The 144,179-nt window shown below is 38.4% G+C and overlaps 1 protein-coding gene and 1 long non-coding RNA gene across 5 annotated transcripts in view; both read left to right on the top strand.

Annotated features, from left to right (window-relative positions):
• Positions 1–50,384, top strand: part of LOC138832836 (uncharacterized) — a 58,914-nt gene extending 8,530 nt beyond the window's left edge. Inside the window, exons 2-6 of one of the 4 annotated variants that reach the window (XR_011373703.1) lie at positions 9,721–9,787; positions 11,573–11,648; positions 25,991–26,124; positions 33,962–34,132; positions 50,292–50,384. This is a non-coding gene — a long non-coding RNA (uncharacterized lncRNA). The remainder of the gene's footprint in view (positions 1–9,720; positions 9,788–11,572; positions 11,649–25,990; positions 26,125–33,961; positions 34,133–50,291) is intronic. The other 3 variants (XR_011373706.1, XR_011373705.1, XR_011373704.1) reach the window with 3 other exon arrangements.
• A 7,268-nt stretch (positions 50,385–57,652) lies between these two features.
• On the top strand, positions 57,653–143,940 carry Scamp1 (secretory carrier membrane protein 1). Its single transcript, XM_070031214.1, has 9 exons — positions 57,653–57,820; positions 78,801–78,878; positions 102,441–102,539; positions 103,860–103,968; positions 107,320–107,448; positions 113,254–113,413; positions 124,050–124,151; positions 127,132–127,249; positions 140,888–143,940. The coding sequence occupies exons 1-9, from the start codon at positions 57,764–57,766 to the stop codon at positions 141,050–141,052; spliced, it is 1,017 nt and encodes a 338-aa protein (XP_069887315.1). The 5' UTR covers positions 57,653–57,763; the 3' UTR covers positions 141,053–143,940.
• The last annotated feature ends 239 nt before the right edge of the window (positions 143,941–144,179 follow it).

Below are 144,179 nucleotides of genomic sequence, written 5' to 3'. Positions count from 1 at the left end.
ATCTCAGCCTCCTAAAAACCTAGGATTACAGGCATGAGCCACCAGAGCCCAGCCTACAGTTCCACTTCTGAATTTTTTTTGTAGTTAGTTGTAGGTAAGAGTCTCATGGACTTTCTTGGCTGGGCTGGCTTTAAACCACTATCTTCAGGTCTTAGTCCCCTGAGTAGTTTGGATTACCAGACACTGGTGCCTGGAGAAGAAGATGTTTTTAAAAGTAAACAAGTAAGATATCATTAGGAAAATGTGAATATGGACTGTCCATTAGAGGATACTGTTGAAATTAAAAGTCTTGAGCTGGGTAGGGTGGCTCAAGCCTTATAATCTTAGCTACTTTGGAGGTGGATATTGAGGAAATCATGATTTGAGGCTAACCCATCTATAAAAGTTGGCAAGACCCCATATTTCAACAAATAGCTGGATTCAGTAGCATGCTCCTTGTCATCACCAGTGAGTTAGGGGAAGCATGAATAGGAAGATTGCAGCCCAGGCCCTCAGAGATAAAGTGAGATTCTACTTTGAAAATAATCAATGTAGAAAAGGGGCTGGAGACACTGGCTCAAGATGTAGAGAATCTGCCTAACAAGGATGAAGCCATGAATTCAATGCCCAGTGCCATAATACTAGCACCCAAGAAATAGAAAAAGACAGAGAGGGAGAGAGATTAACATTTTGCCAAAATTGCTAATATTTGGCAAATGTAGATGGATGAGTATATATGCATTCTCTCTTCTTTCAGCTGTTCTATTCATTTGAAAATTCATTTTTAGACAAAAATTTTAAAAATATATATGCATGCACCTATAATCTAAAAATGTTCTAAGCAACATCTTCCATCTTCCCCAGAGAGAATAGTCTGTTGGGTGAATGTTAAAAGCCTTATGTGACCTTTAACCCTCATAAATTGCTGATGGTGTGTGACTGCACATTATTTTGTAAAAGCCATCCATTAACACTAACAGAAATGGATTATTAACTTTCAGTTAAACATGACAATAAAGGAAATTTAATAATTGTACAAGGGCTGATACTAATAAACCAGAAATCAGGCTATCTTTAGGATATATACTTGTACAATTATACCCATCACTTATTTACATCTCTCCAACTCAGAAGGGAAAATTTTATCCTTTCTCCTCTCCCAAATTCAAGCATTAAAAAAAAATCAATGTAAGTCAGGTGCCAATGGCTTATACCTATAGTCCTAGCTATTCTTGACTCTGAGATCTGAGGATCACAGTTTGAAGCCAGCCTGGGCAAGATAGTCTGTGAAAGTCTTATCTCCAATTAACCATGAAAAAGCCTGATGTGGAGCTGTGGTTCAAGAGCACTAGCCTTGAGCACAAAAGCTCAGAGACAGCACCCAGGCCCAGAGTTCAAGCCCTAGGACCAGAAAAATAAAAATTTTAAAAATCAGTATGAAATATGTCATTATATGAATGTCTTTCTTTTTACCAGCATGTGATTATTATTTGATAGTGTATTAGAAAAGGACTTACTGAAAAGTATGTCTATGTAAGGCTGATCTAAACATACATTAGCAGCTTAGCATTCAGGATAATTTTGATGTTATTTGTGGGCCAGTTTAGATATGAAGAAAAGGAGACTGAGTGGTCTAATGATGTAAACTAAATATGCCACCCCATTCACAGACACAGGTTTCTCTCAAATCAAGCGCATTGAGAACCTGTACTTTTAACACAGCAGCTACAGCAATGATATACCAGAAGTGGTAGTCTCTTTACCATGCAATTGCAGAAGTGAGACTCTGAAACATTTTCCCAAGCCAACTAAATAAATTGCTCAGTGAAATAGATTTTTGTCTTCTAGAAGCCAATGGAGTTTACTCTGTCTCTTTCACTCAAGGCTAGAGCTCTACCACTTTGAGCCACAGCTCTACTTCCAGTTTTCTGGTGGTTAATTGTAGATAAGAGTCTCACAGACTTTCCTGCCCAGGCTGGCTACTCAGGAAGCTGAGGTCTGAGGATTACAGTTCCAAGCCAATCTGGGCAGAAAAGCCTACGAGACTCAAGTTCCAATTAACCAGAAACATGCCAGAAATGGAGGTATGCCTCAAGTGGTAGATAGAGTGCTGGCCTTGAGCAAAAACCCAAGCTTGAGCACAGACTCTGAGTTAAAGAGTACAGGAAACAACAAAAACCAAATAAACAAACAAACAAAAGGAAACTGCTCAATTGACCAACCTTGCAGAACATTTGGATGATGATAACATTCTTTCCAGTATTTTTTATATTGCCCGAATAGATTCCGTTGTTTGAAGAGTTTAACAAAGGTTATAAAATTTAATTAACTCAGAGAGAATGAAGAACACTAGAGAAGATTCTATTTTCTTTCATAATTGCAATCAATATGATAAAACTGTCCTCAAGCAGTCATTCCTGTCACATTAGCATATACAGTTAGTTTGAAGTCCCACATGATGTATTCTCCTGTGATTCCATGTTTCTTGCCTGTTAAGGTTAATAGAAAGGGCCTGCATTCATTAGAATAAAATTGTACTAAAAATATAATTTGACCCAATTAGTTAAGAGAAGTTCTGTCTGGTGTAAGTGGTAATTCCAGTTGGAAGCAGCAGAGGTAGTTGTTGGCACAGAAAATATGAACTACTAATTACTCATCCTTTAGTTTCTCACCTCATTTTAATTTCAAATGTGAACATTTTTATAGGTTATTGATCTTCTGTATTATAATTCTTTTCCTCTCTCCTTTTGCCCTTTGTTTAGCAAGAATGTTTTTTTCTGCTGGCCAACTCCATTGATTCTCTTTTTTACTCAGTTTTTAACTCTGAAATTGGGTCCTCAATTGCTATGACATAAATATTCCAGAATAGAAACTATTATAATCACAACACTTTATAAAATGACTGTTTCTTCTGATGTACTGTGAAAGGTGATAGGGGAAAAATAAAGATGAACATATATCTTCCCAAGCATAAGAGTTTAAGCCAAGTCTGTGGATAATGAATGCAAAACATTAACCTTTGCAAACACTTTAATACCATATTCTCTCATAAGAATATTTTAGGGCCATGGTGTCCTGAGATGAGACTCTGGTGCATTCTAAAAGAAAAGAAAAAATTTGTGTTGAACTCTTTGGCCGTTCTTTTGCCCCTCAGTCTAGGTGAGTTGCTTAACTATTCTTATCCTCAGTATCTCCAACAGAAGAACAAAGACAGTCATACAAACTGGAGCCATGTGGAATGTGAAATTTCTCTACTGTGCCTGCCAATTATATTTGCTCAATAAATTATTTTTTTTTTGTCTTTGAGGGTCTCCCAGCATCATATCACTTGTTTGGATTATCTAGACATTCTGCATCACAAGGGAATATAGCAAAGATAATTCTGGGCCAATGACCAGTGATAACTCTGGTTGCTACTATTAACATGCTGGCCTCAAAGGTGTGTGTATGTGTCCCTTAATCTCCTCACTTCTCATCTACTGCTGCTACCCTGAGAGTCACAAGAACCCAATGGCTCATTTCCAACTGAGTGGTCTTACATTTATAAAATTCCCCTAACTGAATACAGTTTGGTGATATCATATAGCCAAGGAAGTATCACAAAGCTGTTATGAATCAGAACATACCAGAGCACCTAAAAGGAGTAATCTAAATGGTAGCCTGAGAGCAAAACCAGGACCAATAATAAGAATAACAATTTAACACATCATTTTTCTGATATATGGGAAATCGAGTAAGATATCCTTAACGGGTTTCATTATGATGCTGGCATACATGCACATACTGTACTTTGAGCAAATTCACCCTGTCTATATTATTCTTTCTTAATTCCCCTTCTTTCTCTCCCCTCTTTTTTTTCAAAAAAGTCTTAGTGGGTTTTGTAATGTTGTTTTCATACATGTATATAATGTACTTCTATCATATTCATCCCTTCCTTTCCCCTTCCTTCTCCCTCTAGTCTCCCTGCAAATACTTCCCCCTTTTTTATATCATGTCATATTATTGCTAGTTATTTTTTTTTAGGTATAGTTCTGCCCTTAAGTGAAAATATGGTATCTGTCTTTCTGAGCTTGGCTTGACTTATCTTACTCAAATGAAGCAAGATTTCTCAGAGAGAATGAGTAATTTTAATCAATTACTAATTACTTAACTACCATCAATTTAGTAAAAATTATGTTAAGACAATGCCAAAGAGATAGTGATTGTACTCTGTTAGAATTCTGACCCCTCAAGTGTCAGAATATAGGAGGATCATGAGTTGGAGATCAGCCTAGGCTTCACAGTGAGACCTTGTCTCAAAACTAAGTAGATCCAGACCACTTGGAAAATTAATCTCTCCTTCAAGCAGAAGGCATTGCTTGTCACTGAATAAAGGCATGACAAATTAAAAAAAAAAAAAAAACTAAGTAGAGCTGGGTGCCAGTGGCTCACACCTATAATCCTAGCTACTCAGGAGGCTGAGATCTGAGGATTGAGGTTCAAAGCCAGCCCCATCAGGAAAATCCATGAGACTCTTATCTCAAATTAGCCATCAGAAACCCAGAAGTGGTACTGTGGCTCAAGTGGTAGATGTTCTCCTTGAGCTGAGGAGCTCAGGGACAGTGTACAGGTCCAGAGTTCAAGCCCCATGACTGACATAAAAAAAAAAAAAAAGAAGAAGGAGAAGGAGAAGGAGAGGAGAAGGAGAAGAAGAAGAAAAGAAGGAGGAGGAAGAGGAGGAGGAGGGAGGAGAAGGAAACATTGAAGCCAGGCACTGGTGGCTCACTCCTTTAATCCTAACTACTTAAGAAGCTGAGATATAAATTACACAAAAACTTTATATAGGCTATATTTAAAAAAGCACTTTTAAAAATTTGATTGAAGTAAAAAAATTCAACAAATATTGAAAAAGCAAATGCTAATGATATTATAATATTTCAGAATATGTTTATCAAAAGCATATTTTTCTGGAGTTTTTTTTAATTAGCAATTTTTGTGTAACAAGGTAACATTTGACAGTACCAAATGTATGACCTAACTTTATGCTGTTGAACTAAGAGTATATTAAATCTAATAATTACTAGATTTCAAAATGACAAAATAGTTCAACTAAAGGTTGTATTGATTCCTTAGTTTTAAAATGTAATTCTGGTAATAATTTTAACCTTATTTAGTAAAGGGCTTAATTTGCTACCTAAAATTATCATTTCCAATTAGAAAGTCTTATTACAAATAATTGCAAATATTACAAATAGTAGCAAAAAATTACTCTGAAATGGGTAGAGGCAAAAACTGAGTAACCCTCCACTTGAGCAAGCCATCACATTTCAATATAATCTAATGAGTAGAGTGAATCAGAAATTCAGAATCATTGTCAACTGTCTCACTCCTTCCTGGCTCCACAGTGAAGCACAAAGATTGGATGGAACAGTGAGTATTTCAGGCAGGAGCCCAAGGTAATTTAAATTTCTATTGCTACATTTAGTCCTTGGCTTTAAACAAGCCAAAGAAGAACCCTTGGAAAAGTAATTTACTAAATCATGATACCAATCAAATCATGAGCAACCAAATTGCAATGTTTGGCTCTTCCTGGGTTCCTTTTGCATTGCTAAGACATTAAATAAGTCTGAGTGACAAATCAACATTTTGTTGTTGTTGTTGTTGTTTTTAAAGGAGTTCTGAGTGCTCTCTTGGCAAAGCCACGGATAGGGTATAGAGATAGGCTACTTTCTTATTTTTTAACTGGATAACTTATCAGAGTTTCCTTCTGGCTTAAATTGCCCTTGGAAAGATTACTTTTGGCTTCAAAAATCTCAGTCCACTAGATAATCAATTTGAGGAGGCTCCAGTAAACTTGTGAGACAGCTTAAATCAATGACCATCCAAAATGTTATAATTCCTAAGACAAGCTATCAGTGAAACAAAATGTCAGTAATCTGGGCAAAACAGTGGCAGGGAAGAATTTCCTAAGAAAAGAAATTGTTGTTCTTATTTCAAGGATCATTGTAATAATTAAGGACATGTACAGAACTTAGAGTAGTAATTAGTATAGTATTCTCACTCAGTAAATATTTCCCTATTTCTATGATTGTCCATATCACTATATTCAATACTATTACATAGCAGAAAAGCAATACATTTTAAATGATTGTTAAATATAAATGTATCATTTTCTTTGCTTTGTTAGATACTACAATTCAAATTTAAGATTCCAAATGGAAAAGCGAGGTTCCACTATATTTAAAATTTTTGAAAATAATTGTTGTAGAAGACAGTAAATATTTTTTTTTGGTCGGTCGTGGGGCTTGAACTCTGGGCTTGGGCATTGTCCCTCTACTCTACTGGTTTTCTATTGGTTTTATGGGAGATAAGAGTCTCATGGACTTTCCTACCCGGGCTGGCTTTGAACCATGATCCTCAGATCTTGACCTCTTGAGTAGCTAGGATTACAGGCATGAGCTACCGGCGCCCAGCAATAATTTATTTTTTAAAGAGCATTAGTGTGAGCCAGGCACTGGTGGCACATGCCTGTAATCCTAGCTACTGAGAAGGCTGAGATCTGAGAATCATAATTCAAAGTCAGCCCTGGCAGGAAAGTCCATGAGACTCTCATCTCCAATTAACCACCAGAAAACCAAAAGTGGAGCTGTGGCTCAAAATGGTAGAGTGCTAGCCTTGAGTGAAAAGCTCAGGGACAGTGCTGCATGACTGACAAAAAGAAAAAAAAAAAGGATAGTGTGATCATCAGAGTGATCCACTCTACTGAGCCCTGATCAACTCTAAGAGGCCATTCCTCTCCCATTTTTTTCACTTGGCTTCTGGCATTCTCTTTCTGCCTCACTCAATCACCTGTTCAGTCTTCTTTGCCATTTCTTCATCAAACCCCCAACATCTGAATTTTCAAATACCACAGGGTTCATTCTTCAATCCCATCTTAGAATCCCATTACTAAATGATTTCATTTTATCACATTTTTTTAAGTAAAACCTACAGTCTGATGATTATCAGATTGTGTTTCTAGCCCTGATCTTTCCCTATGAAATCTACCCTCATGATTTTTCCTCATGAAATCTACTAGTTCTTGATATTTCCACTTACATGTCTCATAGTCATTTTAAGCTCACATCCAAATGAAACTTTCCATTATTTGTCACATCACTAGCTTTCCCTCACGGCCTTTCCACTTTCAACAAATGACAACGCCAGTCTTGATGAGTCCAAAAAATTTAGTCATTTTTATCCTGTTTATTTTATCTATTTTTAGAAATTACATATCCAATCATTAGCAGATATTAGGCCTTGCTTCTAATTACACCTGAAATTTGATCACTTTCTCAATCTTCTACACTGTTATTCAAATTCAATTCTTACATCTGGGTATTTATCTGAATGAAGGGTCAACAAACTTTATGCAGGACCCAGAATAAATAAATTAGGCTTTAAAGGGGAGAGACAGAGAGAGAGAGCCTCATTACAACTTGCAGCTCAGGTCTGCTGTTGGTGGTAGAAAGCAGCCATAGACACAATAGTTAAATGAATGCATGTGGCCGTATTCCAACAAAGCTTGATATACAAACATGTATTGAGCCAGATTTTGCCTTCGGGTCTTATTTTGCTGACTCCTGATTTAGATTACTGCATCCCTCATCGATTATTACCCTTGTTTCTACTCTTACTCCTAAAATGGAGATACAGATCAAAGGGATAACCTTGGATAACAGGGAAGAAGATGAGTAGGTATGTAGATACTTTGGTGTAAGCAGAAAAAGGAGATAGCTAACAGCTGTTTTTCCAAGCACCAGCTGTAAAGCATGAAGGGGAAAGTTGGGTGGAGTTGTGAATACAATCACTTCATCCATCCCAATATTCTTCCTCCACTCCATCCTGCAAAAGACATTTACTCTGCTCTGGACACGTATTCAGTCTGTGTGTGTGTGTGTGTGTGTGTGTGTGTGTGTGTGTGTGTGTGTGTGTGTGTGTGTGTGTGTGTGTGTGTGTGTGTGTGTGTGTGTGTCTGTCTGTCTGTCTGTCTGTCTGTCTGTCTGTCTCTCTCTCTCTCTCTCTCTCTCTCTCTTCATTCTGGAAGACTCCTTACCTCTGCCAAATTCTGTCCAAATTCAGCTTAGATAGTATTAATACCAAAATGACTTCACCAACTTGCTTGACTTGGATTCAGAAACTCTAAGCTCCCATTAACACCTGGATCAGACTCTCAATCCCTATTTGTCCCGAAGTCATCTTGTGACTTGTAAATTCACTGAGGAGGAAAAAAAAAAAAAAGCAGTTTTCTTATTGGAAAGAAATAGTTTCCCTGAGAGAGACTAATGGTACTGGATTGAAAGCCCTGGCACAAGGACTCTGCAGAAGCAGAGGTTAACAAAGCCATATCAGAAGAGTGAGCCCATGAGGATAGTTAAAGATCTAAACAATCCAAAGATTAGTTCAGTCAAGATCCTATCAGGAAAGAGTGCATAATCACACTAAAATAAAATAATTGAGTTTATATGCAAAAAAGAGGTTGGTTTATAGGGGAACTATAGTACATTCCAAGACAAAAAAATAAACTAAATCTAGGAGAAGAGTCATAATATTGAAAGAGAATGGATTAGAAACCCAAAGAAAAGGGATCCATGCGGACTTAAGTGAACGGTGACATACTATTCTTAGCACCAATGGCTAAACACAAGCCTTGGGATTTAATTGAAGCTGTAGGCCAGGCAAGGAGGACAAGGGTAATCATATGGAGATGATTTCAAGTGAAACAGTCCAGGACAAAGTCTGGAAAGGAAGACAGGGAAACAACTACTCTGCCCTTATTTTTTTCTTCTTCTTTTCCTTCACTTGGGGCTTGAGCTAAATCCAACAGGAAGCAAGAAAGTAATGATGGGAATGACAATGATGTGGTCCAAAGATTTTCCAGCTCAGGCAGAGTGAGTCTGGAGAGACAACTGGAAGATATCCCATGTAAAGGCCTGTGTTGAAAAGATCAAATTTATGCTGACAAGACATACCTTTACCTGCTTGCTTCAATGAGCAGACACAACTTTTTTCAGAGAGGGAGAAAACCAGACAGTAAAAACGTGGTTGATAAATAAATGACCTAAACAAGAACAAATAATAAAACTGTGGTAGAGTTTTGAGATTCAAGTTGAATGCAATTATTTGTTCTAAGTGATGAAAAAACAGTTAAGAATATGGTAGCAGGTCAAGTTCTTCAGCAAAATGAAAGCACCTGAAAAGGGAAGGGCTCAAAAACAGAGGTTAGGAAAACAAAGGAATTAGGTATGTTTAGTCTGGAGGGCTATATTGAATGATGTAATAGTCCTGGTTTGAAATGCTTCCAGGAAGAAAAAGGATTAGATCTTTTATGCATGGTATTGTAGAGAGATTTAGAGCAAGTGAAAGTTTGAGAAAGGGATGTGATGCAACAGATTCAAGACTTTCTAATTATCAGAGCACAAATAGTCTTGACAGAGCAGATGTCCTGGGCTTGAATGTAGAGGTGGGCTGGGGAGGAGGATGGAGTAGGGAAGAGAAAGGTAGTATAGAGATAATTTCAAGCATCAGAAGGACATCAAACCATATAAACTTTAAGTCTACTAGGGGATTCTAAGATTAACCTTCATAAAAAAATAATTATGATAGCACTACAAACCAGAAGAGAAAATTAAATAAGGCTTATGAAAAGTTAAATACAATGACAATACTAAACTTTTGTCATTGCTTCAGCATTCACTTTTTTTCTGTCATCTTTCATTTCAGAAATGAATTTATATGAAGCAAATCCATAAGGGAGAGCAATAGAGGTGAAAAAAATCTCACAGAAAAGGCAAGTGGTTTGACTAGTAAACTCATTGGGTTGAGACAAGTGTGAAAACTCATTACAACCTGAATTTCTCACACGTCTCAGTTTCTCCTCTCTTTTAAACTTCCTAATAGAAAAAGTTGATTTCACATTATTGGAACCTCCACTATTTGCCCTCACTTCCATCAAAAAATAAATAAATAAATTAGCGAATCCTCCTTTCCCACATTTATTTTAATCTAAAGTGTTGTGATCCCTCAGGATTTATTTTTATGGTTTCTCAAAAGACCAAATCTTGGAAAGCTCATTCTTAAACCCATGGAGAATATGCTTCTTTCTACTTTATTTGGACAGGTAAATTGAGAAGGAATGGGATTTGATTTAATACCTGTTAACTTCTGTAGACTATGTATTAAAGGTGTTGAAGAAAAAAAAAAGTACTGCCTTGAACTTCTACTTGGTTTATGTTTGAAAGTAATAGTGTTGACCATTGTATTTGTTACTTGCATACTAATTATACTAAAAAATAACCTCATCAAATTTTTATCAGAGATATGCTTTTGTTTCTCTAATATGACAGTTTGTCCTCAGAGCAGGGAAAATATTTTATTAAATTCTAATTTTTTTTTTTTTGTCGGTCGTGAGGCCTGAACTCTGGGCCTGGGCACTGTCCTTCAGCTTTTCAGCTGTAGACTAGCGCTCTACCACTTGAGCCTCAGCCCCAGTTCCAGCTTTTTCTCCTTATGTGGTGCTGAGGAATCAAACCCAGAGCCTCATGCATGCAAGGCAAGCACTCTACCACTGAGCCATCTTCCCAGCCCCCTATTGTATTAAATTCTAAATCTGACAAATCATAAGAAAAACATTTTACTTGTGATTTGTGATAGTGATACATTGAGCACATCCTTTATGACAGAGTCTTTGTACATATTTTTCTGTTAAAATTTTTTAAATATTGTTCTTTGATGACGTATAGAGGGGTTATAGTTACACAAGTCACGTGAAGAGTACAATTATTTTTGGACAGTGTTACCCTTTCCCTTGCTCTCTTTCAGTTTTTTCTTCCTGCCCACTCCCAAATTGTTTTTCTTACCTTTTTTTTTTTTTTTTTTTTTTAAAAACTTCTTAGTGGGCTCATGGCATAACTGTAATCCTAGCTACTTAGGAAGCTGAGATCTGAGGATCATGGGTTGAGGCCAACTCAGGCAGGAACATTATTTATAATAGTCCAAAATTGGAAATTTTAACTAACTCATAAGTATATAAATAAAATGCAATATATAGGTATATATCTATCTATTGATACATATGTATCTATTACATTTTACATATACATCTATATATTGATAAATTTATATCCATACAGTAGAACATTACTGCAGCATAGATGAGCCTGAAATCTTTATACAAAGTAAAACAAGTCAGACATGAAAAACAAGCTGCATATGATGGAATTTGCATGAAATGTCCAAAAGAGGAAAAAATCACTAATGACATAGAGATTGGGGATAGAAATGTTCTAGAATTAGATGGTGGTTGTTATGACTTTAATATGAAATGACCCCCAGGGACTCGTATATTGAACATTTGGTTCCCAGCCAGTACCATTACTTGGAAGTTTCTGGATACTTTAGGATATCATACCTACCTGGAGGAAGCAGGTTACTGGGGGCATGCTTTTGAGGGTTATTTCTGGTCCCTAGTTCATTCCTTTCTGCTTTCAGGCCTCTGCGCCACCACAGCCTATCTACCATAATCGGCTGAAACATGAGCTATATAAATCTTTGTTCTTTTAAACTGTTATATCAGGCATTCTATCACACTGACAAGAGAGCTACTGCAGTGCTGATGGGTATATAACCTACCAATACAGCACCAAGAAGAGGTGAGTTTTTTTTTTTATTGTAAAGATACTATACAGAGGGTTACAGTTACATGAGTGAGGTAATGAGTGCACTTCCTTTCGAACATTGTTACCCCCTCCATTGTTTTCCCCCTACCATCCCCTCCCTCCCTACCTTCCCCGAGGTTCTTTTTTTTTTTTTTTTTGATTGTGATTAAGTGATTACATAATTTCCGGAATTTCACAGTATTGTGGGATAATGATGCTCATTTAAAGTCACAAGTTCATTCTAACTTTCCTGGAGCAAATTGTCTATCACAGTCTGTAACATATAACGGTGTTCACATGTTATACACCATACATGTGATCAGCAGCATGGGACTATTTAGTAGTGGTTCAACCAGATGAGTGGGAGTTCTTTGTTTCTTAAGTTCTGTTAGTTTTGTTGTATCACCTAACATTTTGGATTTAGCATCCACTTATCAGGGAGACCATGTACCGTTTGTCTCTTCGCTCTTGGCTTACCTCGCTCAACATGATTCCTTCTAGCTCCATCCATTTCCCTGCAAATGCCATTATTTTGTCATTTCTAATGGCTCCATAATATTCCATTGTGTATAGATACCACAATTTTTGGTTCCATTCATCTGTGGTGGGGCATCTGGGTTGTTTCCATATCCTAGCTATTGTGAACAGTGCTGCAATAAACATGGAGGTACATGTGTCCTTGTATATTGATTCCTGTTGTTCAGGGTAGATGCCCAGAAGTGGTATGACTGGGTTGTAAGGGAGGTCAATCTTTAGCTTTCTAAGGACCCTCCAGACTGCTTTCCAAAGTGGTTGTATAAGTGTACATTCCCACCAGCAGTGTAATAGGGTTCCTAGAAGAGGTGAGTTTTTTAGCATGTGACTTGTACTATAATGTGTAAAGAAAAATATTGTATGTATTAATGTGTGAGTACAGGTATTTTTGTAGGACAAAATCCGAGGATTTGGGGGTCAAAAATCATATGCAGGGCTGGGAAGGTGGCTCAGTGGTAGAACACTTGCCTTGCATGCATGAGGCCTGGGTTCGATTCCTCAGCACCACATAAGCAAAAAAGAAAACGCCGGAAGTGGCGCTGTGGCTCAAGTGGTAGAGCGCTAGCCTTGAGCTGAAGAGCTGTGGGGCAGCTTCCAGGCCTAGAGTTCAGGCCCCACGACCGGACCCCCCAAAAAAAAAAAATCATATGCAGTCGGGTGCTGGTGGCTCATGCCTTAATCCTTATCTACTCAGGAGGCTGAGATCTGAGGATCAAGGTTCAAAGCCAGCCCAGGCAAGAAAGTCCATGAGACTTATCTCCAATAAACTACTAGAAAATCAGAAGTGGCTCTGTGGATCAAGTGGTAGAGCACTAACCTTGAGCTGAAGAGCTGAGGGACAGCACCCATGCCCACAGTTCAAGCCCCACAACTGACCAAAAAAAATGCAATTTAATGTATAATTTAGATAGATTTTGCTGAATTCTTTCCCAGATTGCATACCAATTTATTTTTCTATTAACACACACAAGAGGGCTTGTTTCTGCATAGACTTGCCAGTGGAGTATGTTGTCAAACATTTAGTTTTGGCAGAATGATAGATTAAAAACAACAACAACAACAAAAAACAGTATCTCAATACAGTATAAATTTTCTGCTTTCTCATGAGTAAAATTGAGCTTTTCCCCTTATTTCCTATTTTTTTTAAAAAAAAAAAAAAGCACATTTAACCCATTGGAAATGCTCACTTGTATGTCATATTTGTTATATAGGATTCTGTAATTCTTATGGCAAGCCAGAGCTTGCTCTGTTTCCAGCCCTCTCAATCAACCCCAATTTCAGCTCTACCCTACAGTTTAGTGTATAATTATTCAAATTAGCAATGAGTCTCTTTGGCAACAAATTAAACCTCTGTAGAAAATGAACCAAGTGCCATAAAAAGAAAATAGAAGCTGAATGTTTAGCTTTTGAATCTGAGCTTTTGAAAACCAAACAAAAGAATACAGCCTCTCCAAATCACTGCTTACCCTATAATCTTTGGATCCTGACATCTGATCTTCCCAGGATTAAATTAATGGCATGTAGTTCTTCTAGCAAGAAAACACTATTCATTCTAGAAACACATTTATTTTCATAGCTCCTTCCATCACTGAAGATTAATCCACCATCTGTGTAATAACTTGGATGACAAACGTGCCCATTTTCTGGGTGGAAAAAAACAGATTCATATGAGAATTCCCAAGTGGAGATCAATTATAAGGCTGCCTGCCAATCACATTTGGCAGATCCAATTTTCAGTAGAAGTGGTTGAAACTCAACAATTTTAAAACAAACAATTTAAATCTAATCTAGTGTTAAGTACCTCCAACTTCTGAGTAGATATGTGACTTAGTAGTTTAGTTTAGTTGAGTGTTCCTCCTAGTGGCATTTTCTTCAACTAAATCTGAAATCTTTTTTTTTTTTTGGGTCCGGTTGTGGGGCCTGAACTCTGGGCCTGGGCGCTGTCCCTCAGCTCTTCAGCTCAAGGCTAGTGCTCTACCACTTGAGCCATAGCGCCACTTCCGGCTTTTTTCATTTTGCTTATGTGGTGCTGGGGAATTGAACCCAGGGCCTCAGTCATGCAAGGCAAGCGCTCTACCATTGAGCCACCTTCCCAGCCCCATAAATCTGAAATCTTAAGTCTCTGAATTTTATAGCTGTCATTCAAGATCATAGAAACAATGAAAGCCAGAGCTGGAATGATAGTGAGATAAACATTTCTGGAGCATAACTATATGCCAGGCTCTGTTCTAAGAACTTTAGGAATGATAGCTCATTTGACTTCCACAGTGGCTTATGAAATATGGTTTATAACTGTTTCCTCTTACTTAGGAAAAGAAAACAAAGCATTAGAGATTAAACAATAGGAAGTGGCGCTGTGGCTCAAGTGGCAGAGCACTAGCCTTGAGCTGAAGAGCTGAGGGACAGGGCCCAGGCCCAGAGTTCAAGCCCCATGACTAGATAAAAAAAAAAAGAAAAAAGATTAAACAATGTGCCTAAGATCACCTAGCAAATAACAGAGTTAAGATTTTTAATCTTGAATGTCTGTTCCTATTGACTGTGTCCCAAACTTCTACTGTACATTAAACCTCTGGAACAATCTAATCCAACATCCATGTTATTTGTTTGCTTGTTTGCTTTTTGCAATGCTGAGATCTAACTAAGGGCTTCATGCTAGGAACAGCAAACTAGCATGTACATGCTGCATCCCCAGGCTTTCAACATTCATTTTGGGATCAAAGAATCTGAGATTCAGAGATGTATAGTGCTCCCTCTTTTTGGTATAATAGTACATAAAGGAGAATGTTTCAGACTTACATGAAATATTACTGTCATTATTATTCTTTGGCAAGAGAGGATTTGACTTCAGGGCTTCATGCTAGCTAGGCAGCTAGGCACTCTACATTTGAAGTATGTCGCCAGCCGTTTTTTGGTTTTTTAATTACCTTTAAGTGGAATAAAATACTTTTGCCCAGGTAGGTCTGCACTGTGATTCCCTGATATATACCCTATATAGCTGAGATGACAGATATTGTTTGAATTAGAATCTTACTAACATTTTGTCTGGGTGGGTCTCAAACTGCAATCCTCTGGATCTCTCCTTCCCAAAGTAGCTGGAATTGTGAGTTTAACTCATTGTGCTTGGTTTTTTATATGAATTATACATCATCCCAGTCAGGATGAGTTCAGAGAAATGGCAGCATAACTTATTTTTAATAATTTTAAGTGAAATTGTGTTCCATGAAATATGTGGGGCATATTTACACAAAGAAATTATTCATTGTTAGCTGGGAATAATCATACATGCCTGTAAGCACTCAGATGGTAGAGGCAGGAGGATAGAATGTTCAAGGCTACCCTGTGCTACATAGTGAGTTTATGGTCAGCCTGGCTTACATAGCTCAAAATATTATGTCCATTTTGCAGCAGACAAGATTAAGTAATATGTTCCAAACAATTGTTGACCCTATTTGATGTTGCCATTGTTGAATATGGTAGGTACTAACCAAATGTAGCCACTTAAGTGAAAATGACATACAATTGAGTTTCACAATTATAAGCTACATTTCAAAAGCCTATGTCTACCATAAAATGGTTCTATCAGGTTCAGGGCTATGTGACCCATGCTGTTGCACAGGGTCCCAAGATTAAGTGGCCCATGCCTTGCTGGTGGTGTCATGAAAGTCTAACGTACCTTGCATTTGCATTTTGCACTGGGTCTAGAAAATTATGCACCAAGTCCTGATGACAGAAAGTTTTATTAGTTATAACCTAAGAGGTTATAACTGCAACAGATCTTACTGAAGGAGGGTTTGAACTCAGCAGTACTGCCAATAGCTCCTCCTGTCTAGAGTAAAAATACTTTGTCCAACTTCCCCTCCCCATCAGGGATCAACAAAATAGAAACTTTTACACAGGATTTGTATTATATGCAGTGTAGTCAAGTCCTGATCCCTCTTTCTCTGCCATTTGTTTGTTTGGTTTTTTTTGATACTAGGGCTTGAACTCTGGGCCTTGCGTACTACCACTTGAGCCCCAACCATTTCACTGTTTACTTGGAGATGGAGTCTCTCAGACTTTTCTAGTTGGCTGTTTTTGAAGCACAATTCCCCAGAGCATCTAGAATTATAGATGTGAGGCACTGATGTCCTGCTTGAGGCTGCTCTTGCCCCATTTCATGCTCATATATGCACTGTAACTCACATGATATTGCCCAAAAGTCTCTCCTAAAAAAAATAAATAAAACCAAACCAAACAACTAACATTGACATTGTATTCAAACTCAGTCTTCCATTGCCTGAAAACTCTCAGTGATGAGCATCGAGCCATTTGACTAGACTCATAGCTGCCCCATCAACTCCAATAATCAAAATATGCTGACTCATCTCAATTACAGCATGGCTTATGCTTTTATCTTCCTAGGCCATGAAGTTTCCACAATTAGAGGACAAGTGGAAATCTTAAGCCGGAAATCCTATCTCAGGGTCTTCACTTGTCAGCTTATGAAATAAACTTAATTCCGTATATCTACAACTTTTAGAGAGGCCTGGAGTTAGTCTTCCTGATGTGGTTTTCTTGAGGTGTATTGCTTAGGAAGCTACCATTTGTCAAAGGGTACATTAGGGATGTAAATTTTGAGTTTATCTCAGAGGGTATTGGGAAATGCATAATGAAACCACCACAAATCCTGTGCCTTATGGGAAAACTCTATGACAGCAAATACCAAGATGATCATGAAAATCAAGTGGTAATTAGCTCCATTGGCTAAATAATTAAGTGAGCCAAAAATACTGTTTAACAAATAAAATTTTAGATATTTAATATTAAAGTAATTGTACAACAGTTTCAGAATAGCTTTGAGAATATGAAAGTGCTGGCTTGAGGGTAGTTCTCTGTATAATGGGAAGGGAAAAGCAGCAATAAATGGTGTAAAAAGCACATTAAAAGCTGCACATGGGGCTGGGAAGGTGGCTCAGTGGTAGAGCTCTTGCCTTGCATGCCTGAGGCCCTGGGTTTGATTCCTCAGCACCACATAAGCAAAAAGAAAAAAGCCGGAAGAAGCGCTGTGGCTCAAGTGGTAGAGCTCTAGCCTTGAGCTGAAGAGCTGAGGGACAGTGCCCAGGCCCAGAGTTCAGGCCCCACGACCAGACCCAAAAAAAAAAAAAAAAGCTGCACATGTTTCATAAATCCATACTTTCTATTAAGTATGCCAATGGGTGCTCATATTTAATGTCGTACTTGAGTCTTTATTAATTAAAATATTGTTTCTTTAGCATTTGTGTGATTGAATATCATAGAGCATTAGGCTAGAATCAACACAGCATATTTTTGCCTTCCAAATGATTGAAACCTGAGTTTTTAATCATTATGTTATTCCTAACATAAAGAATTGTTGTATATTTACAATCATTCCTTCCTAATAGTAGTCTATATTTGTTACTACTATATATAGTAGTCTATATTTGTTACTACTATATATAGTAGTCTATATTTGTTACTTTGCTCATTCACCTAAATGTTTACCTATTTTTGGCTACGGTAGCTAGGTACAGGAGTTACAAAGGGAAATAGCACACGATCTCTGTCTTTAAGAACATTACAGTCTGGATGGAAGAGACATATTTGTAAACAGATAATTACCATTAATTCTTACAACCTGGATAAATGTATAAAAGACTTTGGTGGAACATGAGAAGGGGGAATGAACACATAGGAAAGATACACCTGCAAATCTATATTCATCAAAGTCTTGCTTATGGTAGCCAAGCTGTGGAATCAGCCAAATGCCCAGAACTAGTGAATAGAAAATGTATGTGTGTATGTGTATGTCTTTTTATTACTCTCTCTCTCTCTTTCTCTGTACTAAGGACTCAGGGCAAACAGTTTACCAACTGAGCCACATCCTTAGTCCTATTGCTTTTAGTTTGTTTTTCAGACAGAACCTTGTGTAAATTATTCTAGTAGCTAGGATTACAGATATGTACAACCATGCCTTGCTTCTTTTTCCAGTTCTTTATTAGACTAAGCCTTATTCAAAACATTTTAAAAATGTGATATACTTTGTCCTAAGCAGATATGCATGAATATATCTCCAATTTTTTCTAAATATTGACATACAAAACTTTTAAGTATCTCTGTCTTTATTTGACTTGCTTCCATTATTCTACTGAGTGCTTTTAATACTTTGTATATATGTTTACAGATCTTTTTCTGTTTATTTTCCTTTTCTTGCCAGTCCTGGGGCTTGAATTCAAGGCCTGAGCACTGTCCCTGAGCTTCTTTTTGCAATCTTCCACTTCAGCCACAGTGCTACTTCTGTCTTTTTCTGTTTATGCGATACTGAGAAATCAAGCCCAGGGCTTCATGCATGCTAGGCAAGCGCTCTACCACTAAGCCACTTTCCCAACCCTCTTTGTTCATTTTCATCTATGCATATAGATGTACATTTGTGTGTATATATGTATATATAAATATACTTACATACAAATGAGAAAATAAATATTGTTCTCCAATTTGTTTTTTTTTAACTTACCAGTTCATCACAGGCATTGTTTCATTCTATATTAAAATCCAAAATTTGGGATGACTATATTTTAGCCAATTCCATATGGTTAGAAATTCATAATTTTCTCCCAAGTTTTCACTCTTATAAATGCTAGCATGAACACCCATTAACATCTTTATGTACATGTAAAGTATTTCTTTAGACTATAAATATAACTAAGAGTGAAATAGTTAAAGATGATGATAACTACTGCCATATATTCTTACCAACCCATGTAGCAATATGTACTCCTTACCAGCTTGTTAGAGGAAGGTCTGTTTCCCCACACATTAACCAAATAAGAATATTGTAAAGAGATAAACATTTTGATTATCAGTTGGCAGAAACCTTACATTTCTATTTCCCTGACTTGGGGTGAGATCAAGAATCTTCCATATGGGCTGGGAAGGTGGCTCAGTGGTAGAGTGCTTGCCTTCCATGCCTGAGGCCCTGGGTTCGATTCCTCAGCACCACATAAGCAAAAAGAAAAAAGCCGGAAGTGGCGCTGTGGCTCAAGTGGTAGAGCCCTAGCCTTGAGCTGAAGAGCTGAGGAACAGCGCCCAGGCCCAGAGTTCAGGTCCTACGACCGACAAAAACAAAACAAAACAAAACAAAAAAAACACATTTATTTAAGAGACAGAGTGTTGGTTGAAAGAACTCATCATTAACAGACAGATCTAAAAGAAAAAATAATGTAAAAAAAGAAAAAATAATGTAAAAATAAGAGAAGAATTTTTCTAATGAACAGGAAAAAAGTAAAGAAAGGTAGATGAAAATATATAGCTCGATGTTCAAGTGATTGCTAGCTTGAGGTAATGCTCAGTACTACCAAAAAAAGTATATTTCTATATACAGAGTTATTTACACATTTCAATCTGCATTTACATTATTTTTTGAAAATTATATATTAAACATATAAGACGTTCATTTATGGAACACAGTAGAATCTGAACCCATGTGTGATAATTTCCAAGTGACGATTACTAATTACACCCCTGTCCTGGAATAATAACACCCCTGTCTTGAAAACCTGAATTTCACAATGCAGCACTATTTCAACCTTCTGATATTACTTTATCAAGAAAAAAATCATCCCTTTTTATAGAATAGCAACTTCAGACAGTAGAAAGGTTATATGTCAGATATTTCACTACCAGTTATTTATTGTTTCTTTTTTTACTTGATTATCGAGGTAGTTTTAAATGGGAGTTGGGCAGTTCTAGTTCCCTTTTCACTGGACTAAATATGTAACCCTGACCTCATTTTCTTAGACTTTAAATCTATCTATGCTAAATTTTAGACAAGGAGGAGTCTTTCTTGGATCATGATACTTTTTTTGTGTGCCAGTCTTGGAAATTGAACTCAGGGCCTAGGCACTGTCCCTGAGCTTTTGTGTCAAGGCTAGCACTCTATCACTTGAGCCACAGCTTCACTTTTACCATTATGGTAGTTAATTAAAGACTCTCATAGACTTCCTTGCCTAGGCTAGCTTTGAATTGTGATCCTCAGATCTCAGTCTCCTGAGCAGCTATGAGTATAGGTGTGAGCCACCAGTGCCTAGCCATGATACTCTTTTAATGGATGTATCAGCTTCTTAGATTTGCTATTACCTTCATAAAACTGCAACAGAATTAACAATGATCAACATAGAAGAAAAGCAAAATAGCAGCACTGAATATTTCTACCAACATACTTCTGATATAAAACTAAAGGAATTGTTGAACTTCAAATAAATTTGTCTCTACCACAAGATAACGCTATTTCCTAAAGAACTTTATGCATGCTAAAATATGAAAAGTGGATTCATGGTGGGTATTTTTTGGTGGAGGGGTAGGTGCTTTACTATTCTAGTCACATCTCCAGATCTGTGTGTGTGTGTGTGTGTGTGTGTGTGTGTGTGTGTGTGTGTGTGTGTGTGTTGATATTGGGGCTTGCACTCAGGTCCTGGGTGCTGTCTCTTAGCATTTTTGCTCAAGGATAGTGCTCTACCACTTGTACCACAGCTCTACTTCCAGCTTTCTTGTGTTTGTTTGTTTGTTTTTTGTCAGTCGTGGGGCTTGTACTCTGGGCCTGGGTGTTGTCCCTCAGCTCTTCAGCTCAAGGTGAGCACTCTATGACTTGAGCCACAGCTCCACTTCCAGTTTTCTGAGTGGTTTATTGGAGATAAGAATCTCATGGAATTCCCTGCTGGGGCTGGCTTTGAACCATGATCCTCAGATCTCAGCCTCCTGCATAGCTAGGATTACAGGCGTGAGCCACCAGCGCCCAGCTTTTTTGGTGGTTTATTAGAGGTAAGAGTCTTGTAGACATTCCTACCCAGGCTAGTATGGGTTTTTCTGCCCAAATTGTCTTTAAATGACAATCCTCAAATCCTCAGCCTTCTGATTAGCTAGGATTACAGGCAAGAGCTGCCAGCACCCAGCTTCCAGCATCTTTTGTTTTGGTTATTTTCAAGGTAAGGTCTCTCCTTATATGCAGTCCAGCCTAGGCTTCACTCCTCCTACTCATGCTTTCTCGTGTCACCAGGGATGATAAGTGCTCCCTCTGTGCCCAGCCATTGTGTGTCCCCCATAGCTCAGATAAAGGACATACCACCATGGCCCACCATTGCTTGGGATCTTTCATGCCCAAGCTGGCTTTGAACAGCATCACTATGCTTTAAAAAAAAAATCTAATTGTACTTTCCATCAGTGCACACCTACTTTAAAACATGAGAGTATTCACATCTTCACACTTCTAGTCATCCTTTCATCTTCTTCCATCCCAGTGCAAAACATTTATCTTTAATTGAATCATCCTAATTCTCACAGTTTTGAACAGGTACAGACAATGCATTGGACAACCCTCTGCCTACACCTCTGCTATTCTCAATACTTTTTAACATGGAAGTAGTTGTTTCTTAACCGCCCCTCTCCCTCCTGTTGACTCCTAACCCAAAACTGCCTTCACAACTCAGGAGCAGCAACTCTAGATTTCCTTTCTCATTGTCTTCTCTCTCTTAAAGCCTATGCAAAAGTAAGTGGGAAAACATCTAGAGGACAAAACTCCAGAAGTTTACAGAGATCACAGGAAAGAAGCTGCATGAGTTTTCATAATACCAAAATTTTCAGGAAGGACAGATATAGACCCAAGATCTCTAATGATACAACTCGTTTCTGAGAACTAAAGTCGAGGAAGGAGGTACAGAGAGGGATGATAGATATTCCACGTCCAAAGCTAAAGTACACAGAGGGAGATAAACTTCATCTCAGGGCCTTGCCATTAGCCTGCTCATTTTCCCTGCGTCCTGCATGTGTAAACAGAGAACTCAGTATTTAGAGCTACACATCTGGCTTGACAGCAGGCAGTATTCAGTTAATGGTAGTTCAGAGAAATTGCTATGTTTGCAGCTGTTTCTTCTTGATAAAATAATTGTTGTTTCAAATGGGAAATTATTGTGTAGGATTGGAATCAAATGAAAATGTGATGCCTTAGCAAATCTTGATTTAGTGGTATATAAATAGGTTTAGAGAAAGGAAGGTATAACAATTTTTTTAAAAGAAAATATGATCAGAGGGGGCTGGGAAGGTAGTGGTAGAGCGCTTGCCTTGCATGCATGAGGCTCTAGGTTTGATTCCCAACCACCACATAAGCAGAAAAAGCCAGAAGTGGCACTGTGTCTCAAGTGGTAGAGGGCTAGTCTTGAGCTGAAGAGCTAAGGGACAGCACCCAGGCCCAGAGTTCAGGCCCCACGACCAACCAAAAATAAATTATATATATAGATAGATAGATAGATAGATATAGATATAGATATATATATAGATATATATGACCAGAGATAAGTCCTTTTCCAAAGAGCTGAAGAAATGTGACCTAGGACTGAAGAATTATGTTCACGTTTCTTCAACAACTGCACGTATTTTCTAACAGCATGTCATGGAAAGCATACATACTTTTACAATCTGCTTTGCTCACATTAAAAAGCTCAGGGGCAAGATGGGGGCCAGTGGCTCATGCCTGTAATCCTAACTACACTCAGGAGGCTGAGATCTGAGGATCGCAGTTCAAAGCCAGCCTGGGCAGGAAAGTCCCTGAAATGCTTACCTCCAATAAACTACCAGAACACGGGAAATGGTGCTGTAGCTCAAGTAATAGAGTGCTGGCCTTGAGCTGAAGAGCTGAGGAATAGTGCTCAGGCCCAGAGTTCAAGACCCATGACTGACCAAAAAAAAAAAAAAAAGCTCAGTGGCTATTAGTAGGCATGGGAAAACCAGGAAGAACAGCAATGTGTACAATGTGTATGTTTTTTTTGTTTTTTGTTTTTTAATACAAGGCCTTAGGTCGAGCATCAAGCTGTGATTTTTCTTTTCTTTTCTTTTGTGGGTCAAAGGGCTTGAACTCTGAGCCTGGGCACTATCCCTGAGCTTTTAAGCTCAAAGCCAGTGCTTGCCTAGCATGCACGAACCCTGGGTTTGATTCCTCAGTACCACATAAACAGAAAAAGCCAGAAATAGTGCTGTGGCTCAAGTCATAGAACAGTACCTTGAGCAAAAATGCTCGGGACAGCATCAGGACCCTGAGTTCAAACCCTGGACTAGCACAAACAAACAAAACATCTTTGGGGTGTTTTTTTTAAAATCATAAGTAATTTCAAAGCAGACACCCTGAAAACATTACAGAAAGGAATAGGAGAAATTCTAGGGCTCCTTGGCACAGGCCAAAAATTTTCTTAATACAGATCTAGAAACACAACAAATCAAAGAAAGGTTGGACAAATGGAATTGCATGGAACTGAAGAGTTTCTGCATGGCAAAGGACATAGCTAGCAATATCAATAGAAAGCCCACGGATTGGGAGAAGACCTTCACTAGCCATATAACAGACAAGGGTCTCATATCTAAAATATACTTAGAACTCAGAAAACTAAGTCCCCCAACAACAAATCTTCAAAGAAACAACTGCCCAATAAATAAGTGGGCTAAAGACTTAAAGAGAAACTTATCTGAAGAGGAAAGAAGGATGGCCAATAGACACATGAAGAAATGCTCAACCTCCCTAGCCATAAAAGAAATGCAAATTAAAACAACATTGAGATACTACCTCATACCAGTTAGAATGGCTATAATCAAGAACTCTGATAACAACAGATGCTGGAGGGGATGTAGCCAAAAGGGAACCCTACTGCATTGTTGGTGGGAGTATAAACTTGTTCAACCCAGCAGTATGAAGGTTCCTCAAAAGACTCCATATAGACTCAGCAATCCCACTTTTGGACATTTACTCAAACAATCACAAACAAGGGTATACGAAAGCTACCAGCACAACTATGTTTATCACAGCATTATTTACCATAGCTAAGATATGGAAAAAACACAGATGCCCCTCAATAGATGAATGGATCAAGAAAATGTGGTGTGTCCCTTATTTGCAATAACTAGTATAAGACTAGGACAAGCAGAAAAAGTAAAAAACTATATACATATAAGATGATGTTAAGTGAAATGAACCCCAAGATAGGAACACAACTGATTTTTTCTTGCTTGCTATTGTTTTTAACATATTTAAAATGTACTATGTGATTTTTTTTGTTTCTTTTGTATGTTCCTCCCGGCCCTGCATCTTGTGTATACATTTTTCTAATTTGGGGAGGGGAAGGGAAATAACAAAATGCTGACATAAGGATACAAGTTGACCCATTGTAACAATGAGATGTACAAGACACTGTGTTGAAAACAAACTTTACAATTGGGGGGCAGGAAGATGGGGAGGGAAGGGATGGTAGGGGATAAACAATGGAGGTAACAATGCTCAATAGGAAATGTGCTCATTACCTTACTCATGTTACTGTAACCCCTCTGTACACTATTTTTACAATAAAAAATAAAAATAATAAATAACTTGAAATTGTCTTAGTAGAATAGTACAGGATTGTTGGTCTGTCTTATTTCTTCTGCATGAAACTAAAATGATCATGTCATGGCTGAATTCTCTAGAAACTAAGAATGACAGAGCTTTGAGATGCTTTGTTAAGGACAATACTAGTGAAAAGTAAGAGAAGAAAGGGAGAAAGCAGATTGGACAGAAGAAAAAAAAAGGTCTTATCTGACCTGGCACAGAATGCTAGGAGAGTAATTTCCAAGATCTCATAGGTCTACCACACACAGCCTCCAGATGGCTGCTACCCCAGGAAGAGAGAGCCTTTGGGCAAAGCAACTCACCGGATAAAGTTTATAGCTAGACTGCTGAGTGCTTAGCTAGTACTGAGCATCAAGTTCTTTCTTGTCTGAGATCTGGGTAGTAAATCTTACATCTATCTTAACATCTATCTTAACAGAAAACGGAAGTCTGAAAGCCTGTCTCATGTAGATTAACACTAGAGCTTTGATCAAGCTAATTATTTTTGGTGATCCTCACTTTTTTTTTTTTTTGCCAGTCCCAGGGCTTGAACTCAGCCTGGACACTGTCCCTCAGCTCATCATCTCAAGACTAGCGCTCTACCACTTGAGCCACACTGCCACTTTCAGCCTTTTCTGCTTATGTGGTGCTGAGGAATCCAACTCAGGGCTTCATGCATGCAAGGAAAGCACTCTACCACTGAGCCACCTTCCCAGCCCATGTCCTCACTTTTTATATATAAAAATATCCCCTTTTAATGAAGGATAGAAAAGATGAAGACACAGATATAATGATGGAGAAATCATGGGCATCTCTTTCACTCACCATCCTTACCTGGCTGTCATTCCTTTCTGTTCTGCCTTCTTCCATTTATTCTCCCCCTTTTCATTCTCATTCACTAGCTTCTTAACATTGTACAGGAGATTGTTGAATGGTTTCACATAAGAAGCAATACCCATGGCTTGTAATCAAAGTAAATTTCTTTGTTTTGGACCACCATGAACAGAACTGCTGTGAACAGTCGTGGACTGTGTGGGATATGTTTTCAGTAATCATGGGTATTGAGAATGGAATCACTGAGTTGAAAGATTTGGAAGAGTACTGAGAGATTTCTGCATTGATGGGAGCTAGAATTTGTCCTTGAGCTGGAATCACCATCCACTTCATTCTGGGTATGGCTACTTGGATGATCTTTTAAAATCCTTTTATTATCAACAAGTACCTGACCATTATATGAGCAACTCTGTGTTTCTGATTGAGTTATTAAATTTCATTTAGCTATCTTAATCAAATTATGTCTTTCTAAAATGAGGTTGCCACAGAGTTAAAAGAAAAAATGTCTTTCTCCTGACTTGAAAAGAATTGTTTTTGAGAGATTCCTTTTTATTCTGTTATTTCCTCACAGGAAATCATGAGACTAGAACCCTGCCAGAGGGGATGTATGCAGGTCTTATTTCCTCCCCAGTGTCTCCTCAAAGACTGAAATGAAACTGAACTAGATTGCGGTCTTCTGTGGATCACGTGGTGAACGTCTCACATGTAATAGATGCCTTTCATAATCTAGTGAGCATGGGTTTAGGAAGTGTACAGTCAACCGCTGGCTTTGCTTTAGATACATTATTCCAACTAAAGAATGAGAATGGGGAAATCTCTTCTGAAGTAATCAAAGGACCCATTGTCAGTTTCCTGGAAGTCACAAGCAAAGAAGTCCTGGACTCCAATAGGGAAGGATTTCATCCTTTTTCTTGCAGTTAGTGAATTTGCCTGGGTAAAGAGGACATACTCCATCATTGTGACATGTTAAGGTGAAATATGGAAATGGCTGCATGGAATCCTCAATGCAAAGTGGTGGCTGGTTGACTACAGGACAAATATTCAAATTTCCATTTTGTGTTCTAACTTTTGCGTGTTCCAGTTCCCCTAGAATATTTCTAAGTTGTCCGCAACATTTTGAGTGTTATGGTTCACTGTTAACCTTGGTTGAGGTAAGTGAAGGGATGAACCTGTGCTCACAGCTGAAGCAGAGTGTGTATGTGCTTCTCCTCATTCTGCCCTCTCTGGGGAGTCACCTTGGTAGTAGCTGTCCCATTGTTGAGTGGAGGTTATGGCTGAGTTGAGAGTATCTGTTTATAAGTCAGGTAGTAAGGGAAGTACAAGTGGACACAATTACAACTTAAGCAAGTTTTCTCATAATATTCCAGGGGAGAAAATTGATTAAAGGATGGAGACATAGTCTGAAAATAAACATATACAATATACATATGGGACTGACTATTGCTATGATTTGGATATGGTCTGAATGTGACCTCCAAGGTTTCACGTACTGAAATTGAGTCATCATTGTGATATATTAAGAGAGTAGACATTTAATCAGATCATGGTGTGGAGAGAAGGGACCAGTGAGTACTGATAGATAAGGTTAGTGGGTTGGAGTCTCCACAGTTGAATCCTGGTGGCTTTATAAGAAAAGTACGTTAGACCACAAGATACACACACACACACACCACACACACACACACACACACACACACACACACACGTGCTTCCTGTCTCTTTCTGCCAAGTGCCATGGGGCATTTGGAACTCTGCCAACAAAAGGGCATCAGCAGAGGTTGACATGTGGGTGGCCCAATAATGGACTTTGACTCTCCAGAATCATGACCCAAATTAAACCTTTTTTTTCTGTATTTTAATAATTTTTTATTGATATTGATTACATAAATTTCACAGTATTGTGAGATAGTGATACTTAGTTAAAGTCACAAACACATTTTAACCTTCACAAGGCAAATTGTCATTATTTAGTGGATTCTATGAGCTTTGACAATACAACTATTTCTTTCCTTTTGCTTGGTATAAGCTGTTCCTTCTTTACCTCTCATTCCTCCCTTCACATCGCTGTCTTTGGGTTGCTTAATTCATTTTTATCAATGTCCAGTGCAGCTAATGGGCCACTTTGTTGTAAGTTTTCCCCTGATTCTGTGTCCTCCTCCTAGCTTCCCTCAGATGTGCGCATATACATATATATATATATATATATATATATATATATATATATATATATATATATAATATATGTGGTCAACAACATGGGGTCATTTACTAATGATATGACAAGATGAGTGAAGGTCCTTTGTTTCTCAAGTTGTGTTTAATTTGTTGTATCTCCTTGCATTTTGGATTTAACATCTACATATCAGGGAGGTCATGTACTGTTTGTCTCTTTGCTCTTGGCTTACCTCACTCAACATGATTTCTTCTAGTTCCATCCATTTCCCTGTGAATGCCATTATTTTCTCCTTTCTAATGGCTGCATAATATTCCATTGTACATAGATACCACAATTTTTGGATCCATTCATCGGTAGTGGGGCATCTGAGTTGTTTCCATATCCTGGCTATTGTGAACAGTGTAGCAATGAACATGGAGGGGCATGTGTCCTTGTATCCTGGTTCCTGTTGTTCAGGGTAGATGTGTAGGAGTGGTATGGCTGGGTCATATGGGAGGTCTATATTTAGCTTTCTGAGGTACTTTCAGACTGCTTTCCAAAGTGGTTGTATTAGTGAATATTCCCACCAGCAGTGCAATAGGGTTCCTCTTTCCCCAAATCCCCTCCAGCATTTGTTGTTGGCTGAATTTAGGATTCAGGCCATTCTGACTGAGGTAAAGTGGTATCTCAGGGTTGTTTTTATTTGCATTTCCTTTACAGCCAGGTATGATGAATATTTCCTCATGTGTTTCTTTGACATTTTTATCTCTTCTGAGAAGTCTCTCTTTAGCTCCCTTGCCCATTTAATGATTGGTTTCTTAGATTTGGGAGGGATTAGTTTCTTGAGTTCCCTGTATATAATGGATATTAGGCCTTTGTCTGATATATTGCTGGTAAATATTTTTTGCCAATTAGCTGGCTGTCTTTCTAGTTTGGTAGCTATGTCTTTAGCTGTGCAGCAACTTTATTTTAAGGTAAGTCCCATTTATTGAGTCTCTCTCCAATTTGTTGTGACCTTGGGACTCTGTTCAGGAAGTCCCTGCCTGTGCCTGTGCCTGTTCAAGTGTCTCTCCTACTCTGTCCTGTAGCAGTTGCAGAGTTTCAAGTTTGATGTTAAGGTCTTTAATCCATTTTGAGTTGATGTTAGTGCATGGTGACAGGTTGGGAGTCTACTTTTAGTTTTCTGCATGTGGCTGCCCAGTTTTCCCAGCACCAACAGTTGAAGAGGCTGTGCTTCTTCCACTGTATATCTTTGGCTCCTTTGTCAAATATCAGCTGACTATAGGTAAGTGATTTTATTTCTGGATCTTCTAATCTGTTCCATTGGTCTTCGGGTCTGTTTTTGTGGCAATACCAAGCTGTCTTTGTTATTATGGCTCTACAGTAGAGCTTGAAATCTGGTATCATGATTGCTTCCACATTGTTTCTTTTGCCTAGATTTCTTTTGGCAAGTCTAGGTGTTTTAATTTTCCATGTGAAGTTTTGGATTGTTTTCTCTATTTCAGAAGGAACTTCATTGGGATTTTGGTATATCATTTCTGGCAGTATGGCTATTTTCACTATATTAATTCTGCCTATCCAAGAACACAGAAGGTCTTTCCATTTCCTGGTGTCCTCTATGATTTCTTTCTGTAGGCTTTTATAGTTTTCACTAAATAGTTCCATTACATTGTTGGTTAGATTAATGCCTAGATTTTTTTTCAAGGTTATTTTGAATGGGGTTGTTTCCTTAATTTCCATTTCTGCTTGTACATTGTTGGTGTGCAGAAGGGCAACTGATTTTTGTGGGTTAATTTTGTATTCTGCTACTTTGCCAAAGTGGTTTGTAAGCTCTAATAGTTCGGGAGTGGAGTTTTGGGGATTGTTAAGATATAATATCATGTCATCTGCACATAGGGATAGTTTAATTTCTTCATTCCCTATGCAGATCCCTTTAATGTCCTTTGCTTGCATTATTACTCTGGCCAAGGATTCCAGAACTATATTGAAGAGAAGTGGAAAGGGTGGGCCTTCTTGCCTTGTTCATGATTTAAGAGAATTGTTTGTAGTTTTCACATTTAGAATCATATTGGCTATTGGTTTATCATATATGGCTTTTATTGTTTTAAGGAAAGTTCCTTTGAGTCCTATTTTCTCCAGAGCTTTTAACATGAATGGATGTTGTATTTTATCAAAAGACTTTTCGACGTCAATGGAGATAATTATGTAGTTCTTAACCTTGGATCTGTTTATGTGATGGATTATATTTACTGATTTATATATGGTAATGCATCCCTGCATTAACATATTAAGTAGGATAAAGCTTACTTGATCATAATGTATAATTTTTGTGATATGTTTCTGGATTCAGTTGGCTAAAATTTTATTGAGGAGCTTTGCATCTGTGTTCATCAAAGAGATTGATCTGTAGTTCTCTTTTTTTTGTTGGATCTTTGCCTGGTTTGGGGATGAGTGTGATATTGGCTTTATAGAAGGAGTTTGGGTTTGCTCCTATTTCTATTTCTCAGAAGAACTTGAGGAATATGGGTATTAGTTCCTCTTTAAAGGTCTTATAGAATTCCATAGTGAATCCATCTGGTCCTGGCTTTTCCTTGTTGGAAGATTTCTGATTGCTTCCTCTATCTCATTGTGAGTTACTGGTTTATTTAATTCATCCATTTCTTCTAGGTTTTCCTACCTTAATGAGTATAGAGTCTGGAAATAGTTCTCTATAATTGTTTGGAAGTCTTGGATGTTTGTTGTAATTTTTCCTATGGCATCCCCTGATCTTATTGATTTGGGGTCCTCTCTTCCTTTCTTAATCTTGCCAGAGGTCTGTAAACTTTATTTACTTTTTACAAAAAAATCCACTTTTTGTTTTATTAATTGTATTAATAGTTTTCTTACTCTCTATCTCATTAATTGCAGCTCTTATTTGGTTAACTCACTCCATCTAGTAACTTTGGGTTCCATTTTTTTCTTGCTTTTCTAGCAGTTTTAGTTGCATCATGACATTATTTACTTGGTCCGTCTCTCTTTTCTTGATGAGTACACTGAGAGCAATAAATTTGTCATTCAGGATTGCTTTTGCTGTGTCCCACAGGTTTCTTTATGATGTGTATTCATTTTCATTGAATTGTAGGAACTTTTTAATTTCTTCTGTGACCTAGTTGTTGTTCAGCAGTGTGCTGTTCAATTTCCATGAGTAATTTCTATGGTATGATTTGTTATTAAGAACTAGCTTGATTCCACTATGGTCGGATAGAATACAAGAGATTATATCGATCCTCTTATATTTGCTTAAATTATTTGTATGATCTATAGTATATTTTGGAGAAAGCTTCATGGGCTGCTGAGAAGAATGTGTACTGGGTTGTTGTTGATATCAATTAAATCCACTTGAGATATGGCATCATTTAATTCTGAGGCTTCTTTGCCAATCCTCTGGTTTGTAGACCTGTCCTTTGGTGAGAGTGGGGCATTATAATCTAGTATTATTCTGTTTGGATCTATTTTTTTGGTAAATCTGAGAGTGTTTGCTTAACGTATTTGGGTGCATCAATGCTTGGGGAATATAAATTAATGATGATATCTGCTTCTTGGATTGTTCCCTGTATTAATATGTAGTGTCCTTCTTGGTCTTTTTGTATTGATTTTAATGAAAAGTTTATTTGTCAGCTATCAGGATGGCAACTTCTGCCTTCTTGCTGGGAGCATTTGCATGGTAGATCTTCCTCCGTCCCTTCCCTCAGAGTTTATTTATTTTTATTTATTTTTTTTTTTTTGGGTCCGGTCGTGGGGCCTGAACTCTGGGCCTGGGCGCTGTCCCTCAGCTCTTCATCTCAAGGCTAGCGCTCTACCACTTGAGCCACAGCGCCACTTCCGGCTTTTTTTCTTTTTGCTTATGTGGTGCTGAGGAATCGAACCCAGGGCATCAGGCATGCAAGGCAAGCACTCTACCACTGAGCCACCTTCCCAGCCCCTCAGAGTTTATTTTTATCTTTGGCTTGAGATGGGTCTCTTGAAGACAACAAATAGATGGATCTTGTTTTTAGATCATATCTGCAGTTCTTTTTCTTTTGATTGGTGAATTGAGTCCATTAATATTTATGGTTATTATAGAGAGGTGCATTGTGTTTCATGTCATTTTCCTGCTTTCCAAAGGTTTTCTTCTTTCTTTTCCTCCTGTGCTTACTAAATGGTCTACTGGTGTCTGTCTGATGTGGATCTCTGGTGTTGCTTGTTTTATTAAGATCATGTTCCCCCTCTTAATATTCTTTGTAGTTCTGGCTTATTGTTCATGAATTCATTCAGTTTTCCTTTACTATTAAAATTTTTAATTTCTCTGTTGAATGTGAGTGCTAGCTTTGCTGGGTATATCAGTCTGGGCTGGCAGTCATTGGGATTGGATGGTACTTGTCCAGGCTTTCCTTACATTCAGTGTTTGTGTAAAGCTTTCTGCAGTGATTCTGATTTTTTTCCCATTGTAGTATAGCTCCTCCTTTGTTTTTGCCATGGCAAGATCATTTCTTTATTGTTCAAATGTAGAGTTTTTAATATGATGTGCTTAGAAGTGTTCCTCCTAGGATCCTGTTTGTACGATATGCTTCTATTATGTAGGTAAATTTTTTTCTTAAGATTAGGGAAGTTTTTGGCGATAATCTTATTGAATAAGTGTTGCATCCTCTGTTCTGGTATTCCTCACCTTTGTCAACCCCAATTGTACAAAGGTTAAATTTCTTGGCACTGTCTACTTGTTCTTGGACTTCCCTTTGGCATAGTTTCAGTGTTTTCTCCATATCTGTGACTTTTTTTTTTCCAGTTGCTGCATTTTGTCTTCTGTACCTGATATCTATTTTCCATTTCATTCACTCTATTAAGTATGGCTTCCATGGTGGTTTGCATGGAGCAAATTGAACCATTTATGATTTCTATCTTGGTTCTCAAAGTATTAAATTTATCTTTTAAATAGGTGTGTACTGCACCTATTTTTGAGTGAATCTCTTGTTTTAATACTTGATCTCTTTTGATAACTCATTTCTTTGATCCATTTCTCGCTTTAATTCTTGAGTCATTGCCTGTATCAACTCTTGGATATAGTGTTTGCCTTCCATTTCATTTCACTGGAGTTCTTCCCTGGGTGGCTTCTGGCCTTTGGGAATCTTTTGCTGTCTTGGCTGTTGATGAATCTTGTAAATTTTCACTGTGATTTTCACATGGAGATGAATCCCAAACTCTGTTTTTATCAATAGGTGGCTGCCTTCACTTAGTTCTGGGTTGGTTCCTGGGTCAATTGTTGAAGCTTGCTCTCAGCTCTGTGCTGGTTGAGAGTGACTTCGCCCAGTCTCAGTTCTGTTGGGGGAGGGACTGATTCCAGCTTCTAGATTGACCCATGTAGGGCTCACTCTTGTTAGATTCTGATGGACAGACACACTCCACCCTCTGCTGAAGCATGTGCTCAGTTCCTGACTTCAGTCAGGGACAGGTGGTTTAGATAGTTTGGACTCCCGCCTGGGACACAAGTGGGGCTCATTCAGCCACCTGCTGGAGCCCACAGGCAGTTTCTGACTTTGGCCAAAGACTGGCAACCTAGACTGTTCATGCTGCCTAACAGAGGCAAAACCACGTGGGCTGGATATATTCCACCAGTTGCTGGAGTCCGGTCATAGTTCCCAATGTAACCCAGGTACTGAGAGCCTGAGCTGCTCAATCCCCAGCCTGTGATACACACGTTGGACTCTTTCTACCACCAGCTACTGAGGCCCACTTCAGCCAGGGTCTTGTGGACCTGGGCTGCTGGGTTTCCCTTGCTGGACACACAAGTCGGGCTTCTTCGCCCACTGGCTGCTGGGGCCCATGGACCTGGTTCCTGACTTCAACCAGGGACTGGCCACATTTGAGTTCCCTCCCAGGGGCACTCTTGGTCAAGCCTGGCAGGCTGACTGTGCTCCACCAGTTGCTGAGGCACTTGCACAATTCCCAGCTTCAGTGGGATCAGCAGCCCAGGCAGGACAGGGACAGGTCTAGGTCAGCTCTGAAGGTTACTGCCAGTGCTGGTATCCAGTGGTGGTGGTGGGTACTCACTTATCCTGGAACTGTTTGGGTGTTGTCCAGTGGTGTTGTGGCATATTGCTGTAGGTCGCTGGTTGCCACTGAATTTTGGGTTCCCCTGAGGTGATTGTGGGCTGGGCCAGGTGGTGGTGTCCAGATCTGGGTTACATGATCTCTGGGTGCTGGGTCCAGCACCATGGGCATTTTCTCCCCTGGTGTTCTACAACCTGCTGTAGCTCTGGGGTTCCCGGAAGCTGCAGGCTGGGCCCCTTTGGCAGCTTGGTGCTAAGCAGCCAATGGTTAGGGGAAGGGACTCATGCAGGTTCTTAGTTCTGAGGTTTCTATCTCTGTTTTCAGGGTCCGGATCCAGCACCAGTATCCTGGGGAGTCTTCTGTGCTGGTGGTCTACAGACTTCTATGGCCCTGGGGTCCCCAGTGGCCGGGGGCCAGGCTGCTTTGGCGGCTTGGTGTGGAGCCGGGCAGTCAGCGAGGGCTGGGGAGAGGATCTTTGTGCTTTTCCATCTTTGTGTAGGTTCTGAAGTTTTTTCCTTTTCCCTTCACACTTCCTGTAATTCTCTGGGTGTTCACCTTTTTACTGTTGTCCTCTCTTGGGGAAACTGAGTCTTGGAACTCAAACTCTCTATTTGGTTGGAGAGAGCTATGGTGTTTCCCTACTTGTTCGGTAGCCATTTTGGCCCCCCCCAACTGCTTTTTCTTAAAACTTACATAGTCTATATGATTAAGAAAATAGATTAATACAACAATGTAGGTAGTAGATATGTTAGAGCATGTCAATCACAAAGTCATTCATGCCAGCTAAGGCTCCTTGGCAATTATATTGCAGTGTTTTGTGTAGCTTTATAACTAGCACAGACAATCCAATTAAAGGAATACATTACCCATGGATAATAGCTGACAATGAAATAACAAGATTATTACCTTCTCACATATGTGTAATATTGAGAAAGATTATGAGAAGAACAGAATATTGAGTTTGGTTATCGCAAAAGAAAATCAGACTTAAAATAAGTATTGCCTACTTCCCATCAGTTTCTTCCCCCTAAAATTTCTTTGACAGGTTTAGAGAGACCTGCTGGCTATCTTCTTGGAAGGTAGAAGCAGGAGAATAATGTCTTCAGTGTTAGACTGGGTTACATAGTGTAACCTTGTCTCAAAAAGCAAAACAAAAACAAAACAAAACAAAAAACAAGGAATGGGATGATTAACAATAGAATGTATTTTCTTAAATATGTATATTATATAAATATATATATCTTGTATGAAGTATGTTCTAATAACAAATAAAATAAGTATCACTTAAAACAGTTACAGGCAAATTACAATTGCAAGGGAAGATCATATCAATTATATACAAATTTGTTAACAAAAGCAGTGTTTCTAGTGAATAACAACTTTTTAATTAATTTGGTAACGTTACATTGAGCAATAGAAATGAATGTTATCTTAGTTCTACTTGACCTGAGCTGATTGAAAACAATATAAAAAGTTTACACACAGGGTCTGGAAAGGTGGCTCAGTGGTAGAGTGCTTGCCTTGCATGCATGAGGCCCTGGGTTCGATTCCTCAGCACCACATAAGCAAAAAGAAAAAATCCAGAAGTGGCACTGTGGCTCAAGTGGTAGAGCGCTAGCCTTGAGCTGAAGAGCTGAGGGATAGTGCCCAGGCCCAGAGTTCAGGCCCCACGACCGGACCCAAAAAAATATTTTTTACACACACACACACACATACACACACACACACACACACACACACACACACACACACAGGCTGAGAATGTTGCTCAGTAGAATTCTTGCTTTCATAAGCAAGGCATTGAGTTTGACCTTAGTACAGTGGGTAGGGGTACACATAGACAAATACTTGTATGTTAAAAACAGATGTTGTTTGAAGTCTCTTTGTCAACCAAAAGTATAAATTCATCCTGTTACCTAGGAAGAATCTAAAGCACTCAAAATTGTGGACAACTTAGTGTTTTCTGAGATTTGGGAGGGGGTGGCATGTCAGGATTCCTATTATTCTGCTTACTAGGTCTAAGCACATGCCTAGGGGATTATTTCTTACTACAAAAGCACTGTGGGAAACTTGAGATGATTTAGGAAGTATTATGCTTCTTCAAAGACTTTTGAAAAGTCTAAATGGAAATAGGTAGCAGAGAGGGGTAAAGTATACTAATATGCCATATATATATTAAATATATTACATAGATATATTGTGTGCATGTGTTCTGTATAAAATGTTGTATTTCAGTGTGTGTGTGTGTATATATATATATATATGTCTGCAAATTTTACATATACCTGCATATATATGTGTATATATAAGAAATATCTGCAAATTTTAACCATTTCAGATTTCATTTTGATAGAGTATTGCAGATGTTTGGACACAAACATAAATTTTTCCTGCATCACAATAAATTATGTGTATACTGATGCTGTACAGCTACTTAAAGGAGGTTTTAATCTATGCCTTGAGGGCCAATTTTCACCACACCCATTTGTTTACATAGTATTTGTCCCAGAGTTAATCACACTGGAAGGCTTGGGCACAGTACCAAAGTCTGCTCCCACTTCTGACAATATCAGCAGGTTTGGGAGCTTCTGAAAGAATTAGATATTTATGACAACTTGCCAGATTTTATTTAACACTCTGAAATCTATATTAGTGGTTATTATAGAGGAGAAAGAAATAGGATACAATCTGAAAGAGTTCAAAGAATTGTCTTATGCTATGGAGTAATGACCTATTGAGATCCTGGCATTGATGTATGTTAGTACACATGGAGTATTACCAACCAGAAAATCAACTGAGGTTTGCTGTCTAGTCTATAGTTGCTTCATTCTGTAGGCCTGATTGATAATTTTTTGCTTTAACTCAGTCTCCAGGTCAGTTCAGGCCATGTGACACTAACCAACCATCACAACTAAGTCAGATGCTTGATCTTTTTGGGTAGATCAGCTTGTGCCCTAAACAAAGACACTTTTTTTTTGTCAGTTGTGGGGCTTGAACTATGGGCCTTGAGCTCTTCAGCTCAAGGCGAGTGCTCTACCACTTGAGCTACAATGCCACTTTCAGTTTTCTAGTAGTTTATTGGAGATAAGAGTCTCACAGACTTTCTTGTCCGGGCTAGCTTTGAACCATGATCCTCAGATCTCAGCCTCCTGAGTAACTAGGATAACAGGTATGAGCCACTGGTACCCGGCTAACAAAGACACTTCTATTAGACATGATATGGATTGCCTTTCAGAAGGCAACATGTACCTGCTGATCAAATACAATTAGAAATTTGCCAGGTGTTGGTGGCTTAAATCTGTAATCCTAGCTACTCAGGAGCTGGAGATCTCAGGATCACGATTCAAAGCCAGCTAAGACTCTGACTCTTATCTCCCAAGTAAACAGCAAAAAGCTCAAAATGGAGGTGTGGCTCAAGGGGTAGAGAACCACTCTTGTACAAAAAAAAAAACAGAGTGTGAAGCCCAGTGTTGAAGCTCCAGCGCCCCCACACACAAAAATAAACATAAAAATATAAATGTAAGTAAATAAATAACTAAAACATAATACCTAGAAAGTATGAAGTGAAGTCTTCTACTCAGCTTTATCTCCTAACTGGTGGCCTGGATGGCTCTACCTTCTCACAATGTTAGTTTTTTTCATTACCACCTTCTTCATTTCTCACACATGGTTCAGCTAAACTCTAAATTTGGCAAAGTTATTTATTCTAAAGTGAAATATTTCTTCACCTCACTGTGCTTCTTGGGATTGTAGCTCTTTATTTAGCTTCCTTTGATTACAGCTTTTCTCTCTCTAGGAATTTGGTGTGAGTTTCTGGGACCTGGACTAAGTGTGAAGACAATCTGAGTGAAGCATATCACATTGTACTCTGAGCTGACCTCCCTCCCAGATCTTAGCCCCTACCTAACTAAACAAGCCTGGGCTCTCCCTTCTCTCCTCTGGTTCTGAACTCTTTCCCCATTAGGCACATGGCCTATGCAGGGATTAGTGAGGAATTTCTATTATCCATTGGCTTCAATTCTAGAGCTTGCATATTCACTGGCTATCCACATTTCTCACTGTCCCTCCCATAATGCTCTGGGACTCAGCTAATGTTCCAGGACTCTCACCCATTTATTTAGAAATTATTGAGCTTGATTATTTTTATGTAAACAATTTTTAAAAATATCATATCACTAAATCTCTGAGTTTATTTTTCAAATCACTGTATATCAAAGAACAATTTAATCAGGAAACCAGCCTAATACCCTTGTGAATATGTGATTAATTTCATCAGAACCTTCCTCAACAAAATACCTATTTTCTGTTCTTAATTTATGAGTGCCAATCTTCTAGCCCCCTTTATGGCAAAAAGTTAATAACAAAGCAAGCAAAGGGAAAATTATCTTGTGACTTTATTCCTTGTACAGAAACTTCATTATTAAGAAATCCTGCTGGGTGCCAGTGGTTCACACCTGTAATCCTAGCAACTCAGGAGGCTGAGATCTGAGGATCGAGGTTCAAAGCCAACCTGGGCAGGAAAGTCCATGAGACTCTCATCTCCAATAAACCACTAGAAAACCACAAGTGGTGCTGTGGCTCAAGCGGTAGAGCACTAGCCTTGAACTGAAGAGCGCAGGGACAGAGCTCAGGCCCAGAGTTCAAACCCCATGACTGACAAAAAAAAGCAAGAAAGAAAAAAAAAGAAATCCTTTTAGAAACTTTTTCTACAGCTTTTATATACGATAATATAATATAGTAGTAGCAAAAATCCCTAACATATATTTGAAATTATAATCAACATTCATAAAAAGGGTTAGAAAAGTTATTAGGTGAGTGCATACTCAATACTATTAACCACACTCACACGTCTGCCCAGCTATTTATCTCTATCCTTTCATCTATCTGTTTATCCATCTATCATCCATCCATCCATCTTTGTAATTATTATTCTTCTATCTTATGCTTGGCATTGAGGATGTAAAAGTGAAAGAGGTCAGAGATGTGTTCATGAAATCATTCTTTAGACCCCAGACCCAAAGACTATGAGTCCCATATTAGGTCCAGCTCTACTTAATCCCTTATGCCAAATAAAGAGTCATGGTGACAAGCAGTAAAAGATATATAACATGTTAGCCATAAAAAGACAGTACACTTCAGTACATCTTTAGCCCTATTCAGGGATTCAGACACTGGCTTTAGGTTAAACAGGGAAAATTGTTGGCAGGGGATAAAAGTTATTATGCATAATTCTAACAGTCCCAAGTCACAGATATGACCTGGTTGGTTGATCCTTAATTTAATCTATGTCTCTCTAGACTTCCCAGAGAAGTTATCACTTTACTATTGGCAAGTTAACTGACAAGTGATCTCCTGAGTTTTGCCGTTTACTTTAAGACATCAGAAGGCAGTTTTCCTTCTACTCAAGATGCTTATCAGTATCTTTTCTTTTCTGAAGCCCTAAGAGATTACAATTGGACCATAGCAGAGAATACTTTAGATGAAAGGGCACAAATACAAAGTTGAGGACTTACAGTTAATTACAGGGTTCAGCAAAGTGTGTGTGTGTGTGTGTGTGTGTGTGTGTGTGTGTGTGTGTGTTTCAGTCTTGGGACTTGATCCCAGGGTCCAGGCACTGTCCCTGATCTTTATTTGCTCAAGGTTATTGCTCTAACACTTGAACCACAGCTCCACTTCAGGCATTTTTGTTGTTGTTGTTGACTAATTAGAGATGAGTCTTCTGCCCCGGCTGGCTTTGAACTGTAATCCTCAAATCTCAGCCTCCAGATTAGCTAGGATTACAGGTGTGAGCCAATAGTGCCTAGCTCAAAAGCATCTTTGATGTTTCTTCTTACATCAAGAAGTGGAAATCTTGATACTCCACATCCCATTCCTTTGGCATATATATAATCTCCCTACACAGGATGTTGATGTAGGAGAATCAGACCTTAAAGACCTGCCTAGGCTACTGCTTAGAGAAAGGTCTCAACACATCAGAACCAGCAAAATTCTGGTGGCTTACCCCTGTAAACCTGTCTACTTATGAATCTGAGATCTCTGAGGATCGTGGTGCAAAGCCAGCTGAGCAGGAAGTCTTAGTTCCAAATAATCACAGAAAAATCTCAAGGTGGAGCTGTGCCTCAAGCTAAAGGAGCTCAGAGACAGGGCCCAGGGCCCAAGTTCAAGCTCCATGACTGGAAAAAAGTCAGAACCGAAAACAAACCAAATGAAAAAGCAAAACAAGGTAAGCAAAAACCACCAAAACAAAACAAAAAACAGAAAAGAATTCCTTTGACATCTCCTGACTTGAGCTATGGCTGTGGTAGACAGTAATGGTGCAGATCATTGGTTTCTCATAGCTAGTGCCTATGAGTTCCTCAGCCTGTCTGATTCAAATCTTCCTCAGGCTACAGGCTCATCATGTGTTTACACATGTCTATGTGTGTGTATAAAAGTGCGTCAAACTTCACCTAATGGAGAACAGGAGTGGGGAGATAAATGCTTCTGGTTCTTCCTCCTTCAAAAGACAATTTGAAGGAGAACTATAGTTTCTCAGTGGATTCCTTTTGGGATTAAACCTCACTTCCCACCATTGTAATTAGCTAAATAATTTTTATTGACTTTCTCTCTGCCTGTCTCCTTTTACCTGCTCTCTTGACTTTCTGGGAACACTACCCAGATAAACTACTTGTAAACCTATCCTTGTCACTCACACAGAAGGTCAAGTTTTCATAAAATTGATTTCTTGGCTTATCAACACAAGATAACAATTTCTATAGATGGTAAAGACTTGAATAGATCTCTGGTTCTGAAGAAAAAGGAGCAGATAGTTCCTTGCACGTGGCTTCATGCATGCTAGACAAACATTCTACCACTAAGCCACATGCCCAGCCCAAATACAATTGAGGTAGACACTCAGAGCTATAAATTTTCCTATGAGTATTGCCTTTGCTGTTTCCCAGAAGAGTTGGTATTTTGTGTGCTCATGTTTGTTAAATTCCATAAACGTTTGAAATTTCCCTTCTGATCTCTTCAAAGATCCACTGGTCATTCAACAATGAGTTGTTCCATCTCTATGAGTTAGAAAAATTTTTGTGAAGGCATTTGGTGTTATACTTTAATTTTATTTCATTGTGGTCTTAACAGAATGCAGGGAATGATTTCAATATTTCTGAATTTGCACAGATTTGCTTTGTGACTTAAAATATAGTTAATTTTGAGAATGTTCCATAAGCTGCTGAGAAGAATGTTCTGATGCTGCATAAAATATTGTGTAGATATCTGTTAAGTCTAGTTGGTCAATGCAATTATTTAGGTCTGAGGTTTCTCTGTTGAATTTTTGCCAGCATGATCTATCCAGAGGTCACAGTGACCTGCTGAAGTCACCAAAATCAATGTGTTTGGATCTATGTGTGTTTTTACATTAAATAGTGCCCCAGCATTCGGTACATACATATTTAGAACTGTTATAGTCTCCTGTGGGAGAGATCCCCTTATTCGTATGTAATATTCTCCTTTGTTTCTTCTCACCAATTTTAATTGAAGTCTATTTTATTTGATATTAGGATTGAAACTCTGGCCTGCTTATTGGGGCTGTTTGCTTAAAAGATTTTATTCCAGTCTTTCATTTTCAAAATACATTTGCTTTTGTGGGCAAGGTGTGTCTCTTGAAGAGAAAAGATGAATGGGCCTTGCTCTTTTGGTCCAACTAGTCAATCTATGGTGTTTAACTGGAGAGTTAAATCCATTAATATTAAGAGTTATGACTGTTAAGTGCTTGGTAATTCCTGCCATGTTATCTACCTTCTTAGGGGCTGTGTCTCATTATTTCTTACTATATTTATCAGGTTCTCTGGTCAGGGGCCATTTCTCTGCCAGTATCATGTTCTTGTTGGTTTTCTATATGTAGGATATCTATAAGTACATTCTGTAGTGCTGGTTTGGTGAAGATAAATTGTTTCAATTTTCCTTGTGATGTAAAGTTTTTATTTGTCCCTCAATTATGAAGGGGAGCTTTACTTGCTACTGTATTCTTGGCTGGTAGTTGTTTGCCTTTGAGTTATGGTATATATCATTCTGGGCTCTCCTTATTTTCATGGTATCAGCTTAGAAATCTGTAGTTATTCTGACTGGTTTTCCTTTGTAAGTAATTAAACTTTTCTCTCTGACAACATTAAGGACCCTTTCCTTGGTCTTTATTGATCCTGGGCAGATTATGATGTGTTGGTGGATAATTATCCTCGCTTTCTCTGTAATATCTAATCTGTCCTTGATTCTTGAGACTGTCTTCTATGTCATCTATTATTCTGTCAAGACTTTCTATTTTTTTTTATTTCCTTGCCTTGTAACTGGGTTTTTTCTATGGTGTCTATGTCTTTATTGAAGCTCTCTTGTAGCTCTTGTATGGACTTTTTCACTTCATTGATTTGTTTATCTATATCTTCTCTCAACCCTTTCTCTCTCTTGGAATTCATTTAGTTTTTTATTTGAGGGCTCCATGAATTCCTTTAATAAACTTTGGCTAGTCTCATCAAGTTGTTGGATAGTCTTGTGTAGGCTTTCTACCTTGTCATTAAAGATTTATCACCAGTGTTTTTAGAGCATTTTAAGAACAATCTAGGTCTTTCATTGTCTGTTCTATTGCCTGGTTATTTTCTGTGGGAGCTTCCTTAACTTGCTATTTCTATGGTTTCTTGTTTTTCTATAAAGGTTTCTATGGTTTGTTCTGCCAATTGGAAACAAAAGTACTAAAATTAGAAACCACAACACGACCCAATATAAGGTCAAAAGCCAACACAGAGCCCTACAATTGCATAGACTTTAAATCATAGATAGTTATTCCCTTATCTATATACTCCTTCACTTTGGTCTGGGGTGGTGTATTGTGGTGCAGAGAAGGAGATTATAGTTGTAGCCAGTGAGCAACTCTATTGTCAGGGTCAGGTAAACCAAATAAACCAAAAAGATAACAGAATGAGCAACTAGAGAGAATCAAAATAAAGACACATATAGTCAAACAAACAATAAGGGAACAAAGGAATAAAGAAAGAGAAACAGAAGGACCAGAAATATAAGAGAACAACATTAAAATGAAAAGAAATAGAAAGAAAAATAAAACAAGGAGAAAAGAGAATTAAAAAAAGAAAAGGGAAGGAAAAGAAGAAAAAATAAAGTCAAAAGTTTTTAAAAAATGAAAAATTGAATAATCAATAATACAGCCAGAGCTGGGAAGTTGGCTTAGCAGTACAGTGCTTGCCTAGCATGCATGAAGCCCTGGGTTTGATTCCTCAGTACCACATAAACAGGAAAAGCCAGAAGTGGTGCTGTGGCTCAAGTGGTAGAGTACTAGCATTGAGCAAAGAAGCTCAGGGACAGTGCCCAGGCCCTGAGTTCAAGCCTCAGGACTGGCAATAATAATAATACAGCCAGAATTAAATATGCACACAACTCAGAAGCAGGTTTAATAATCTCTATAGAGTATATATTTAAGACTAAACAAAACAACAAAAACAAATCAATAAGAACAACAACAAAAAAAAGCAGAAAAAAAAACACAAAAATAATGAGCTCCCCAATTTGGTTGGGAGACCTGTGTCTCCTGATGTCTGGTATTCAATATCCTTGTGGAGTCTTCTGTTTTAGTTGCTGAGATCTGCAGCTGTCCTTGTAACCAAGATCTAGGAATCACCATGGAATGGAGTTCCTTATCTCACAGGTAGGAGGCATCTCTTGATATATGTAGTTTGGGATCTGCATTACTTAAATTCAAGGGGCTGGGCATAGTTGGATTCTGAAGCCTTCTTGATATGGGAATGTGGATTTTCCCCAGATTCCCACTCTCAGTACAATTGAGAAATAACTAGTTTTTTAATGCCAATGTGTAGCTTGCTTAGAAATCAAAAAGATGAATTCTTTAATCTGCTTGAGTGGCCAGAAACATGTGCCACCTTACAAAATTGGAGTCTCTGCAGCTCTCCTCCCAGTCTATATTAGGCAGCCCTGGGGGTGTGTGACTCTTTAGTTTACAGGTAGGAGATGGCTGTTAACTGTAGCCTAGCTTCTGCAGACAGCTTTCTGTGGGGGCAACTGCCTTGTATCTGGAATCTGTAGCGTTCTTCAATTTGGGGGGTGTCTAGCACCTGGGTTCCTACTCTCAGTATGGCCTGTAAATATACTCAGCTTTTAAGACCTGTCTGGGTTTTGTTTAGTAAGATTTTAGAGACTTTTGCTTTTCTAAGGCCAAGGTGCTTGGTTGGCCACAGGCCTGGCTGGAATGCCTCTGACCTTGTCCTTGCTCACTGCTGTAGTGTAGGGCTGCCTTCCACTGGGATGGTCTTTTGTTTGCTGCCAGAGATGGGTGGTGTAAGGGTAGCAGATACCTTTGCCCTTTTCAAAAATGGCTCCGCTTCCTCCTCAAGTGTTTCCGGTCAGGTGCTCTGGCCTCTTCTTTGCCATTTTCAAAAATGACGTTCTTCTCCTGTAGGGGAATGGGTTCCTATCCAAATGTTATTCTCTGGCAGGGAAGAGGGGGGAGGTTTGGGGAGATGTGCTTTGTGGGGTACTCACGGTTCCCGGTGATGCTTTGGACCATCTCTGATGGCCGGAATTGTCTCTGTTTCTGATGGTAGCTTTAGGCTCCCATTGGGCTCCCATTCCTGCTTTTTCCCATTCCTGCTCTTTAAACTCTGTGGTGAAAGTATGTGCAAAGCCCAGAGCTCGGCCACTGCAGCTGCTGCCCCCAGCACCACAGCTGCATGGGGCACTGGTTTAGTGTTTGTATGGAGCCAGTTTATAATTTTCTTTTTTCTGTGTATCTCCGTATAATTATAACTTACTTGGTGTGGCTCTCTAGACAAGGAAAGCTTGATGGAACTCTAAAACTCTCTTTCTTTGGAGAGAGCTTAGGTTCTTCCCTATTCTCTTTCTGTCATCTTCTTCCAAAGCTTCTATAGGTTCTTAATGTTAACTTAAAACATTCTTGCTTAGTGTTACTACTCAAGAAGTTTACATGATGGTCTTTAGAATGTTAGCTCACATACAAAAGTGAAATAATTGTTTAAAATAAAGCACCTAAGATAATCCACAATAATTTTGGATCTTAATCTACAACATTCCATCTCTACAATTAGGATATTCCAGCTGGCCATGGTCAAGCACTCTGTGAGATCTTTCATATAGGTGCAGCATCTTCAAAGAACTTAAATCCATATATCCTAGCTCCACAGAAAATGTGTTCCAAGTTCCACAAGAGAAGGGCTGGGGAATTAAAGGGAGTGTTGAAAGGAGAAATTGTATTTTATCAAAGCATTAAAAAAAAAAACAAAATAAAAATAAAAACAAAGTTAAACTATCCCTTTTTGCAGATGACATGATATTATACCTCCATTATCCCAAAACTCCACCCCCAAACTCTTAGAACGTATAAGCCACTTCAGCAAAGTAGCAGGATACAAAATCAACCCACAAAAATCAGTTGCCTTCCTGTACACCAACAACGTACAAGCAGTAAGGGGAATCAAGGAAACAACCCCATTCACAATAACACCCCCAAATAAAATATTTAGGAATTTAACCTAACCAAAGATGTAAAATAATTATTTAATGAAAACTATAAAAAAAAACTAAAAGAAATTACAGAGGACACCAGGAAATGGAAAGACCTTCCATGGCAGACAATATAGTGAAAATGGCCATACTGCCAAAATTAATACACAAATTCAACACAATTCCTATTAACATCCCAATGATATACCTTACTGAAATACAGAAAAGAATCCAAAAGTTCATATGGAACAACAAAAGACCTAGAATAGCCAAAACAATTCTAGACAAAAATACAACATGGGAGGGATCTCAATGCCGAAGTTCAAACTCTACTATAGAGCCATAATAACAAAGACATCCTGGTACTGGCACAAAAACAGACCCGAAGACCAATGGAATGGAATAGAAGATCCAGAAATAAAACCACACACCTACAGTCAGCTGATAAAGGAGCCAATGACAAACAGTGGAAGAAGCACAGCCTCTTCAACTACTGGTGCTGGGAAAACTGGGCGGCCACATGCAGAAAACTAAAAATGGACCCCAGCCTATCATCATGCACCAACATCAACTCAAAATGGATTAAAGACCTTAACATCAAACCTGAATCTCTGAAACAGAGTAGGAGAGACACTTGAACTTATAGGCATAGGAAGGAACTTCCTGAACAGAGTTCCAGGGTCACAACAAATTGGAGAGAGACTCAACAAATGGGACTACCTTAAAATAAAAAGTTTCTGCACATCTAAAGACATAGCTACCAAACTAAAAAGACAGCCAACTAACTGGGAAAAATATTTACCAGCAATATATCAGACAAGGGGTTAATATCCAGCATATACAAGGAACTCAAGAAACTAATCCCTCCCAAACCCAACAAACCAATTACTAAATGGGCAAGGGAACTAAAGAGAGACTTGTCAGAAGAAGAGAGAAAAATGGCAAAGAAACACACGAGGAAATGTTCACCATCTCTGGTTGTAAAGGAAATGCAAATAAAAACAACCCTGAGATGCCACCTTACCCCAGTCAGAGCAATGACAAATGCTAGAGGAGATGTGGAGAAAGAGGAACCCTATTGCACTGCTGGTGGAAATGTACACTTATACAACCACTTCGGAAAGCAGTCTCCAGGGTCCTCAGAAAGCTAAATATTGACCTTCTCTATGATCCAGCCATACCACTCCTATGAATCTATCCTGAACAACAAAAACCAGGATACAAGGATGCATGCACCTCTATTTATTGCAGCACTGTTCACGATAGCCAGGATATGGAAACAATCCAGATGCCCCACTACAGATGAATGGATCCAAAAATTGTATCTATATACAATGGAATATTATGCGGCCATTAAAAAGGAAAAAATACTGGCATTCTCAGGGAAATGGATGGAACTAGAAGAAATGTTGAGTAAGGTAAGCCAAGAGCAATGAGACAAATGGGACATGGTCTCCCTGATAAGTGGATGTTAAATCCAAAATGTTAAGAGATACAAACAAGTACAGGACTCGAGAAACAAAGGACCTCCACTCACCTGGTTGAATCATTACTAAATGACCCCATGCTGTTGATCACATATATGATATATATATGGACATCGGAGGGAAACTAGGAGGACACAGAACTAGAGGGAAAGAGGGGAAAACATACAACAATGGGACCCATCAGCTGCACTGGACATTGATCAAAATGAACTAACCAACTCAATGGCAGTGATGGGAGGGAGGGAATGACTGGGAAAGAGGGAACAGCTGACACTATGCAAAAGAAAAGGAATGTACATATCCCCCCAATGGAGAAGAAATATCTGTATAGTCAAAGCCCATAGAACTCAAACTCCAGACCACGGTAGACAATTTGCCCCATGAAGGTTAGTATGTGTGTTTGTGACTTTAACTAAGCATCACTATCCCACGATACAGTGAAATTTGTGAAATTATGTAATCACTTAACCACAATAAAAATTTTGCAAAAAAAAAAAAAATGAAGACTTTCTGTGGAAGACCCACTTCTCCCCAGAACTCAATGACTCACTATGACTCTGGAAAATGAAGTTTGAATGGGTCCATGTTGGCAATAATGGAAGAACAATGTGTATGCTCAGGACCATGCCAACAGATAGGCAGAACCATGAAAACTCCAGAGGCCAAAAAAATGGAGAAAAATCAAGTGGCAGAATCTCCGGGGACTGACTGGTTATATGAAGGGAGGTAATTGAAGTTGAGGTAGATGTGAGACCTAGAGACTCTAGATGTGGTTATTTTCATCTCTGTCACCGCCTCTCTCCCATCCCCTGACAGAGAGTGGGGAAGCATGAGTTACAATGGTGTGCCTAATACACTCATGATATTTAATGTACATATGTGAAAATGGAACTAGATAACTTGACGGGATGGGTGGCTTTGGGATAGAATAAGGAGTTAGACTAATCGAAGCTGTAATACTGATCAAGATGCATTGTTCTTATAAGCTTAGAAGTTAAAACCTCTTTGTAAAACTAAAGATAAGTTCAAAATGAAATAAAATTGCTGGGCACTGGTGACTCATGCCTATAATCCTAGCTACTCAGGAGGCTGTGATGTGAGGATCACCATTCAAAGCCAGCTTGGGCAAGAAAATCTGTGAGTCTCTTATCTCCAATTAACCACCAGAAAACTGAAAGTGGCCTTGTTGCTCCAAGTGATAGAGTACTAACCTTGAACAAAGAGCTCAGGGACAGTGCCCAGGAGCCAAGTTCAAGCCCTGCAACTGACAAAAATAAAGAAATAAATACATAAGTAAATAAAGCAAATAAAAAGAGTGTAAAGCCCTAACCTCCCTTCTATAAAAATGATTATGTAATTTAAAACAGTGCAACAATATGAAATTGTCTATTAGGGCAATGTATTAAAGCTTAATGTAGAAAACAAGGGCATACAAAACACCAGATATGAAGCCTCTATTTTTTATAATAGTTCTAAAATAACTTTCAGATTTATGTGCTCCCACTTATTTGTAAAATAGAGACAATAATACCTAATTCCCAAAAGTGTGTGGTTACATGATAAAATGTCTTTTAAGAATCCAGCATTTCTGGGCTGGGAAGGTGGCTCAGTGGTAGAGCGCTTGCCTTGCATGCTCCAGGCCCTGGGTTTGATTCCTCAGCAGCACATAAGCAAAAAGCAAAAAGCCGGAAGTGGCGCTGTGGCTCAAGTGGTAGAGCGCTAGCCTTGAGCTGAAGAGCTGAGGGACAGTGCCCAGGCCCAGAGTTCAGGCCCCAGGCCCCATGACCGGACCTGCCACCCCCCACCCCCGAAAAAAGGAATCCAGCATTTCAGTGTTGATATATTCTAGGCATTTGAAAAATGTTGACTGTCTTTGCTCTCTTCTCATATGCGATAGAAAAGATAATAGCCATTTTAATACAATAGCTTTTTTTTTTAAAGTCTCAGCATTAAATTAGAAAGGAAATACATGAAGAAAAAAAAAACCCTTTCTTTCCTTAAAGAAATAATCTGATTTGAGGATATTTCTTTTGGGAAATCAGAAAATGGGTTAGATTGTTATGATAATTTTCTGTCTTAGAAAAGTTCCCTGAAGATTTATACTTAATTTGAAATTTAAGAATGAGAAATCATCATTACTTTGAAGACTTAGGAAACTGCAGACACATTAGGTAATGTAAAGTGAAATTATATACTTTATGGTTCATGAAAGAAAATAAAAATTTACTTTTCTGAAAGTGAATAAAATTAATTTAGATATAGTTACATACAATAGCATCAGGTTCTTTCTGACTCTTCACATGGAGATATATTGAGTATCCATAGTCCAAGACTGTAACACTTACTTTAAATTTTAGAGTATGTTAAATATGATCACTGGTAAGTGCCTCCTTAATATTTAGGTCTATATGTATTTATTCATATATATGCACAGATGTCAATAGTTTCTATTTTTTAAAAATGAGATATTTCACCATAAATTTCTTATGCACACCATTTTAGGGAATAAAATGACCTCTATAACTAGTGTTAGGGTCTGAATGTTGTTTATACCAAAATTTATATGTTGCAACAACCACCAATGCAATAGTTTTAAGAATGGAGTACTGGTTGATAATCAGATCATTAGGGAAGAACCTTTAGGATTAGTGTTCTTATAAAGAAGCCCCATGGAGCTTGTCTGCCTCTTCCACCTGTTATAAGATAGCTGAGCCCAACTCTTCAACAGAGCAAATAAAAATTCAGTAGAAAGAGTCTATCCATGAAGCAGAGTGAGCCCTCACCAGACACTGAATCAGCTAGAACCTTGATCTTGAATTCCTCAGCCTCCAGAACTGTAAGAAATTTTTGTTTATAATTACCCAATGTAAGGTATTTTGTTATAGCAGCTGGAGTGAACTTGCATCTCACTGACTTCTACATTTCCAATTTTGAAGTGTGATCCCATTTTGCTGCCCATGCTGACTTGGAATTTCTGGGCTTGTGTGATCTCTGCTGCCTGTTTCCTTAGTGGTTTGAACTAAAGGCATATCCTTACATCAGATATGACCCACATGCTTCCACAGTGTTTCTACAAAATCATAACTTAGATTTTAACCCAAAAAGTATTATCACAAAAAGCTGGACAGTTCTGTGTGTTTTGACTTCTCATTTGGATTTTCATCAAACATATACCCTCTCTCTCCTTCCCTCCCTCCCTCCCCCCCCTTTCTCTCTGTCATGTAGCCTAGGTTTGTCTCAAATTTTAAATCTTCAACATGAGCTATCATTTCTGGTAAGTAATCCTAAAAGTATTTTTTTGGGTAAGTTGTGGGGCTTGAACTTAGTGCACGGGCACTGTCCCTGAGCCTCTTTTTGCTCAAGGCTAGCACTCTATCTACCACTTGAACCACAAGCTACTTCTGGTTTTTGAGACGTATTTGGAAATAGAGTCTCACAGAGACTTTTCTGCCCCGGCTGGCTTCTAACCTGCATCTTCAGATCTCAGCCTCCTGCATAGCTAGGATTACAGGCATGAGCCACTGGCTCCCAGTTTAAAAGTAATTTTAACAATAAACACAAGTATTTGCTTAGAGTAAATATTGAATGCCATTGTAGACCTTGTGAGGAAGGAATATAAAGATGATTGTTCTTCTTGTCTTCAGAAGTTCACATCATGAAGAGAGAGGTATAGATGAACTGACCCACTCAAAAACATCAATACACAATGCCTGACAAGAAATGATGTAATTGTAACTTCTCTGTATAGCATCTTTACAAGAAAATAAAATTTAAAAAAATCAATACAGAACTCATCACATATGGGTCTATTGTGAATTCTGTAACAAAGACACAGAATTTTCTGATATACTGCTAAGAGTGAAATGAGAAGAATTTGGGTTAGGGATGTCTAATAGTAAGCAGTTAACGAAGTCATGCCATTTGAAATTGACTCTGAAAGATAAACTGGACTTAGAAGTTGAGTGGAAGAAGAATTCTAATATAAGCATGTATATGTAAAATGCAACTAAAATATGCATTTATTTTTAAGTTGTATTCCTCCACTACTGAATATTTTTGTACAAGAAAACCACTGTGACATATTATCTGGTATATCCTCAGACCATTTATCATCTTGAACAACATATAATCACATGGTTACTTTAAAGAGCTATTTAGGTTGGGGTTGGCTTTGAGTTGGGATTAGCTGTTGATGAGCTTGAGAAAGTGAGCTGGACAATGGGCAATGAGGCAAACTTGTGGCTGGGTGGTGGTCAATACACTGAGTTGATGATAACTGCTCAATCTACCAAAGCTCGTTGAGAAAAAGAGAACCTTTCCCTTTGCTGCATACCAATTTTTCTATGAGGTCTTTACCATACCATATCCTATCAGGTTCACTTTGTAAAGGTCCTATCCCCTTCCATATCACCAAACAGGAGACCAAACCTTAAACACATAAACCCTTGGGAGACACACTCAAACCACACCCAAATCAATGCAGCAGCAGAACAGGGAGCCAAGCCCACATCAACCTTTCTTCAAAGCCCATGATAGGGCTAGGAGTGTATTTCTGTGGTAGAGTACTTGTATATTATATGTGAGGCTCTGGGTTTAATCCCCTTTGCAGCCAAATAAATAAAAACTAAACAAAAAATCACAACCCACATGCTCATCTCATTTCACCAACTTGGTAAGAAGTTAGGGTAGGATGTAAATGCTGGGCCATCACTTTCCTCACTCTGAGAATGGGTAGCTCCTTAAAACGTGCTCTATTCACACATAGTGAGACCAAAGGAGGAGGAGAGGAACACGAAGGAGCAATGCCTATGAGCCTCTGAACATATAAAATAATATTTATCAAAATGAACTCTAGGAAATGGAAACAAGAAGTTTTTTCTTGGTGGTTTTGTTTTCTTTCTGTCTTGTTTGTTCATTTATCTGCCCTTGAAAGGGCAAGGGGGCACAGAAATGGAGAGACAAAGGTTGAACAAATGCAGCAGTGGTATTCACTATGTTAAAAAAAAATGAACTATACAACTTGTGAATGGAAGGGAATGGAAAAACTGGGAGCGAGCAAGGGAAGGGGTGAACCTGACAGATATTATAACCCATCTGCACATCATCTTTATAATAACAATAAAAAATTTAAGCCCTAGAACCTGACTTGGCCTTATCCTAGTTCTGACTGGGCCTTTATATTTCAGGTTCTTGCTAGCATCAAAGTCAAATTCTTAACCCAGGGATGTTCCATAGCAGTATTGATTGGGTGGTCCAGTAAAACATGCCATTGGAATCTAAGAGCCTTGTTTTACCAAGTACATGTACTATGATCCTATAGGAGAACAGGCAGTTATCTGGGACAGAGGAAGGTCACAGGGCTTGTATTTGTGCTGTTAGTGTAGTTCTATATATATATAGTCTTTAACATCAAAGTAAGCTTCATTCAGTCTAGTTCATCAGACAAATACACAAGCCATAATGTCTTGCCAAACACTAGGATAAGAACTGGGAGTAGTAAAAATAGTAATAATGATGTGAGACACCAAGCTGTTACTAAGGAGTTTTCTGTTTAGAGCAATGTCCACCATGAGGAATAAGTTTTAAGTATGACACACTCATATATACATACTACAAATGAAATGGTTTTGTGAACTTTATGTTTATCATGTCACATGCCTAGATATTTTCTACAGTGTAAACAATGTGCTAGTCACAGTCCACTCACCTAATTTGATTACCCACTAGAAGTTTGGATGCCAAGAATATAAGTTAGGAAGAAAAAAAAAGAATAAGGAGAAACAGATGCACAGATAAACCCATGCAGGGAGCTGGAGTAGGAGGGGTAAGGATAAACGCCATATCAGAAAGGCCTTTACGGTTTTTCCTATAGTTAACAAAATTATGAAGCTTTCAGACAATCTAAGGTAATTTGAACAATGTGAGAGCTATTCAAAAGTGACCTCAGGGGGCTGGGAAGGTGGCTCAGTGGTAGAATGCTTGCCTTGAATGCATGAGGCCCTGGGTTCCATTCCTCAGCACCACATAAACAGAAAAAGCCACAAGTGGCACTGTGGCTCAAGTGGTAGAGTGCTAGCCTTGAGCTGAAGAGCTGAGGGACAGCGCCCAGGCCCAGAGTTCAGGCCCCACGATGGACAAAAAAAAAAAAAAGGGGGGGGGGACCTCAGAATGCCAAGATAATACCCAAATGAATCTGACATCCTTTCATCCATCCATCCTTCCACACAGTGTCAGATACTGGAGTCAAATGTTGAAAACATACAATTATCTTCTTCAAGGCACTTGGACAAATAGAGGAGATAAGAAATGAAGATATTCATGAAAGAACAGAGTAAGAAGTGTTCTGAGACTATTATGAAATTGGGTGAATAAGGAAGACTTCCTAAGAGTGGAGGAGGGTAGAAGGAGCCAGAGCTAAAAGAAGTTATATACCGCACTACTGACTATAGGTTAGCTTTTCAGAGTAAAGAGGGATGAGTAGATCTGCTTTTCTTTAAGAGTAGAAAATAAACATCAAGTCTGAAGCCAAATGAAGATAGTTATATATTATTTTAAAAATAATACCATTTTAGAACTTCACAGTTAGAAGTTAAGGCATAAATGTGTTCACTTAGGACAAGTAAAATGACATTTTTTTCTTCCTCAGCCCTATTTGAATTTTTTTCCTTGAGCCAAAGATCTATCATTTAAAAATCTCCTTGAGAATCTGGCTTACTGATAGAGTGCTTGTATAGCAAGCATGAAGTCCTGGGTTTGATTGCTCAGTACCACATGCACAGAAAAAACAAAGAAGTGGTGCTGTGGCTCAACTAGTAGGGTGCTGGCATTCAGCAAAAGAAGCTTGGGGACAGTGCCTAGGCCCTGAGTTCAAGCCCTAGGACTGGCAAAAAAAATCTCCTTAGGTTGCTGAGTCCCTCCTGTTTTTTCTTGCACTTTCCACACTTAAGGGCTGTGTATTTTCTACTTTAACAAATTAGTACAAATTTAGTAGCTTAAAACAACATAAATTCCTGCCTTGTAATTCTGAATCAGAAGTTTAGTACTGATTTTGCAAGGTTAAATTCAAGGTGCCAGCTGGGCTGGTCCCCTTCATAGAAGCTCTATGGGAGAACTCATATCCTTGTTCATTTGGGTTATTAACAGAATATGGTTCCTTCTGGTTGAAGAACAGATAACTCTACTTCCTTATTAGCTTTCATCTGAGGATTCATTCCAGCTTCTAGGGGACAATGATTTTCCTTGGCTCAAGAACCCATCCTATTATCTTCAAAGTCAGCATCCTTTGTGCCTTCCTACTTCACTTTTAACAACTCATGTTATGCCAGACACTGATGCAATATAGGCTTACACCAGTAGTTCTAATTACTCAAGAGGATGAGATCTGAGGATGTAGTTCAAAACCAGTCTAGGCAGGAAAGTCCAGTGAGACTCATCTCCAATTAACCACCACCACCAAGCCAGAAGTGGAGGTGTAGCTCAAATGGTAGAGCTCTAGCTTTGAGCAAAAGAAACTCAGGGATAGCACTCAGGCTCTGAGTTCAAGCCCCAGGACTGGTATAAAAACAATAAATACAGGGGTTTGTAGAGCACTAACCAGTGCTCTACAGAGAAAAGGCATCAGGTATGGAGTTTGACCACCTTGGACCAAAAATAAATACCAACAAAATTGCAAGGCCTTGAGTTCATTCCCTAGTACCAGTGATGTACATACACACATTTGTGAGACTAAGGAAAGGCAATATGACAATGGCATGGGACATATAAGGAAGATGAGAAACAGGGTTAGAGAGAGGTGAACCACTTTCATAGATGAATAAACTGAGTTTCCTAAGGACCTGAAATAACATTTATCCGTGTTGGAAGCCTTTTAGGAAGTTTCTTGGGAGCAGGCCCTGTCTCATTCTGATATACTGCTTTATCCCAAGCTTCTAAAACTTACTACTACTTAGTAGGTGCTCAAGAAAAATTCGATTGGTAATTTTGTATGAAAATTCAGATCAGAAAGGTAGATTGATATGACCAAGGTCATAACTCAAAAATTAGTCTTGATTTTTTAAAACTATGTTATTGTTGTTATTATTAAGGTATTATTGTACAGAGGGGTTAGTTACCATAAGTCAGGTAATGTGTACATTTCATTTTTGGACAATGTCACCCTTTCCTTCGCTTTCCCCCAGTGTCTCCTCCCATTTCTGCCCACAAGTTAAGAGTTCATTTTAGTTTTGATTTTGTTATTCTTTGGAGACAACTCCTACCAAAATGAACTCCTACAGCAAATGGCCACTGTGAGCTGACATTCTTACCTTGAGTATAGCACTTTCTCTTCCTATGTGAAATTCTTACTCACCCAAACTATCAATCAAATGTCTGAAATGTGAGCCAAAGCCATGAATTCTGTTCCCAGTTCCCCCATTCACTTCCTCTGTCACGAGGCAAATTACTAAACCTGTCCAAACTGTTTCCTCTGTGAAGAGAAAGGTTACGGTTCCTTTTAGCTCTCATGTTTTGTAACTCTAATTTCGTGAAAGCTAATGAATGAATAAATTCACCCTTGAACAATGTACCCGAATATACTAATATCAGGGATCCTTAAGTGTGGTTAGCACATCACCACTATTAGAATCTTGGTGGTGGCAAAAAGAGTTCTCTTAACTCCTTCCACCTCTAATCATGGTACAGATATTTATGGGGCAGGCTGGAATGAGAAACATTACTGTCTCTATGCCAAAGTACATCTTGCTGAGTAACTCTGCCACAAGTATCACTGAGAAAAACAAGCTGCAGAAAAAAAAATCTATACAATTATCCCATTTTTTCATAATGTCAAGTCAGCATGAAAAAATGTTTGTCCACATGATTATGTGAAAGGTATAGTGAATAGAGAAATATAATAATGTAACAATATTGAAAGAAACACAACATTTTTAACATAAGACAAAAATTCTTAAGTGGGGAAAAAACCCAGTATTTATGCTAAAATTTATTTAATGCATTTATATAGAATGTGTTTCTGTTCAGGTATTAAAAATAAATATAGATACAAGGTTCCTACTGTAGAACCCTGAAGTCTCAAGATTAAGGGTGGGGATGTGGAGAGGTGGGTGTCTCAATCCTTTTTTTTTTTTTTTTTTTAAATAAAGAACTGAGGGTTGAACTCTGAGGCCTGGTGCTTGAGAGCTCTACCAATTGAGCCACAGTCCTAGCTGCTGGGTGACTGCATTTTATAACAAGTATTCCAAGTGATTCTCTAACAATGAAGTCTCAAACCTCTGCAGTGCTAACATCTTTAACTATTAAGAGAGCATAGTTGGGAATTTCCACCCTGCATTGCAAACTCAGCTTATCTTTATTGTCTTGGACCATGGAAGATACCTAATAGATACTGATTATTTGAGTCATTCCAAGGAAAGGTGGAAGGAGTTAGGGTCAAATTAGTGAGAACTGGCTGAGTTAGGTTGGCTCATTAGAAATGAGGCACAGCATAGAACTATGGGCTGGTTCCCTTTATTATTTTTTGACATTCAAGCAGTATTTCTTAGTCTCAAAATACATACAGGATAAGTTTGTATATCTCATATCATGAATTGACCTTCTATAGACACAAAGTAATTATCAAAAATGAAATTAGAACCCAACTTTTTTTTTTTTTTTTTTTTTAGCACTTTTGAACCAGACACCAAGTAGCAATTAAGGTTTCTCAATTGCTCACCATAGGTTGCTTGTTTTTCCAAATCTAGAATCCCACTACTCTGCCATAAACATTCTGGTCTGTTGCCACTTACTAGTTGACACTAGAAGCTGCTAACTTATAGTCCCACCCTGGATCCCACCCAAGACACATTACATCTGTAGCAGGTATTTTTATACTGCAGAGAAAGTATCACTACCTTGGCGAATTTGCAAGCCTCTCAAAATGTCAAGGAAGATTAAATCCAGGTTCTTCCAATTCTCAGGCACCCGCCAAGTCATTTCTGGCTTTGTGTAGTGTGTATAGTGTTTCTCCATTAGGGTAGAAGGAAGATAATCGTGGGGGAAACCATGACCTGAACAAGTTCTGGGGAGGGGCAAGGAATGATAAAAATTTCCTGACACATATTTTTCAAGAATCATTTCCAGGGTGGGGAAGAACATAAAAAAGTCGAGGGGTATATTTTACATCCAAATGCTTGAAAGTAAACAGAAAATGGATATTGTGTGTGTGTGTGTGTGTGTGTGTGTGTGTGTGTGTGTGTATTAAAGGCCTTGATGTGGAGACAACTACCGCCTTCTTTCCCTTCTCCCCTTCACCCCGCCATCCTCCATTATTTTGGGGTAGGAAGAAAGGATGGGAGCAAGGGCCTGGCCCGGTATAGAATCCCTTCCCCTTCCCAAACCTCCACGGATCGGCCGCGCCAGGCTGCTCTCCATGATTTAGCAACAACCTAGAGGAAGGGGAAGAAGGGATTCCCAAGTGGGGTCAGGGGTGCGCTAAACTCGCGGGCACCAGGCCTGACCCCTGGGGCTTGCGTTTGGCCCCGGGTGCACAGGCTTCCCTTGTTTCTCCGTTTCTACGGCCGCGCGCGGGAAGCGAGCGGGAGCCCACAGCCCTTCCCCTCCGCAGGTGTGCCTCCACGGCCCGGCGGGATGGGGTGGGGGGCTCTTTCTTTCCCACAAAACACCGTCCCTTCTCCAAGTCACGTTCGGGAGCTGATGTGAAACCCTAGTTCCTGGAATCGAGTCCAGCCGAACACACTGAGCTTCTCCAACCGCGCGCACCTCAGCCCGGCCCCGGATGCGCAGGGCGCGCGGCGTTCCCGGTTCCCCGTGGCTGCGGGACACTACACGGTCGTAGCCAAAGCCCGGAGCGTTGGATCCAGGCCCGAAGGAACGGGACGCGAAACGGGAGCGGCGCGGCGGGCGGGCCGGGAGACGTCGCACCGGGCATGCTCAGTGGCACGGCCGGCTGGGTGGCCCCGCGAGCTGCACCCGGATCTGCTCGGCGGCGGCGGCGGCGGCGGCGGCGGCGACGTGAGCGCGCAGGGGGGCGGCGGCCTCTCCAGGTCTCCTCTCCCTCTCTTTCCCCTCTCTCTCCCTCTCTCTGCGCCTGGGTCGGTGGGTGACGCCGAGCGCCGGAGAGATGTCGGATTTTGACAGTAACCCGTTTGCGGATCCGGATCTCAACAACCCTTTCAAGGTGAGCGTCGGCCCCGCGTCTCTCGCCATCGCGACGCGGCGTTGTTTGCGACCACAGCCGAGTTGCTGTGCGCCCCCCCCCCCCGCGCGCCCCGCGGTTCCTCCTGCGCTCCGGGGCCGGGAACGCGGGATGCCGCTCCCCTGTGTGGGGGTCGCGGCCCCGGCACCCCTGCGTCACTGCTGTGGGGGCTTGGGGGTGGGAACGCCTGCCCGGGCTCTGCGTCGGGCCGCTCCGCCCCGCGTCACCTGCCGACGAGGGTCGTGCGCTCGCTGGGGAAGGGGCTGGCGCGCCTGGCGGGGTCCTGGCCCTGCCCTGAGAAGCGGGGACCCAGAGTCGGGACAGGTGGAACCCTCCCTTGCCCGACTAGTGTGACAGGCTAGCTGGCCGGGGCGGGGGCCGGGCGGCGACCTAGAGGAGCCCGCCCTGGGGTGAGGTTGTCATGGGGACCCGGGGAGGCGGCGTTGTGGGGGTGACAGCAGAGGTGTGGAGCAGAGAGGCGAGGGCACCGAGATGGTGCAATTAGGGGGAAAAATTGTGTTTTTATTAATTAAACTTGCATTGCGCCCAGATGCCACCAGCGGCGCTACCATAGGCGCCCCCACCCCCAATTAGGCAGAGGTTAAGAGAACTGATATCAAAGAAGTAAAAAATAAACATATCTGGAATACAATAGTGCACGTGGACGACATCTTTTCTAGCTGCTGCTAGCAAGGTAAACCGTGGAGTATTTTCTAAGCTCCTAGTGCGTCACCGGGGCTCTTGGTTCTTTGAGGATACCGTTTGGCCCCCCACAAGAGTTGCTTTCCTTTTTGAAGTCACCTTATCATCCCCAGCTTTGGAAGGGCCTGGCACAGAAACCCGCAGAGGAAAGCAGCTGACTTGTTCCTTATCTGCTGTAAATGAATGCGACATCTAAACTCTAAAAAGTACACTGGATCTCTTAATGGGTGTAAAGCTTAGCAAGTGCAATTGGTTTCTAACTATTGGTTGTTTCTCAACCTCCATGTGCAAATAGTTTTAATTAGTAGTCACAAGTGAAATAGTATTAATTTGTGGTCATAGAAGTGTTACTTCTGGCTCAAGTTTACATCTTAGTTTTTCATTTGAGGATCGTGTAAGGGGGAAAAAAGAATCTCTTCTGATGATTTCATGAAGGATTATTTGAAAGGATCAGGGTTGTAACCGACAACTTGACTCATTTTGTAGGAACAGAGAATAGACTCAGCCACTTTCTGAATGTCTGAAATTTGCAGCTCCCCCCCTTGATTATTTGACTTTTTAAAGAGCCCCCTGTTTGTTTCACTTCCATTTTGTAGAACATTTAAATTCTTAAATTATGGGCATTCTAAAAGGATATAATTTGTCAAATGAGTATTATTTTAAAATACTTTGAAGCCAGAACATTATGAACTTGTTAGCTTCTCCTAAATAAAATAATTCACTGCTGATGATAGCTATTGATTTGTCTATTTGGTCATTCATTTCATGATTCATTTTGTAGAGTGTTCTTTTTTTGTACTGGGAATTGAACCCAGGATGTTGCACTTGTTAGGTAAGCGCTTTGCCACTGAGCTACATCCCAGCCCTAAAATGTTCTTATGTTAGGGCAAGATACTGTCTTCTACAAATCGTTTAAATAGGTAATCAGGTGCACCCATTGCAACAATGAGATGTACAAGTCATTATGTCGAAAACGAACTTTACAACTTTGGTGGGGGGGGAGGAAGAAAATTGGGTTGGGGGGCTGGGGGGGAGGATGGGAAAGTATGGGAAGGGGAAACAAAGGAGGAGGCTACAATGCTTGATAAGAAATGTACTCATAATCTTGCCCATGTAATTGTAACCCCTCTGTACAGTATTTTCACAATAATAATAAAAAAAGATACTGTCTTCTTAGCCAAGACTATTTTTGTGCCATCTAATGTTACCAGGTATGACACATTTCTCTTTGGCCATTAATGTAGTTGCTGGGATTCTGAAAAGTAGTTTAAGTCTTTAGTCATTATGAAACATAAACCTCTTTTTTCTTCATAAAGGAATACACTCAGGACAATGATTATCAAGTCTATAAAATGCTTTCACATTTAGGTCTACAGAAAGGTTCAAGCTGTGTATCAGTGGCTCACACCTGTAATCCTCGCTACTCCAGAGCCTGAGATCTGAGGATCAAGGTTCAAAGCTAGCCCGGGCAGGGAAGTCCGTGAAACTCTTAATCTCCAATAAACCACCAGAAAATCGGAAATGGTGCTGTGACTCAAGTGGTAGAGCTAGCCTTGATCTGAAGAGCCTAGGGACAGCACCCAGGCCCAGAGTTCAAACCCCATGACCCCCCCGCCCCCCCCCCCCCACACACAAAAAGTAGGTATATATTCTTCATGGTCCTTCTCTAATTTTGGTGATGGTTACAGCACCATCAGTGTACCTTTGAATTTGTTGGGACGGGAAGAATGATTCAAGTGTTAGAATGTGCACCTAGCAAGCACAGGCCATGAGTTCAAATCTGAATACTGTCCTCAAACAAATAACTCCCCTCAAGCAAAAACAACACAAATAGTTCCCATGACTTTCTCATTTTTATCCGGCTGCCCTTTCTCTTCAAGTAAAGCTTTTATATCTGTGGTATGTTCTTTTGTTTCCTTCTATGAACAAGTGATTTTTGACACTGTCTACTTCAATCTAAAAAGTCCTGTAGTAATCATTACTTTTTGATTATTTCGTTTTCATTTTCAAATCCTACTTTAATATTTCACATTTGCTTTCCATGCATCCTAATTTCTTGACTACCATTTGATACTCATTGTGTGCTTGTGCATATGGTGCCTGGGCACTGTCTCTGAGCTTTATGCTCAAGGCTAATGCTCTACTCTTTGAGCAATAGCCTCATTTCTGGCTTTTTGGTGATTAATTGGAGTTAAGAGTCTCAGGGACTTTCCTGCCCTGGCTGGCTTTGAGCTGTGATTCTCAGATCTCAACCTTGTGAGTAGCTAGGATTACAAGTGTGAGCTAACAGTGCCAGCTGTTGTTTTTAAACATTTCTTTTTGATGTGTTAAGAACTCTTTTCTAAGCATTTTCATTTGAGCCATGTTGTAAAAGTAATTTCTGAGCATGGGCTCCTTAGATGATTTAACCACAATGGTTTACTTGATTTTTATTGGCTACTGTAACACATGCTGGGTTCAATGAATAATTATTCTTTTTTGAGTCTGAAATTTGCTTTCTTTCTTTTTGGCAGTCCTCTAGGCCTCACATTTGCCAGTCAGGTTCTCTTACCACCTCCAGTCCTCCCCTTGCCTTTTGTACTTATTTATTTTATTCTGCTCTGAATTTTTTCTTTTCTTTTCTTTTCTTTTTGGTTGGGCGTGGGGCTTGAACTCTGGGCTTGGGCGCTGTCCCTGTGCTCTTCAGCTCAAGGCGAGCGTTCTACCGCTTGAGCCACAGCACCACTTCCTGAATTTTTTTTTAAGTTAGCTTGTGCAGTTTAGTTTTGAGATGGGGTCCCAGAGTGCCCAGCTCTTAACTTGAGAAGGAATCATGTGAACTTTTCTGCCTGGGCTGGCTTTAAACCATGATCTTCCCAATCTTTGCCTCCCTGGTAGCTAGTGTAACTGGTGTGAACCACCCATGCCAGGCCAAAATCTAAATGTTTGTTATTGTACATAAAGAAATTTGGAAGTAACTGAAGATCTGTGGGAATAAAAACAAAAAATAAATCCCTAGAAGATTGGTAGTTGAATTGATAAAATGTAGTAGTTGAATTGTTAAAATGTAGTTTTAAAAATAGGAAAATACTTTCTATATAGTCAACACATTTTTTTTTAAAAACAATTACTTTATGACCCTCATTCTTAGGTGCCATTTGGTTTTTTGTTTGCAGGTGGTGGGGGGTGAACTTGGACCTTGCACTTGCATGACAAACACTTCTACTATTTGAGGCATGCCTCCATCCATTTTTAGCATTAATTTTTATAAAATCTCAGTTTAGGATAATCATTCTCCTTCCATCTCCCAAATAGCTGGGATAAATACATATATGTACTACCATGCTTGGGCCTAAATTAAACAGAATTTCAGAAGGTTTTAAGTACTGAAATATATGTAGTTATATCTCATTTTAAAGCTCAGAGCATCTAAATTTCTTATAGCCTTACACTCCCATGTAGATAGTATAGAATGGATGTTAGACCACCACAATCTGACCCAGTCAGTCTACTGCTGGTGGGCAACATATGCACCACTTGGTTGCATGCATTCCTGACATTAAAATGACTGTTTTTAGTTTGGAGCTTAGAATTGATTCTGTGGAGAAGGAGCAGAAGGTAGAGCTTAACATGAAGGCTTCATTGAGGGGAATGGGTGCCATTGGGAGGGGGAAGGCCTATGAGGATAACAGAAGATGAATATGGTCAAAGTAGTTTATTTCCATGTATGAAAATAGACCAATGAAATGTGTTGAAATTGTATTGAGAAGGAAGAATGGGGTAGGGGAGAGTGATAGAGGGAATGTGGTTGGTAGATTATATGCATGTGTGAAAATGTTATAATGGACATCTCCTCTCCCCTCCCCCCCCACGCCTGCCCCAACTAAAGTATGCTAATGATAAAAGAAAAAGATTTGACCCAAAAAGCCTAGATGTTTGGGCACCAGCGGCTGATCCTATAATCATAGCTAGTCAGGAGGGTGATGCTTGAAAGATCATAGTTTGAAGCCAGCCTGAGCTGAAAAGTCTTCAAAACTCATTCTTAAATCAACCATCAAAAAAGCTAGACTAGAAGCTAAGACTTGGAGGATTTCAGTTTGAAGTCAACCTGGGCAGCAAAAATCTGTGAGATTTCACCTCATTAACCAGCAAGGCTCAAGTAGTTGAGTGCCACCATGAACAAGGAAGTCGAGTATGAATTCCTAAAGGTCAACCCCTGGTATGGGCACATATACAAAAAAAAGTCTGGATTTAATCTTTGTCTTACCAGTAGTATAGTCTTGGAAAGTTACTTTTATTCTTTAAGCCTCAGTTTACCATTTTTCTTTCTTTCTTTTTTTTTTTTTTGGGTCTGGACATGGGGCCTGAACTCTGGGCCTGGGTGCTGTCCCTTAGCTCTTCAGCTCAAGGCTAGCGCTCTACCACTTGAGCCACAGCGCCACTCCGGCTTTTTCTTTTTGCTTATGTGGTGCTGAGGAATCAAACCCAGGGCCTCAGGCATGCAAGGCAAGCGCTCTACCACTGAGCCATCTTCCCAGCCCAGTTTACCATTTTTCTAAAATAGAAAAAGCTACCTACTCCATAGGATTGTAACTAGGATTCCATGAGAATTTAACATGTAAAAAGTTTTCCATATGTGGTAGTTTTAACTAGGTGGTAATACTTAGTATTAATAATAATTTAAAATATTGTATTTAACTACATAAATAACTACTGTATGTATTATTAGTATTATTATTTTGTATGTATATCTCTTATTGAATCTAACTTATAAATAAAATATCATAGGTACTTATAAGGAAAACCATCCTGTAGATAGGGTTTGTTTCTGGTCTGTTGTGGAATGCCATGGTGACTACTGTAATTTTTATTTTTATATTTATTTTTGAGGTATTAGAGTTGAACCAGGGCTTTGCATATGCTAGGCAAGTGGTCCACAAGTCCCTGTCATCTGTGTGTGTGTGTATGTGTGTGTGTGTGTGTGTGTGTGTGTGTGTGTGTGTGTGTGTGTGTGTGTGTGTGTGTCTGTCTGTCTGTCTGTCTGTCTGTCGGTCTGTTGGTCCTGGGACTTGAACTCAGGGCCTGGGCACTGTCCTCTGAGCATTTTCACTCTAGGCTGGGTCTCTACCACTTGAGCTATTGCTCCGTTTCCTGCCTTTTGGTGGTTACTTGGAGATAAGAGTCTCAGGGACTTTCCTGCCTGACCTGACTTCAAACTTTTGTCCTCAGATCTCAGCCTCCTGAATAGCTAGGATTATAGGTTTAAGCCATTGATGCTCAGCTCTTGTTTATATTTGGTAGTATCAAGAATGTTATCCATCCTAATTGACTTGTATTTAGTGACATTCACAATAAGTTGATGTTGCTTCTCTGTTCATATAAAATTTTGATCCTAGAGATTGGATATATAGTAGGAAAGGCTTCTGAGGATTTCCTTTGTAATAGTCAAATTTCAGAAGTATCTTTAAACATTAATCAGAAACAAAGTGATTGTAGTTTTTAATCTGTGGTATTTTACATCCACTTCAACCACATGAATTTCTGTTCTATTTTACCTGGATTATTATTTTTAAAAAGCAAGTTTGAGCTGCTGATTATATTTAACAAAGTTAAGATGCACCATTATTTCATTTATTACTATCTCAGTTATCTGCTAGAGTAAGCAACAATTTCAAATTGAAGTAGTTTAGAACAGTTACTTGTTCATGATTCTGTTATTTGAGATAGACTTAGCTGGCCTTTTAAATTTTAATGTATTTGCCTAGAGTCACTCACTGGCATCAGTCATCTGACAGCTTGACTGCATGGTTTAAGATGTCCTCACTTGTGTCTGTCCCTTAGTTCCAGCTGTCAGTATAGCCAGGAATTGGTTCTCTTTCATGTGGCCTTTCAGCAGGAATACCTTGGGATTGTCACACATGGCAGCAGTGTCTCAGGAGGGCAAGAATGGAAGCTCCAAGGTTTCTTGAGTCATATGTCACTTCTATATTGTGTTGTTCTATAGACAACCCTCAAGGTCATATTCAAAACGGTGGGGAGGATTAGATTCCCCTTCTTTACAGAAGTGCTAGGTCTCTCTTTAGACAGGTACAGGGCATTCTCAGTAGACAATACCATTAAACTGCAGGAGGAGTGGGTAGCATTTAGCAACTGCTGGTCTTCAGCAATTCTGAAATCTAACGAGGTCCATATTGTTAGGATCCCCTACTTTGGGGAACTGTTTAGAACCCAGTTCTGCCTCCTCTGTTACTGTTTTGGAGTCCAAATCTCTCTGGAGGTCCTTCCCTTCTTCCCCCTAAATGAGAAATGACTCTCTGTAGCTGTATAGCTGTTTTAGCTTGCTTCCTGCCCATAGAAAGTTGAGAGCCCTGGAACCTTTCTTCATTTTTGAAAGAACTATTCTTTTCAATCCAGGCTGGCTCAAGCCTCTTAACAATTCTTGTAATCATACCAGAGTTAACACTATGCCTTCAAATCCCTCTCTATACATTCTTCTGGAGATGGTTGTCTTTGCCTAGGGTGCTAATTAGTGTCAGCTGCTGTGCATCTGCACTTTTAAAAAAATAGATATTTTAGTGTAAAGGTAATGTAGAGAGGGGTTACAGTTACATAAGTCAGGTAATGAGTACATTTTTTTTGAACAGTGTACCTCTTCCCTCATTTTCTCCCAGCTTTTTCCTTCCCTACCTCTCTCCTCCACAACTTGTATACTTCATTTTCAACAAGAATCAACCCAGATGGCCCTCAGTGAATGAATTGATCAGGAAAATGTGGTATATATACACAGTGGAACTCTTTGCTTCCATCAGAAAGAGTGAAAGTGTACCATTTGTAAGGAAATGGAAAAACTTGGAAAAAACTATATTAAGTGAAGTAAGCAGACCAAAAGAAACATAGGTTGCATGGTTTCCCTCATTCATAGTAGTAATTAGAGTGTGCTTATAAATCTACAAGTAAACACAATGGATCTGCTCTCTTAAACTATCTAGAAAATCTTTTGTCCAGATGGGGCATCTCTTATGGCTAGTGGACATATTCAGGCAGGTGCCATATATTGAACTTGGTATTGAAACACAGTTTTATTTCAGTTGCCTGGCTTTAACAAGAGTCATGCTTGAGATGATGATGTATGTGAAAAATTTGAAAATAAATTGCTAATATTACCACAAAGACAATTTGAAGTATTCTTAATGTTTAGTAGTGCTGAAAGCAGATCCAAGAAATGTAATGGTTATTTTCTTTATATGAGCCCATCAATGTAATATAGTAGCTGAAAAAATATATGCTGGATTAATGAGTTGAATGGTCAGTTCCTAAAAATGAATAACTTCAGTGTTCTGTTCTAATCACTCAGGTATTGATCTAATGGTTTGAACATAGTAGAATGTGAGCAAAGAAGGCAATCAGGAAGATCATGGATGTGGAAACGAGTCCTAGGAAGAATAACTTGAGTTTAAATTAGTCAGAAAAAGGCTAAAGGAGAATAGAGCTGCCATCAGATACTTAGATGGTTAAGTGAGTAAGTTTATTATTTGTTGCTTTAGAAAAAGAATCTAAAGTTAATTGGCAGAGTTTACATCAAGGCAGATTTTGTCCCAACAGAGATATTTATATTTATTGTTAGCAATACTAGGATTTGGACTCAGGACAAGTATTCTACCACTTCAGCTGTGTCCCTTCCTTTTTTTGCTTTAGTTATTTTTCAGGTAGGTCTGATGCTTCTTGCCTGGATCTGGTTTAAGTTCATAATTCTCTTTACCTTTGCATAGCTAGGACTATAAGCATACATCACCACACACAACTTATGTGAGATAGGGCCCCCACCCAGGCCGTCTTCAAATTTCAGTCCTCTTATTTGTGCTTCCCAAGTAGATGAGATTGCAGACATGAGCCACTGTGCTCATTTGAGATAGAGTTGTGTGTGTGTGTGTGTGTGTGTGTGTGTGTGTTTGTGTGTGTGTGTGTATGTATACACATGTATACATGCAAGTCCTAAGGCTTGAACTGGGTGCTGTCTTTGAGCTTTTTTGTTCAAGGCTAGAGTTCTACCACTTGAACCACAGCTCCATTTCAGCATTCTGGTGGTTAATGAGAGATGAGTCTCATGGACTTTCCTACGTAAGCTGCTTCAAACCACAATCCTAAATCTCAGACTCCTGTGTAGCTAAGATTGTGAGTGGAGCTACTCTGCCTGGCCTCAGCTGAGACTTAAATCTTACCAAAATGGTTTAATCCATGAGGATGAATTGTATTCTCCAGCATTTGAAGGAATTCAAGCAAAGTCGGATGACTTTGATACTGAGGTAGAGATTTTTGTGATTGAAGGTTTTTTTTTCTCTTTCTACTTTGAAACTGTAATTGTTATATTTCTGTATTCATAGAGGTCATTTTATGGGACTAGAATGGAGTCAGACCATCTCAGTTGGAGAGGAGGCTTTATGTTCTAGGGGACTGCTGTGCTCTGAGCCTCAGCCTCTGCCGAGGGAGAACTTTCCCTAGCTCCTTAAAGGGGGTTCTCATGTCCCCTGTTGTGTGGCCCTTGCCACCTTAGCCTCAGCTGACTGATCTCATCAAAGTTACCTGGCCCCTGGGGAAGCACTGGAGTAGGAATCATCTGCGTAGGGCTTGAGGGCCAGCTGTTTTTTAGAACCCCAGATCCACGTTAGAGCTGTTCTGGAACTAGCTACAAGTAATGCTGTCATGTTTTTATTCCGGTGTCTGTGAAGCTTTGCATCCTTTCTAGATAAATCTGCTTCCTTTAATCAGAATTGCCCAACCATAAATGTAAAGGGACATTTCTATGGTGGAATTAAACCTGTATTTATACCTAGGTTTTGGTGGTAAAGTGGAAGAATGCAAATCCAAAATGTATAAGATGTTTTTAAACCACAAAGGGGAGTTTCTTCACTTTTAGTAAGTGTGGGTTGTAAAAAGTGACATGGAAGTTTGATTTGACCTTGTAACAAGGTCAATTACCACTTTCATTTGTCCTTACTGAGGCAGTTTGTACTGTCCTGTTAATTTTGACTTCACATATGTGGGCCTAGGGATGGAGTCTCGGTTCCTTTCCTGTGTAAAAACTGCCACAGGAATCTCCTATAGACTTGTGCTCAGGAAGCAATAGAGCAGTTCTTTTCCTCTCAGCATTGGGCTTTGATTTTTGTTTTTGTTTTTGTTTTTGGGTCCTGTCGTGGGGCCTGAACTCTGGGCTTGGGCACTGTCCCTCAGCTCTTCAGCTCAAGGCTAGCGCTCTACCACTTGAGCCACAATGCCACTTCCGGGTTTTTCTTTTTACTTATGTGGTGCTGAGGAATCAGGCATGCAAGGCAAGCGCTTTACCACTGAGCCAACTTCCCAGCCCCCAGCATTGGGCTTTGAATCCTTTTAGGAATTAGCAGTGTGGGGTGGGGTATAACTCAGATATGGTAGAGCTAGTGCTTAGCCTGTGCAAGGCCCTGGGTTCAATCTCCAACATACTGCCCCATCCCTCCATAAAAAGAAATGTCATGCCAGGTGCCAGTGGCTCACGCCTGTAATCCTAGCTATTCAGGAGGCTGATATCTGAGGATCTAGGTTCAAAGCCAGTCCAGGCAGAAAAGTCCTTGAGATTCTTATCTCCAATTAACCACCGGAAAACCAAAAGTGGTGCTGTGACTCAAGTGGTAGAGCACTTGCCTTGAGCTGAAGAACTCAGGTACAGTGTGTCCAGGTCCATAGTTCAAGCCCTCTGACCCGCCCTCCCCCCCATCAAAAAAAAAGTAATGTCACTATACCATTTGCTAGAGACTTGTTTTTTTCTTTTTTTGTGGGGGACGGGGTTATTGCAAATAATTCTGTTCTAATATTCACATGAAAGTTTTGTTTGTACCTGTTTTTTTTTTTTTTTTTTTTGGGTCCAGTCGTGGGGCCAGAACTCTGGGCCTGGGCACTGTCCCTCAGCTCTTCAGCTCAAGGCTAGCACTCTACCACTTGAGCCACAGCGCCACTTCCGGCTTTTTTCTTATGTGGTGCTGAGGAATCGAACCCAGGGCCTCGAGCATGCAAGGCAAGTGCTCTACCACTGAGCCACCTTCCCAGCCCCTGTACCTGTTTTTAAGTCTCTTGGGTTTATATCTAAGCATAGAATGTCTGGGTCATATGGCAGCTCTGTGTTTAATCATTTGAAGAACTGTCAGATCATTTCCTTGGCAAATCCTAATCTGTGTGAAGTACAGTCTTGTAGTTTTGATTTATACTCTCCTGATGGCTATTGATTTTGAGAATCTTTTCATGGACTATTGGTGATTTGTACATCTTTGGAGAAATGCCTTTCAAATCCCTAGCTATTTTTAGATATTAGTTAAAAATTGAGTTCTAAGTATAAACATATTTTATATAAAAGTTCTTTATCAGGTATTGACTTAAATTTTCTGTCACTTTTGTGGGTTATCTTTTGCTTTTACTGGGGTTTTAACTCAATACCTTGTGCTTATCAGACAGGCGCAGTTTCACGTTTATGTCTGGGCTGTTCTGAACTGTTCTGCACTCCTCCCATTTGTGGTGCCTGAATAACTAGAATGTCAATACCCAGCTGTTACTGGTTGACAGGGTCTCTTAACCTATTTTTCCCCCAAGCTGACCCAGAATCATAATCCTCTGATCTCTGTCATTTGAGTAGCTGGGATTAATTTGATCAACTCTTAGATGTCTATTTTTGTGGGTTTCATTAAGAATCCTTTGCCAGAATTCAAAGTAAGAATATATTCTGTGTTTTCTAAAAGTTTATATAGTTTCAGCTCTTACCTTTATAGTTTATTTTTAATTTTTTTATGATAAGTAAGGTCCAGTTTGTGGTGTGTGTGTGTGTGTGTGTGTGTGTGTGTGTGTGTGTGTGTGTGTGTGTGTGTGTGTGTGTGTGTGTGTGTGTGTGTGTGTGTGTGTGTGTGTGTGTGTGTGTGTGTGTGTGTGTGTTTTGGCCCTGGGACTTGAACTCAGGGCCTGGATGCTGTCCTTGATTTTTTTTTTCCCTCAAGGATAGTGCCCTATTACTTGAGCCACAGATCCACTTCTATCTTTTTGGTGGTTCATTTGAGATAAGAATCTTAAGGACTTTCCTGACTAGGCTGTCAGGATCCTCAGATCTCAGACTCTTGTATATTTAGAATTATAGGTGTGAGCCCTTGCTACCTGGCAAAAGTGAATATTAACTTGACTGTTAATACAAGACACAGGCCAGACATTTGAATGCAAGTAATTTGGTATACATAACAACATTCATTTATTTTGTGGTGCTGTGGATGGCATGTTAGGTAAGTGCTCTAGCACTGAATTTAACTCCTAGACAGTATATATGACTACTAAAGAGTTTTGCTCATCAAACAGTGCATATTGGTAACCTTATATATGCAGCAACTAAGCAGGGATGGAATGGTAGCCATTGCTAGTGGCAGCCATTTTAGCTGTGGGAATCCTCTAACGGTGGTGATAATTGTCATAAGGTAATTTGGAATAAATTGAAAATGGTGACAAATGAGACTGGTAGGTGACAGGAAAAACCATCAGGTTTATGGCCAGGGAACACTGGGTATTTTATCATTGTTTGACAATTTTTTAAAATACAATTTTATTGTTATTAAAGTGTTGTACAGAGGGGTTACCATTTCTTAAGTCAGGTAATGAGTACATTGCTTTTTTGGACAATGTCATGCCTTCCTTCACTTTCCCCCAGTTTTCCCCTCCCATCCCTGCCCACAAATTACATAGTTGATTTTCTACATAATCTATACTGAATACCATGATTGCATTTGTTCTTCCTTCCCTTGTTTGACAATTATTTTCTAGAGCTGTTGATACTTGTTTGAGGTTTAGTCCTGTGGGTTTTTTGTGCGTGTGTGTGTGTGCATGTGTGTGCGTGTGTGTGTGTGTGTGTGTGTGTGCGTGTGTGTGCGTGTGTGTGTGCGCACGTATGCCAGGACTGTGACTTAAACTCAGGGCCTCATGTTCTCACTTAGCTTTTTCCACTCAAGATTAGCCCTCTAACATATAAACCAAACCTACACTTCCAGCTTCTGCTGGTTAATTGTAGATAAGTGCCTCTGGAATTTATGTTGAGTTCAAACCTTGAACCTGAGATCTCAACCTCCTCAGCTAGTACTTACAGGCATGAGCTAGATGCCCAGTTAGTCCTGTAGCTTTATATATATATCTAATCTTGTCAACTTATATAGCCAGACACTTTAGAGAATTTACAAGTAAGTGGTATGTTATAAATGCAAGTTAGCATCTATCCTATGCCTAAAAGAAGCATAATAGATGATTTTTCTATTTGATTAAAGAAAAATTTAATAGAAATATTTAGTCTTAAATCTCAGGACAAATTACCATTTAGAGTTGAGAAAATGTTCCGTGAACCATTGTGGTATTTGCCTCGTGTTAAGAGCTACACAAGGAGAAAAAGGAAGTTGCTGAGATGTGTCTTCTGCTACTAGAGGGGAGTAGGTAAGAAAGTGGGCTCCAGAGTCAGATAGTTAGGTAACTGCAGGCAAATTACTTTTCTACTTTCAGTACTTATTTGTCATTATTTTTTTAAAATCTTATACTTCCTTTTGAATCAGACAAAGAAGAGTCTCTTAAAATAACAGATAAAGAAAATAAATAATAGTGCAAGATTATCTTTGGTTGTAACGTATGATTAATCTTTATTTCATCCTTAAATTGCCTGTATTTTCTAAGGCAGACTCTAATTTTCATTAACTTTTAAACTTTTTGGTATTAACAGAAATAGTAACAGAAACAAAACATAAATTACTGGTTGCCTTCCAAAGCTTAGGAATTTTAGAAGGTATTGTATATCACAACTTGAACTGAGGATAAGTAAGGAAAGCGCATTTTGCTTTTGTGACAAAAATAAAATTCAAGTTTCATTGAAATGTCGGAGAGTTGTACACTTGATAGGATTATCAAAGACATCTTGTTTTCTTTTATATTTGCATTTACAGTTTTTAAAGTTGGAGCAGAGGGTAAAAGACTGATGGACCAAGAGATTGATTGTGACATCCCCATGTGTGTATACAAAGTATTCCAAAGAAATTGTGTATAGCCTTGTGTAGCTAATATATGCTAATTAAAAGTAAAATAGTCTTTAAAACTGTGATTTACTTTTTGAAATCATAGGTGGCTAGAAGAGACGAATCTGGTTTTTCATACATTTTATGTTTTCCTCCCATGATTACATTGTTCTAGAGAAAGCTTGGTTGGTATTGGCTGGGTGGCATTGATCTTAGGAACTTTACTACCTGTGAACTATGTACTCTTCTCTCATGGGGAAAAACTTCACTTTAAAGTTGATTACCTGTAATATAAAGATCTTTCAAAATTTCACATATCTTTGCTTGCTACATTTAATAATACTTTGAGTATATTATACTAAGAGAAAAAAGCTGATCATAAAAGACTATGTAGTGCATGATCCAATTGATATGAAATGGCCAGATAGTAAGGATAGCAGTGGTTCGCTAAGCCTGCAGGGGTCAGAAAACCTATTAATCTTGTGGGGAGGGAATCATTACAAATGTTAACAAACTATTTTCTGAAAAAATCTCTTGAACATACAGGGTATTTATGTGGGAGGCATCTGCTCTCCCTCACCTCTGTGATCCCAGTTCAGTGGTGATTTCTTTAATGGTCAAAGGTGATTTAATTCCTGTATCATTTGATCAAAATATACAATTCATTATTTTCTTGTTAGATGTGAACATTTTTTCATGTGTGCCGATTTCAGTACGTGAATATTAGGTCCCCTAGTTATATTAAGTACCCAGTTTCTCAAATTTCAGAAGAAACTTCAGTGATTTATATAAAAGGATGCTAAAGTATAGCCTCTAACATATAAATGTTCCAAGTAGAATGTCAGTATAGCAGTTCTTGGTTTGCTAACCCCCTTGGCCCCATCTCTCCCTACTTTTTTCATAATAGATTTATTAGGTGAGGGCACAGAGTGATGTAGGTAGTAAAGATACAAGGATTTATAGACTTTGGCAACATTTCTTCCAAGAAATACAACAGTTGATTATTTTTTAAGGGAAGCAAAGAACTTGGAGATATAACTCATACCCATGCAAAGGGTGTAATTCAGTGGTTTTAATATATTCACAGTTGCATTTATCTCTACAATTGATTTAAAAACATTTTCATCACTTTAGATAGAAATCTCCTACCTTTGAGATGTCACTTTGAAATTTTCCTCAACCTTCCCAGTCCTGTGTGACCACTAGGATACTTCCTGGACATTTCATATCAATAGAATTGTGACTTTTGGAATAGAATGTAGACTTTTATGACTTATTCCTTAGCATAATATATTCAAAATTCATCCATGTCATAGTGTGGATTAGGACTTCTTTTTTATGGCCAATTAACGTACTATTGAATGGATAAGCTACATTTTATTTTTCATTCACTAGTTGATATATATTTGTGGTGTTTCTACTTTTGGAATGTGATAATATGGCTGTAAATATGTTTGTACAATTTGGACTTATGCTTTTCTCTTTGGTATACAGCTAAGAATAAAATCGTTAAATCATGTGATAACTGATTAGCCTATATTGGTTGGACAGCAGAGTACATGGACTCCAGTTTTTTCTATCTTCTTGGTAACATGCATTTTTTAATTATAGCTGTACTAGCTGTTGTGCAGTGGTACCTTAGATGTTTGTGCTTATTTACTGACCATTTACTTATCTTCTTGAAGAGATGTCTATTTAGACCTTTTGTCCATTTCTGAATTGTGTTTTTCTTTTTACTATGGAGTTGTAAGTTCTCTATGTATTCTAGATAGGCACACATATCAGATAAATGATTTATAGAAATACTATCTAATGGATTATAATTTTATTTTATTTTATTTATTTATTTTTTTTGTCGGTCGTGGGGCTTGAACTCTGGGCCTGGGCGCTGTCCCTCAGCATTTCAGCTCAAGGCGAGCGCTCTACCACTTGAACTACAGCGTCACTTCCAGTTTTCTGGTGGTTTATTGGAGATAGGAGTCTCATGGTCTCTCCTGCCCGGGCTGGCTTTGAACCGCGATCCTCAGATCTCAGCCTCCTGAGTAGCTAGGATTACAGGCGTGAGCTACCAGCACCCGGCTTCCTTTTTAATTTTTATAAAATATATTTTGTTGTTTTGTAATAGTCTCATTATGTTGCCCAGGTGGGCCTTGAAATCCTGGGCCCACGTGATCTTTCTGCCTTCGTTTTCTGAGTATAAGCACATGCCACTGAGTTTGGCTTTAGGTAAATTTTCTGTTTGACTGATCATTATATAACTCATCATTATATAACTCATGTAGCTTACATATAGTACTACAAAATAGATGGTGAAATTTGGAATACCACGAGTGTATCCTTTATCTCAGTGAAATTTCCTAGCATTTACTATTGTTCTATGTAATTCTTTTGCCAGTAGAACAAATGTCTTTTGTTTTGGTTAAATGATTAGTATCACTTGAGGAGATTCAGTGGCATGTTCTAGCAATGGTAAGAAAAGTCCATTTTCAGGTTTTTTGTTTTGTTTTTGTGCTGGTATTGAGGCTTGAAGCCTCATGCGTGGCCTCATGGTCTCAAAACCCTTCCCTCCCACTCTATCACTTGAGCCACACTTTCAGTTTTTACTTTTTGCTGTGTAATTGGAGAGAAAATTGTCTTGGATTTGTGTTCCTGGCTTGCTTTGAACTGTGATCCTCAGATATCAGTCTTCTGAGTATTAGGATATAGGATGGGCCACCAGCACTCAGCTATATTGCTTTTTAAATCAGCCATTATACTTAATAGATGGAGAGTGTCATGGTTTTAGATGTCGTCATAGTTTAAAATTTTTTGGTAATTATTGTGGATATGTTAAAGATTAAGAAGGACCAAACTCAGTTGTTTCCAAAAGATTATGACCAGTGAAGTAGAACAAGAACAGGCTATTCCTTTAGCAAACAAAGATGGAGCTCCTAAAAGTCAGTCAACACCATGATAGCACTGGAGATGCAAAGATAAGAGAGAAATACTGTTGTTCAAGCATCCACCAAATTTATCCATTAACACTTACCAATGTGTTACTAATGCTTTTATGTTTAAGAAAGAGAAATAGCACATTTTTCATAGCATCAGAGCAAAATGTCCTGAGAAAGTGCTGCCTGAACTATAAGAACAGGGGGGATTGCTCATGTTTTCGAGCCCTTTTTCCCCAAAATACAGTCTCAGGCAGAAGGCTGATGTGTTATTACAGTTCATTCTTTTACTTATAGATAGGAAAATTTGGACCCAGGTTTATTTTTTTAAGTTTATTCAAGAGTGACAGAACTCAGACTAGAACTATTCCACAGAATTGCTTTAGAAAATGCTAAACCTTTGAAATTTTGGTGTGGTTTTTTTTCCGCTTGTGTTCATTTTAAAAGATGCTGAAGCATTGAAATATAGATATGAACTATCTTGTTAAGAAGCAGTTGAGCACATGAGTAAAAAGGATAATTGATGAGGTAAGATGAGAAAAGCTGAAGCTTAGATATGAAGAAGCTGTTTTAGTTTTTCTTTTTGCTTTTTTTTTTTTTGCAGAAAGCTTTCTCAGGTTAGCATAAACTTTTCAACTGAAGGAGATACTATAACATTTTAGAGAAAAACTAGATTTATATTGTATTCTCTATTACTCTTTTCAAATTGGAAGGGGAAGAAAAAGAGTGATTAACAGCTACTGTGGTCAGTAAGCACATCGGAAATCAGTGTGTACACTAGGGATCAGTAAATGTTCATACTTATTAAATCCTTTAGATATATGATGGCAGTAAATTTTTTACATGTAATTTTAATGGAATACAAAGTGGCAAAGAATATTGGTTCCATCTGTTCTGCTTTTAATGCATGAAGACATAGCTCAGGTGATGAAAGTTTATGTAAAGATTCTTGGGAAAGAAAAGGAAGCCCAACACAGTGAGTGTCTGTAATTTTAACGCAAGATTCCCTCTGGGTTTACAAGGTGTTTCTTTAGACCCACCTCCTCCACCCTCATTCTGCCCTCCCTAACAAATGGGGCCATTTTCAAATGAAAACAATGTCTATAAAACATAAAACTTGAGCTGCACTAACTCAAGTTTCAATCTCTGCCACCTTCCCTTTTGTTTCATTAGCTCTGGTCCCATTTCCTTCTCTTCTTACTCTGCTGAGTTCCTTCAGAGGAGTTGAGGGACTGCTCTATTGACCCTATCTTTGGTGACTCATAGGCAGCTTCTCACAGTGGATGCTCCTCTCAGAGGCTGTACCTACTGCTCGCTCTTCCTTCTCCTTGGAACCATATTAAGATTTAGCTTCTTTTTGTCTGCACGCCATAACTAATGTCAGCTTTATTATTATTTTTTATTTACTGGGTAAGAGGCCTGCCCTTGGGTTTGACCTCAGGTCCTAGGCATTGTCTCTGAGTTTTTTTTTTTTTTTTTGGCTCAAGGCTAGTGCTCTACCACTTGGGTCACAGCTCCACTTCTGGCCTTTTTGGTTCTTAATTGTATTCATGGACTTTCCTGCTGGGGTTGGCTTTGGACTGCAATCCTTAGATCTCAGCTTCCTGAGTAGCTAGGATTATAGGCACAAGCCACTGACACCTGGCTCCTAATTACCCCATATTTATATTTTATATTCAGTCTCATCAAGAAATACGATCTGACTAACTGGATTAGTCATCCAATCTAGATCACTTCTGTTGGGGTATGCCTAAATCCCCATGTGCAGCTCTAATAATGGTTGCCTTTGACACAGTGGCCAGTTTCTCCTCCTGGACTCAGTCTTGTAGCTAGAACACTGTCTGGTGAGATCTAGATAGCTTCCAGTCCTGTGTTGTTAATGAGTAATATTTTGCCAGTATATCTCTGAAATATATTTTGAGAAGATATAATGTAGTTCCGAGGAAAAATGCAGATATAATTTTGCTAGGTATTGCTAATTTTTAACAATTTCTGTTTCAGTGCATGTCGAGAGTATAGCAGACTTTTGGATTTTGTTTTTGTTAATCTAAAAGGTAAAAATTATATATCAATGCAGTTTTCATTATGCATAAAATCAAACATCTTCATCTACACATGCTGAATTGTCTTTATAATTCCACTTATTTTTTAGGAAGTATTTCTTGATTATTACTGTCTTGAAGCATTACTATGACTATGTTTCTCTAGAGTGGAAATACTCATTGAAGAAACTGAGTATCACCAGGAATGTATGATTAAAAGAAATACTCATTTCTTCTTCTCTCTCCCTCCCTCCTTTCTTCCTCCTCTTCTTCCTCCTCTTTCTCTTCCTCTTCCTCCTCTTCCTCCTCCTCCTCCTCCTTCTCCTCTTTCTTCTTTTGAGGCAGGCTCTTGCTATGTAGTCCAGGCTCACTTAGAATTCTTAGTCCTCCTATCTCTACCTCTAAAGTGCCAGGGTTAGAGTTGTATCACCACATCTGACTAAAGACTTGTTTCTTAAAAGAAGTTACCATCTAATATTTTGTGGAAAGGCTTGCATAAATATCTTCATGGCTTAGTGAAATTAATGCTAATTGGGGATGACAAACATTGAGTTTGGTAGGGAGAGCATATCAGGATCATTGCTTAGCATATGAGATAATTAATACCTGGATTATCTTTAGTGAAGAGATGGTGATTAATAGGCCCTCCCTGCTTGGCCGAGGAGTCCAGCTAGGAAAGGAAATATATGGTGCCTACAGACTAACCTGAATTATTGGTATTGTGGATAGTGAGCATGGGTCATTTGGAGTTGATGACACTTGCTGCTTTTCCACTCTAAACCCTCTTCTGAATGAGATTAGCTTCAGCAGTGCCTAGCTGAAAAATTAAGATATTTATGTTTTTATTTGCTTTTTTTCCCTGAGGCATTGGTCACCTCTTGATAATCTTTCTGTTCCTTACTTTTTACATAAACTTGGAATGAGAACCCCAGGAAATAATAGCTAATTTTTCATCCTTATTGAAACGTTTCCCTCCTTACTATTTCATTGTTTGAATAAGTCTAAAGCCTTTGTTATTCTGAATTTATCATTACCATTTCATTTTTTTAAGTGGTGCTGGAAATTTAACCTAGGGACATTCCCTTGCCAAGAAAGCACTGTGTCACTGAGCTACATCCCAAGCTTCATCATTTGCCTTTGGCCAAGGTGGAGGCTCTTCTACAGTAGCTTGTTTCATTTGGCTAATGGAAAAGGATCTGTCAAGGTGAGGGTGATTATGGAGGAGTTGATAAGCTGGAAAAGTAGGTGGGCCTGGGCTAGATGGACAGAAGCTTTGTATTTTATTTGAGGAATATGTATTTTACAGTTTGAGAAAAGCTTTAAGTGGATGAGGGACAGAGGAAAGGGGTTAGAGGAAGGGAATGACAAGGTTAGCTTTGCATTTTTGAAAGGTAGAAATAAAAGTACAAGTAGAAGAACTAATAAAAAAATACAAGTAGAAGGGCAGGAGCAGTATTTTTAACTTGTTAGCAGTGTAGGTTTTTAGGCCACACTGGAATACTGAATGGGATACAGCAGTCTGTATTTTATTTGATTATTATTATTCATGCTAAAGTTTTAGACTAGCAATATAAAGACAAATTAGGCTACTATACAGTTTGTGAAATGCTTTCCATATAAATTATATAGTTGAAATGTTAATATTTGTGCTTTATATTCAAAATCAAGAGAAAATGCCTAGGATTTTATGATTAAGTAAAGAAGACCAATATTAAACAATTTGAAAAGCTGGGATAATGTTCTAATGTACTTGGAAGGGGAAGACTATCTAGAATGGTGTAAAAATAAACTATAGTCAAGTAAAGATTAACTTGAGTGGAGGAAAATGAGAGTGTCATAGTATTGACTACTCTGGATGTTGGCTGGATTTGACATTAATTTGTAATGTGCCTGAATTGGCCCTTGGGAAACATCTGAACGAAGATATTAGTATAACATGGGAACCCTTGTGAGCCCTAAGGAATGGGTTGTGGTGTTACCCAAGATTTGTTCAGGTGCTCTTGTTTAGTCAGTTTTACACAGCTAGTAGGCAGTCTGCTGTCCACTTTATAGAATAACAGTTGAACCCAGTTTTTGTTTTTCCTTGTGGGTATGAGGGTTTAATTTTTTCTGAGGATTTGAGTTTGTCCTTTGTTCAAATGTGTCTTTTTTGTTGTTGTTGTTACTTTTGTGGGGTGACTAAAAGTAGGGATACAGCAAATACATAAATATCAAAATAATGCCTTACAGCATGAGTAATTTTTTTCTTTATATTTTATTCTAGGATCCTTCTGTTACTCAGGTGACAAGAAATGTTCCACCAGGACTTGATGAATACAATCCATTTTCGGATTCAAGAACAGTAAGATTATTCCTAATTGGACTACTCTGCAGTGTTTAAGTAGAAAAAAAAAAATAGAGATTCTATTTTAACTTTTTTTCTTTTTTGGGGGCAGTCCTGAAGCTTGAACTCAGTACCTGGCCACTGCCCTTGAGGTTTTTTTTTTTTTTTTTCAAGACTAGAGCTCTACCACTTGAGCAAAGCTTCATTTCTGGCTTTTTGATGCTTTAGATTCCTAGGGACCTTCCTGCCCCAGTCCTTCCAAGCCATAATCCTCAAATCCTAGCCTCTTGAGTAGGCATAAGCCACTGGCCTCTGGCTTCTGTTTTCTTTTTTAATTGCTTGGTTAAATTTATATCAAATACTGTTGATGTTTTGTTTAGAATGTAGCAAGTTAGGTATTTTAAAATATGAAGGCCATCAGTAGTAATTGAAAATCAACTGCTCTAGTGAAATTCCTCACATTTTCTTTTATAATCTGTAACTTAGTACTTAGAGTACTTAAAAGAGAGAAATGTTTGTTGACTACATGTTTGCTTATGATATATAGGCTGTTGCTTTCTGACAATGGAAACTTGTGGAACTGTATATTTCTGTGATTGTCTTTGGAATTATGCTATTTTGAATATTACCATCCCTCTTTCTGGAACTTTACTTGGTCTAGGAAAGCATATTTTTCCCTGCAGAATTTAGTTTTGATTTATAACATGCAAGAATAAGCCGTATAGAAGTGTAATTGTTTGCTACTCTGAATGTAAAGTATTTAAGGGACTTTCTTACCTTATCATTATGGTCCTGATTTCTTGTGGTTAGAACATATTTTTAAAAGCTCTTGGGGCTGGGAATGTGGCTTAGTGGTAGAGTGCTTGCCTACCATGCATGAAGCTCTGGGTTTGATTCCTCAGTACTACATAAACAGAAAAAGCCAGAAGTTACACTGTGGCTCAAGTGGTAGAGTGCTAACCTTGAGCAAAAGAACCTCAGAGACAGTGCTCAGAGTTCAAGATCCAGGACTGGCAAAAAACAAAACAAACTCTTGATGATTTTATTGTGAATCAGATTAGAGAACTTGAGAGGTAAATTCTGTAGATAACTTCTCCAGCAAATAGTCTTCTATACTTGCATGTTTATCTTTTTTTAATTTTGGGGCCCGGTCGTGGGGCCTGAATTCTGGGCCTAGGCACTGTCCCTCAGCTCTTCAGCTCAAGGTTAGCACTCTACCAATTGAGCCACAGCGCCACTCCGGTTTTTATTTCTGCTTATGTGGTGCTGAGGAATCGAACCCAGGGCCTCATGCATGCAAGGCAAGCACTCTACCACTGAGCCACCTTCCAAGCCTTTGCATGTTTATCTTAGACACTCCTCAGAACCCTAATTAGCTCTAGAAATGTTAACAATTATCTGAAAGATATTAAAATTCTTCAATTATATGCTTGGATTTACATCTCAGTATAATTATTCATAACTGATTGTCATTCCTTCCTGATAATATGTTTTTTATAGTCTAGAAAATAGTGCTGAAAGAACATGGTTTCTGTTTGGAAATTTCTTTAAGATATATTAACTCCTTAGTTTTAGGAGAACTTTGTATAAAGTATGACCAAAAAGAAATATATTTTGTCTTTGTTCCAGTCCCTGCATGTGGCTTCTAAAACTTGTGAAATCTCCAAAGTCTTTTACATATTAATGAAATGACTGGGGTGGCTGGTCTCCTAGCTAGCTTTAGGATAGATACTGTCACAGAAAGAACCAAGCATGATTGGAGATTAGAACTTTAAACCTGCCCTTCAAGAGAGGGAGGGGAAGGCCTGGAGATTGCATTAGTCACTAATAGCCTATGATTTAATCAGTCAGGCCTAGGCAGTGAAACCACCATAAAACATTAAGAACTTGGAGGGCTGGAAAGTACCTGATAGCTCTAAGCTGTCACTCGTATGTTTTGTCCTTAGATTTCTTCCATTTGACTGCCTTAGAATTATATCTTTTATAATAATAAAAATAGTAATAGCAAATTGTTTTCTTCAGTTATGTGTGGTTCTTAAAAAATCATTAAGCTTAAGAAAGAGCTCGTGGAAACTAGTTGCCAGGTACACTTGCTAACCTGGAATTTATCACTGTATCTGAAAGGGGGCTGAGCTGTCTATACTAGTCCTGCTATGTAGTGTCAGAAATGGACTGAATTTTTTTTTGGAATATAAGTTATATTATTTTATTTATTTTTTTAATTTTTTATTGTAAAGATACTATACAGAGGGTTACAGTTACATGAGTAAGGTAATGAGTACACTTCCTATTGAGCATTGTTACCCCCTCCATTGTTTTCCCCCTACTATCCCTTCCCTCCCTACCTTCCTTTAAATTGTGATTAAGTGATTACATAATTTCCCAAATTTCATAGTATTGTGGAATAATGATGCTCATTTAAAGTCACAAGCTCATTCTAACTTTCCTGGAGCAAATTGTCCATCACGGTCTATAACATATAACGGTGTACACATATACACCATACATGTGGTCAGCAGCATGGGGATATTTAGTAGTGGTTCGACCAGATGAGTGGAAGTTCTTTGTTTCTTAAGTCCTGTTAATTTTGTCGTATCACCTAACATTTTGGATTTAACATCCACTAATCAGGGAGACCATGTACCGTTTGTCTCTTTGCTCTTGGCTTACCTCGCTCAACATGATTTCTTCTAGCTCCATCCAAGAAATGGACTGAATTTTTGTACTCAGTTTGTGTCCAGAGAGTTGGAGAATTGGTAGATGGGAAAAATGCCCCACACATTTGTTGTCACAGTGCTGTGAGCAGAAATGAACAGAAGCCCCAAAGTAAAAGAGTTAAAATAAAAATGAACTTTAAAATTTCAATAGCCCTTACTACATGAGTAGCAACAAGATCCCAGGTCTGGGATCTTGAAAGTATGTAAGTTATGTTGAAGCATGTGTGAAGGCCAGTAGTAGATCAGTTTGACATAAAAGTTGTGATTTCATGTAAATCTATAATGCACCTCATAGTAAATTGGTGCTCAGAATTTATGAAAATATATTTAGTAGTGGCTGTTTCCAATGAGAAAAAGAAAGCTGTTACTTCACCGTATGTCTTTCTCCTTATATGACTTCTGTAGAATGGAGAAAGGAAACAAGACTACTTTTAATGTTTGCTGACATAGATGAAGAATCATTAGCACCAATGATATATATAAATTCTTAGGGATATAATAATTGAGAGGACTTCTAGAAATATATTTACTGGTTTTTAAAGTAGCGTTTGAAATTATTTTTATCAATTGTAGTATTTTCTTTATCAACTTGTGTACATTGTATCATGTGATTACCTACATTTACCTTATTGAATTTTTACAACATTCAAAATGAATATTTAAAATTTTTACTTTATAATACACAAGACATCCAGTTAGTAAGCAGTAGTAACTCTGTGTTTTCTTCCTTCCTTCCCTTCTTCTCTCCTACTCTTTCTCCTCTCCCTCCTTTCCTCTTTCTCTTTCTCTCTCCCCACCTGTCTCTTTCTGGCAGGGCCTCATGCTTGTTAGGCAGGTGTTCCACCACTTGAGCCAGGCCCTTAGTCCAGTAACTCTTATTTTCTGTTAAGTTTTTATCTTTTATATTTTGCTAGTGCTGTTTTTAAGAGATAGAGCCTCAAGAAGATATCTCTGGTTTTTGAAAAACTCATCTAAATAAAGTCTTAACACAAAAACACAGAGGATCTTGAAAAAATACAGAAACCCACACACAAGTGTTAAGACTTTGTAGTCACAGCTAGGTTTTTTGAAAAGAGTAGTTCCCCCACACACACACATTTTTTTTTTTTTTTTCTGGTCATGGGGCCTGAACTCTGGGTCTGGTCCCTCAGCTCTTCAGCTCAAGGCTAGTGCTCTACCTCTTGAGCCACAGCGCTACTTCCGGCTTTTTCTGCTTATGTGGTGCTGAGGAATCGAACCCAGAGCCTCATGCGTGCAAGGCAAGCACTCTACCACCGAGCCACCTTCCCAGCCCCTAAACAAGTATTTATATATCTTCCTGCAATTATATAGAATTTAATCTAAATTAAAAAAATGCAATGTTACTTTCATATAGTAAATGCCCAAATTACAGTATTCTTAACCAGTGAATATGTGTATGTGTATGTGACTACCAATAATAATGTTTCTTAGTGCTTCTTGTGATCAGCACACATCTCCACAGAAGTCATTGGTATATTCTGAAAGAGGCTAGTTTTGAGTAGGCATATAGGCAATAATGAGAAGTCCATTTAAAATGAAATATTTCTTTTAGATTTGAGGTATTTCAGAACCAGGAAAATTCTTATGAGAGAATTTAGTACATTTTATGGTGGAAAACCCAGTTGAAATACTAAAAACACCTAAACATTTTTTTTTTTGCCCTTGTGTGGTTTCAGAAATATGTCTTTTTTTGTGTGCTTGAGACTATTTAAAAAAATCAGCATTAAATGTACTTGGATAATTGACGAAGGTGATATGCTACATCTCAGTCCAAATACTGTTTTAGTTGATTGATAATACTCATATTTATTTTAGAAAAGTATTTGTGAAAATGAAACGTACATCTTGCATGATGGGGTACTTGAGGCCAAGAGGCAAGATTGTTCAGGGGAATATCTGACTGCATAACCTAGAGTTACCTTGTTCTTTAAAAAAATAACTTTCTTATTATTTATAGCCATAAAGTCAGGGCTTTTCACTTGCTAGGCAGGTGCCCTATCACTTGAGCAATAGCCCTAGCTCTGTTTTGCTGTTATTTTTTTGGATTGAGTCTCCTAATTTTGCCCTGGGCCAGTTTCTGACTGAGATGTTCCTACCTCTGCTTCCTACATCACTGAGATTACAGCTTGTTGGTTGAGATTGGGTCTCACATTTTGCCTTGCCTGGTCACAAACTGTGATCCTCCCAATTTCTGTCTCTCACGTATTATAGGTATGTACTACTATGTCCAGTCTTAGAATTGGTTTCTTTTTAATAAAAATTTATTTGAAAGGTACTTTAAGGTATTTAAGGAAGACGAGTAACTATTAATAGTTTTGTAATCTATATATTCATTCTGTTGTTATATAAGTTCAGAGAAAATGTCAGAAGGTACCTTACAATACAAACACATAGTTGGTTGGCTTTTGAATGCTTGAAATGTGACTAATTTGAATTAAGATATACTATAAAACTTTTGAGTTATGAAATGTTTTTCACTTGCATTTACAAAGTGTTTTCCTCCTGAGATTATGTTGACAATAGTAGACAGGTTCCCTTATGCCTGAATTACTAGAATTATCTCATCTTTAAGGGACATTTATTTTTATTTTGGGGGAATGTTTCTCTTTTGAGTTAGAGAACAGTTTAAAATGCCTATTGCAGCTTCATTCTCACTTGTTGCAGGCTTAGGTTGCAGGTTGGCTTTGTGGCTTTGACAGAAATTCTTCTGTGTAGCATTGAGGGCTGGGATGGGAACACCTATGTTGGGTCTGGGGAAGGAAGTACATTGTTACTTCTGTCAATCTTTAGGGACATTTCTCAGGTCCTAAATGCCATTACAGTTAGCCTGTTTCCTTTTCTGCTAGTTGCTGCCATGGGTGATTTCTCTCATATGTTGCAAGCAGCAAGTCTGTACTTGTTGGCCAGAAAATTCCAGCTTGTGCTAGCGTGACATGCCCAGATGGTATTTGAAGATGAGGGACATAAATAATTGATTTATGTAAGAAAGACTTGTCTCTAACATCATTCAAGACATGGAGCATCAGAAGATTTGACTTTTAATCTGGGTCCTACCGATAATTAGTGGTTAACTTGAGGCAAACCATCTGACTTCTTTGGAATTTTTTTCCCATGTGTTACTACAGAAGTAGAGAGGGAAAATGTTGAGTCAAATAATTTCTCATATTACCCCCCCATGTGTGCATGAATGTATGTGTGTATATGTTGGTAATGATGCTTGAATTTCAGGCTTTGTGTTCTCTCCTGGGTTTTTCAGCACAACATTGGTGCTCTACCACTTGAGCCATACCTCCTCTTTTTTGCTGGTTAATTGGAGAAAAGAGTCTTTCAGATTTGTCTGCTCACAAAGACTTTGAACAGTGATCCTCTGATCTCGGTCTCCTGCCTGAATACCTAGGGTTATAGTTGTGAGTCACCTGTGTCCATCAAGTGTAGCTGAGGCTGGTCTGGAATTGGTGATCCTCCTGTCTCATCTTTGCCTTGTTGATTTGCTGGTTTGTACTTCCATCTGTCTGAAAATGAGTCAGTAAGGTTTCTGCTGAGAAATCCATTGATATTTTTATTAGTCAGTAGAAATTCTTTTATATGTGACTTGTTTTTCTATTGCTTTTTGAAAATTCACGTTTTGTCTTTGATAGTTTGATTATATTGTATCTTGGAGAGGACATCTTTGTGTTAAATATATTTGTGGATCTCCTTGCTTCATGAATATGATCTGTATATTACTCTCAAGACTAGGGAAGTTTCCAGCAATCATTTTATTAAATAAGCATTGTTTCTTCATGAGATTTCAGATGTCAAAAATTGTGTATTTAATAATGTTGCCTAAATACCACAGGCCGTCTTCACTGTATTTTTATTTTTTGGTTGGTTGTGGGGCTTGTGCACGGTCCTTGCACTCTTCAGCTCGAGGCGAGCTCTCTACTGCTTGAGCCACAGTGGCGCTTCTGGTTTTCTAGTGGTTTATTGGAGATAAGAGTCTCATGGCCTTTCCTGCCTAGGCTGGCTTTGAACTGTGGTCCTCAGATCTCAGCCTCTTGAGTAGCTAGGATTACAGGTGTGAGCCACCGGCGCCCGGCTTTTTTTTTTTTTTTAAAGCTCTTTTTCTTACTTGCTCTGAGTCACAAACACAACAAAAAAACATACCTTCAGATTCATAGATTCTTCTGTTCGATATGGTGTGCCAGTGAAGCACCCAAATATCTTTTTTATTTATTTAATTAATTTATTTATTTTTATTTATTTGGTCAGTCATGGGGCTTGAACTCTGAGCCTGAGCCTACAGCTCAAGGCTAGTGCTCTACCACTTTGAGCCACAGCATCACTTTCACTTTTGTAGTGGTTAATTGGAGATAAGAGTCTCATGGAGTTTCTTGCTGGGGCTGGCTTTGAACTGCAATCCTCAGATCTCAGCTTCCTGAGTAGCTAGGATTACAGGCATGAGCCACTGGTGCCTGGCTGATTTTATTGATTATTCACTTCTAAGATTTTTTTTTTCATGTTAGCCATCTCTGTTGAATTTCTCAGAGAGATCTGACTTGTTTCTTGGTCTGGTTGAATTGCCTATTATTCTATAGCATTTGGCTGAGTTTCTTATTATCTTAAGGAGTTCCTTAGTATGTTTCTGTTTCTTTGGGTCAGTTATTAGAGAATGAATTGTGTTCCTTTGGTAGTGTCATGTTTTCTTTCTCTTGTGTTCCTGTACTGATGATGTCTGCACTGCGCAGTTCTTTCATTCTTTACAGTGATTTTTATAGTGGAAGACTTTTTAACTTGCAGATGAGCCTGAGGGTGCTGGTTGGACAGAATGTAGAGGTTCTGGTTGTGTAGATGCGGTAACAGTCTATATGGCTTCCCTATTTGTGATCAGTGGTAGTGATTACCACTGGTGCCTTACTGTTCTAGGCTCCAGGAGTTAGTGGCAGTGATGATGGCAGTGATGATGACACTATCAGTCGTTAAGGCAAGAATCTGAGAGGTCTTCCTGTTCTAGATCAAGGGTCTTAGAGATCTTTTTGGTTTTGCCTCCTTACAGTAGGGAATTTTAGCTGAGAGAATTTTGCTTTGGGGTCTAACATTGCTCACAGGCAGCCAAAGACACTACAATTTAGGCATAGGTGGGGATCTATTCTAAAGCTCTTGAGCAGCTATGGGGTTAGGTTTCTAGGTCAGCATCTTGTGAAACTGCTGTTGCATCTGTGAATTGAGATGTTTGTCCATTTTCCAAGGCGTAAGTGGACATCATTCTCTCTCTAAGCTAGTTGTTGCTCAGAGGCACATACCAGCACTGTACAGGGGGCTCCGTCATTGTAGTTCTGACCCATCGGGAGCAGGGCATAGCACAGGTGTAGCTCAAGGGTATTCTGGATTCTCAAGCCTTGGAAAGTAGTGTAATGCAAGTTTGGGACCTGGAACCAACGGCACAGGGGCAGCTTAGGATGTGGTAATGAGGTAATGTGAGATGAAGCAACATGCAAGGTGACTGTGGAATGGTAAAGCCGGGTTCTATGGCTGCAAAATGGTAAGATATTGCTATGACCTGGTGCCCCAAAGGGCAGGAAGCACACTGTGATTATTCCCCTTGGACAGGTATGGTGCCTCAATAGATTGGAGTTTGGGCAGCTAGTACAGGTCCAGTTGGTGAGGTATATGGCTCTTTGGCCTGGTGAGCAGCGTGACAAAACTTAGCCAAGGCTCTGATTTTCTCTGATGCAAGGCACCAAGTTGGTATGATCCCAGAAGATGCAGAATAAGCAGAACCTCTGGATCTCTAGAGATGGGGTGCCACAAAAGTTGGCCTGTAAGGCATGGGGATGACTGCCAGAGGGGACAGTGCATAAGAGCAGGCCAAGTTTCAGATGCATATTACTGGGGGTGTTGTTAACATTGTAGTTGAGCATAACGGATGGAGGGATGCAATAGCTACTTGCCCCTGGAGCAGGACATACCGGCTGTGGCTCTGTTTACAACATGGTGCAGAACCATAGCAGCACAAGCCAGAGTGGAGGTGGTGGGCAAGTAATTACCTTCTCAGAGAGACCATTAGCCCGTAGACTAGAGAGTGCACATTCAGCTGTGCTCAGAGCCTGTGAGTGTCCAGTTGTAGAGACTACATGATATGACTGTGGCAATTAGCATGTTTACCTTTTCCTCACAGAAGTCCCTGCTTTCTCAGCTGATTCTGACTGGGGAGGGGGGGTGGAAACATGATATTTCCTTCCAATTTCCCCTTGTTCATTCTGGGTTTTTGTGCTCCAAAGGAATTCTGCTGATTCTTTACTGTCCTTTTGTTTTTTCCTTAGTTGAAATGTTTCAGTTATTTTATTTCTTTTTAGAACACAAGAGCCCTTGGAGCTTCTAGTTGGCCATCTGGCTGCCATCAGTTTTGTTTAGTTTTGTAAGGTACTGCCAAACTGCCTTCCAAACTTGTATCATTTTTGAATTTCAATCAGTAACAGAGCTCCTGTTCCTCTATAATCTCTCCAACATTTGTTGACAGTGTTTTGGATTTTGGCTATTCTAATAGGTGTCTACTGGTATGTTATTGTTTTGATTTGCATTTCTCTGATGACATGTCATGTGGAACATCTTTGCATTTGCTTACTTGCCACCTGTGTATTTTCCTTTGAAGTATACGTGATGTCTTTTGTTCATTTATTAATCAGATTGATAATTTTTATTGCTGCATTTTAAGAGCCTTTAAATATTTTGAATATTTTGCAAATATTTTCTTTCACTTGATGGCTTATCTTAATTGTTGACATTGCCCTTTGTAGAACAGGAGTTTTTCATTTTTTTCTGGTGCCATTTCTGGGGCTTGAACTCAGGGCCTATGCACTGTCCCTAAGCTTTTTTTGTTTGTTTCTTTGGTTTTGTTCAGGGCTAGTGCTCTAGTATTTGAGCCATACCTCTGCTTTCAGCTTTTTGGTGGTTAAGTGGAGATAGGAGTCTCATGGACTTTCCTGCTCATACTGGCATTGAACTGCAATCCTCATATCTCAGCCTCCTGAGTAGCTAAGATTACAAGCATCTGGCTAGAAGTTTTAATTTTACTGGACTCTAGCTTGTCACCTCTTTCATGGATCATATCATTGATTGTTACTTTTGGATCTCTAATGTCCCCTCCAAAACTCATGTGGAAAAGACTTAGTCCCCAGCCAATAGCATTATTGGGAGTTGGGTAACCTTTAAGAGGTAGAACAAAATGAGAGGAGGTCAGGTTACTATAGGTGTGTCCTTGAGGGTGATACTGGGTTCCTTACTCTCTGCTTCCCAGCTGCCATGAGCTAAGCAGCTTTTGAATTAAGCAGCTTTTGTCCACCATGTGCTTCTGCCCGATGTTATGCTTTGCCACTCACTCAGCTCCAAAGGCAATGGGGGCAAATGACTATGAAACCTTTGAAACCGTCAGCTGAAATAAACCTGTGTTGAATGTCTCAGATATTTCATCACAGTGACAGAAAGTTTCTAATGCATTAGAGTTGCGTCTAAAATGTCATCATTGCCAGGTATCAGTGGCCTAGGCCTGTAATCCTAATACCTCAGGAGATTAAGATCTGAAGATCATAGTTTGAAGCCAGCCCAGGCAGGAAAGTTCATGAGACTCTTATTTCCACTTAACAAGCAAAAAGCTGGAAGTGGAGCTGTGGTTCAAGTAGTAGAGCACCAGCCTTAAGGGACAGTCCCAGTACTGACACACACAAAATATCATCACCAAACCCCAGGTTACTTATCTTTTCTCCTATGTTATCTTCTGGGAAGTGTATGCTTTTGCATTTTATATTTATATCTATGGGCCATTTTATTTTTGTTCTGGTACTGGGGCTTGTACTCAGGTACTTAGCCTCTTGATTGGCTTTTTCCACTCAAGGGGTTAGCACTGTACCACTTGAACCACACCTCCAGTTATAGCTTTTTGCTGGTTAGTTGGAAATAAGAATCTCAAGGGCTTTTCTTCCCAGGCTGGTTTGAAACCTTGATATTTAGATCAGATCAGGGTTTCTAAAACTTGGTGATTTTTTCGCAGGTATGTTCTTTAGATGTTAGTCTGCAGGTTTTTTGAAAATATTTTTTAATGTTGCAAAGGTGATATATGGAGGGGTATGAGTTACATAAATCAGGTAATGAGTAAATTTCTTTTTGGACAATGTCACTCCTTTCCTCAGTTTTTCCCTCCTGACCCCACCCACAAGTTGTATAGTTAGTCTGCAGTTTTCTTGTAGTATCTGGTTTGTTATTTGGATAATACTGACTTCAGATGAGTTAAAATATGTTTCTTGTATTTCTTTTTTTATTTTTTAAAAATTTTCTTGTAAAGGCAGTGTTCAGAGGGGTTACAGTTAACATAAGTAAGGTAATGAGTACAGTTCTTTTTGAAGTGTTTACCACCTCCTTTTCCCACTCCCCACCTCTAAGTTGTAAAGTTTGTTTCCAATATAGTGTCTAGTGAGTGTCACTGTTGCATTGGTTCACCATTTGCCCTTATTTATATCATCTGAAAGAGCTTGTAGAGATTTAAAATTCCATTTTAAACATTTGCTAGAATTTACCAGTGAATTTTTTGAGGAGTGGTGTTTTCTGTTTTTTAAGTTGACAACTTATTGATGTGATTTCTTTAATAGATGTGAACTAGTCATAGATTGTCTGATTCTCCTTGTGTGAGTATTGGTAGGTTGTGTCTTTCAAGGAATTTATTCTTTTAGATAACCAAATTTGTAGGTAGAGTTGTTCATAGTATTCTATAGTTATCTTTTTAATGGTCTTACAATGTTAGTGATATTTTTTGCTTCACTTTTTATATTAGTGATACTTTATCCTGTCTTTCTAGTTAGCTTTCCTAGAAGCTTTATAATTAATTGATATTTTTTCAAAAAGTTTTAGTTTTTGTTGGTTATTTTTTCTATTGATTCCCTGTTTGGTTTCAATTGATTTTTCTGCTTTGATTCTTATTATTTCTTTTCATTTGCTCTTTGTTTGCTAACTTCCCAAGGGAGTTTGCATTATTGATTTTAGATTTTTCTTGTTTTTTGCTTTATGTTTTCAGTGCAATACAGTTTCTTCTAGGTCTAGTCACTGTTTTCAAACATTTTGGTTTGAAAACATTTTTCATTTAGTTCCAAAGTTTAAATATTTCTCTTGTGATTCTTCCTTCAACTATATTTTTCAAAAATATCCATACATTGTGGGATATTTTGTTATTGATTTACGTATTTGATTAACTTTTGCTCTGAAAACAAACATTAGATTTTTTTCCTGAAGTCTTTTTTTTTTCTTTCCCATTTTGGGGGTTTCTTTAACATCAGAGATTAAATCCTCATTTGTATCCAGTCTTCTAATGCCCATCCAAGACTGCTACCTTGTTTTGTTTTGGTCCTGGAGTTTGAACTCAGGGCCTTGCACTTGCTAGGTAGATGTCCTACTCTGTGACATTCTCAGACCTTTATCACCTTAGTTATTTTTTGGATAACATTTCATGATTTTGCTTATGCTGACCTCAAGACTCAATTTTCCTATAGCCTGCTGCATAGCTGGTATTATAGATATGAATCACCATGATTAACTTATGAGATGGAATCTCACTAATTTTTTGTCCTGGCTACCTTAGAACTGTAGCCCTGCTGATGTCTTGCATCTTGAGTAGCTGGATCACAGCAGTGAGCCATCATACACAGTACCTCTCCCTGGAGTTTTGAACTCTAAAGAGTTGTCCACAAAGTTGTCATGTCGAAAATGAACTTTACAACTTGGGCTGGGGTGGGGGAGGATTGGGTGGGTGAGGATTGGATGGGAAGGGATGGGAAGAGTAAACAAAGGAGGAGGCTACAATGCTTGATAAGAAATGTACTCACTATCTTGCCAATGTAATTATAACCCCTCTGTACAGTGTTTTCACAATAAAAAAAAGACGAAGAAGAAGAAGAAAAAAGAGTTGTCCACATAGTGCTTCCAGCAATCATGAATTACAGTTTAGGATTACCTGCCCTATTAGTGGTTCCCACTATTGTTTTCACTAAGTTTTTCTGCTTTTTTGTTGTTGTTGTTTTGTCTTTTGAGCTAGTTCTGGGGCTTGAACTCAGAGCCTAGGCACTGTCCCTGAGCTTTTTTTTGTGTGTGTGTGCTCAAGGATAGTGTTCTTCCACTTTGAGCCACAGCTTCATTTCCAGCTTTTTGGTAGTTAAATGGAGATAAGAGTCTCAAGGACTTTCCTGCCTGGGCTAGCTTTGAATTGCAGTCCTTAGATCTCAGCTTCCTGATTAGCAAGGACTACAGATGTGAGCCTGGCTTTCTTGGAGAAGTTTTACTCTGGTAAATCATTCTCTCTGTGTTCATTTGTCTATTTTTTTTTCCAGTCTTGGGGCAATAATGTGCTCTGTGTTCATACCTTTCTCAAATTATCTAAGAAGAGTTGATAATTTTTCAATACATTTATATTTTTACTTGTTAGAATGAAGTGGCAAATTTCAAACTCATTTCTTTTGGAGTAAAATCATGAATCTTTAATATCCTGTCACTTGTATATGTCTCTTTGTTCCTCATCTTCTCACACTCTAGGCCTTGTAAACACTGAAACTGACCATCCTCTTGTATGCCAAGCATTCCCATGAATTTTACTGGCTTGTTCCTTCTGCTTCAAATGGGCTTCTCCTCAGATACCTGCAAAATTTATTTCCTCATCTCCTGGATGTCCTTTTCAAATATTCCCTAACCACTTTCATAAAATTATCCTCACTCAGCTTGCAGTCATTACTTATTTACTGCGGTGCTTTATCACTGCTATTCTATAAAAGATACTGTCTCATAAGATGTTTTGCCTTGTATTTGTTCTTTGTTTATCCTGTACTATTAAAATATAAGTTCCATGAAAATAGATGTACTCACTTGATTTAATTCATTAATGTATCCCCAATTCTTGTGTATGTTTGGGGCTTACTGATTAGGGACTGTATGAATGCAAATGCACCATTGTGCTGTGTTACTTTTGTGCCTTTTTCTACTTGGAATCTCCCATTCTGGAGTATCTCTTTTTGCTAATATTCACTTCACCCCCAAATACTTTTATTTACTTATTTTTGAGTTGGGGCGTTACTAGGATTTGCTGCTTTGCACTTGCTAGGTATATGCTTTACCATTTGAATCATACCTCCAGCCCTTTTTGTTTTGGTTAACTTTGGACTCACTTTTGATCCAGGCCAACCGTGAATCCTATTTTTGCTACCTGCTATAACTGGGATAACAGGTCACACTAAGCCTTTTCTGTTAAGATGATGTCCTGGAACTGAGAGCTCTCACTATCAGAATCCTAAGCAGCTAGGATTACAGATGTTTGTTACTATGTTTGGCTCCCAAATACTTATTTTCATCCTTAAAAGCCTTGTCTTAGAATGTTTGTCTATTCTGATAAAATAGTAAGTATTTGCTCTGAGTCTGAGGTTCCTACGGATAAGTCAGTTGTCCCCAGAAGCAGAAGCTGTGACAGAGTTATCACGAATTGTCTGCAAAAAGTTTTAGGATTCTTTGACAGTTTCTTTGGGAAAATAAAACAAAACCAACAACAGTGTTTATAGAAGATGTCAGGGAAGTTCTTATTTTCATTCATTTAAGAATCACTCTGGAGAACTTGTTAAACATACAAATTCCTTCTTAGCCCCTTGAGGTTGTCTGTAATGAAGTAGTCTATATTTTTGGTTACGTGCCTGGGATTTCTGATGTAAGAGATCTGTGAACACATACATTCTTATAGACCTTGAGCAGGAGAAAGCAAGGAGACATTTTCTTCAGTAGGTATTTAAAATATAGAAGAAAACCAAGATGGAGAAGATGTATTGATATATGCATGACAAGACAACTCCTGATCTCCCATTCTTGAAAGGTCTTGGAACATTCAGCCTTTGATTTTTTGGTGCTGGTCCTGGAGCTGAACTCAGGGCCTGGGTGCTGTCCCTGATCTTTTTTGCTCAAGGCTTATGTTCTACCACTTGAGCCACAGCTCCACTTCTGGCTTTTTTGGTGGTTAATTGGAGATAAGAGTCTCACTGATTTTCCTGCCTGAGCCACTGGTTCCAGGCATGTGCTTCTCTCTCTCTCTCTCTCTCTCTCTCTCTCTCTCTCTCTCTCTCTCTCTCTCTCTCTCTCTCTCTCTCTGTCTGTCTAACACTGTTGAAATTTCTAGTGAGCAAAATTCATTGTATTATAGAACAGTCTACCTACTTTTGTATAACTGTAGTTATTATAATGTTCTTTTTTGTTGTTGGTGGTGGTCTTAGGGCTGAACTCAGGGCCTGGGCACTGTCCCTCAGCTCTTCAGCTCAAGGCTAGCACTCTACCACTTGAGCCACAGTGCCTCTTCTGGCTTTTTGTGCTTATGGGTGCTGAGGAATCGAACCCAGGGCTTCATGCATGCAAGGCAAGCACTCTACCACTGAGCCACCTTCCCAGCCCCAACTCTACCCCTTTGAACCACAATGTTACTTCTGGTTTTTTGGTGGTTAATTGACGATAAGAGTCTCACAGATTTTCCTGCCTGGGTGGCTTTGAACTGGGATCCTCAAATCTCAGTCAGCTGAGTAGCTTGGATTACAGACATGAGCCACCAGTTCCTGGTGTAATGTTCTTTTTTTCTTTCTTTCTTTTATTTTTATTTTTTTTGTCAGTCTTGGGGCTTGAACTCTGGGCCTGGGTACTGTCCCTCAAATCTTCAGCTCAAGGTGAGCACTCTACCACTTGAGCCACAGCAACAGTTTTATGGTGGTTTATTGGAGATAAGAGTGCCAGGAAGTTTCCTGCCGGGGCTGGCTTTGAACCACAATCCTCAGATCTCAGCCTCCAAAGTAGCTAGGATTACAGGCATGAGCCACCAGTGCCCAGCTGGTGTAATGTTCTTAATTCTGTTGAGGCAAACATAACCTTACTGTGCTTTTTATTGAGCTGTCTTAGAGGTTCTTGAAAACTACATAGGACATGCAAATATAGTTGACTGTGTTAAAATACATCCCAGAGATGTTTTAAAATAAAATCTATTCCCAGTTTATCCCTACCACAGAAGGATATAGAGCCTTGCTCTTTTAGACTTGTGATTTGCATCCAGAATCTACCACTATCATGTTCTCTTTCTGACCTGCCCCAGATTTGTTCTTTGTACCTGTATTGGCACCATTTGCTTTTCTCAGTATTTCACGTTTTTCCAGTGTTGACAAAGTAGTGGCAGACTTAGCTCCAGTCTAGTCAAGAGGTAAAAAGCTCATTTTACTCTAATACATCCAGTTGTACCAGAGTGTTTTTTTTCATATCTCAAATTTTCCTTATGGCCATTGTTTCCCTATTCCTAAAGTAGCAGTTCCTTCTGTGAAGATTTATCGATAGTCACTCTGTTACTGTCTGTTCTTGTTTTTTCACCTTGTCCCTGTAGGGGCACAAAGTGCTAATATTCTTCTCATGCTTCATAACAGTCATAGGTTGACAAGAGGAAAAATACAACCAATATCAGAATTCTAGTTTTATGTGACATGGAACCTTAAGAAATGGAGACCCAGAGACCCAGGGAAACCTGTTTTTGTGCTTAAGCTTGATGAATAATAAACAGGTATACAGAAATATGTTTGAACAAAAGAGTTCAAACTCAGCCAAAGGCAGTTCACTCAGGTTCTTGTGTAGCTTTTGCTCCTTGTAGCTTTCCTTCCTTCTGTAATGAGTCAGGACCACTCTGGAATGATAGAGTTGAGAGAAGGGGGTGACTTTTTTAGGTTTCCTAGCTTGGCCTCTTTTTGGAGAAGGAGGAGTAGGAGAGAGGAGGATAGGAGAAGGTCAGAACAACCTTGCATCTGAAGCGGTTCCAGTCTTCCTTTGTTCAAAATAATGCAAGTTGTTGTCCTTAAGTTATTATGTTCTGAGCCCCAACAGTTCTCAACATCTACTCTTACTTGACTTAGACTTCTACATTAATTGTTATTTTCTCTTAGTACTAAAGTGCTCTACCAAGGTTTCCATTGATGCTGTTGTGAAGCCTCTTTTAGTTGTTGATAATCTTTTGTGTAGGAATTGTGTCTTTTTTTTCACTTGCCAATTTTAGGGTTTATTCTTTCACTGTGATGTATCTCAGCATTACATTTTTTGAAATCTGGGTTAGGTTTTGGAGTTTGGTGTCCTCAGGTCCTTTTTAAACAGTAATTAGCTCATTCTCTTTCTCTGAGACTGTTACTTATCTTTTATATTCTTTTATTCTGTCATCATGTCTTGCAGTTTCTGATAGTTTCCGTTTTTGGGTTTCTGTGTGCAGCATTTTATTTATTTTTGTTGTTGTTGTTGATGTGGGTAAGCATAAATTTTGGCTCCTTAATGGAAAGACTTGGAAAAAATTATATTAAGTGAAGTAAGCCAGGCCCAAAGAAACATAGGTCTCATGGTTTCCCTTATTTGCAATAACTAGTATATGTCTGAGTCAAGCAGAAAAGGTCAGATAAGTTGATGTTAGGGGAATGAACCCTAAGATATGTATTTAAATGTTCTTTTCTTTCATGAGATTGTTTCTAACACATTTATAAGATTATTTCTTTGTTGCTTTGTATGTCCCTCCCCCATGGTATAACCCCTGCTTTCACTGTATTTGATGTTGTTATAATTTGTGGAGGGGAAGGGAAAAAACAAATCGTTTAAATAGGGATACAGGTGGACCCATTGCAACAATGAGACGTACAAGTCGTTATGCTGAAAACGAACTTTGCAACTTTGGTGTGGTGGGGGGAGGATGGGATGGGAAGGGGAAACAAGGGAGGAGGCTACAATGCTTGATAAGAAATGCACTCATTATCTTGCCCATGTAATTGTAACCCCTCTGTACAGTATTTTCACAATAAAAAAAAGAAAAAAATAAATTTTGGCTCCAAATCTGGAAGTTGGTAAGTTTATAAATAGGATTTTTTAGGGAAATGCATGTAAACATTCTCACCACTTCTTTCTTCATTTTTCCTCCTTCATTCACTGAGACTGTTGCTCTTTAGGAAGTCCTTGTTCAAGCAGGGATCTGAAGTTTCCTGCATGAGCTCTCAAGGTTTGTCTCCAGCTTCTTTAATGGCAGGGATTTGGCAAGTTGCATGAAGGGCCATTAAGACTTCTTTCTCCAAGTGCTGGTGGTGGCTCACACTTGCAATCCTGAAATCTGAAGGATTGCGGTTCAAAGCCAGCCTGGGCAGTAAGCAGAAAAATCCAAGAGAGTCTCTATCCAATTAATCAGCAAAATGCTGAATTGGAGGCATAGTACAAGTGGTAGAGTACTAGCTGCAAACCAAAAATCTGGGTTAATGTGAGATTTTGAGTTCAAGCCTTAGTAGTAGTGTGCACATAAAAACAATGATTCTTCTTTCTTGGGTTTATGGTTTCTCTCTTCTTATTAATTTAATAGTTGTTCGACTGACTTCAATAGGTTATCTTTTTTATTTTTAAAATTAGCTTCTATTAGTTATACAGAGGGGATTTCATTGTTACCTTTACACACTTCTTTACGATGTATTTCAATCAATGTCACTCCTTCTTTATTGTTTCACTTTATAGTTTCCTAGGATTTCTTAGGCTATATATGGTTGTGTGTGTGTGTGTGTGTGTGTGTGTGTGTGTGTGTGTGTGTATTTTTTTTTTTTTTGTCAATTGTGGGGCTTGAACTCAGGGCCTGGGTGATATCCCTGAGCAATTTTTCTCAGGACTCATGCTCTACCACTTTGCGCCACAGCACCCATTTCTGGTTTTTGGTGGTTAATTGGAGATAAAAGTCTAACAAATGTGGCTTTGAACCCGGATCCTTAGATCTCAGCCTCTTGAATAGCTAGGATTACAGTATGAGCCATCAGTGCCTGGTTAGGCTATATATTTATAATACATTTAGATAAAATGTTTAGGTATTTTAAGGTATTATATGCTATGGGTCTCTCCACATATGTGGTCTGCCATGTTACCCCAAAGTGGCAGTCTCAAGTTCTTTTTTTTAATCTTTTTTTTTAAGATTAAGTTTGCCTTTATGTGTAAAAGTGAAAACTTCAAAAACAATAGAAGCCATGATCAGAATAGGCTGTTAATGATAGTTTAAGAGATCTTTCTTGAGAGTTGTACTTGGCTTGAAGTGTGTTGTGGCTGAAGAAACAGATAATCCCAGAGCTAGACAGAGACCTATTGAATATGTATAAGTGTAAAGGAATTATGCAGATATTAGCTGTTAGAGTAGGATCTGGGCTTTTTCAGCCTTTCTCAGCATTGCTGTCTCACAAGCATCTGTGGCCTCTGCCATGTCAAATTACTAGCTCTAACCCTACCTTCACCCTTATCTTCTAATTTGTTGTACCGAATACTTCATTTATTTTTAAAGCCTTAAAGCACTGATAGTAAGGTTTCATCTGGGTAAGTTCTAGGATAATTTGTTCTGTGTTTCTCCTGATGTGTGTTGAATGTTAGAGACTTTAGTCATTGTTTTTTTGTTGCTGTTTATTCAACTGAGTGGATCCTAAATATGTTCCTAGGGCTTTAGGATTATTTGTAATTTGCTATTATAACAAAAGCTGTTTTTAGTTTTCTTATTATATACATATTTATGAATATATTAGATTTCCTTGGGATTTTTGTTGTTGCTGTTAAAAAAAACAGCTGTTCATGCCAGATGTCACTGACTCTTTTTCTTCTTCTTTTTTTATTGTGAAAATACTGTACAGAGGGGTTACAATTACATGGGCAAGATAATGAGTACATTTCTTATCAAGCATTGTAGCCTCCTCCTTTGTTTGTCACTGACTCTTGTCTGTAATCTTAGCTACTTTGGAAGGATCTTGGTTCAAGCTCAGCCTGGGCAGAAAAGCTTTAGAGGTTGCCTTTCAGCCCATAACTGGTTGAAGAGGAGGCCTGTCATCCTGAGCTACATTGGAGGCCACTCTACCCCTCAGATTTTTTGGTAGTTAATTGAAGAGAGTCTCATGTGCTTTTCCTGTCTTTGAATCACAATCCTCAGACCTTAGCCTCCTAAGTAGCTAGGATTATAGACAGAATAAATACTGCTTGTTAGAATGACTTTTTTCTATTTCAAGATCAGATCGTCATCTAGTGATCTTTTTGTTTTACTATCTCCTAGGTCCTTCATAGTTTTCCTTTTCTTTTCTTTTATTTGGGCTTTTTCTTGTTGAGACAGGGATTTGATTCCCCCCTTCTCTATTGTCTAGCAACATTTTTTTTATAATCCTTTGTATTCTCACTGACTTGAAAAACTTAAATTTTCATATATACCACTATTGTATATAAAACTATAGTTCCAAATTTTAGTGGTGTTAAAAGTTTAAAATTTTCTGTCCCATGCCTTCAAAATTGAATGTCATTATTTTTATCCTTCTTGATGACTAGTGATATTGAGCATCATGTATTTCATTTGCTATTACTGTTTTCTGTCTAGTTTGTCCAGATTTTTAATCTATTTTCTATGACTGCTTGCCTGTCTTCCTGCCTTCCTTTCCTGCCTTCCTTCCTGCCTTTCTTTCCTGCCTTCCTTTCTTGCCTTCCTTCCTGCCTTCCTTTCTTCCCTCCCTTCTTTTCTCCTTCCCTCCTTCCCTCTTTCTCTCCTTCCCTCCTCCCCCCTCTCTGTTTCTTCCTCCTCTCTTTATCTCCTTCCATCCTTTTTTTTGTGTGTGTGCTGGTCCTGGGGCTTGAACTCAGGGCTTGGGCATTGATCTTGAGCTTTTGTGCTCAAATCTAGTGCTCTACTAAACTTGATGCTCTATGCTAGAGCCATACCTCCTCTTCTAGCTTTTTGGTAGTTTGGAGATAAGAGTCTCATGGACTTTCCTGTCTTAGTGGCTTTGAACTGCAATCCTCAGATCTCAGCCTCCTGAGTAGCTATGATTATCGGCATGAATCACTGAAACCAGGCTTTTAACCAATTTTTTAAATTAATAATTTGGATTTATGTGGATTTTAACAATTTTGTATGTATTTTGTGTAACAATTTCCTTAGCCTGTGATTTTACTTTTTCATATTCACCTGTTAAATTTCAATATAGTTGAATTTATCCAAGTTTAATAATTTGTGTGTTTTTTTTAACTGACTTGAGTTGATGGATACTTGAGTGCTGAGTTTCAGGCACTGTTTTAAACATGTGGCATATATCATAAGCAAATCACACATGACTTCTAGAGCTCACATTTAAGAAGTTGTTGCTTGCTTTGAGTTTATAAAAATAAAAATTTCCCCTAAAAATGTTTATTTTACTTTCTTGCTTTTATTGTCAATCTATCTTGAGTTTGTTTTTATCTGTATGAAATAAGAAATTGAGCTTTATTTTTCTAAGTAAAAATCTATCCTAGCCCCATTTAGTCACTAGTAGCATTTCTCTACTGTTTTAGTGCTGCCTCTTCTGGGCATCAAACTTCTGTAGTTGTGTGGGTTTGTTTCTGTGTCCGTTTTTAAAATTTGTGCATTTGTCTTGTGTCTGTAACACATTTAATTACCATATTCTCTAGTAAGTCTTGTAACATACTTAATTTCTATATTCTCTAGTAAGTCTTGTTATCACCGATCTCCCTGTGTTATTTTTCTTCTGAATTGTTTGACCTATTCTTAGCCCCCATTTCCCCATATGAATTATAGAATCAGTTGTAGTAATATCTTAAGTTATACCTGGTTTCCTTTCCATGGCTGCTATTAGCTGTGTCAGGGTACAATCATGCTACCTTAGCAGTGTTTTTTACCCTTAGGAGTTCTGACCTTTGAACTTCCTTTTGTAGCTCTTACCTGTTTTCCTTTTTTCCTTTCTCTTATGTTATAACTACTTTTTAGTTTTGGTAGAACTACAATTTGAATTTGGGGGTCTCATAGTTTGCATCCCCAGCCCTGTGGTCTTGTTGATTTTTTTGGAGATAGAATTTAGCAAGCTTTTCTGCCCAGACTGGCCTCAGATCTTGGATCCTCCAGATCTCAGCCTAATGAGTACCTAGGATTAAAGCATGAACCACCAGTACCCAGCTCTATCTGCTTTTTAATTTTGCAGCTGCTTTCAAAATACTGACATTTCTTATTGGCAAAATAGAGTTTGTGCAGTTTATTGTCCATTTTCCTGTGCTTTTCACTTTTCAGTGGTTCTTAGATTGCAGCAACAGGTCTCCAATATGCTTTGAGGATACTGATTTTCTATATACATATATACACACATATATAAAATATATACAAATATAACAATTATATTATGTATAATTATATATGTACATATTATATAGTATATAGTTATACATAAATCTATATATAAACATATAAATTATATATACATTATGTATGTATGTGTGTACACACACACACACACAGCCATCAGTAGTCATGAAGGATAGACAGTGACCACTACTTCCCAGGTGGGAAGTGGTCTCCTCAGCAGACCTCTCAGAAGTTGGCTGAGCATGGTGTAGACAGATCTCAGTGGCTGAAGATAGTGGCTGCTACTGTCAAGTTGGTATTTCTCAGGTTCCTGGTGATCTACATTCTCCTCCACAACTTCTCAGAAGTTGGCTTAGCAGATATCTCTAAATTGGCTCAGTCTCAAACAATGAGCTCCCAGTAGCTGGGTAGGACAGACAATGTTGCTGCTGTTGAACCCTTTTCTTGGGTTCCTGGGAACCAAGAACCTCCTCAGCAGACATCTCAAATGTTGACTCAGGCATGCTCAGTGATCTGGCAGTGGCTGCACAGGACAGACAGATTGCCAGTCAGGTTGTTTTTCTTGGGTTCCTGAAGAACAATGTCCTTCACAGCAGATGTCTCAGATAGCTGCTTCCGTCACTTTTGTCATGTTGGTCTTCTCAGGTTCTTAAAGGTTAAGATCTTCCTCAGAAGACAATTCAGAAGTTGGCTCAGCCTCAAGCAATCAGCTGTCAGCTGTAAAGGACAGACAGTAGCTGCTGCTGCCAAGTTTGTCTTCTCAGTTCCTGCCCACTGAGGTTCTCCTGAGCACACATCTCAGACATTGATTCAGCCTTGCGTAGTCAGCTCTCAGTAGCTGTGAAGGACAGACAGTGGCTGTTACTGTCAAGTCAGTCTCTTTGGATTGAGGTCTTTCTTAGCAGATGATGCATCACTGCTGTTGAGTCCATGTTCTTGTATTCCTAGGGAATGAGGTCTTCCTCAGCACACATCTTAAATGTTGCCTCAGGCTTGTGAAGTCATCTGTCAGCAACTGTGAAGTATAGGCAATGGCCACTGCTGTGAATGACCACTGTCGTCTTGGGTTCCTGAGGATTGAGGTCCTCCTCATCAGACATCTCAAGTGTTGACTTACCCTTATACATACAGTTCTTAGTGTCTGTGAATGAAGGACGGTGAGTGACCACTGCTGTCAGGTTGGCTTTCCTGAAGGTGGAGGCCCTCCTCAGCAGACATCTCAGAAATTGGCTTAGGCTTACATAGTGAGTTCTCCATAGCTATGAAGGAGAGACAATGGTGGCTATTGTGAAGCCAAGTTTCCTGGGGACCAAGATCCTCCTCAGACATCTCAGAAATTGGCTCAGCTTCAGTCAGTCAGCTGTCAGAAGCTGTGAAAGACAGATAAGGCCACTGCTGCCATGTTGGTGGTGGTTGATTCCTTAGGACAGAGGTTCTCCTCAGTAGACATCTAACATGTTGGCTCAGCATTGCACATAGTCAGCTCTCCGCATTTACGAAGCCCAGACAATTGTGTTGAACCCATGTTCTCTGTTGGGAAAGGGGTTCCTGGGGCCCAAAGTCTTTCTCAGCAGACATCTAAGAAGAGACAGATCTTGGAGGATGGTACTTTCTATTTGTGTTAGAGTTAGAACGTAAGTTATATAATTTGTGTTTTTTTTTCCTTAATCTTTCTAGCCTCCACCAGGCAGTGTGAAAATGCCTAATGTACCCAACACACAACCAGCAATAATGAAACCAACAGAGGAACATCCAGCTTATACACAGATTGCAAAGGTTAGTGCATGTTAACTATTTGTATGGGAAATTACAGTATCAGTATTGCAAAGTAATAGAGCAAAGTAATTCTCTGCCCATTCCTTGAAGTTTTAAATCACTTTTAAGTCTGAATAAGCTATCATGCCACTGGACAAGTGCTAATACTTTTTGTCAGTATCTAACTTTGTCATACCTTATTGAATATAGTCCATTATTAAATAAGTCATTGGATTTATATATCACCTTGGTGTACAATTTGCAGAATGAACTTTTTCTTGCCCCCTTTTTGGTGCGTGCCAGTACTAGAGCCACTAGTACTGGGCTTTCACTAGGCCTTTTCACTTATGGCAACCATTCTACCACTTGAGCCACAGCTCCACTTTTGTCTTTTTGCTGGTTAATTGGAGATAAAAATCTCTTGGATTTCTCTGCCTACATTGTCTTTTAACTGAGATCTCAGCCTCTTGAGTAGGTAGCTACCAGCACATGGCTCTTCGCAATTTTTTTTTTTAAGCTTTTTGCTTAAGGCTTAGTGTCCTACCATTTGAGCCACAGCTTGTCTTCTGGTGGTTAATTGGAGATAAGTTTCTCATGTATTTTCCTGCATGGGCTGGTTTTGAACCATGATCCTCAGATCTCTGCCTCCTGAGTAGCCATAGTTACAGGCATGAGCCACCGGTGTTTAGCTGTTCTATTAAAATTTTAATGCATAGTTTTATTACAGTAACAATAGAATAATGATAGGATAATAGATACTACTGGGAGAGTAAGTTATATTGGCTAACCAGTGGGTAGTAGAGGGAGAGGTAGAAGATGGCAGGAAAACTCAGAGATGAATAAGATGCTGGGTATCATCTAGGATCGGAGTTATAGGCAAGAATTTCTTAAGTATCTCCTTGTCTTGCTTCAGCATCTTACAACATTTAAGAAACTATAAAGTACTCTTGCATCACTGGGAGCCTTATATATCCTTTATCGCAGAGCCAATGCAAATTTGTTTACCCTTTTCCTCAAGTGTTCTCCTGGTCTCTCCTCTCTTATTTAGGCATGAAAGTCACCTTAATTTCATTTTCTAAGATTACTTCATGACTCTGACTACTGTTAATATGATAGGTTTCCCCTATCCTATGAATTCAACATTCCACTGAGAGTTTTCATAACCAAAAGATTAAAATGAGCCAAATATGCCCATTATATTTTCTGAAATTATATTTTCGAATAAATTCCTATTTTGGGGAATCTTATTTTCATTATACTTCTATCATAATAGAAATAAGTGGCAGGTAGAGTATTTTGTTCTTCTGACAGCCTACTTACATATGGGAAATTTTTGTTTAGGAACATGCTTTGGCTCAAGCTGAACTTCTTAAGCGCCAAGAAGAACTGGAAAGAAAAGCTGCAGAATTAGATCGTCGAGAACGAGAAATGCAGAATCTCAGTCAACATGGTAGTATCCAAAGAAGTTTGAAATGGAATTTCTTTTGTAATTGTACTCATTTGATTTGTGGATAAACCTGCCTTGTTTCCTGTTCTTACAAGAAGACCAGACAGCAGATTGCCTACCTGATAATCTGTAGCTCTCTGATCTTGACTGGTTTGTATAGTCTTTTGATAGAGATTAGAATAGTGTTAGCCTCATCACGCAGAAGGTGAATGTGAACTTGATAACTTTGGTTGGGCCCAGGATCCTTTAATTCCACATTTTCTATTGAGGGTGCTTGAATGTGCCCTGCATTTGACTCTTACCTTTTTCAAACTAACTTCACACTATCTCTCTGTCTTGGTCCTTATAAATACAACATCATATTAGCCAAAGAATATTAGAAAAACTTTTCAGATAAGCCAGGCTACTTTTTTTTTTTTTTTTTTTTGTCAGTCGTGGGGCTTGAACTCTGGGCCTGGGCGCTGTCCCTCAGCTCTTCAGCTCAAGGCTAGCGCTCTACCACTTGAGCTACAGCGCCACTTCCGGTTTTCTGGTGGTTTATTGGAGATAGGAGTCTCACAGTCTTTCCTGCCCGGGCTGGCTTTGAACCGTGATCCTCAGATCTCAGCCTCCTGAGTAGCTAGGATTACAGGCGTGAGCCACCAGCGCCCGGCTTAAGCCAGGCTACTTATATGATAAAGAAATAAATGAATTCTGAATTTTCTATGGAATTATTCAAGCTGGTTCTCAAAGATCACTTTAACTGTATTTTTTGCTTTTGTCTTTTCTTTTGTGGTCCTGGGGATGAACCCAGGATGCTGCACTTGCTAGGCAAGTGCTCTGCCACTGAGCTACATCCCAGCCCTCAAAGATCACGTTAGGGTAGTATCTTAGGGAGTACTTACAGTCTCTGAATAAGGAGGAAGAAGGTTAGCTGGGTAAGGCACAGGTAGGATACCTGGGTAAGGATGACATAACAAGGCCAGGACAAAAATACATTGAATATTTCTTCCCAATCTCAGAATGTAAGAGGCTAGAGGCTCTACCTAGAGCCTCAGAAAGAGATGTTTATCTGGGTCATTTTCTTGCTTGCAGTCCAGAGACAGTTTCTATAGAAGGAGATACTAGAGAGGTTAATTGGAATAGGTGTTTCTGAAGTATCTGTAAACGATAATCTGTCCTCTTAGTACAGATAAGTGCAAATTCATTCTCTTTTAGTTTTTTGCCAATCCTGGGGCTTGAACTCAGGGCCTGGCCACTGTCCCTGAGCTTCTTTTGCTCAAGGCTAGCACTCTACCACTTGAGCCACAGCTTTACTTCTGGCTTTTTCTGTTTATGTGGTACTAAAGAATCAAACCCAGGGTTTCATGCATGTTAGGCAATCATTCTACCACTAAGCCACATTCCTAGCCCATGGGCAGATTATTTCTGTGAGACATTTTAGTAAAAGTAATAACAAAGAGTGGGACATTAACAGAGTTAGATTTGTAGTAGTATACTTTGTATTTTCACCGGTTTACTCATGTTTAATCTTCATTGTAATCCTTTTGAGGGTGGGTCTAGTTGTTACTCCCTTTTTATAGCTGAAGAAATTCAAGCTCTGAGAGGTTAGACTGCCTCAAACCTCCTAACCAGTAAATGTCTGGGCACTTCTGGCTCCAGAGCCACAGACTGTTCTTTACTGCTATTCTCTACTTTTTTTTTTTTTTTTTAAAGCTTTGGAACAGTGGCTAACACTTCTTTTTTTAAAAATTTCAATACGTTAGGCAGAGGAGGATTACATTGGTACATTCTACTACCATAGATTATTGCAACATAAACATTCTCCCCAGCTCTGTTACTTTCTCTGTTGTCCCTTCCTTTCCCTCCCCTCCCCTCTCCTTCCTTCCCCTCCCCTCCCCTCCTCCTCTCTCTTTCTCTCTTTTTCTCCTCTTTCCTTATTTCCTTCCTTCTTGCTTTCTTGTTTTGTTCTGATCCTGGAGCTTGAACTCAAGGCTTGAGCACTGACCCTGAGATTTTTTACTCAAGGCTAGTGCTCTACAACTTGAGCCACAGCTCTCCACTTCTGGGCACGCGCGTGTGTGCGTGCGTGCATGCATGCGTGTGTGTGTTTGTGTGTGTGTGTGTGTGATTAATTAGAGATAAAACTCTTACAGATTTTTCTGTCTGAGCTGACTTCAAACCATGATCCTCAGATCTCAGCCTCCTGAGTAGCTAGGATTATAAGCAGGAGCTATTGGTGTCCAGCTCTACTGTTTTCTAAATACGGAGAGATTGGTAAAAGTGTGTAATGTGCTGGGGGCAGACTTAGGACTTTGTATATGTGGTGCAAGTGTTCTACTACTGAGCTATATATACTCTGTCCCCAAATTTGAATACTGTAATTAATGTAACAGAGGGCACATTTGGGGAGAATCAAATAGGTCATCTTTTTTCCACTATAAAAATTATTTTGGTCTATAAAAAGTACTCAGAATTTAAAAAAAAATTTTTTTTTTTGGGTCTGGTCATGGGGCCTGAACTCTGGGCCTGGGCGCTGTCCCTCAGCTCTTCAGCTCAAGGCTAGCGCTCTACCACTTGAGCCACAGCACCACTTCCGGCTTTTTTCTTTTTGCTTATGTGGTGCTGAGGAATCGAACCCAGGGCCTCGAGCATGCAAGGCAAGCGCTCTACCACTGAGCCACCTTCCCAGCCCCCCCAGAATTAAAAATTTTAAAGTTGTTGGATAAAATTTTTAAAATTAGCCAATGACTTTTGTTGACTTCTATTTCTATGCTCTGATTTTTTTTTTTAATTTCCCTTTCTTACAGTTTTATACTTTCTTAGATATATCATTTGGGTGTTGTCTTTTTCTAGATTTTGAGACTTCTGGATGATTCTTTTGGTATTAGTTTAATCTTTTGTTCTTCATAAAGTTAACAGTAGAAAACCTGAGATTTAAAAGACAGTCTTCCCTCTCTACATGGTTTGGCCTTTTTATTGAAATACTTAGGACTAAGAGGAGAAAATTGATATTGAAGCTTTTCCGTGGCTTTTCCATGACAGCCAGACTCTTGAGACTTTGAAATAAATGATTTTAAGGCAGAGTCTGAGGATATGTTTTAATGCTTTTTTTGTTTCTAGTTTCTCCTATACACAAATGATTCCTGCCAAGTATGATATGAGACTGGAAAAGTATTTTTACCACTATGGTTTTTATAAAGTAGTAATTCTGAGAAATTTTCTAGAACTATAAAGCTTAGCTCTCAAAGTTCTAGGAATTTAACAGTAATAATTTTGTTTTAAAATAACAGCTATTAAAATAATAGGGGCCTTTATTATAAAACAGAACTTGGAATAGTACGTATTTGTTATAATGTCTCTTTTTATTTACAGGAAGAAAAAATAATTGGCCACCTCTTCCTAGCAATTTTCCTGTGGGACCTTGTTTCTATCAGGATTTTTCAGTAGACATTCCTGTAGAATTCCAAAAGACAGTAAAGCTTATGTACTACTTGTGGATGTGTGAGTATAGAACACAATTTTATTTGGAGTTCATATGTTCATTAATTAAAAATTGTTATAAAGGTGATGGGCAGAGGGGTTATACTTCTAAGTCAGGTAAAGAGTACTTTTTTTTTTTTGACAATTTCATCCCTTCCCTTGATCTCTTCCAGTTTTTCCTTTCCATCCTACTCACAGCTTGTAAAAATCCATTTTTTAAGGACTGGATATATTAAAGATAATATGGTAAATTATGTTTTTTTCTGCATATAGGTCTTACTCATAATTTCTATAATGAAATTGGTGGTACCAAGGATTGAACTCAGGGCTTTGTGCTTGCTAGGCAAGCACTCTACCACTTGTGTCATGTTCCCTAACTTCTTAAAATCTACTTTGGGGTAAATAAAGTCTGTGCTTTTGTCTAGACTGGCCCCCGGATCATGATATTTTCAGTATCCCCACATCCCCTCACCCTCAGCTCATTTGTTGAGATAGGGTTTCACTAATATTTTTGTCAGTGCTGGCCTCAAATCATGATCCTTTTATTTCTACTTCCTTAGTAGCTGGGATTGTATGCATAAGCACCATGCTCAGTGAAATATCATATTAGAAATGACAGAATTATAATATATGTTAATCTATCTTCTTTGCTAGGAAAAACCTTCATATTGAAAATGATTTTAGTCGGGCCCTGGTGGCTCATGCCTGTAATCCTATCTACTCAGGAGGCTGAGATCTGAGGATCGCAGTTCAAAGCCAACCTGGGCAGGAAAGTCCGTGAGACTCTTATCTCCAATGAACCACCAAAAAAACGGAAGTGGTGCTGTGTCTCAAGTGGTATAACACTAGCCTTGATCTGAAGAGCTGAGGGACAGCACCCAGGCCCAGAGTTCAAGCCCCATGACTGACCCCCCCACCAAAAAAAGATTTTCTTTTGAGGCAGTAGTCTGTGTCATAGATATAATGATCTGTTTCCCTTGAAGAGTTTTACTTAACATGATTTGTTTTGAAAAAAATTATGTGTACTACGTTTATACAAAGGAAGACCTTTGTATATGTTAAAATATGTTAAATTCTGTTAAATGTATGTGTTATGACTAAAAAAATATAATATAAACTGTAAGTTTTTGTTTTTTTTGTAGTACTGGGGTTTAAACCTGGGCTTCTTGCTTGCTTGGCAGGCACTCTGTTATATGAGCCACACCCCAACCTTTTTTGTTGTTGTTGTTTTATGTTTTATGAAGATAGTGTATTTCTTTATGTAGGGATCATCCTGAATCTTAACCTTCATAGATGGGACGAGAAGCACATGCTGTAGCACCCAGCCATTGTTCTTTCCAAGTAGCTGATGACAGGTGTATGCCACTGTGCCCAGTTATTTGTTAAGATGGAGTATTTTGAACTTTTTGTCCAAGCTGGCCTTGAACCATGATCCCCCATTTCCATCTTCCAAGTAGTTAGGATTATAGACTTGAGCCACTGTACTAAGCTTACTCTGGTTATATTTGAGGGGTTTTCTTGATTTTTGTCCAGACTTTCCTGGACCATGATCCTCGTACTTAGGTTTCCTACTGTAGCTGGGATGACAGGAATATACTACTATACCTAGCTTTTTCAACTGAGATGGGATCTTGTGAATTTTTTGTTTGGCTTAGATTGCCTCCTGCATAGTTGTAGTGTGAGGCATACTTCGTTGCATTGGCTTTCTCCCAGTTGACATATGGTAGCAATTATGTCAGTAGGGAGCTGGGGTCCTACTAACTTTTTGCCCAGACCATTCTCAAACTGTTGGAACTCTTGGCTTCTCTCAGAGTAGCTAGGATAATAGGTTGTGAGACACTTGTACCTGGCCTTAAACTGTAATTTTAAAATGGCTTTGGGCACAAGTTACTTCTTAATTTTCAAGTGGCTATGAGTATTGCAATTCTTGAAACTACTTGACAATTTTTTAAAAAGTCATTATCATATACATTTTGGTCTGTGATGCTCATATTGTTTAGAGTATAGTTATGGCCCATGGAATACAAAAGTAAAGTCAAGCTATCAGCAAGTTTGCTGTATCTACACAGACTTCCTACTTACTCTGTTTCATTTTCATTTTATTACAAACTGTAACCTCAGCCTCACTGACTGTCATTGAGTCAATGGGAAGATGGCAATTGTGTAATAACAGTAATGGGATTTATAATTTATAGGGCACATTCTTATTTTATAATTAGTGAGACTTTTCTAATAATTTTCTTCAAAATCTTTTAGGAGCATCCTTCATGTAGATGAGGTGATTTGGGGATATGAGAAGTATTTATGGACAGTATTTTTCCTCTTTTTTAAATTTAATTTTATTGTCAAGGTGATGTAAAGAGGGGTTGCAGTTATATACGTAAGGTAGTGAGTACATTTCTTGTCAAACATTGTTATCCCCTCCCTCATTTTTTGGACAGTATTTTTTGAACTCTTATATTTGGCTTCTTGTTGAGAATTTGCTTTACTGAATCCCCAGTGTCAGTAGCATTATATGTATTTTAATATTAAAGGTATAATTCCATATATGTACATGTACATATAACCAATTAATTTATTTAGCCAATGTATCTTCATATATGTGCATTTATATTTTATGTGTGTATACTTTAAAAATGGATGTAAGTTGGTTGAGCATTTTAGGCATGTTAGTTGACTTTACAAAAACATGGTATAGGAAACAGGAGCTTGAAAAATATTATACAAGAAATTTAGTGAATTGGAGATTGGGGGAAATGGTTGGTTGAATTAAATGGCTGACTACTTTAATGTTGATGGCTTCAGAATAGAATGGTTTACTCTGACAAGTACATAACTTTCAGAGTTTTGGATCTAATATACTTGAGTATAATTTTTATAGTATTGTTAATTGGCACTGAAGAAGGCTCAAGATTTCAATGAGGATTCTGTTTTGCAAAAAAGTTAAGATTTATCACCAGCTTAGTAATGTATCTACATTTTAAAAGATACAGGCTGTTGTATTTAGTTTGAAGAAGCAGCAACCTGTTGCTGATTTGGGGCTGGCTAATGCTTTCATACTAAAGTAATAATTGTAATGACAATCAACATTTGTTGAAAATTTATTTTATACCTGGCATAGTGTTGATCACTTTGTATATATTATCTTGTTAAGTCCTAACCACATTTTGAAGCAGATATTAAACTACTTGGTTTCATACATAGGTAAACAGAAACTTAGAAAATTTGAGTTACTTGTTCAACATTTCCAAGTAACTTTAGAATTGGATAGATATCCAGCTAGTCTAGATCTAGATTTCCATATTGTACCATCTGCCAGAAGTACCAAAAGAAAGAAGTGCTTTCCATTTAAATAAATACATTCATGATAGAGTTTCAGAGGTTCCTGACATAAAATTAATAATTTACCCTATAAACTGAGGAAATTAGAATTAACACTGAAATGAAGAATGACTTTTTGAAGTGTACTTCCTGAAATAAAAAAAAGAAAAAAATACAAGCTACATTAATAAACATGTACCGAAGAAGATAATATTCGATGTTAGGGTTCTATATTGTAATTCAGAAATTAGAAAAAATTATATTGTATTTATGGTTACAAATTTAGGTCCACTAATACCAAATCTGAGTGTTTGGTAAAGCAAATTTGAAATTTTATATGAAAGAGAGTTGTTCAGTTGGCACTTCATGTGAACCAAATGGCTTAAAGATTTCTCCAGTGTTTTGCTTGTCCTCAGAGTCCAAGACTGTACATTAAATTGAGTTGAAATTAGCAATATAGATTATGCTTTCACATTGATATGCCATTCTATATGTGCTGATTTTCACATAAGTGGACAGATTGTTAAATAGCCCTAGACATTATGACCTTTATTGAAGTATAAGTAAATGATTTATTGATCATGGTTCTTAGTTACTTTGGAAACATCTAGAAACAGTTTTGTTTTTTTGCCAGATTACATAAAATTAAATGAATACTTTTATCTATACTTGGGAGAATTTTAAGGACTTTAGAACATATGTGAATGAATTTTTTGAATGAATTAAAAGAAAAACCTTTCAAGTTTTTCCTGTGAAGTTTGAAACTGAAGTTAGAATGCTCTTAACATTTAATTTTTTATATAGCTGCCTGTCCTTTAATAATGCAGAACAATAATTTTACACTTTGAATTGTTTTTAAGCCTTTACCACAGCTGTCTTTAAATTTTTTAAAAAAGTGTTTTTAATATGTTAGTAAGCCAGCTTTCATGAGAATTAAAATTCCAATAAGTGCCGGGCACTGGTGGTTCATGACAGTATACTAACTCAGGAGACTGAGACCTGATTGATCACAGTTTAAAGCTAGCCAAGGCAGAAAAGTCTTTGAGACTAGCAAATGCCTGACTGGACTGGTAGGTTAAGTAGTAGAGTATCAGCCATGAGCAAGGAAGCTGAGTGAGAGCTTGAGGTCCTGAGTTCAAGCCCTGAGACTGCCACATACACATAAAAAATTGAGGTAGGAATAATTAAAAGTTAAAAAAAGGGAAATGAATTTTAAAGCTGGAAGAGCTCAGATATTTCTGTAGCTAAGAAACAAGCTGACAGCGGTGAAGTAATTGTCCTGTAGTGTAACTATACCAAGATGTCTTCGCTCATCCTATGAAGTGTTTCACTCGAGGGTTTGTTCATCTATAGTTAGATGAGAGCAGATTTAGAGCATCCTAGAATATGTGACTTTATCCTGTTCTACTAATTACTGATTTTGATTTATTAAGATACTCAAATTTTCATTTTAATGTATGTTATGTTGTTTATTTAGCTTGAATAAACTTTTTATTTGTTAATTTTAATTAGTTATAGTTTAATTTGCATTTTATATCATTTATAGTATTTTGGTTTACAGGAAAATTTATTTTCCTAAAATAAATTCTGTTTATGAATATTTCAAAAGTTTTTTAAAATTATTAACTGTAGTAGGTAAGTATTGTTCTTTAGGATCATAGTGTTCTTAGATGCTATTTAGGTTTTTGATCTGTTAAATTTTGAAGAGTTTGCCAAGGTTTATTTGTCTTACCTAGAGGAAAGGCTTGCTCACCTGTGGAAATGCATCATTGTATGTGTGTATGTGTGCGTGCTATTAATAATATCAACCAAACAGTTTTTCAGGACTTTAGAAGAATTGGAAATTGCTCACACTTGTAATTCTGGATTCTCAGGAGGCTGAGATCTGAGGATTGCAATTCAATGCCTGCTCAGAAAGGAAAGTCCATGAGACTCTTTATCGTTAATTAACTACTAAAAAGCTGTAGTGGACATAGGTTCAAATGGTAGAACACTAGCTGTGAGCAAGAAAACTTAGGGACAGCTCCCAGGCTCTTAGTTCAAGCCCCCAGACTGCCCTCCACACTAATAATTGGAAATGTATGAAAATGAAGTAATCCTTATAGAATATGCTAATCTATTTGTATTTTTAGCCCAGTTTTTGTTCTGTAGTTTAATTTTCTAAAAATATTATTCTGAGTAGGATCTTTTCCTAAATCTCTATTCTTAGCAGGCACAACTTTAATACTTGGGTGTTGGTTTGAGTCATGTGACAGGTTCCTTTCTCAGGGAAGAAGACCTAAAATAGTGCTTTTTTTGGTTTAATTATGTAGGAAAGGGCCAACTAGATTTATCACCAAGAATGTATGTATTGGATATTAGGACTCACTTTACTATGTATTTTGTTTTCAAATCAAATGTGTAAGAAACAGCAGTGCTTTGAAAAATACCAAATGGAAATGTTCATTGATAACTTTTATTGAATGAATGAATGGAATGTCAACATTTCTGTTTTGTTTCCTGCAGTTCATGCTGTAACATTGTTTCTCAATATCTTCGGATGTCTGGCTTGGTTTTGCGTTGACTCTGCAAGAGCAGTTGACTTTGGACTGAGTATCCTGTGGTTCTTGCTTTTTACTCCTTGTTCCTTTGTCTGTTGGTACAGACCACTTTATGGAGCTTTCAGGTAAAGTGTGTACTTTAAAAGGTGCTCTTTAAAACCAGTAAACTTTAGTATAACTTAAAAGGAAAATGGAAAAGTTTTTATGAAAAATTTCATTAATGCACAACATACCCCTTGTAAAGTTGAATATAGCATACCTGTGTATTCATTGGATCATAAAATCTCATTCTTTCAATTGAAAAAAGAAAAATGTGAAAATCAAAGAAGGAAAGATAAAAAATCTATAGCTCTTGTTTGTAGAAGATATTCATGCCTCCCCTCTCTAGAATCATAAAATTTAAATAGATGATTTTGCAGTCATATTTTGTGTGTGTACGTGCGTGCGTGCGTGTGTGTGCTTGTTTGCGCATGTGCGCTGGTTCGCACATGCGCGCTGGTTCTGGGACTTGAATTCAGTGCCAGGATGCTGTCCTTGAGTTTTTTTGTTCCAGGCTAGTATTGTACTGTTTGAGTCATGGCTCCCCTTCTGGCTTTTTTGGTGATTAATTAGAGATAAGAGTCTCCTCGACTTTTCTTCCTCTGCCTGGCTTCAAATTGTAATTCTCAGATCTCAAGCTCCTAAGTAGCTAAGATTACAGGCACAAGCCATTAGCACCTGGCTATAATCATAATTTTTTTTTTTTTGGGGTCCGGTCATGGGGCCTGAACTCTGGGCCTGGGCACTGTCCCTCAGCTCTTCAGCTCAAGGCTAGCGCTCTACCACTTGAGCCACAGCGCCACTTCCGGCTTTTTTCTTTTTGCTTATGTGGTGCTGAGGAATCAAACCCAGGGTCTCATGCACGCAAGGCAAGCGCTCTACCACTGAGCCACCTTCCCAGCCCTATAATCATAATTTTTAAATCAAGGAAAAATATATATTCAATACTTTCAGTTATCAACTTGATAACTGTTTTCTGTGCAAATTCATTTTTAGTTTTTTCAAACAAAAGAACCATTTCCAAAAAACTAGGTTATAAGATGAAATATAATATTTTGCATAGTGTTTATTAATCACCAGTTAAGATTACTATTTACCTTTTACATGTTTGTGGTATATTTATAGATATTAGGAGATTGTGATTCATTAACTTACTGTTTCAGAATACTCAGTTAAGCAAGTTCCTTCATTTTTCATAGTTTTTGAGACGTTTTGTCTAATGTACATTGTTGGGTCTTGACCACCTAACCATTATTTTTTTTGGGGGGGGGGATCCGGTCGTGGGGCCTGAACTCTGGGTCTGGGTGCTGTCCCTCAGCTCATTAGCTCAAGGTCAGCGCTCTACCACTTGAGCCACAGTGCCACTTCCGGCTTTTTTCTTTTTTTGGGGGGGGGGTCCGGTCTTGGGGCCTGAACTCTGGGTCTGGGCGCTGTCCCTCAGCTCTTCAGCTCAAGGCTAGCGCTCTACCACTTGAGCCACAGCGCCACTTCCTATCTCAAAACAAAAGCTGGGTACCCATGGCTCATGCCTGTAATCCTAGCTACTTAGGAGGCTGAGGATTGAGGTTCAAAGCCAGCCTGGGCAGGAAAGTCCATGAGACTCTTATCTTCAATGAACCACCAGAAAAATGGAAATGGCGCTGTGGCTCAAGAGGTAGAACACTAGCCTTGAGCTGAAGAGCACAGGGCCAGCACTTAGGCCCAGAGTTCAAGCCCCATATTCGACACACACACACACACAAAAACCCCAAAAAGTCACAAATAAAAGAACCCTAAAACAAAGCAAATTTTTAAAAAAGAAACACTAGGAAATATTGGTAGAGATGATTGCTCTTTATAGGCAGAATTAAAATTTTGAAAATGGCCATATTGCCAAAACCAAAGTCCCAATGTCATTTTTCACAGAAATAGAAAATTCAACCCAAGAATTCATATTCATTATTCAAGTATAAAAGACCTTGAATAGCAGCAAAAATCCTGAGTAAAACACAGTACCAGACTTCAGATTATACTACACAGTCATAGTAACAGCAGCATGTTACTGGCACAAAAACAGACATGAAAGCCAATGGAACAGAATAGAAGACTCAGGAATAAGCGCACACAATTATAGCCCTCTGATCTGTGACAAATTGGAGAAAAGTCCCTTCAAGAGGTAGTGGAATGAGATGAGTAGAAAAGATCTAGGTCATGTCTTGCAGTAGGAAAAGAGAAGGAGAAATAAATATATTCACACAATGCTAAATAAAACAAACCACAAATAAATGTTTGGGTAATCTAGTTACACAGGTAAGGATGGAAGGATGAGGGGTGAGCTGCACTGGCGGCTCATTTTACACATTCCTGTGGGTTCCTGTTAGAGCATCTCCCTTTCCTGGTCTACTTCTGTGACCCATCCTCTATGGCCTGTATGCTTCAGGCTGGCAGGTTTTATGGACTTCTTTTCCCCAGCTAGGATTAGTAGACTGTCAACAGGACTGTTTATTTTACCTTGTAATAGTCTCCAGCTCCCTTCACACTACTGAGGAGCTGAGGAAGAGCTCAGATCTCCTTGATGTTTTTTTTTTTTCTTCTGGGTTTATTTCCCTGTAGTTTTCTGTCTCCAAGTCATTTCCTCGTAGTTCCCAGTTCTCTTTTTCTGTCTTCAGAATCTAGCCTTTTCTTTGTCAACAAATTCTTCCCACTGATGGCATAAAAATGGCAGATGGTTCTACTTTTTCTGTTTTTTTGTTTTTGTTTTTGTTTTGTTTTTTTGTCAGTGGGGCTTGAACTCGGCCTGGGCACAGTCTCTCAGCTCTTCAGTTCAAGGCTAGTGCTCTACCACTTGAGCCACAGCACCACTTCCGGCTTTTTCTGTTTATGCAGTGCTGAGGAATCGAACCCAGGGCTTCATGCATGCAAGGCAAGCACTCTACCACAGAGCCACCTTCCCAGCCCACAGATGCTTCTATACTTGCTCTACCTTCTGCTTATTTGTTGAGATCTAGTCTTATTAGCTTTTGCCCAATTTCTACCTCCTGAGTAGCTGGGATTACAGACATAAGTCTCCATGCCAACTTTATTAATATTTTTAACATTCAGCCTCTATTTTCTTATTTCTGTCATGTTTTCAGTATGTTACCATAATTATACTGGTAGATAGAATTAGGAATATTTTTGTGAGACTTCTCCTTACAAATTATTTTAACCAGGTAAATATCAGAAAGATTATGGTTTGTCCATACCCCCAAAAAAAGTTAGACTTCATCTCAAAAATCAATATGGTTATTGAGGATCACACCTGTAATCTCTGTATTGTGGGAGGTGTAGGTAGGAGGATCATGGTCTGAGGCTGGCCATGGGTAAAAGTGGGATTCTTATCTGAAAAATAAACTAATACAACAGAAAGGGCTAGAGCGTATCTCAAAGTGGTAGGGTGCTTGCTAAAACACTCTGAATTCTAACCCCAGCACTGCCAGAAGAAAATAAAATGGCTTGAGTCTAGAGACTTTGGATTTTAAACCTTCTATAATTCTTGTAGCCAAAGTAAACTACTAAAAGACAGCTTTGCCTTTTGTAAGGTGAAGTCACTTGTTACATTTCCTCCCCTTTGATAGTTGAAATTAAACTGCTTTCATTTTTACATTTTACTTCTGATGTTATAAATCCCTAGACTACATTCTTAGTTACAAATGAACCTTTTAGAGTATTATAGATATATTACCTGAGTTTCATTGTGCAGAAAAGAACTGAATGTAATGCTTTATGGGAGAAGTTGAATGAAAGTACTTTCTATCATCAGTGTACTTTACCAGTGTGTAATTGTGGCCTTTCATTTTTCTGATACACTCACAGGACTTTATCTGTTCTAAGGTAATCCCACTACATGAAACTGAATGGGATTGATAAAGAAGTTTGGGAGTATGTGCTTTAGAAAAATCCAAGTTTATTATGTAACAGAATTAAACATGGTATTGTCCTTTTCTCATTTAGTATTTCTGAAGGATTGTAACTTTTTTCTTAATTTGCAATTTCCACAGATCACTAAACATTATGTAGATACTGCAACACAATATGTATTTTTAATGTAGAGAGCATTGTTATGGAAAAGCAACAATAAGAAAGCTATGTGGTTCTTCTCATTGAGCAAAGTAAAAACCTCATAATCTTCATTTATTGTATAAACCAGGGCTAAGATTTACAGAATCGTAAGAGGATATTTTACTTTTTTAATCTTTAATGTAATTGCTCAAAGGGGCATCATTGTGATATTTACACATATGCATATCAATTTTATGTTGATTTGCTTGATCTTTGATAAAGCATTCTACTTCCATATATTTTATTTCTTTTTTTGCTTTTGTACAGGGATTCTGGCAATGGACTTCCTAGTTTGGCTGAAAACTTTGTCATTTCATGCTCATTTCTGACATTGCTTTTAGTGCTATAAACTATGTTGTCTATTTCTTGTAGCAAAAGATTCTTTTTTTTAAGTTTAAATTTTTTTATTAGGTTACAGTTATATAAGTAAGGTTGTGAGTACATTTCTTGTCAAACTTATTTACACCCCCCCCCCAAGATTATTGAAGATGCTATTCCATTCCATTCCATTATTTATCAGCTTTCAACATTTTAATTGAGAGCTGGGAAGGTGGCTCAGTGGTACAGCACTTGCCTTGCATGCATGAGGCCCTGGGTTCAATTCCTCAGCACCGCATAAGCAAAAAGAAAAAAGCCGGAAGTGGCACTGTGGCTCAAGTGGTAGAGCGGCTATCCTTGAGCTGAAGAGCTGAGGGACAGCACCCAGGCCCAGAGTTCAAGCCCCATGACCGGACCAAAAAACAAAAAAAAAACCCAAAACATTTTAATTGAGAAATGAGCTATAAACCTTAATGATGATTTTTCAAGGAAATGCCTTTTATCATTAGAATCCCAATATTGTTTTCATTTACATTTCTTTTATGGTCAGTGAATTTGAACCTTCTTCATGTATTTATTGACCATTTTTCTTCTGAAAAACCTCCTAGGTCCATTTAATAATTGGATTATCAACTTTGGGGATTTTAAGCTCCCTTTTGTTGGGAGCTTAGAAACCATTTTTAAAAATTAAAAAAAAATCTACTAGGCTCCTTGTTTTATACCTATAATCCTAGTTACACAAGAGGCTGAGATCTGAGGATGTGATGATTATGTTTTGAAATTAGCTGAGAAAACTATGAGAGTCTTATCTCCAGTTAACCACTAGAAAGCTAGAACCGGAAGCATGTCTAGAATGGTAGAACACCACTTGAGCAAAAAAACATAACAAAAGAAGTGAGAGCTTGAGGCCTGAATTCAAGCCCTAGGATTGGAATGTGCACATGTGTGCACCCCTTCCTCACCACCCCCCCCAGCCCCACCTGTTTTTGTTTGGTGTTGGTTTTGGAGCTTGAACTCAGGCCTGGATGCTGTTTTTGAGCTTCTTTTATCCAAGCTAGCACTTGAGCTACAGCTCTGCTTCCAGCTTTTTTTTTGGTAATTTAGTGGAAATAAGAGTCTCACGGGCTTTTCTGTCCCAGCTGGCTTTGAACTGTGATCCTCAGATCTCAGGCTCCCCAGTAACTAGGGTTACAGGTGTGAGCCTGGTGCCCTGCTTGCCTATCCCCACTCCTCCCACAGTGGGTTTTCCTAGTCTGTTCCCTTGGTCTTCAGGTTTATTTTTGTGCCAGTATCATCCTGGTTTTGTTACTGAGAATCTATAGTATATTTTAAGGTCTGTAAATAGTTTAGATACTGCCAGCATGACTTTTTTTTTTTTTTTGGCTTTTGGGACCTTTTGTGCTTTCATATGAATTTTTGGATTGATTTCTTTATCTCTGTGAGGAGTGACATGGGGATTTTGATGAGTATTGCATTGAATTTGAAGATTGCCTTTGGTAGTATAACCACTGTTCACAGCATTTTGCCAGCCTATGAACATGGGAGGCCTTTCTACCTTCTGTTGTTCTCTTCATGGTTTTATAGTTTTAAATGGAGAAGTCCTTCACTTCGTGATTAGGTTTATTTCTAATTATTTTATTGTTTTAAGGCTAATATGAACAGAATTTTTCTCTTAATTTCTCTCTCATCTAGTTCATTGTATATATACAGGAAAGCTACTGATTTTGGCATTACTTCATATCCTGCTACATTGGCAGAGACGTTTATAAGCTCTGGACGCTTGAGGGTGGTCTGTAGAGTCCTGTAGATTATAGGATCATGCCATCTGAAGACAGTAGTCTTTTGTCTGTAAAGTGTTGCAAGCTAGGGACACAATGAGGGTTTGAAAAGGATCTCCTTCATTGTCAAAAGCCATAAAAAAATAGAGACAGAGATTTTTTTCCACGACTTTGAAACACACCTGAAGTAGGTATGGAGAAGCGAGGTTACAGTAGGGTTGAGAAGCCCATGAGAAGAGAAATCAATGGTACACCACTCTTTCAAGGTTTTTGTTACTGATGGAACAAAGGGAGATAGAGTCTTAGGGGGAGCAAGCCAGTGGCAGTGATGAAGACTCTTCAGAGCAGAGAATAGTAGAAGTTAAAGTGGCTACTCCATGAGAAACATAGGAAATAAGTTAAAGGTTTCTATGCAAGTATTAGCTTTGAAAAGACAGACACTAACTCTTCACAGAGTAGTAGGAGCAGGGTTTCTAGACATATCTGTGAGCTAGAAACTGCATCTGAATGGGTAGTTAGGGAATGTATTACTCTGGCTGGTGTTTTCCTCTTGATAAACAGAGTTTTATGCTGATGTTGAATAACCAAAATGTTAAAAGCCTTGAAATAATCACTGTATTGAACTGAATTGGGCTGATTTCAGAAAGTTGAAAATTTAGTCAGTCTTAACAAGTGAGGGGAACTTTTAGAAATTTAAGTGGGTTTTTTTGTTTGTTTGTTTTTTGGTGTTTGGTTTTTTGAGACAGGCTGGGCTTGAACTTGCTATCTTCCTGCCTCAGGCTCTTGAGTTTTGAAATTACAGGTGTGGACAGCACACCTACATACAAAAATTGGTTTTAATAATAATTCACCATATTATAAAGAGTTAAAAAAACTCAAACTATAAAATCTTCTTAATAGATGAAGCTAAAACATTGACAGAATCTAATGTAGTAAGTTTATATTAAAAACACTGAATAGTGGGATGCCCGTGGCTCACACCTATAATCCTAGATACCAAGGAGGCTATGAGCTGAGGATCATGTTTTGAAGCTAGCTGGGGCTAGCCTGTGAGATTTTTATCTCCAATTAAGTACCAAAAAAGCTGGAAGCAGAGCTATGATTCAAGTGGTACAGCACTAGCCTTGTGCAAAAAACCTAAGGGACAGTGCCCAGCCCCAGGACCAGCACACATACATGGGAAAAAAACAAACTATGGAATAAATATTTGGAATAGAAGTCACCTACTATTTTAAATAAAAGGCATCTGATAAAGAGCATCTAAAACATGGTGTAACTTTTCAGAACAACTAATAAACCATTTAACAAAATGGATACCAGGAAGTAGAAACATGTTCTGGGTGGGGGGGGGCGGGGAGGGCACACAGGTAGAGGGCAGATGGGTGAGCAAATGCAATTATCTAAAAATACAGTCAATTATAGACATATATTCAATGTACATTATATAAAAATTGAATTATATAACTTGAGGGTAGGGATGGTAAGGGAAAAATATGGGAGAATGATGGAGCAACATTGATCAGGATGCATTGTACTCATAATCTACTTAATTGAAGCTCCTTTGTACAACTACTTAATAAAAAATTAAAATAAAAAAGACTGGAATCCCTAGATAAATCATATACTGTGGTTAAAGATGGAGAACACATTCTTTCCATTTGTGTTCAAGGATTTTTTGGATGTTCTGGTCAGTAAAATCAAACAAGAAAAAGAAATAAAAGGCATCCAGGTTAAAAGGAAGAAATAAAACTGTCCTCATTCAAAGATCCATGATCATTTATGCAGAAAATATAAATGGAAAGTTAACACTTTTTTCATATATTAGAAGAGGCATTGTTATGACATGTATTCTCTTTAAAAGACTTAGTAGATTTGTAGTGTAATCTCAAAATCCCAGCAAGTTGTTTTGTAGAAGTATGAACAGGTGATTCTAAGGGCATATGGAAATATACTAGGTTTAGAATGTAAATGTAGACAAAATGAACAGCAGGACAAAATAGTTAGAAATAAAAATAAAGCTGCTTATATATGGAGTGCTGGTTGTTGAGGTTATAAAAGCAACTAAATGCAGGTAACTATTTTTTAAGAAAAGATGCTGGAACAATTAGATATCCATATTTCAAAAAGAATCTGTCTTTTTTAAACCAGCTTAAAAGGCATAGGTAATTATAAAATTCAAAAATAGAAAACTTCTAGAAGGAAACAGAAAAATCTGTTTCCTTTGTTTTAGCAAATACTTTTTATGGAAAACAATAAAATTAAGATTTGTAAGAGACCAAACTAGAATTCATAAAATGAAAGCTTAAAATCACTCCTAATGTACTCTAAAATTATATTTTCATACATATGCACATATTGCAAAAATAAGCCACAAACTGGGGTAAAATCTTTGGCATGCATATATCTCATAAAGGTGTGTGTGTACATATATACTTAAACCTTAAAACTCAAAAATAAGGGAAACTTTTCAGAAATTGATTTTAATAAACAGTTCACCAATAAGATCTGTAGATCACATGAAAAGATGCTTACAGTGTTACTAAACAGGAAAATGCAAGTTAAAATTAAAAAAAAGGATACTACTATACAGTTAGCTTTCACATTGCTATGGCAAAAATACTTGACAGAACAATTAAATTAGAGGAGGAAAGACTTATTTTGATCGCAGTTTCTGAGGTTTCAGTCCATCATCATAGGAAGGAGTTTACAGCAGGTCGAGTCATGTTGAACAGGGAGCAGGGAGGAGTCTGGGTATGATAAAGACCGCTTCCCTTCACAGTTCCACTATCTTGACATAGTCTATTTGAAATTTTTATCTATCAGATCTAAGGATCACAGTTGGAAGCTAGCTGGGGCAGGAATGCCTGTGAGATTTTTTTTTTCCATTTCAAAGTATAATTTTTAATGGGAACTTCTTTTTTTATTTTTATTTTTTATTGTGAACATACTGTACAGAGGGGTTACAATTACATGGGCAAGATAATGAGTACATTTCTTTTTTTTTTTTTATTTGTGAACATACTGTACAGAGGGGTTACAATTACATGGGCAGGATAATGCGTACATTTCTTACCAAGCATTGCAGCCTCCTCCTTTTGTTTACCCTTCACATCCCTTCCCAGCCTTCCCCCTCCCCCCCATGCCTGTGAGATTTTTATCTCCAATTAACTAACAGAAAAGCTGGAAGTGGAGCTTCAAAGGGGTTCACAAAGTTTAAGCACTCATGATCCATTCCTCTCTGGAAATGCTCTCACAGGTAGAGGTTTGCCTTGTGAATCTCCTACCTGTTCCTCAGGCTAGTCCACAGACAAGATTGACAATCCTTAGCTGACAAGATTTACCATCACAATTATTCAGCTATTCTAATATTTAAACAGTTGTTTGTTAGAAATGGATTCTAATAGTAGGCTAGAATTAAAAAGAGTGACCATACCAAGATTCACTAAAATACCAAGTATTAATATAAAATGGAGGCACTGAAATACTCACACTGCCAGTGGGAATATAAAATGAAGCAACTTAATAAAATAGTTTGTCAGTTTCTTAAAATGATTAAGATCTGTCATGTGTTCTAGTCATCCCCCTTGGAGATATTAAGAGAGAAGGAAATAAATGTTCGTATGAAATATATATAAAAACTCATGTGTACAAGCTCATAGCATCTTTATAGTGCTAAAAATTGGGAAACAATCATTAAAAAGTGAATGAATATGCCCATGTAATTGTAACCCCTCTGTACAGTATTTTCACAATAAAAAAATAAAATAATAAATATTTTAAATTCTGGGGGAAAAAGTGAATGAATAGCTACTCAGGAGGCTGAGGTATGACGATCATGGTTTGAAGCCAGCCTGAGAAGGAAGTCTGTGAGACTCTCCAGTTTTCCAATTAATAGAATAACACACTATAATGAGAAGGAATGATTTTTTTTTGTAAATGCCACTATATGGTTGACTCTTAGAATAAATGTATTGAGTGGAGGAAGTCAGACCTTCCTTCCTCATCAGAAAATATTCCATTAGTATAAACTATTAAGAGGCCAACCTTAATGACAGAAAGCTGTGAGTGGAGTAGGGAAGAGAAGAAGTAAGAGTCTGAAGGAAATGTTTGAAGTTATTCATAGTATTCCTTGGGTAAAGATCCAGGTTTGTACTTAACTAGTTGTAGTTTTTTGTCAATACTGTGTTTGGCAATGTTTATGGTTTATTGTATGACAATTATAATTATAGAATATTATTTATACAAAGACAAGCTCTTTTGTCAAGGTGGATTATGATGTATTTGGAAATTGAAAGGACAATGTACAATTGAAGAATATTGAGTATTTACATTAGAGGTCACAAATACTTCTGTTTTAATTTTCAGCCTCAGATAGTTGCAATTTTTTTAAGGTTTAAATGTTAGTCTACATGTGAATGTAAAAGAATGAGAAAATTGACCTTTTCCTTTTTTTCTTTGGTCCTGTTTTTTTTTCTCTCCCTCTCCTTCTCCCTTTCCCTCTTCCCCTTGCCCTCCCTTCTTTCCTCCTCCCCCCCCCTTCCCAAAGGAGTGACAGTTCATTCAGATTCTTTGTATTCTTCTTCGTCTATATCTGTCAGTTTGCTGTACATGTGCTTCAGGCTGCAGGATTTCATAATTGGGGCAATTGGTAAGTTAACACTATTAACTTAATATTTGTATAAATTGTTGTCTTAATGTAGTCAACTCATATTTTTAAAACACAGTATTAGCTGGGTGCCATTGGCTTATTCTATTATCCTAGCTATTTAGTAGACTGAGATCTGATGACTGTAGTTCAAAGCCAGTCTGGGAAACTACAGATCCAGTTAACAAACCAAATGTTGGACTGGAGATATGGCTCAAGTGGCAGAGTGCAAGCTATACACAGAAAGTCGAGCTGATAGTACAAGACCCCTACATACACACACCAGCCAAAGCAAAAAATGATTAAAAATACAATTTTCAAATGTCCTAAGATTTATATGTGTGTGTGTGTATGTGTGTATGTGTGTGTATATGTCTACATATAAATGTGTATGCATACATATGTATATGTATTCTTTTTAAAGATTACATTCTCATTTTTTTTTGTTGTTGTTGGTTGTGAGCCTGAACTCTGGGCCTGGGCACTGTCCCTCAGCAATTCAGCTCAAGGCTAGTGCTTACCACTTGAGCCACAGCACCACTTCCAGCCTTTTCTGCTGATATGGTGCTGAGGAATTGAACCCAGGGCCTCATGCGTGCAAGGCAAGTGCTCTACCACTGAGCCATCTTCCCAGCCCCTACATTCTCATTTTTAAAGAAGTACATTATACCTAGTTTAAATAATACACATTTTTATTAAAATACACTTTAAAAGAAGATGCATAGGAGGCTACAGAGTAATTGGAGAGATGGGAGTCCCAGTGATTGTGGGAGAGAAAACACTGGAGGATCTGAAGGGAATGGTATATACTATATGTTAAATACTATTTTAGTATACACACATTTTCATACACACAACATACTTGTCTTTGAGAAGTGGAATGACTACACACACATCTATACATCTTTAAATAAAGGGAATTACTCTCACCACATGGGACACTAACACACTGGGGTCCTTCAGAAACACCATGGCTGATTTACGATTCTTGTTGTATAATGGAGCAAACACTCCTATAGAGAAATGGGGAGTGGCGTTGTACACATCTCTACAACTGTCTGGTCCAGTCCATCCATTCTTTTTTTAAATGAGCTACAGACCAGTCTTTGTATGCTACAACTTTTTGCAATGTGTCCGTGTACTGAAGTTGAATGAGCATGTAACTAGAGAATCTGAGGACTTTCAATTTCATGTGCTGTCTCCAAATTGTAGTAGTGATTGGCTATCTGGCAGCTCTTAGTAGTTTTATATAATGAGCATATATATTCACAGAGAATTTATATAGGTAATTAAAACTATTTCTTGGAAAAAGTAGTTTTTATTATTTAAGTCATTTTTGGTATTTGATGGCAAGTATTGCTTTAAATATTCAAAACATAAACTGCTTTAATAGCACACTTTTTTAAATCCTTGAGAAAATCATTTCTGTCTTTTTTAAATATATATTTTTATTGTAAAGATACTGTACTGAGGGGTTACAGTTACATGAGCAAGGTAATAAGCCCATTTCCTATCGACCATTGTTGATTTCTGTTTTTTAAAACAGATGAGGAAAATGTCAAAATTGAACTTAAGAGCATGGAAGCTAAATCACATACAGCTATTAGAGGGAATATAAAACATTATGGCATTCTAGAAAACAATCTGTCAGTTCCTTAAAAAAAGCAAAACACTAACCAGGAGTGCTAAACTACTCAGGAGGCTGAGGTGTGATGATCATGGTTTGAAGCCAGCCTGAGCAGGAAAGTCTGTGAGACTCTCCAGTTTCCAATTAATAGAATAGAATAACACACTGTAATGAGAAGGAATGAATTTTCTAGCTCAGAAGAGTCTTAGCGAGGGCACATATAGGATGATCTCTTTTGAAATAGACATTGTATAATTAAGATATTTTAATTGATTGAAGTTTATCTTGAGGTAATTATAGATTTACATATAGTTGTAAGAATTACAGGCATTGAGATCCCAGCTTCCTTCAGTGCTATAAAATAGGAAAACTAGGACTTTGATAGTAGTCATGATAAGGGAACATTTCCATTACCAGAAGATTCCTCATGTTGCAGCCACACTCACAGGATAGTGGGAATTCTCCTGTCCCACTCCTTCCTTAGCCTGTTTGTCGTTTTCGTTATTGTGTCTTTATAAGAAAATAATATAAATCATATAACATGCACTGCTAACTTTTGTACCCAGCAAATTCTCCAGTTTGATCCAGGTTGTAACATGTACTTGTAGTTTATTTCTACTCTTGAGTACAGTTCCATGATAATGCTGTCCCACCTTTTCACTAGTTGAAGAACATCTGGATTCCTGTTTGGAGCTGTTATGAATAAAGCTGTTAGGAGTGTTGTTGGGAATGTTTTCATGTGAACCTAAGTTTCATTTCTATGGGATAAAAATAATTGGTTGTTTTGTGTTTCCTTTTTTTAAGGAAACACAAAACAGTATGGCCTACTGTTTTGTATTCCCTCTAATAGTTGTATGTGATTTAGCCTCCACCTTTTTGCATACTATTGTCACTATTTTTTATTTTAGCCATTTGGCTAGGTGTGTGCATTGATATCACACTGAGATTTGAATTTGCATTTTCCTAATGACTGATGCTATTGCCCATCTTTTTCTGTCATGTTTGTGTCTTACTGAAATATCTCATGTCTCTATGCCCATTTTCTACGTGTATTTTTTGTATTGTTGGGCTTTAAAGTATCTTTGTATTCTAAAAACAAACATGTTATTGAACATGGGAGTTTTGCAAGTCCTTTCTTCTATAATTCAGAAAATGCTGTAATTCTAATTCAATCTGATCCACTTATTAGCTGTGTTACTTGGGGAACAAATCCCTGTCTTTATAGCGTGGTTGTAAGAATTAAGTTTAATGCATATATAGGACTTGCCCCATAAGTGCTGGTATGAGTTAGGCATTTTTGTAAAGTGTGCTTAACTTACTTGCCTAAAATTACACTTTCCCTTTATCATTTTGTAGTGGTTGGATTTCATCCCTTACTGGTCTCAACAAAAATATTCCTGTTGGAATCATGATGATAATCATAGCTGCACTTTTCACAGCATCAGCAGTCATCTCACTAGTTATGTTTAAAAAAGTAAGTAAAATTTTATCTACATAAATTTTCATAGTGAACCTGATGTAAAGTTCTCATTTTCCTGTCTTCTTGTTCATTCAGTAACCTCAATCCATTCTGTCATTCTTGGACATGTTTGCTGTCTGAGGAATACTTTTTAAGATTAAGTTATACATAGGTATGTTTTAAAAATACATCACATTTTCAGCTTTCCCTAAAATTGAAAGATAGGTTGAATCTCAAATCTGAAAATCTAGGGCTGGGAAGGTGGCTCAGTGGTAGAGTGCTTGCCTTGCATGCCTGAGGCGCTGGGTTCGATTCCTCAGCACCACATAAGAAAAAAGCCGGAAGTGGCGTTGTGACTCAAGTGGTAGAGCACTAACCTTGAGCTGAAGAGCTGAGCTGAGGGACAGCGCCCAAGCCCAGAGTTCATGCCCCACGAACGGACCCCCCCCCCAAAAAAAAATCTGAAAATCTAGACATGAATTTAACTTGACATGATATCAATAGAGGAAAATTTCACCTTTCACATGACGGGCTATAGTTAGATGAAGATTCATTAGAATATTGTATAAAATTCCCCTTAGGCTATGTGGAAAGAGCATGTATTAAAAAATGAATTTCATGTTTATACTTTGTTTCCATGCTCAAGTGTTCAGAACTCTGTAGCATTTTTAGTTCCAAGAATTTTGGATAAGGGTACTCAACATACAATTTAAGTCCTGTTAACTGAAAACTTGCTTTTTTTTTTTTTTAAGGTAAGTGTAATTTGATTTCAATGCATGCAATATACATACATGAGTCAAAATTCCAAGGATACAAAAAAGATAACAGTAGCCGGGCGCTGGTGGCTCACGCCTGTAATCCTAGCTACTCAGGAGGCTGAGATCTGAGGATCGCGGTTCAAAGCCAGCCCGGGCAGGAGGAGAGACCGTGAGACTCCTATCTCCAATAAACCACCAGAAAACCGGAAGTGGCACTGTAGCTCAAGTGGTAGAGCTCTCGCCTTGAGCTGAAGAGCTGAGGGACAGCGCCCAGGCCTAGAGTTCAAGTCCCACGACCGACCAAAAAAAAAAAAAAGAGATAACAGTGTAAAATATCTCCCCCCTGCATTCTTCATGTAGCCTGCATATGTTTTTACTTACGGTTATAATTTAGTTCTAACTTCCACATATGAGAGGGAAAAATGTACCCTTTACGTCTCTGAGCTTGACTTATTTAATACAGTTTTTTTTTAAGTCTATGCATTTTTCCCTGTAAATAACAAATTCTTCCTGTGGATAAGTAAAAAATATATTTACTTAATATATATTTAGGTAATATATTATATATAGTTATATTTATCTATATCTATATAGTTATATATATCTATATTTTTATATAATATATAATATCCATAATTTTTTATATCTGGCACATTTTCTTGATCTGTTTGTTTATTGTAGGGCTTCTGGGCTGTTTCCCTAACCATTTCTTGACTTGGAATCTTTTGGATAAATGCCCAAAAATTGTGTTCCTGGCTCATAGAGTAGTTCTGTGTTTTAGTAGTTCCAAAGTAGTTGCATTAGTTTATATTTCCACTAACAGTGTAATAGGGTTCCTCTTTCTCCACATCCCTGCCAACATCTATTGTTTGTATCCTTGTTGATGGCCAGTCCTACTTGGATAAGATGGAATCTCGGTGTAATTTTGATTTGCATTTCCTTGATGGCCAGAGATGTTGAACATTTCCTCATCAGTTTTTTGGTCATGTTTACATCTCTGAGAAGTCTCTATTTAGTTTCTTTGCCCATTTATTAATTGTATTATTGATTATTTGAAGGTTTATTTTCTTGAACTCTGTATATTTTGGATATTAGGGCTTTGTCAGATGTAGAGCTGGCAGAGATCTTCTATTCTGCAGGCTGTCTTTTTAGCTTAGGAACTATGTCTTTCACTGTGCAGAAATTTTAGTTTGATGCGATCCCATTTGTCAATTATTTCTATTTGCTGAGTTCTTGGAATTCTACTCAGGAAGTTTCTGCCTATTCCAATAAGTTATGTTTCTCTTTTTCCTGTAGTAGTTTTAAGGTTTCAAGTCTTCATTGAGGTCTTTGAACTATTTTGAATTTATTGAAGTACAGGGTAACAGGGATAACACTTAAGAGTTTTGATGATGGGTTATTCAGGAAGAGGGCAAAAAGAGCGGGTTTGGATATCAAGGTGGTTTCAAACTTTTATGTGAGAATTTAAAATACTAGTGAGACATTAATCTATTAATGCTTGGTAGGCTTTTGGATATACAAGATAGGAGTAAGGAAAGATTTTTCAGGCTGAATTTCCAGACTGGGAAATATCAGCTTCCTGAGGTGAATGGAGCCTAGCCAGGTTGCATGGCATCATGACATGAGAAGATGACCAAGGGCAGTCTGCTGCTGGGAGAGGGTAGAGGGAATTTTCATGACAGTGGTTATAGGGACGTCAGTGAGACACCAATGAGAGTCAGAGTCAGGTAACGGAGGCATTAATTCTGCAGCTATTTGCAATGGACAATTATGTGTAATATGCCAAACTCTGAAATTCTTTCCCCCCTTCCATCTTCCAAGTATGTAATTCTTTTGTTGTAGTTGTTGTTGTTGTTGGCTGTCGGGCTTGAATTCTGGGCCTGGGCATTGTTCCTGAGCTCTTCAGCTCAAGGCAAGCTCTCTACCACTTGAGCCACAGTGCCACTTCCAGTTTTCTGATGGTTAATTGGAGATAAGAGTCACAGACATTCCTGTCCCGGCTGGCTTTGAATTATGAACCTCAGATCTCAGCCTCCTGAGTAGCTAGGATCACAGGTGTGAGCCACCGGCGCCTAGCCCAAGTATACAATTCTTTAAGATACACTCGAAGAATGGAAAAGTTGTAGAGCCATGATTGTGTTTATATTCTAGGCATTCAAAAGAATAGTGTTTCTCAAAGAAGATGAAAGTAGTAAAGGGGAATTATGCAGTATACTTTGGTATTTGGTTAGATTTTTTAAATCCATAGCTAAAGAAGTTTACCAGTTACTCTTTTTTTATACTAAGTTTTTTATTGTGCAAATACTGTACAGAGGGGTTACAGTTACATGAGCAAGGTAATGAGTACATTTCTTATCAAGCATTGTTGCCTCCTCCTTTGTTTTTCCTCTACCATCCCTTCCCTCCCACTTCCACAACTATACTCCCCCCCCACACCCCTGGCCTAAATTGTAAAGTTCGTTGTTCAACAGTGTCTTGCATCTCATTGTTACAATGGGTCAACCTGTATCCCTATTTAAACATTTTGTTTTTTCCCTTCCCCTCCCCAAATTATCATCAAATATAGTGAACATGGGTTATACCGTGGGGGAGGGACATACAAAGCAACAAAAAGTCACATGGTACCTTATAAATACATTAGAAACAATAGCAAGAAAGAAAAAAACCACTTGTGTCCCTATCGTGGGGTTCATTTTGATTAACATCATCTTATCTGGTCATATGTACATAGCTTTTGATCTTTTCTGCTTGTCCCAGACATATACTAGTTATTACAAATCAGGGAAACCATAAAACCTGTGTTTCTTTGGGCCTGGCTTACTTAATATAATTTTTTTTCAAGTCTTTCCATTTCCTAAGAAATGGGGCAATGTCATTCTTTCTGATGGAGGCATAGAATTCCATTGTATATCTATATACCACATTTTCTTGATCCATTCATCTACTGAGGGGCATCTGGGTTGGTTCCATATCTTAGCTATGGTAAATAATACTGCAATAAACATAGTTGTGCTGGTAGCTTTAGTATGGTCTTATTTGTGATCATTGGGTAAATGCCCAAAAGTAGGATTGCTGGGTCATAGGGGAGCTCTATGTGTGGTCTTTTGAGGTACCTCCATACTGCTTTCCAAAGTGGTTGAACAAGTTTACACTCCCACTAACAATGTAGTAAGGTTCCCTTCTGTCCACATCCCCTCCAGCATCTGTTGTTATTAAATTTCTTGATTATAGCCATTCTAACTGGGGTGAGGTGGAATCTCAATGTTGTTTTGATTTGCATTTCTTTTATGGCTAGAGAGGTTGAGCATTTATTCATGTGTCTATTGGCCATTCTTATTTCCTCTTGAGAGAAGTTTCCTTTAAGTCTTTAGCCTACTTATTTATCGGGCAGTTGTTTCTTTGAGGATTTGTTGTTGGGGGTTTTAATTTTTTGAGTTCCAAGTATATTTTAGATATGACACCTGATCCATTGTATGGCTAGTGAAGATCTTCTCCCAATCTGTGGGCTTTCTATTGATCTTGCTAGCTATGTCCTTTGCCATGCAGAAGCTCTGCAGCTTCATGCAATCCCATTTGTCCAACTTTTCTTTGATTTGTTGTTTCTGGGTCTCTATTAAGAAAATTTTGGCCTGTGCCAAGGAGAACTAGGGTTTCTCCTATACCTTTCTGTAATGTTTTCAGGGTGTCTGCTTTGACTCCGAGGTCTTTGATCCATTTGGTGTTGATTCTGGTGCAGGGTGATATATAAGGATCTAGCTTTAGTTTTCAACAGGTGATTAACTAATTTTGCTAGCACCATTTACTGAAGAGGCTGTCTTTCTTCCATTCTATTTTTTTTAGCTCCCTTATCGAAGATTAGGTAGCTATAGGTCTGTGGGTTCATTTCTGGGTTTTCAATTCTATTCCATTGGTCCTAAGGTCTGTTCTTGTGCCAGTACCAAGCTGTTTTGATTACTATGGCTTTGTCGTAGAGTTTGAAATTTGGTATTGATATTCCTCCAGCACTGTTCTTTCTGTTAAGGATTGTTTTTGCTATTTGGGGTCTTTTATTGTTTCATATGAATTTCTGGATTGCTTCTTCTATTTCCTTGAAGAATGAGATTGGAATATTGATTAGGTATCACATCGAATTTGTAGATAGCCTTGGGAAGTATTGCCATTTTCATGATGTTGACCCTTCCAATCCAGGAGCATGGGAGGTTTTTCCACTTTCTAAGTTCTCAAACTTATTATCATAAAGGTTTGAGAAATATTCCCTTATAATGTTCTGAATCTTGGTTGTTTTTGTGGTGATGTTTCCTTTCTCATCTCTGAGTTTGTTTATTTGGGTATGTTCTCTTCTTTTTCTGAGAAGATTTGCTAAGGGTCTGTCAATTTTGATAATTTTTTTTAAGAACCAAGTCTTTGTTTTGTTGATTCTTTTGTGTTTTTTTTTGGACTCTAATTCATTTAATTCTGATTTAATTTTAATTATTTCTTTCCGTCTATTGGGTTAGGTTTAGCTTGTTGCTCTTTTTCAAGGAGCATAAGGTGCTTCATTAAATTGTTGGTTTCAAATCTCTCCAATGTGTTGATGTAGAAACTCAGAGCTATAAACTTGCCTCTCAGTACTGCTGTGTTCCAGAGGAGCTGGTAATTTGTGTGTTCATTTTTGTTGAATATCATGAATATTTTAATTTCCTTTCTAATCTCTTTCATGACCCACTGGTGATTCAACAGTGTATTGTTCAGCCTCCATGTAGTACAGGACTTACTTTGGTGGCTTTTGGTGTTGAGTTCTAATTTTATTCTCTTGTTGTCTGAGAGAATGCAGGGCATTCAATGTTTCTGAATTTAGGCAAGTTTGCTTTGTGACCTAAAATGGTCTATTTTGGAAAATGTTTGAGAAAAACCATTCTGATGCTGCTGGGGGAAATATTCAGTACGTGTCAGTTAAATCTAGTTGATCTATGCAGTTGTTTAGATCTGTGGTTTCTCTGTTGAGTTTTTGCTGAGTTGGTCTAAATAGTGGAGATAACATTATGTTAAAGTCCCCAACAATTAATGTCTTTGGATCTATGTGAGATTTGAGGAAGAGTAATGTTTCTTGGATAAATTTGGATTCTCTGTTCCTTGGTGAATAGATATTCAGAATTGTAATATCCCCCTGAAGGAGAGATCCCTTAATTAGTATGTAATGACCTTCTTTATCTCTTCTTGCTAATTTTAATTTGAAGTCTATTTTATCTGATATTAGGATTGCAACTCCCACCTGTTTATGGGGGCCATTTGCTTGGTAGATTTTATTCCAGCCTTTCACTTTCAAAATATGTTTGTTCTTATGGGCAAGGCAGCACATAGAAGGATCTTGCTTTCTAATCCAAGTAGACAGTCTGTGTCACTTAAATGGAGAGTTAAATCCATTACTGTTGAGAGTTAGGACTAGGAGGTGTTTAGTAGTTCTTGCCATGTTATCTACCTTCTTGGGTTCTTCCTTTGGTTCTTTGATTCTCAGTTTGGGTGCAGTTTCTTGGCCTTTATTGTGGTCTTGTTGGTTTTCTATGTGTAGGACATCTCTAAATATCTTTTGTAGGGCTGGTTTGGTGGAGATATATTGTTTTCTTTGCTATGAAAGGTTTTTATTTGACCTTCAGTTATGAAGGAGAGTTTAGCTGGGTACAGTATTTTTGGTTGATAATTGTTTGTCTTTAGGGCGTGGCATATATCATTCCAGGCTCTTCTTGCTTTAATTGTCTCTGCTGAGAAATCTGAGGTTATTCTAATTGGTTTCTCTTTATAGATGATTGATCTTTTCTCCTTGACAGCTTTAAGGATCCTTTCCTTGGTCTGAATGGATCCTGTGCAGATTATAATGTGAAGGTGAGATGTCCTGTTCTGGTCTGGTCTATTTGGGGTTCTAAAAGCTTCTTGAATCTGAATAGGCCTATTTTTTTACATGTTTGGGAAGTTCTATGCAAGGATCCTGTTAAATAAATTTTCTGGACCATTAACATCTGTCTCTAGGTGCTCCTCTACACCCATTATCCTCAGATTAGGCCTTCTGATGGTGCCTTCGAGATGTTGAATAGATCTATCATATTTCTTGGATTTGTCTTGGATAGTTATGTGTTCTTTCTCTATAATACCTAGGCTGTCTTCAATCCCAGAGATTCGATCTTCTGCATGGTCTAACATACTGTCAAGACTTTCTACTCCTTTCCTTCTAGTTGGTCAGCTTTGATGGTTTTAAGTTCTTCTTTTTTTGGGGGGGAGGGGGGAGTCCAGTCGTGGGGCCTGAACTCTGGGCCTGGGAGCTGTCCCTCAGCTCTTCAGCTCAAGGCTAGTGCTCTACCACTTGAGCCACAGGGCCACTTCCGGCTTTTTTCTTTTTGCTTATGTGGTGCTGAGGAATAGAACCCAGGGCCTCAGAGGCATGCAAGGCAAGCGCTCTACCACTGAGCCATCTTCCCAGCCCTGGCTTTAAATTCTTTGTTGGAGCTTTTAGATCTCGTATGAACTTCTTTACTTCCTTAATTTGGTGTTCAGTGTTTATTCTCAAATCACTTAGTTGATTAGTTATGGTTTCCTTGGACTCCCTTTCCTTCTGATGGGCTCCATTCAGCATTCCCTTTGTGGTCTCCCTGGATTCCTTCAGCTCTCTGTTTATGGATTCCATGAATGCCTCTATTGATCTTTGTTTATTCTCTTCCTGCTCACACAATTCCTGTATTAGTCTTTGATTAGCTTCCTAATGCTCACACAATCTCTTTGACTGTTCTCAGCCTGATCAAGCAATTCCTGTCTTTCTCTTTGACTGTTCTCAGCCTACTCATGCAATTCCTTTATTTCTCTTTGACTGTTCTCACCTGCTCATACAATTTCTGTATTAATCTTTGAGTAGCTTCCTCACTCTCACAAGATTCCTGTATTAATCTTTGGTTTGCCTCCTCTTGCTCCCTTTCACGCTCACACTGAGTCCTTTGCAGGTTTTCAGTCTTTTCATTCACCATATTTACCAGTAGTATTTGTAGAGCTTTTTGGGAACTCTCATCTGGATTATTCATGAACTGTTCTGTCACCTGATTATCATGAGTGGGAGTTGAGATACCCAGACTTCCATTTTTCTTGTGTTTCTCCAGCTTGTTTTGTCCATTTGGTATGAAAGTAACACCAATTTTGTGCTAGAACACTATTTTAGGCAAGCATCAACCAGAGTCCTGTAGTTGCACAGTCAAAATGGGTGCAGATACAATCTAGTTCAACAGGTACAATCTATTGGACCTCAAACATCTATGGATTAATGGGCTAAGAATATCAAAGAGGGATTCAGCAGACCAGAAATTAATAGGTTTAGGGAAAATTGTGGGGAAAAATAGGATTAGAGGGATGTGGAGAGTTTTTGTAAAAGGAAGAGTGAATTTAACCAAGTCCTAATCTCAGAGAGGAAATGGATAGGACAGAATGAAGGGAGAGCCATTAAGAAACAAGAAAAAAATTAAAAAAACAAAAATTTAAATTAAAAAATGGAACTTAAAAATTATGTAAGTATAAAGAAATGATATTGAGAGAAGAAAAGGATAGGATAAGAGGAGAGAGATAAAAAGGCAATATACAAAACAAAAAATTTTTAAAAATGGAATACTTAAAAATTATAGAGGTAGCTGGGAAGGTGGCTCAGTGGTAGAGCGCTTGCCTTGCATGCATGAGGCCCTAGGTTCGATTCCTCAGCACCACATAAGCAAAAAAAGAAAAAAGCCTGAAGTGGCGCTATGGCTCAAGTGGTAGAGTGCTAGCCTTGAGCTGAAGAGCTGAGGGACAGTGCCCAGGCCCAGAGTTCAAGCACCACGATCGGACCAAAAAAAAAAATAATAGAGGTATAAAGAAATAATACTACTATTAAAGAAGTTAAGCCTGAGAGGTTGTGAGTTGAGTAATAAACTTCTTAAGTATGTACACAATGAGGGATAAGATCTAATAATCGACAATGGGTATCTGGGGATGAGCAGAACAGCAATTAAGTCACACAAAAAAGAAAATGGGAAACACATACACACACACACCCCTAAAATTAGAATTATGAAAGAAGGGCTGGGAAGGTGGCCCAGTGGTAGAGCACTCGCCTTGCATGCATGAGGCCCTGGGTTTGATTCCTCAGCACCACATAAGCAAAAAGAAAAAAAGGCAGAAGTGGTGCTGTGGCTCAAGTGGTAGAGCGCTAGCCTTGAACTGAAGAGCTGAGGGACAGTGCCCAAGCCCACAGTTCAGGCCCCACGACTGGACCCCCCCCCAAAAAAAAGAATTATGAAAAAAAAATAGAAAACATTTTTTTTTAATTTAAACAAATTAGGTAGAAAAAAAGAGTTCTTTGATTTTTTTTTGGGCGGGGGGGAGATCTTGTATCTCTCCTGTGTCTGTAACCAATCTTTTGGTGGAGTCTCTGGTCTGCTTGTGGTGTTTGGTTTTCCTGTGGCTTGATTGGTTTCTTAGGTCAGTTTGTTTGAGCAGTCAGAAAGAAGCTCTACCTTCCCAGGACTTTGTGATACTCCTCCCAGGCTAGTTCAGTGGGAGAAAGATCTGCTTTGAGTATCACAAAAGAGCAGAAATCTTTATCCTCTAGTTTGGAGTTGCTGTGATGAGGCTAGGTTCTGGGTAGAATTGAGGCCTATCAGTAGCTTTTCCCTGAGGGGCTAGCTCCTGAGACACTCACGGAGCCCAGCCTGGAGCCATTCTTAGGATTTACGTTTACTGAGTTTCAGTTGTTTGACTTTTACCCATCAATCTGACTAGGCTGCAGTAGGGAAGGGCAGCCTCTGGCTCTGTTTACCCAATGAAGCAAGTCACTCCTCTGGTGGCAGAGTTTTCTCTACCTGAGAAGGATGACTTTCCTGTAGGTGGAGCTGAGCCCCGCAGGTCAGGTCAGGTTTCTGTGACCTGTGCAGTGGCTCCTATTGTTTTCTTCCAAGGCTGAGTTGGCACTAGGTGCTCCAGCCTGGCCTTTGTCAGAATCAAAGATAGAGATCTTCTCCTGTGGTGGGGGAGGGGCTACCTTCCCACAGCTGCCCCATGAGAATGGGTGAGGCTGTCTTGAGGGTACTCACGCAAGCCTCTTGGTTCCTGGGCCGTCCCTGATCTGTGATCAGCAGGATGAATATTTCTCAGGATGAAGATTTCTGCTCCTTGTCAGTTCTTGCTGGTGGTGAGTAGAATCCGCTAGCACACTGAGTCTGTCACCTTTGTCGGTCTCTCTCTGTTGATATGGTGGCTGTGGCCGCTGCCGGGGCAGACATCAGCAAGTGCTCAGATCTGTCTCCATGACCAAGCTTCCTGGATTTTCCCTCTCTGGCCAAACTCTCTGTACTGTGAGGGCACACTTGGTGTGATTCTCTAGCCTAGGACTGTTCACTGGAACACTAAAACTGCTTTCTGTGTGAGAGCTTGTTTGGCCTCCAGCTTCTCCTCCACCATCTTCCTCTGCGTACCCCCACCTCCCCCAGTTACTCTTTCTATATATGTCCACTGTCTGTTGGTGCTATAGAAGTCTCTAAACTGCTCTATATGTCATATTCTTTACATGTGGAATGAGTTTAGATAATTTTCTGTATGATTTTTATGAAGTACAGTTAATACAGATAATGTTAACTAAAATATAATTTGAATCAGCCTTTTTGATGATAGGTATTACTCATATTATTATAGAAATAGATCCATGGAAGACAAGCCAGTTTTTCTGTTTTTCTTTCTTTTTTTTTTTTTTTTGTCAGTTGTGGGGCTTGAATTCTGGGCCTGGGCGCTGTCCCTCAGCATTTCAGCTCAAGGCTAGCACTTTACCACTTGAGCTACAGTGCCACTTCTGGTTTTCTGGTGGTTAATTGGAGATAAGAGTCTCATGGCCTTTCCTGCCGCGCTGGCTTTGAACCTCGATCCTCAGATCTCAGCCGTAATTACAGGCTTGAGCCACTGGCGCCCAGCTCAGTTTTTCTTTTCTTTTCTTTTTTTTTTCCTAAAAAAAAGCTTTATTTTTTACAAAGGAAAATATTTTTATTAATAAGTTTTTTTATTGTGAAAATATGGTACAGAGGGACTACAATTACATGAGCAAGGTAATGAATACATTTCTTTTTTTTCATTTTATTTTATTTTATTTTTTTTGTGAACATACTGTACAGAGGGGTTACAATTACATGGGCAGGATAATGTGTACATTTCTTATCAAGCATTGCAGCCTCCTCCTTTGTTTACCCTTCACATCCCTTCCCAGCCTCCCCCCCAATCCACTCCCCTCCCCCCCCCCCCGCACCAACATTGTAAAGCTCGTTTTTGACATGACAACTTGTACTTCTCATTGTTGCAACAGGTCCACCTGTATCGCATTTATAAGATTATTTCTTCGTTGCTTTGTATGTCCCTCCCCCACAGTATAACCCCTGCTTTCACTATATTTGATGTCAGTATAACTTGTGGAGGAGATGGGGAAAAACAAGTCAGTTTTTCTTTTCTAGTGCACACATGCCCAAAAGTTACTAGCAAATTATCAAAATTTAATAACCAACAATTTTTGTTGGGTATGTAACCATATTGGATAACCACTAGGGGTCAGGATCTTCATGGACAGTTAGTCCCCTCAAGAGTGATCCCTGTGTGTGCTATTTTGGCTTTAGAATTGGTGGTTATCAGGCTATTTCTGTTGTGCTCTGTGGTGTGGAGATGAATACAATATTGAGATTTTGTTGTCATTCTGAAAGGCAGCTGGTGGCTCCTATAATCTCAGGAGGCTGAGATCTGAGGATTATGGTTTGAAGCCAGCCTTGGCAGGAAAGTCCATGAGATTCTTATCTCTAATTAAACAGTAAAATGTTGAAAGTGGAGCTGTGGTTCAAGTGGAAGAGCACTAACCTTGAACAAAAAAAACTCAGGGACAGCAAGCACCAAGGCACTGGCTTCAAGCCCTAGGACTATTGTACCCCAAAAAAGTGAACATATGAAGGAGAGCACATGGTCATTCATGGGTCCTTGAAATACATCACCCTTTCCACATGGATACATAATGGGTTTAATATACTATAGTGAATACACATGTGGTCTTTTCCCCTCTAGGTGTCTCTCTGGTTCTGTATAGATACACACTATTGAGAACTGTGTGCTGCTCATTTTACCTCTGGTTGAGGCACCACGGGTTACATTTTAAGTAATTAAACAATAAGACTCATGAAAATATAACACCAGTTATTCAATTTAACATACATCTTAGAATGGAAATAGTAGCAAAGCAAATTAGAACCAATACTCATTTCTTACATCCTCATGCCCACAATTGTGGGATGGAGAAGCAACAGACAAGAACTTGTAGATGTATAGCATTGAGATTATGTGTAGTAGGTAAAGATTGTTAGAGATCTGTTATCTACCTCATTTTCTAGGATGCAGTAATTTATAAGTATTTGGGACCTTTAATTTTCAATTGAAAATGTGGTTTAGAAGGAAATAAAAATTACCTATGAGAGTGCTAAAGTACAAGGGGAAAGAATCTTAGAGTTTACCAGTATTTGTCAGTGTTATTTTTTTTATTCCTAATCTTTTTTTTATTTCATCTCTCAATACTATCACATGACAGAATAGGATTTGGACATAAAAATTTGGAGAAGAAACACAATTTGGTCCATAGCATAATTCAGTAGTTTCCTTGCCCATGTTTTTAGCCCATTACTCTTCTGAGCTCCAAACCAAGTATTCCCCTGGCTTTTGTGATAGACTCCCCTTGAACCAACCTATTCTTTTTACTCCTTATCTTCTTGAAACTACTTCCTGTTTTTCAAGCTAGCCCTCAGAGTGTTTGACCTATTCTACTCCTTCTCACTCTGAATTCATTCCATAGTTACCAGTTCCTATCTAGCTTTGAGAGGAGACATTTAGAGAAAGGACTGACTTGGCTATAGTTGACTCTTCCTCACAACCTGTTTGGTTGCATTGTAGTGAGATTTCTAACTTAGGTCCATTCACACTGGCTCCCTTATTCTGCTTCCATCTCAGGGTATATGAACGTGTAATAACTTTCTATTCTAATTTACTTTATATTTCCTTTTTCACATTTGTGTTGAATAATCTTATGTATTGGTGGACTTTGTAGTTTGATTATGCTGCTAAAAACATATGGTGAGAGAAAATTTTGAACCCTACTCAGGAAAATAAACCTCAAGACTTGAGTGGTGAGTCAGTATTGGACAAACAGATGTCCACATCACTTCAACACTCCTTTAAGACTTAGCCATACACAGGAAGTTAACTAGTATGTTTAAGGATATAAATAGTGCCTGGTTAAAGTTTAAAATGATAACATTAGAATATTATATGGTAGTGGTATGTATGTAGCCAACATAGAAATCTTTTTCTTTGAATTGTCTGAGGTAGGAAAGTCAGATTATCTCTTTATATTTGAAACATTCTCTTTCAATGTTGCAATATATTAACTAATGGAATCAGGAAAAATAGCTTTTGCAGTTGGTTAAGAAGTTGTCCTTTGAATTATTTTTGGTTTGACTTGACATAATAATTTCTTCTGCTTGGGGATGAAAATGAAAAACCCGGAAGTGGCGCTGTAGCTCAAGTGGTAGAGCGCTCGCCTTGAGCTGAAGAGCTGAGGGACAGCGCCCAGGCCCAGAGTTCAAGCCCCACGACCGACAAAAAAAAAAAAAAAAAAAAAAAAGAGACAAAATCCGAATCAATAAAAAAAAAGAAAATGAAAAACCCATACTAAGGAAATATGAAATAGAATATATGCATAATGTGGTGGCTAATGCTCTTGATCTTAGGAATTTATGATTGGACTCTAGCTCTTTTATATCTGAGTCATGGTGAGGTTAACTTAAGATTGCTGGAAATGAATGGTTACCATTTAACTCTCTCCCACTTTATTCCATAGGTTCATGGACTGTATCGCACAACAGGTGCTAGTTTTGAGAAGGCTCAACAAGAGTTTGCAACAGGCGTGATGTCCAACAAGACTGTCCAGACAGCAGCTGCAAATGCGGCTTCAACTGCAGCAACCAGTGCCGCCCAAAGTGCTTTCAAGGGTAACCAGATTTAGAGACCCTCCCAGTACACACTGTTACCTTTTGACTGTACCTTTTTCTCCAGTTACTGTATTCTACAAATATTTTTATGTTGGAAACACACGGTTCACACAGCATGGGTATTTCCTGTTCACATGTGCATGGGCTAAAACCAGAAAAATTTCCTTGTCTTATTACTTTTACCTAATAGTTTATTAATATTTCAGTGCCCTGTGCAGACAAAATATTACATGCTAAATATTCTCCATATTCTTGGGGGATGATGCTCAGAAGATCACTTCAGTGGTGACACACTGAAACTAATATGTGACTTATGATTGAAAAAGCACTTAATACCGCTATAGTTCTTTCAAGAATCTGTAGAGATAAAGATTACACATTGGAACAGCAAAACTATACTCATTCTTTTTTCCTTATTTATCTTAAAAGAAATAGGCCAGCAGAGACTTAATGAATTTTTAAATTGGCTTGCTTTTTATCGGTTCAGTTACCAATGAAGAGCCTGTGTGCTTCATAGTAGATAATGTATATTTTAACTTTTTTTTTTGAGTAGTTGACATTTTGATAACAATCTCTGATCTTGCATGGACACCAAGTTTCTTAAATGAAAGAATTAGTATTTTTGGGTCCTGTACTGCTTATAGTGATAGAAATCAGGATTTGTTTATGGAATCATAGAAATGATTTTCTATAATAGTTTCTTTTAAATAAAAATTTATTGGGGTATAAAGACTTTAATATAATATGCAGTGCATTATCCAAAAGAGACGGTAGTTAATCATTGTAACAGAATGTAGTAATAATAGCTCCTTTAATTTTATTATATCTTAATTTTCAGTATTCATATAGTAAAATTTACTGTATGGAAACTTTAATATAGTCTTGTGATTATGCTTTATTTGAACTGAGATTGTGTTTGGCAGCTTATTTTGGGGTGTGTGTGCGTGCGTGCATGTGTGTGTATGTGTGTGTGTGTGTGTGTGTGTGTGTGTGTGTGTGTATTGTGTATATGTATGCATGTGTGTAATTTTTGACAGAGGTATTAAAGGCTAGCCTAACCATTGTCCAAAAAGAACATACAGTATTTAAGGGATTTTTCTTTTACCCTTTCACTTTAAGTTGCATTAAAAATAAAATACCCTAGCATTTCTAATATACTTGAATCTTTAATGCACCGAAGTCTTTCACTTTTTGAGACAGACTGAATACATTAAAAATTTTTAGCAATAGAAAACACAAAACATTGCACCAAGCAAGAAATTACAAATATAACTAAATGCATTAATTATGAACGTGATCACATTGAAATTGTTATATGCAGCACAGACTTTAATTCTGTTTAATTCTTATGTTCAAGTTTTGAATAATTTTTAATACTGATTAAATGACTCAAAACACTATTATGTTTTTTAAATTTCTTTAGGAAGTTTTAGATTGCAGAACAACAGGCAGTGATTTATTCAACTTGATTTAAGAGAGGATGGTCTATTAGATTGTATTTGAGACTGAGAGTCCTTTCTTAAAACAATCAAATAGCATAAGTGATTAAATTTGTTTATTCTTCTCAAAAGTAAGTCTCATACTGGGATGGCATCCATTTTGTTATTTCTGAGACTTCACTAGGTGATGCAGCTCCTTCCAGATTCTGTTTACATTTGAGTTTTGGGGGAGACTTTGTTGAATAATGTAGTTGTAAGATATTTTTCTTTTCTTCTGAAGAAAATAGGACTCAGAGTAGACTTGAAAGTGGTTTTTAGAAATACTCTGATTGATGAGATTCTCCATCTGCTTTCTCAACCAGCTCCCCAGTTCTAAAGTCCTAGTGAAAATCTGTTTCATTCATATGCTTTATTGAGTATGGACTTTAAACACATGTCAGACATTTACCTTAGAGCAGGTGAAGAGCACTTACACTCTGCATTCATTTATATTTCAAGTGTATTTTTGCTTTTCTTTAAACTACAAATAAAATGTATATCAGCAACTTTTGGAAAATATTAATAACTTTCCTTCAGAATTGAAATGTTGCTCTATTATGTAGAAATTCTCAAAGGCAGTGGTGAAGAATAATTGAACTGATTTTTTTTTCCTAAAGCCAGTTATTTGATTAAAATCCAGTTATTTGGGTTGATACAAATTTATAAAGAGAAAATTGGAGGTTTTGAAAATATAAAAGATTATTAAAATGGTGGCAATGCCTATAGCTTGGTCAGGTATAAAAACAGCTTTAAATTCTTATATTCACTACTCTCTGAACAATAATGAACTCATCAAAATATTGGCTTTTGTTTTTTGTTTTTTTTTTTTTGTCGGTCGTGGGGCTTGAACTCTGGGCCTGGGCATTGTCCCTCAGCTCTTCAGCTCAAGGCTAGTGCTCTACCACTTGAGCTACAGCGCCACTTCCGGTTTTCTGGTGGTTTATTGGAGATAGGAGTCTCACGGTCTTTCCTGCCCGGGCTGGCTTTGAACCGCGATCCTCAGATCTCAGCCTCCTGACTAGCTAGGATTACAGGCGTGAGCCACCAGCGCCCGGCTTGGCATTTGTTTTATATTTGATAGTAAAATGAGCCACTATCACAGTCATGAAATGACCTTCATAGAGGCGGCACCTGTGTCGCCTTTCAGGTGGCAATGTTAAGTCATGGCTATTTTATTTCAAGCGAGGGTTTGAACATTAGAAAGGCATTGCTGAGTGATTTGTAATTAGTGACGTGGATTATTTATCTAGGCTGTTTGTATATTTTGTTGGTGATTAATACTGCGCTGCCACCATGGTGACTCACAGTTCTGTATAAATGCCCTCCATCTGTCCTCTAATGTTGCATGTCCTTGGTGGTTTGGAAGTTTTGTATATTTATTGTATTAATGCAGAGTGTCATAAAATAAAATGCTGTTTACTGGATTTTTGTTTGCATAATTTAAATATTAGTAATTTAGAAAGCCATTATGCTGTAAATGTAGAGAAAATTCACATTTTATCTTTAAAAATCTATAATTTTGTTATGTGCTCAATAGAATAAATAATGAAAACTCTTAACACAAGATGAGTATTGAGTTAGACTGCTGTAGGAATTGAACACGGGCTTCACCCGTATTAAATAGCTTCACCACCTTCAGGGCAAAATACACAGACTATGTAGA

This window comes from Dipodomys merriami, unplaced genomic scaffold (genome assembly GCF_024711535.1).
Source record: "Dipodomys merriami isolate MVZ:Mamm:240054 unplaced genomic scaffold, mDipMer1.0.p SCAF_20, whole genome shotgun sequence".
NCBI lineage: Eukaryota > Metazoa > Chordata > Mammalia > Rodentia > Heteromyidae > Dipodomys > Dipodomys merriami.
Note: the sequence above shows the minus strand (reverse complement) of the source record. Positions and strands in the feature narration are given on the sequence as shown.

What these genes read in the sequence shown, in the direction of transcription:
- Scamp1 (XM_070031214.1), top strand. Translation starts at nt 57,764, where the DNA reads ATGTCGGATTTTGACAGTAACCCGTTTGCGGATCCGGATCTCAACAAC. An exon ending in ATCTCAACAACCCTTTCAAG is followed by an intron (nt 57,821 to 78,800) that starts GTGAGCGTCGGC and finishes ATTTTATTCTAG; the next exon opens with GATCCTTCTGTTACTCAGGT. An exon ending in GCAGAATCTCAGTCAACATG is followed by an intron (nt 103,969 to 107,319) that starts GTAGTATCCAAA and finishes TTTTATTTACAG; the next exon opens with GAAGAAAAAATAATTGGCCA.